The sequence below is a fragment of the Leucopleurus acutus genome (genome assembly GCF_964270905.1).
Source record: "Leucopleurus acutus genome assembly, chromosome: 11".
NCBI classification, from domain to species: Eukaryota; Metazoa; Chordata; class Mammalia; order Artiodactyla; family Delphinidae; genus Leucopleurus; species Leucopleurus acutus.
This window is the reverse complement of record NC_139152.1, coordinates 85,963,121-86,073,984: the sequence shown is the minus strand read 5'-3', so window position 1 is coordinate 86,073,984 and position 110,864 is coordinate 85,963,121. Positions and strand designations below refer to the sequence as shown.

General features: G+C 40.4%; 4 protein-coding genes across 7 annotated transcripts; 2 read left to right on the top strand and 2 right to left on the bottom strand.

Annotated features, from left to right (window-relative positions):
• Positions 1-16,041: 16,041 nt before the first annotated feature.
• On the top strand, positions 16,042-38,600 carry GLT8D2 (glycosyltransferase 8 domain containing 2; the record flags this gene model as incomplete). The annotated part of the gene is made up of 9 exons (XM_082849422.1): positions 16,042-16,091; positions 18,210-18,302; positions 25,574-25,745; positions 28,312-28,429; positions 29,731-29,815; positions 30,443-30,555; positions 32,837-33,003; positions 35,492-35,604; positions 38,428-38,600. The coding sequence occupies exons 1-9, from the start codon at positions 16,073-16,075 to the stop codon at positions 38,598-38,600; spliced, it is 1,053 nt and encodes a 350-aa protein (XP_082705548.1). The 5' UTR covers positions 16,042-16,072.
• A 99-nt stretch (positions 38,601-38,699) lies between these two features.
• TDG (thymine DNA glycosylase) lies at positions 38,700-64,972 on the bottom strand. Of its 4 annotated transcripts, none has more exons than XM_082849419.1 (10): positions 64,873-64,972; positions 50,336-50,472; positions 47,909-48,150; positions 47,017-47,086; positions 45,052-45,187; positions 44,768-44,850; positions 44,594-44,688; positions 42,266-42,437; positions 41,719-41,844; positions 38,700-41,290 (listed from the first exon to the last, which is right to left on the bottom strand). In XM_082849419.1, exons 2-10 carry the CDS (start codon positions 50,421-50,423, stop codon positions 41,157-41,159), a joined length of 1,146 nt encoding a protein of 381 aa, XP_082705545.1. In that variant the 5' UTR covers positions 50,424-50,472; positions 64,873-64,972; the 3' UTR covers positions 38,700-41,156. The 4 variants fall into 4 exon arrangements, with proteins under 4 accessions (XP_082705545.1, XP_082705543.1, XP_082705544.1 ...); XM_082849417.1 differs by lacking the exon at positions 64,873-64,972 and adding an exon at positions 58,237-58,394; XM_082849418.1 differs by lacking the exon at positions 64,873-64,972 and adding an exon at positions 58,237-58,394 and having other exon boundaries at positions 38,700-41,287.
• Positions 64,973-72,852: 7,880 nt separating this feature from the next.
• Positions 72,853-78,356, top strand: UQCC6 (ubiquinol-cytochrome c reductase complex assembly factor 6). The gene is made up of 3 exons (XM_082849971.1): positions 72,853-72,944; positions 73,288-73,405; positions 77,178-78,356. The coding sequence occupies exons 2-3, from the start codon at positions 73,298-73,300 to the stop codon at positions 77,283-77,285; spliced, it is 216 nt and encodes a 71-aa protein (XP_082706097.1). The 5' UTR covers positions 72,853-72,944; positions 73,288-73,297; the 3' UTR covers positions 77,286-78,356.
• Positions 78,357-82,589: 4,233 nt separating this feature from the next.
• HSP90B1 (heat shock protein 90 beta family member 1) lies at positions 82,590-99,789 on the bottom strand. Its single transcript, XM_082850195.1, has 18 exons — positions 99,634-99,789; positions 98,520-98,622; positions 97,674-97,815; positions 96,993-97,109; positions 95,330-95,661; positions 91,259-91,370; positions 90,913-91,032; positions 89,517-89,633; positions 87,677-87,814; positions 87,516-87,593; positions 87,316-87,381; positions 86,577-86,846; positions 86,056-86,301; positions 85,404-85,540; positions 84,034-84,112; positions 83,787-83,942; positions 83,404-83,526; positions 82,590-82,907 (listed from the first exon to the last, which is right to left on the bottom strand). The coding sequence occupies exons 1-18, from the start codon at positions 99,680-99,682 to the stop codon at positions 82,878-82,880; spliced, it is 2,415 nt and encodes an 804-aa protein (XP_082706321.1). The 5' UTR covers positions 99,683-99,789; the 3' UTR covers positions 82,590-82,877.
• Positions 99,790-110,864: the final 11,075 nt, after the last annotated feature.

The following is a 110,864-nucleotide window of genomic DNA, read 5'->3' as shown; positions in this document are numbered from 1 at the left end:
ATTTGTGGTCAGTCCATCTGTGGGGAATGAGAAACAGAGAAGGGTCAAGGATCACACCAAGTTTATTTTCGCTGGAGCAATTAGAAGAATGGAGTTGCCGTTGTGCAGCTGGGGGAGGTGATGGGAGATGTGTGTTTTGGGCAAACGCCAGGAGTTCGAATTTGGACATGAGGATGCCTTCAAGCGGAGCCACCCAGTGGACGCTTGGCTTTAGGAGTCTGGAGTCCATGTGAGAGATCTGGGCTGGAGACAGTAATTAGGGAGTTGTAGGCATATAAATGGTATTTCAAGCCAGGAGAGTGCACCATTTAGAGGTTCCAGAGATGGGGGAACAGCCAAAGAGGCTGAGGATGAGCGGTCCCCAAAGGTGGTGGGAAAGCAGGCGAGTGTGGGGTCCCGCAGGCTACGTACAGGACGTGTGTAGAGGAGGAGAGTGCGGGCAGGTGGCCTGCACCTCCCGTGCACCTGGGCCTCGCCCGCATAGTAATGAGTCCTGTGCTGCACTTGCTCGCAGGCAGGAACCATGGTAACCCAGAATATGCTCTCTCGCTCTGCCCCAGACACTCGTTTCCCTTGGCCCCAGATTTCTGCTTCTTATTCTATGTCTTCTTAAGATGTCTTGCAGCTGTTTCCTCCAGCTCTCATCCCTGACTTCCCCCCATCACTCTTCTACCCCTTTACAGCTCTGATCCCTCTGCCAAATCCATACCATCAGCTCCTCTCTAGAAGCGCAAACATCTCTTGCGCACCTACTTAATCTATTAGAATGCTTTTGACTGCAAGCACCGGAAATACCAGTTTATAGCAGCTTAAACAGAACGTGCCACCGTCAGAGACGAGGTCACGTTGTGAAGAGGGAGAGAAGTATGCCCATCAGGCATACGGAATCTTTATACAACTTCATATGCTTTTTAAAAAGTAAATGAAACAGGGAATTCCCTGGCAGTCCAGTGGTTAGGATTCCATGCTTCCACTGCAAGGGGCCGGGGTTCTATCCCTGGTCAGGGAACTAAGATCCTGCAAGCCGTGAGGCACGACCCCCCAAAAAAAACCAAAATAAAAAGTAAATGAAACAGGCTTTCTCTTGGAGGTACATGCTTCTCAGGGCCTCCTTTCTGCCTTGTATTCTAAAAGCACCTTAGAAGGTTTCCTACAAGAATCTGCTTCAGGAATTTCCCTCCTTGGCTCACTACTGCTCTGCCTTGCAATTAGATGTGCATATCAGTTTCCTGAATCCTCTTATTTTATCTTTTTTTAAAAATTTTAATTTATTTATTTTTGACTGCATTGGGTCTTTGATGCTGCGCCCGGGCTTTCTCTAGTTGCGGTGAGCGGGGCTACTCTTCACTGTGGTGCATGGGCTTTTCACTGCGGTGGCATCTCCTGTTGCAGAGCACGGGCTCCAGGTGCACGGTCATCAGTAGTTGTGGCTCGCGGGCTCTAGAGTGCAGGCTCAGTAGTTGTGGCACACGGGCTTAGCTGCTCCGCGGCGTGTGGGATCTTCCTGGACCAGGGCTTGAATATGTGTCCCCTGCATTGGCAGGTGGATTCTCAACCACTGCGCCACCAGGGAAGCCCCTCTTATTTTATCTTAAAGAGATTTTAGAGTTGCAACGTGCTGGACAGGGGAAAGATGAGCCCCCTTGCCAGATGAGTCAGCACTTACTCTTTGGCATGAGCTCAGTAGTTAGAGTAACGGAGCACTCAAGGGAGAGCAGACCAACCTCGCCTGGGAGCTGTGAAATTTCATGAATACACAGTGACATCTGTTACCTGGAGCCCACCTCACCTGCCTCTGGGGTAGCCAGAATAGCCTTTCATGAGTTTCAGAACCTTATGGTTAAAGAGCATCAGATTTGAAGTCAGAGAGCCCTAATTTCAAATCCCTGTTCTACTATTTACCAGCTGTGTGATTTTGAGCAAGTTAGTGACTCTCTCTGAGCCACAATTTCCTCATTTGAAAAATGGAAATAGTAATATATCCATCCCGTTCTGGCCACAGGGAATGTATTTGTAAGGATTCGTTTGCAAGAAATTGAACCTCATTTCAAAGAAGTTTAAGGAAAAGAGGGGAATTGATTGGCTTGGCTGACTGGGATATACAGGGAGGAGCTGGCCTCAGGGATTTGGAGCCCAGAGCCTTCTGGTCTCCCCCTCATTCTCTCCTGTGGTACCAGATGGTCTCTGGAAGGGAACAGACATGTGGCCAAAGACCATTCTAGGCTGACATTACCTCAAAAAGTTAGCCGAATGTATATCATCCAGAATAGTAAATGGATAAAAGGTACCTGAAACCAATCTCAGAAGAATCGTAAGTAGCATGCTTTTTGACTCAATTCTTTCCCAAGTGCAATAGGGGAAAAGGAGAAGGGCCGTTGCAAATGCACTCAGAGCTCCTGGGTGTACAGTCTATATCCTGGGAAAATGAAAGGGACATTGTAGCCAGTTGTTTACAGTGAGTTAAAGGCTTGAATGAAATCCCTGTTGAAGAGTTTCCCTAGATCACTGCCAACAAGTTCTCACAACACTTTGGTTCATAAAGAAACCCTGGTGTACTATGCTATCGTGCCTTCTCTGTCATGTTGCTGATTTCTAAAGGTTACTATTCCTGGTTGCTGACGGCTGCATCCAGTCAAACGTCAAGTTCAGAAGTTCTTTTGAAGGACCGTAATTAAGAAGGATCAATTTAATTTTAAAATAAATTTTGAGTTTTCAAGACAAATTATTTATGGTAAATTAGCTTGTTTGTTTGTTTGTTTTTTAAGATAAAGGAAGTCAGTTTCCAACTCCTGGAAAATGCCACAAAGAAATGAATGAATATGTGACAAAATTTAATTTTAGATTTCAAAACTAAGATGAATTTTTTTTTTCCTCCAGCAAAAATGGGTTTATTCACAATTAGCAGAGAATTTGAGGTCTGCAGCTATGGTGAGCCACGTGCAAGTTCCCTCATGGCAAGAGGAGAACACTTTTTTAGAGGGGAAAAAGGAAGCTGGGAGGGCTACAAAAACAGGGTCTGTGGCTTCTCTCTTTTTTTTTTGAATTTTATTTTATTTATGTTTTTATACTGCAGGTTCTTATTAGTCATCCATTTTATATATATTAGTGTATATATGTCAATCCCAATCTCCCCATTCATCCCACCCCCCCATGCCCACCCCCGGCCCCCTTTCCCCCCTTGGTGTCCATACGTTTGTTCTCTACATCTGTGTCTCTGTTTCTGCCCTGCAGACCGGTTCATCTGTACCATTTTTCTAGGTTCCACATATATGCGTTAATATATGATATTTCTTTTCTCTTTCCGACTTAACTTCACTCTGTATGACAGTCTCTACATCCATCCATGTCTCTACAAATGACCCAATTTCGTTCCTTTTTATGGCTGAGTAATATACCATTGTATATATATATATACCACATCTTCTTTATCCATTCATCTGTTGATGGGCATTTAGGTTGCTTCCATGACCTGGCTATTGTAAATAGTGCTGCAATGAACGTTGGGGTGCATGTGACTTTTTGAATTATGGTTTTCTCTGGGTATATGCCCAGTAGTGGGATTGCTGGGTCATATGGTAATTCTATTTTTAGTTTTTTAAGGAACCTCCATACTGTTCTCCATAGTGGCTGTATCAATTTACATTCCCACCAACAGTGCAAGAGGGTTCCCTTTTCTCCACACCCTCTCCAGGATTTGTTGTTTCTAGATTTGCTGATGATGCCTATTCTAACCAGTGTGAGGTGCTACCTCATTGTAGTTTTTTTTTTTTTTTTAACATCTTTATTGGGGTATAATTGCTTTACAATGGTGTGTTAGTTTCTGCTTTATAACAAAGTGAATCAGTCATACATAAACATATGTTCCCATATGTCTTCCCTGTTGCGTCTCCCTCCCTCCCACCCTCCCTATCCCACCCCTCCAGGCTGTCACAAAGCACCAAGCCAATATCCCTGTGCCATGTGGCTGCTTCCCACTAGCTATCTACCTTACTACGTTTGTTAGTGTGTATATGCCCATGCCTCTCTCTCGCCCTGTCACAGCTCACCCTTCCCCCTCCCCATAACCTCAAGTCCGTTCTCTAGGAGGTCTGCGTCTTTATTCCTGCTTTACCCCTAGGTTCTTCATGACATTTTTTTTCTTAAATTCCATATATATGTGTTAGCATACGGTATTTGTCTTTTTCTTTCTGACTTACTTCACTCTGTATGACAGACTCTAGGTCTATCCACCTCATTACAAATAGCTCAATTTCGTTTCTTTTTATGGCTGAGTAATATTCCATTGTATATATGTGCCACATCTTCTTTATCCATTCATCCGATGACGGGCACTTAGGTTGTTTCCATCTCCGGGCTATTGTAAATAGAGCTGCAATGAACATTTTGGTACATGACTCTTTTTGAATTTTGGTTTTCTCAGGGTATATGCCCAGTAGTGGGATTGCTGGGTCATATGGTAGTTCTATTTGTAGTTTTTTAAGGAACCTCCATACTGTTCTCCATAGTGGCTGAACCAATTCACATTCCCACCAGCAGTGCAAGAGTGTTCCCTTTTCTCCACACCCTCTCCAGCATTTATTGTTTCTAGATTTTTTGATGATGGCCATTCTGACTGGTGTGAGATGATATCTCATTGTAGTTTTGATTTGCATTTCTCTAATAATTATTTTGAGCAGCTTTTCATCTGCTTCTTGGCCATCTGTATGTCTTTTTTGGAGAAATGTCTATTTAGGTGTTCTGCCCATTTTTGGATTGGGTTGTTTTTTTAATATTGAGCTGCATGAGCTGTTTATATATTTTGGAGATTAATCATTTGTCTGTTGATTCGTTAGCAAATATTTTTTCCCATTCTGAGGGTTGTCTTTTTGTTTTGTTTGTAGTTTCCTCTGCTTTGCAAAAGCTTTTAAGTTTCATTAGGTCCCATTTGTTTATTTTTGTTTTTATTTCCATTACTCTACGAGGTGGATCAAAAAAGATCTTGCTGTGATTTATGTCACAGAGTGTTCTTCCTATGTTTTTCTCTAAGAGTTTTATAGTGTCCAGTCTTACATTTAGGTCTCTAATCCATTTTGAGTTTCTTTTTGTGTATGGTGTTAAGGAGTGTTCTAATTTCATTCATTTACATGTAGCTGTCCAGTTGTCCCAGCACCACTTATTGAAGAGGCTGTCTTTTCTCCATTGTATATCCTTGCCTCCTTTGTCATAGATTAGTTGACCATAGGTGCGTGGGTTTATCTCTGGGCTTTCTATCCGGTTTCATTGGTCTATATTTCTGTTTTTGTGCCATACCGTACTGTCTTGATTACTGTAGCTTTGTAGCATAGTCTGAAGTCCAGGAGCCTGATTCCTCTAGCTCCTTTTTTCTTTCTCAAGACTGCTTTGGCTATTCGGGGTCTTTTGTGTTTCCATACAAATTGTGAAACTTTTTGTTCTAGTTCTGTGAAAAATGTCATTGGTAGTTTGATAGGGATTGCATTGAATCTGTAGATTGCTTTGGGTAGTATAGTTATTTTCAGAATGTTGATTCTTCCAGTCCAAGAACATGGTGTATCTCTCCATCTGTTTATATCATCTTTAATTTCTTTCATCAGTGTCTTATAGTTTTCTGCATACAGGTCTTTTGTCTCCCTTGGTAGGTTTATTCCTAGGTATTTTATTCTTTTTGTTGCAATGGTAAATGGGAGTGTTTCCTTAATTTCTCTTTCAGATTTTTCATCATTAGTGTATAGAAATGCGAGAGATTTCTGTGCATTACTTTTGTATCCTGAAACTTTACCAAATTTATTGATTAGCTCTAGTAGTTTTCTGGTGGCATCTTTAGGATTCTCTATGTATACTATCATGTCATCTGCAAAGAGTGATGATTTTACTTCTTCTTTTCCTATTTGGATTTCTTTTATTTTTTTTCTTCTCTGAATGCCATGGCCAGGACTTCCACAACTATGTTGAATAATAGTGGTGAGAGTGGACATCCTTGTCTTGTTCCTGATCTTAGAGGAAATGCTTTCAGTTTTTCACCATTGAGAATGATATTTGCTGTGGGCTTGTCGTATATGGCCTTTATTATGTTGAGGTAGGTTCCCTCTGTGCCCACTTTCTGGAGAGTTTTTATCATAAATGGATGTTGAATTTTGTCAGAAGCTTTTTCTGCATCTGTTGAGATGAGCGTATGGTTTTTCTTCTTCCCTTTGTTAATATGGCAATGACTGATTTGCGCGTATTGAAGAATCCTTGCATTGCTGGGATAAATCCCACTTGATCATGGTGTATGGACCTTTTAATGCGTCGTTCGATTCTGTTTGCTAGTATTTTGTTAAGGATTTTTGCATCTATTTTCATCAGTGATATTGGTCTGTAATTTTCTTTTTTTGTAGTACCCTTGTCTGGTTTGGTATCAGGGTGATGGTGGCCTCATAGAATGAGTTTGGGCGTTTTCCTTCCTCTGCAATTTCTTGGAAGAGTTTGAGAAGGATGGGTGTTAGCTCTTCTCTAAATGTTTGATAGAATTCACCTGTGAAGCCCTCTGGTCCTGGACTTCTGTTTGTTGGAAGATTTTTAATCACACTTTCCATTTCATTACTTGTGATTGGTCTGTTCATATTTTCTATTTCTTCCTGGTTCATTCTTAGAAGGTTATACCTTTCTAAGAATTTGTCCATTTCTTCCAGGTTGTCCATTTTATTGGCATAGAGTTGCTCGTAGTAGTGTCTTAGGATGCTTTGTATTTCTGTAGTGTCTGTTGTAACTTCTCCTTTTTCATTTCTAATTTTACAGATTTGAGTCCTCTCCCTCTTTTTCTTGATGAGTCTGGCTAATGGTTTATCAATTTTGTTTATCTTCTCAAAGAACCAGCTTTTAATTTTATTGATCTTTGCTATTGTTTTCTTTGTTTCTATTTCATTTATTTCTGCTGTGATCTTTATGATTTCTTTCCTTCTACTAACTTTGGCTTTTGTTTGTTCTTCTTTCTCTAGTTCCTCTAGGTGTAAGGTCACATTGTTTATTTGAGATTTTTCTTTTTTTTGAGGTAGGCTTGTATAGCTATAAACGTCCCTCTTAGAACTGCTTTTGCTGCATTCTACAGGTTTTGGATCTTTATGTTTTTATGGTAATTTGTCTCTAGGTATTTTTTGATTTCCTCAGGGATCTCTTGGTTATTTAGTAACGTATTATTTAGCCTCCATGTGTTTGTGTTTTTTACGTTTTTTCCCCCTGTAATTGATTTCTAATCTCATAGTGTTGTGGTCAGAAAAGATGATTGATATGATTTCAATTTTCTTAAATTTACTGAGGCTTGATTTGTGACCCAAGATGTGATCTAGCCTGGAGAATGTTCCATGTGCACTTGAGAAGAAAGTGTAATCTGCTGTTTTTGGATGGAATGTCCTATAAATATCAATTAAATCTATCTGGTCTCTTGTGTCATTTAAAGCTTCTGTTTCCTTATTAATTTTCTGTCTGGATGATCTGTCCATTGGTGTAAGTGAGGTGTTAAAGTCCCCCACTATTATTGTGTTACTGTTGATTTTCTCATTTATAGCTTTTAGCAGTTGCCTTATGTATTGAGATGCTCCTATGTTGGTTGCATATATGATTGTTATATCTTCTTCTTGGATTGATCCCTTGATCATTATGTAGTGTCCTTCCTCGTCACTTGTAACATTCTTTATTTTAAAGTCTATCTTATCTGATATGAGTATTGCTACTCCAGCTTTCTTTTGATTTCCATCTGCATGGAATATCTTTTCCCATCCCCTCACTTTCAGTCTGGATGTGTCCCTAGGTCTGAAGTGGGTCTCTTGTAGACAGCATATATATGGGTATTGTTTTTGTATGCATTCAGACAGCGTGTGTCTTTTGGTTGGAGCATTTAATCCATTCACATTTAAGGTAATTATTGATATGTATGTGCCTATTACCATTTTCTTAATTGTTATGCGTTTGTTTTTGTAGGTCCTTTTCTTCTCTTGTGTTTCCCACTTAGAGAAGTTCCTTTAGCATTTGTTGTAGAGCTGGTTTGGTGGTGCTGAATTCTCTTGCCTGTAAAGCTTTTGATTTCTCCATCCAATCTGAATGAGATCCTTGCTGGGTAGAGTAATCTTGGTTGTAGGTTTTTCCCTTTCATCACTTTAAGTATATCATGCCACTCCCTTCTGGCTTGTAGAATTTCTGCCGAGAAATCAGCTGTTAACCTTATGGGAGTTCCCTTGTGTGTTATTTGTTGTTTTTCCCTTGTTGCTTTCAGTAATTTTTCTTTGTCTTTAGTTTTTGTCAATTTGATTACTATGTGTCTTGGTGTGTTTCTCCTTGGGTTTACCCTGCCTGGGACTCTCTGTGCTTCCTGGACTTGGGTGACTATTTCCTTTCCAATGTTAGGGAAGTTTTCTACTATAATCTCTTCAGGTATTTTCTCGGGTCCTTTCTCTCTCTCTTCTCCTTCTGGGACCCCTATAATGCGAATGTTGTTGCGTTTAATGTTGTCCCAGAGGTCTCTTCGGCTGTCTTCATTTCTTTTCATTCTTTTTTCTTTATTCTGTTCCGTGGCAGTGAATTCCACCATTCTGTCTTCCAGGTCACTTATCCGTTCTTCTGCCTCAGTTATTCTGCTATTGATTCCTTCTAGTATATTTTTCATTTCAGTTACTGTGTTGTTCATCTCTGTTTGTTTGTTCTTTAATTCTTCTAGGTCTTTGTTAAACATTTCTTGCATCTTCTCGAACTTTGTCTCCATTGTTTTTCCGAGGTCCTGGATCATCTTCACTATCATTATTCTGAATTCTTTTTCTGGAAGGTTGCCTATCTCCACTTCATTTAGTTGCTTTTCTGGTTTTTTTTTTTTTTTTTTTTTTTTTTGCGGTACACGGGCCTCTCCCACTGTGGCCTCTCCTGTTGTGGAGCACAGCCTCTGGATGCGCAGGCCCAGCGGCCATGGCTCATGGGCCCAGCCGCTCCGCGGCATGTGGGATCCTCCCGGACCGGGGCACGAACCTGCGTCTCCTGCATCGGCAGGCGGACTCCCAACCACTGCACCACCAGGGAAGCCCTTTTCTGGGGTTTTATCTTGTTCCTTCATCTGGTACATAGCCCTCTGCCTTTTCATCTTGTCTATCTTTCTGTGAATGTGGTTTTTGTTCCACAGGCTGCAGGATTGTTTATTCTTGCTTCTGCTGTCTCTCCTCTGGTGAATGAGGCTATCTAAGAGGCTTGTGCAAGCGTCCTGATGGGAGGGATTGGTGGTGGGTAGAGCTGAGTGTTGCTGTGGTGGGCAGAGCTCTGTAAAACTTTAATCTGCTTGTCTGCTGATGGGTAGGGCTGAGTTCCCTCCCTGTTGGTTGTTTGGCCTGAGGCGACCCAACACTGGAGCCTACCCGGGCTCTTTGGTGGGGCTAATGGTGGACTCTGGGAGGGCTCATGCCAAGGAGTACTTCCCAGAACTTCTGCTGCCAGTGTCCTTGTCCTTACGGTGAGGCACAGGCACCCCCACCTCTGCAGGAGACCCTCCAACACTAGCAGGTAGGTCTGGTTCAGTCTCCTATGGGCTCACTGCTCCTTCTCCTGGGTCCTGATGTACACACTACTTTGTGTGTGCCCTCCAAGAATGGAGTCTCTGTTTCCCCCAGTCCTGTAGTAGTCCTGCAGTCAAATCCCACTAGCCTTCAAAGTCTGATTCTCTAGGAATTCCTCCTCCTGTTGCCGGACCCCCAGGTTGGGAAGCCTAACGTGGGGCTCAGAACCTTCACTCCAGTGGGTGCACTTCTGTGGTGTAAGTGTTCTCCAGTTTGTGAGTCACCCACCCAGCAGTTATGGGATTTGATTTTATTGTGATTGCACCCCACCTGCCATCTCATTGTGGCTTCTCCCTTGTCTTTGGATGTGGGGTATCTTTTTTTTTTTTTTAATTTATTTTTGGCTGTGTTGTGTCTTCGTTTCTGTGCGAGGGCTTTCTCTAGTTGTGGCAAGCGGGGGCCACTCTTCATCACGGTATGCGGGCCTCTCACTATTGCAGCCTCTGTTGTTGCAGAGCACAGGCTCCAGACGCGCAGGCTCAGTAGTTGTGGCTCTCGGGCCTAGTTACTCCCCGGCATGTGGGATCTTCCCAGACCAGGGCTCGAACCCATGTCCCCTGCATTAGCAGGCAGATTCTCAACCACTGCACCACCAGGGAAGCCCCTGGTTGTGGGGTATCTTGTTTTGGTGAGTTCCAGTGTCTTCCTGTCGATGATTGTTTAGCAGTGAGTTGTGATGCAGGTGCTCTCACAAGAGGTAGTGAGTGCACGTCCTTCTACTCCGCCATCTTGAACCAATCTCCTAAGATGAATTTTATAATCTAAAATTCTTTTCTAATGGTTAAACTTCATTTTTTTCATCAAACTTTCCTTGCTATCCTCTGCTTCTCTGAATGCCCACTGCTTCTTCTAATGAATATATAAGGTATTATGATAAGCATATCGATAAATTGTGAACTGGGACATCCAGGAAGCAGAATTATAACAGGCATATTTTGAGAACAGAGAGTCTGTTGGCTCTCTTGGATTTTCAGAGCACAAATAAAATACTCCAGAATATTGTGAAAAGATAGGATTTGGATTTGGAGAAATGTTTGGTTGAAATTTTTCATGATGTATCAGCCCTTTTCTTGTCTCCTTAGGCCCTGTGCTATTTTGAGAACGTTGAATCTGTATTTGATGATATAACTTACTTTTTAGCCACTGATTGCTATCCAAATCTAGAAAGTGTAGGAAAGAATCAGAAACCTTCTTTGGGACACGCATCATCCTCTAGATTCAAAGTCCTTGGTAAATCTCAAGCCTCCCTTTGAACACTGTAAAATTAGAATGAAATATTAAAAAAAAAATCAGTTCAGTGGAAAGGATAGTCTTCTCAACAAGTGATCCCAGAACAACTGGATATTCACATGCTAAAAAATGAACTTTAACCTGTACCTCATGCCATATAAAAAATTAACTCAAATTGAAATGCAAAATATTAAACTACAAAATTCTCAGAAGAAAACATAAGAGAAACTCATCCTGACCTTGGGTTAGGCCAAAAATTCTTAGATATGACACTGAAAGCATGATCTGTAGAAGCAAAAAATTGATGAATTTGACATCATCAAAACTGAAAACTTTTGCTGTGCAAAGGGAAGTTTTAACTTTTCATTGTTAAAAGAATGAAGACAAGCCACCTACTGGGGGAAAGTATTTGCAAATCACACATCTAACAAAAGACCTGTATCCAGAGTATGTAAAGCTCTCCAAACTTAGAAATCAGAAAGCAATGATCCAATTAAAACATTGGGAAAAGATTTAAACAGACACTTCCCCATTGCATTAGTCAGCGTTCTCCAGAGAAACAGAACCGATCAGATGTATATGTATGCAGAAGACTTATTATAAGGAATTGGCTCATGTGATTATGGAAACCAACAAGACTCAAGATCTGCAGGCTCAGTCAGCAAGATGGACACTAAAGAGAGCCAGAGGTGTAGCTCCAGTCTGAGTCTGCAGGTCTGAGAACCAGGAAAACTGCTGGTGTAGATCCAGTCTGATGGCTGGCAGCCTCAAGACCCAGGAAGAGCATGAGTTTCAGTTCGAGTCTGAAGGTAGGAAAAAGTCAATGTCCCACTTCAAAGGCAGTCAAACCAGAGACGTTACCTTACTCAGGGGAAGGTCAGCTTTTTTGTTCTGTTTAGAACTTCAGCTAGTTGGGTGAGGCCCACCTACATTAGAGAGAGCAATCTGTGTTCCTTACACTACTGCTTTAACATTAATCTCACCCAAAAACATCCTCGCAGGAACACCCAGAATAGTATTTGACCAAATATCATGGCCCCTTCAAGTTCATACATAAAATTAACCATCACAACGATATACAGATGGCAAATAAACACATAAAAAGATCCTCAACATCAGTAGTTATTAGGGAAGTGCAAATTAAAACCACCACGAAATACACATATTAGAACAGCTAAAATAAAATACCAAGTGCTGACAAGAATGCTGAGCAACTGGACTTTTCTTTCATTGCTGGTAGGAGTGCAAAATGATACAGCCACTCCAGAAAACAGACGGGCAAATTTCTTATAAACACACATCTACCAAATGACCCAGCAACCCCACTTCTAGGTCTTTACCACAGAGAAGTAAAACTTAAAATCATGCAAAAACCTCCAAACAAGTGTTTACAGATGCTTTATTCATAATCAAAAAACACTGGAAAGAACTCAGATGTCCTTCAATGGGTTAATGGATAAATAAACTGTGATACATTCTTGCAGTGGAACGCTATTCAGTAATAAAAAGGAACAAATTATTGATTCATGCAACGGCAAGTATCAATCCCAGATGCGTCATGCTAAGCAAAAGAAGAGAGTCTTTAAAGATTGTATACCGTATGAATCCATTTACATGACATTCTAGAAATGACAAAACTGTAGCCACAGAGAATACATCAGTGGTTGCCGGGAGTTAGGTGTCAAGTTGAGTTTGCCTACAGAAGGGCAGCACAAGAGAATTTTTTGGAGGTGTTGGAATTGTTCTTTTTCTCATTTGTTGTGATTATCACAGGAATTTATGCATGTGTTAAAATTCATGGAACAATACAACCAGAAAAGTGAATTCTACTATATGTAAAAATTTAAACATTTAAAAATCAACAAGTCAAGGAACTTCCCTGGTGGAGCAGTGGTTAAGACTCTGCACTTCCACTGCAGGGAGCATAGGTTTGATCCCTGGTCAAGGAACTAGGATCCCACATGCTGCATGGCCACAACAAAAAAAAGAAAATCAAGTCATATTTTGAAGCTGACCTGTTAATATGCAGTTAATCAATTACATGTGTCACAGGAAGTCTATTAAAGAAAAGCAGGTTTACTGAATATTTGTTATACATCACCATTTGTGCCTCCCCGAGTGAAGCACTCTTTCTAATTATGGAAGTTCACAACAGGAAATTTGTGGAAATCCAGGACACTATAAAGAAATTACCTTGTCAACATGTCTCAAATGTCTTGGCAGAAAAATAGTTCTCATAAGGCCAATTCTTTATTCTCTAAAGAAGTAGTTGCCTCTTCTGTTAAAAGAAGTTGTTCCTGGGACTTCCCTGGTGTCCAGTAGTTAAGACTACAAAAAGCCACAGCACAAACCTGGCAAATCTTCCCAAAGCAGCAGTTTTTCTAGAAGGTAAAACATTAAACACATGACTTTTCTATGACATATTAACCCAGATGTCAGTTGAATCAACCTACCCAGGGATTCTGTAACCTTTAACCTGGGATGCACAGACCCTCAGAGTGTCCATGGATACATTTCATTTTCTCATGCACTTAGATGAGGAAAAGTGTGAGCATTTCCTTCGTTTGTGAATATAGGAAACAAGCCACAGAAGGAACTGTAGTACCTGTGACTTCCTCATCAGTGTAAATCAGGTACTTTCATGTTACATCACAGCTGCTACAAATATCTCACATCTTTTAAAGCTCATTACTACTTAAAGCTACAATAAGTATTATACCTGCTAATAGCCCTTGTTATTTAATAAAGAAGCATGTTTAATGCTATAGGTATCACAAATTTGTTTTTTTCCCCCAATATTCTGATAATTTTCTTTAAAAGTGTGTAATTGGTTTTCTTTATAATACAATATATCTTTTAAGCTTTTAAAAACATTATTCTGGGAAGAGGTCTGTGGGATTCACCAGACTTCCAAGATACTTATGTCAAAAAAAGTTTAAGATTCCTGCCATCTGCCATAGATTTGGAGATTCAAATGCAATTAACTCACAATTAACTCACCTTTCCTCCATCCAATATTCCCTCCAAACTTTGTACCAATTCTTGATGACTTCCATTCTCATGTCTGGTGCCCACAGAACTTTCTAGCTCAGTTGTTTCTCTCCCCTGTCCTCCATGTCCAAAATAAAGAACATTGCCCCGTTCCCTTGATTTCCCTTAAACACAGCAACATGTCTTTAGATCCAGAGGGGAAAGCAGTGTAGAGGTAGGGTGGGGATTAGAAGGTGCAGAGCATGGCAGAGACTGTGGACTGCATATTGGAAATTCCAGTTCTTTGAAAGTCCCTAGGGCCCATATGCACAGGGAAAGAAGTTCTCTTGGGCGACTGGCAGCTCCTGTCCTGTGATCTTTCTCCTCCTTACACGCTGTTCTTCTTGGGCTGCTGCCAAACCCGGGGATTCCAGCTCATCATTTACTCGACCCAGTTAGCTTTCTCCTGATCTCACCCCTATCCATCACATCTGTGTATAGAAGACCTGATTACATAACGAAGAGTTTTCTCCCTGAGAGGAGCTCTTCCGACAATGAAGGGACTATTTTTTTCCCCTATATTTATGTACAGTTTACATGAACTTGAAGGTAAAACAAGAAACTTGGAAGATATTTTGAACTCACTTGGGATGACTTTGGAGTGTCCGCTCTCCTTTATCATCAGAATTTCTGTGGGAATGTTTGAAAAACATTGCTTTAGGGCTTCAAGGAAGACAAAGGCTGATGGAGGGGGTTACATGCATTTAAAAGAAAATCCAGGGATTTCTCTGGTGGCGCAGTGGTTAAGAATCCGCCTGCCAATGCAGGGGACACAGGTTCGATCCCTGGTCCGGGAAGATCCCACATGCTGCTGAGCAGGTAAGCCCGTGCGCCACAACTACTGAAGCCTGCGTGCTCTAGAGCCCGTGAGCCACAACTACTGAGCCCACGAGCCACAACTACTGAAGCCTGCACACCTAGAGCCTGTGCTCCGCAACAAGAGAAGCCACCGCAATGAGAAGCCTGCACACCACACAAAGAGTAGTCCCCGCTCACTGCAATTAGAGAAAACCCATGTGCAGCAACGAAGATGCAACACAGCCAAAAAAATAAATAAAATAAAATCCATATTCCTTTACAGACCCCACAGTTTGTCTCCAGCCTCTTCTAGCCAGTCTCTCCCTTACTCCACTCTGTTCCAGCCTCATTGAACCTCTTGCGGTACTTAGAATCATCAGCCCCAGGGCCTTTGCACTTGCTGTTCCCTTTGCCTGGGATGCTCTTCTGCATTCTCTCCACTGGCTCCTGCCCTTTCTTCTGATCAAATGTCATCTCCTCAGTGAGGTGTTTCCTGATTTCTCACCAAGATGCCTCCCGGTCTCTATTCATCTTTATCCCAGCACTTCTGTTTTTTACTTCATATCACTTACCATAATTAATTATTTTACTTGTTACATTTTAATATCTCTTTTCTGTACTGAAAGCAGCTCCATGATGATAGGGAATGGGACTGATCTGTGCGTTGCTGCATCCCCAGTACATAGCACAGTGCTGGGCTTTTAGTAGGATCTCAATAAATATTTACTGAATGATTGAATGGAGCATAAAATGTGCCCCTCTCAGGATGGTTCTGTTTTCACAAGGGATTACTGAAGACGTAGAAGCTTCCTTATCAAAGGAATGAAGTTATGATAGCAGGAAAAAAAGGCACAGGATTGATATTTTACATCAAGGGAAACGTCTTATGTGACATTTCTTCCAGTTAGTGCATCTGATCTGCTAACCCAGAGGGCTGACAGGGCAGTTTCTGGAGAAGGTAAAAGATTACGCTTTGGGAGCCCTTTGTACGTTTTATACAGCCAGAGAGATCAATTTGAAGAGGTGAGCGCTGAATTCAAGAACTATTTAGTTAAAAATTCTAGATTCAGAACAGTTAAGAATGACTGCAGGGCTTCCCTGGTGGTGCAGTGGTTGGGAGTCCGCCTGCCGATGCAGGGGACGCGGGTTCGTGCCCCGGTCCGGGAAGATCCCACATGCCGCGGAGCGGCTGGGCCCGTGAGCCATGGCCGCTGGGCCTGCGCGTCCGGAGCCTGTGCTCCGCAACGGGAGAGGCCACGGCAGTGAGAGGCCCGCGTACCGCAAAAAAAAAAAAAAAAAAAAAAGAATGATTGCAAAATTTCCCACATAGCAAATGGTCAAAGATGTAGTCCTTAATAATTGTATTATGACTTTTGGGTTGATTGTCTTTTAAAAATAATTTTTATTCTTTAATCCACAGGTCACAGTTTTTATCCACATGAACACACATGGCTTTGTTACGAAAAAGTAAGATTACAAACTTTTAAAAATTATGATTAAAAATAGATATTTTGGAGGACTGTTTTGATGCTGAATCTTATTCTTTTTCTTTTTGTTTTTTAATCTTCTTTGGTTTTCATGGATAGTTTTCCCACAGACAGTTGTTGGCATCATCATATGAGGATGATTTCCGTAGAAAGTTGTTGAGTGTTTTGTTCAGAGGTGGATTTTTCATGAGAGGGGTCAGATGTTTCCGTAAAAGTTGCAAATATTATTTATTTTCTCATTTTAAATAAGTATTCATGTTTCTGCCTAATTTAGTGTTTGTAATTTCGTATTCTTATTCTTAAAGATTCACTTCAAATTATGTAATCTTCAGACCCCATCAAAACCTGGACTTGCCTCTGATTTTATATGCAGTTGTTTGTGAATCTAGGGGAAAAATAATTACTTAATTGTGTTAGTTACCCTCAGAATAGAGTTGCCCAATGTGGCAGATGAAAAGACAAGATATACAGTTAGATTTGAATTTCTAATAAACTATGAATAATTTTTTAGTATAAATATATCCCCAATATTGCATGGGACATGCTTATACTAAAAAAGGGTCAGATGGTAGTAGACATTAGGCTGCTTCGTCAAAGTGGCTGTGGGAAGCGAATGTTAATCAGTTGTATCGATAAACTATAGAACTTTGTACCTTATCTTCTGTTTCTGTATAGTTTTGTTTTAAACTGAGTATAGTATCTGGTTGTCTCTGGCTGAATCTGATAACCCAGAAAGGCAGAGAAGGGATGGATGTCAGCAAGGCAGAACCATTGAGCCTTAGGACATAGCTCTGGAAGGCATCCGTGGAGATTGTCCAACTCCTTCCTTTTACAAATGTGAAGACAAAGGCCTAGGGGCCAGAAAATAGATCAGTATGAGGCCAATAAGTATAAATATCTTGACACACAAAAATAGTAAATAATAATACGAAATGATTTTAAAGTCTTTATTGGGCCTACATTGCCTTTGGTAACTCTCAAAACACCCCTGCAAGGTAGTGGTTATTATTACAATCCCCATTTAGCAGATGAGCAGACTGAGGCTCAGAGAGGTTAAGTAACATGTCCAAGGCCACACAGCTAGTAGGTGGTAAAATGAGATTTGAGTCTGACTTCAAATCCCAGCCCTTTCCCCTTCTACCAGTGTTTACCAAACTGCAGGCATTTGTGTACTGCATATGGCAGTGTACCACTTTCTCAACTTTTCATCATCTGCGTTCCTTCTGTTCTGTGCATGACTTACTATTTTCTTTAAATTGACTCATTTAAAAAATTGTAAGTGTATTTTGTAATAGAAAGTGTATATCCTTACTATAAGTAGAGTAACAGTTATGTCTCAGAAGAAGGTGATTGTACAAATATATATGGTTAGAGTAATGTTATTCAATTCTGGGTAGCTTTGGTTACCTGCCTGCATGTGAAATTAGGACTGATTTCTCACTGTGATTTAATGTTACTTAATGCTATGAACACAAGCCTCCTGAATCATCCCATGTACAACCAGTGGTGTATGGCTCCATACTTAGGAAAACACTGTCCGACACCATTCTAGTTCTCAGTAGATCCTAAGGGCAAGCATCACTGTTTTGGAAAGGATGGCCCTGGAGGCTTAGACTGGGAAGAGGTATTGGGATCTTCTAACCTCTTACTCAGGGCAAGAGATTTATGTACATCATCCTTGACCAGTGGTAGAACTAACTGAGAAGCAGCTGTTATAATGACTAAGAACATGTATTCATAATAAGCACTGGCTCATCATAAGTGTCATATAAATGTTGGGTATTATTTGAAACAAAGTATTCCTGCACAGAAAGTGGCTCCAGAGGCAACATCATGCAGTCATCAAGGTTGTAGCTTCTGCCGTCAGACTGCCTGGGTTTAGCCCTGGCTGTCCTTAAACTACATCTGTGTGGCCTTGAGTATCGGCAGTATCACAGATTAACTCTTGACTCCACGTGCTACCTGCTTAGAGAAAGGTTCCAGGCCTCCAGTCCTGTGTATGTCAGGGACAGCGTCTGTTCCCACTGGCTATTCTAAACTTATTCCACAGTTGCAGTTTGATAGGTTATACTTGAACATGTTTCTGTTTTTATTTCAGTTAACCAGGTGTTGCTGTTCCTTTTGATTGTGACCATCTGTGGGATTCTGTATAAGAAAGTTCATAGGGGGACTGTGCTCAGGAATGAAACAGGTATGCAAAGTGACCTAAGCCAGTCACAAAAAGTCAGATACTCTGTGATTCCACCAACGTGAGGTACTTAGAGTAGCCAGATTCATAGAGACAGAAAGCATAGTGATGACTGCCGGGGGCTGGGTGGGGGGAGGGGAAAGGGGAGTTGTTGTTTAATGGGTATAGAGTTCCAGTTTTACAAAATGAAAAGCGTTAGGGGGATGGATGACAATGATGATTGTACAACAGGGTGAATGTATTTAATACCACTGAACTGTACACTTGAAAAGGTTAAGATGGTAAATTTTATGTTGCGTATTTTACCGCAAAGAAAAAACATATTAAAAAAAAAGAAGAACGGGGCTTCCCTGGTGGCGCAGTGGTTGAGAGTCCACCTGCAATGCGGGGGACACGGGTTCGTGCCCCGGTCTGGGAGGATCCCACATGCCGTGGAGCGGCTGGGCCCGTGAGCCATGGCCGCTGAGCCTGCGCGTCCGGAGCCTGTGCTCCGCAACAGGAGAGGCCACAACAGTGAAAGACCTGTGTACCGCAAAAAAAAAAAAAAAAAAAGAAGAACGGAGCAGGCAGGCAGCCATGTGGTCCATCAAGATGAGATACCTAAGAACACAGTTTGAGTCCTTCCAATAGCTGGGTTCAGAGAGAAACAAAAATTCAGTCAGCTTCCAAGTAACTGCTTTTAGAATATCAACCCAAGGCCAAATTTTCAGTTGTGTTGTAGAATGATCAGTGCTATTCAAACTTAGCACATATCAGAATCACACAGAGGGCTTGTTCAAACACAGTCCTGGCCCCAGGTTTTGAATCAGTAGTTCGGGGGTGGGGCTGAGAATTTGCATTTCTGATGAACTCCCAGTTGATGCTGAGGCTGTTGGTTTTCGGACCTCACTCTGAGTGGCCTGCTCTGCATCCACCCTTCTGGAGTCTCTCAATAATTTCGCTTATGAGCAAACTCGCTGCATTGACCATATGTCCTCCTCCAGCTGCACTGGGAGCCCAGTTTCCCTCTTCAGGGGTGACTTGCATGGGATGGAACCTCACTTCTCCAAACATACAAAGCCAACACACACAAAAATTAAGTAGCACCAGTAGTGTTTTATTTTTCGTTAGTTTACTGTTTTATATCAGCAAAATGAATATATTCATTAATGGAAAATACAAAATATTACCTGTAGCTGTATCAGCCAAAGACAAATACAATTACTATTTTGGTGCATTATATACATTCATATTCACACTTTTTTTTAAGCCAGAGGCTTAGGCACTGGACACTCTACAAGGAACAAAATAATGTCCCTGCTCTCGCAAAGCTGACTTTTTCAATATAAAAAAATTCATAGGGACTTCCCTGGAGGCGAGTGGTTAAGAATCCACCTGCCAATGCAGGGGACACGGGTTCGAGCCCTGGTCCAGGAAGATCCCACATGCCGCGGAGCAACTAAGCCTGTGCGCCACAGCTACGGAGCCTGCATGCCTAGAGCCCGTGCCCCACCACTGCAAAGAGAAGCCCGCCACCTCAAGGAAGAGTAGCCCCCGCTCGCCTCAACCAGAGAAAAGCCCGCATGCAGCAACAAAGACCCAACACAGCCAAAAATTAATTATTTTAAAATTCATAAAAAATTAAACATATGTATAATCAGGTCTAGATGAACATTAGGAGCCTCTGGAACGTGAATGATTTCCGTACATAGATATGTATGCAGATATTTGTAGGGCATTATTGATAGTAGCCCGAAACTGGAAGCAATCCACATGTGAATCAAGTACTGAATATATAAAATGTGTTATATCCATGCAATGGAGTACTTTTCAACAGTAAAAAGGAACAAACTACTAATACATGATACAATATGAATAAACCTCACACACATACTAAATGTAAGATGCTAGACCCAAAACACCACATGTTATATGATTCCATTTAAAGGAAACTTCTAGGAAAGGCAAATCTATGGAGACAGAAAAACAGGTCAGTGGTTGCCTGGGGCTGGGAGTGGGAGTGGCTTGACTGCAACCCAGCTGAAGGGAAATTTTCTGGTGATGAAAATTGTTCTAAAATGGGATTTTAGAACATTCTAAATGTTCTAAAATGGGATAAATTTACTAAATATCATTGAACTATGTACTTACAGTAGGTAAATTTAAAGAAATCTGTGTTAGTCTGCCTGGGCTGCCATAACAAAATACCACAGACTGGGTAGCTTAAACAACAGACATTAATTTTCTCACAGTTCTGGAGGCTGGAAGTCCAAGATCAAGGTGCCGGCAGGGCTGGTTTGTCCTGCAGAGGAACGCCTTCTCTCTGTGTCCTCACGTGGCCTGGTGTCTTTTCCTCTTCTTATAAGGACGCTAGCCATATGGAATTAAGGGTGGGCCTCATTTAACCTAACTGCCTCTTTAAAGGCCCTGTCTCCAAATACAGTCACATTCTGAGGTACTAGGGGTTAGAGCTTCAACATATGAATTTTAGGGGTACGCAATTCAGTCCATAGCAGTATGTAACTAATGACTCAATAAATTGCTTTGAGAAAGGTCGAGAGAGAGAGAGAGAGAGAGAGAGAGAGAGAGACAGAGACAGAGAGACAGAGACAGAGAGAGAAAGAGAGAGAGAAGGTCATACAAGGCCAAATGTGGTCTGAACTTTGAGCTTGTTACTCCTCACGTTTTACTTCCTGCCCATAAACCAACACATTCAGTTGGCAGATCACATTGCAAATTCCTTTCTCCATGGAAAGAAATGAGTTGCTTTTATAATAGCTGTTAAAAGAACTGTGAGGAAATGCACATCCTGACTAATTGGCTATATATTTATATACGATAAAGTGTTTTCACCACATGAATGGATCCAATAGCACATTTTTATCCCACACAGTGTTAAAATTTAAAAAAAGAGAGGGAATCAGTGTTATGAAATACCACTCAAAAGAACATAGTTGGCATGGGAAGATGGATGTCTGTGGTATGTAAGTGGAAAAAGCAGGTTACAGAAGACTATGAAAAGTATGATTTCATTTTCTTTTTCAGTTTAAAACTTTTTTAATTTGTTTCAAAGTTAAACCCAAGACACATTGACTTCATAGGAAATCCACTGAGAAATGTTTTTCTAGGCTGGACACCTCTTTCCCTTTAGTCTCCCCCAGCAGAGTATGCACATGTTAATTACCTTCATTTTATAATCACTGCTGTCCCACCACTATACCAAGATCACCTAAACTGTGTGTGTAGTATTCTGAATGTTCTTAGTTACACCCTAATTTCACTAACTGCAAAAGATTTTCTGGGATACCCTGTCACTTGAATTCTTTGGCTACTTTTGAAGATGAAGTCCAAAGAACTCTTAAATGATTCTCCTTTGCGGGGGGGAGGGTGGTATTTTGGTTTTAAAATAATACATCAAATTTCATGTAATATTTATATAATATGTAGTATATGTGCTTTTGTATGTACATTAAGAAGGGTTTGAGAGGCACATACCACACTGGTAACCTTTGGAATGTGGGCTGTGAGGTCTGCAGAAAACAGTCACCATTTAGATACTCTTCTGTTTGACTGGAATTTTCCAGAAGTGCATGTTAATATTTTATAGACTTTATTTTTTAGAGCAGTTTTAGTTTCACAGCAAAACTGAGCAGAAGGTACAGAGATTTCCCCCATACCCCTTTCCACCACACACACACACACACACACACACACACACACACACACACACGTGCGCACGCACACATGCACGCACACATGCACTCGCTCACACACACACGCTCATACACACACAGCCTCCCCCACTATTAACATCCCGTACCAGAGTGGTACATGTGTTACAATCTGTGGACCTATGTTAACACATCATTTTCACTAGTGTCCATAGTTAAATTTTTTTTTTTGGCCATGCTGTGCAGCATGCAGGATCTTAGTTCCCTGACCAGAGATCAAACCCGTGTCCCCTGCAGTGGAAGCAGGGAGTTCTAACCACTGGGCCACCAGGGAATTTCCACCAGTGTCCATAGTTTACATTAGGGTTCACCCCTGGTGTTGTACATTTTATGGGTTTTGAGAAATTTATAAGGACATTTATCTATCATTATAGAATACAGAATAGTTTCAGTGCCCTAAAAATCCTCTGTACCTCACCTATTCCATATTAATCTTCACAATTTTTAAAACATTAATTCAAAGAACTAGTGTCATAACGTGAAGTCCAGAGGCCCTGGGAAGTCATGTACTGAAGAAAAACATGGTAGCATTCTATGGAATCTCCTGATAATGACACTCCATGGAATCTCCTGACAGTTTCCTTGCAGTCAGCATGCTGGTGATTCACTCTTGGCCCATTTGGGGTGCAGCAAGTTTATATGTTTGGCTAAAATAGTTCTAATTTGAAATGGGATTCAGAGATTTGGCACTGGGAGTGCAGACATTTCACCTCTTCTAGAAACGGACATTGTTTGATAAGAGTTACTTGTGAGAAGGGTCTAAAGCAATATAATAAATTTCTGGTCCATATGCCATTATTATATGAGATTTTTATGGGCGCCAAATGGCTTCTCATAACAAACCTTTTAATGATCTGGCTCAGGCAGCATTTGGTGTAACAGATCCAAGTAGTACAATGGCTGATTCCCAAAGATCTGCTAGGATGGGGCATTGGTGAAGAATTACAGTTGAAAAATCTTCCCACCCTTCCTCCAACGCGCCTTCATCTATCATTCTGTCCAGGAAAGACTTCTAGGCAGAGAGCATTTTGGCTTAGGTTAGCTCCCAGATTCTCTGACTGGCAGAGGCTCTTAAGCAGTATGGTAGTGTGATGTGTCTGCAGCAGAGCTGTAAACTCAGTGTTTGACCTTCCCTTGGGGTGCTCTTCTTTCAAGGTGACGTGTTCCTCCAAACCTCATTCTGCCCATAGCCTGATAAAGGACTCTATCTGAGCCTGACAGCCAGGTACTGCCCCAGATTTTCCCTCTTCCCTCTTTCTTTGCCCCTAAGAGTCACCCATGAATTATTCCTCTAGGGCCCTGTTCTCTAAGGCCAATGCATCATATCTGTTTAGTTGATTTAGTTGATTTAGTTGATTTCAGCAAACTTTCATTAAGTGCTTGCTAGGTGCCAGGCTCAGTGGGGATAATACAATGAGCTTACAGTCTAGTATAGGAGGCATACACATGAATAGATTCTTCCCATGCAGTGTGGTGAGTTCTCAAATAGAGGTTTCTAATGAATTCACCCAGCCAGCCAGCCAGCCAACCATCCAAAATGTATTGAGAATCTACCATGTTCCAGCACTGGGCTAGCTGCAGAGGAGACAGAGGTGAACAAGATACTGTTCCAGCCTTCACAGAGCTCCCAGTGTTACAGGAGAGAAAGGAAAGACATGCTACCAAATAAATTGCAGTGCACCTGGTAAATCCACTCACAAGCAAGGACAGAGTGACCATGGGTGAGGGCTGAACTAATTTGTGTTAGTGAGCTGTTAAAGGCTTCCTGGGGGCTCCAATGTCTATACTGCATTTGGAATGAATATGTAATAGTTAGACATGCAGGAGGGGATGAAAATAATATTCCAGATATCAGAAACAGCCTGTGAAAAGGCATTAAGATAAGGGACAACATGGTGCCAGTATTCAGGGAACCGCTAGTATTTTTGCAACGCTGGAATAGAAGTAGACAAGGCTAGAGAAGTGAACAGGGACTGGATCCACGTGTGCCAGGAATGGAATGTGGCTCTATCCTATAGAAACCATGGGAGAACTTTAAGCAATGAAGAAACATAGTCAAATTTTCATTTAGGCAAATCACTTAGATGCCTGCAGGTACCATATGATTAGGCAACATACCACATGATTAGGGGACCTCCCCAAGATGACAGTTTAGTTCAAAAGGAACAGTCCCTTAAGAAATTTTTTCTTCTCTTTATAAAAGCAACCTGTAATTACTTTGGAGAATTTGGAAAGTACAAGAAACACAAATAAGGAAATTAAAATTACTCAATTCTATAAATAGACATAGATCCATTTGCAAATATGCATGTGTCAAATTGGGATCAAATACTGGAAAGGATTTTGTGTTCTCTCCCCACCACCCTTAACATTATATTATGAGCATTATCTCATGCCAGCAAATATACTGTGAAAAATTATTGTAGTGGTGGAAATTTCACTTGTGGAGGAAGGTGGTGGAAGGGATATAGGAGATAAAGAGGGAGGCCTTTCAATATCTCTTAAATTATACAAAGCAGAGTACCTGGTGGTTAGTTTCATACACGTTTGTTGGATTAAATATCAGCTAAAACTACCCTGGGTCTGAATAATAGAGATTTTGCAAAAAGACATCTGTAAAGAAAGAGAGAGCTTTAAGTAAAACTCAGATATCTGTTTGATAGTGAATACTCTACATACTGATAATTATTATTCTTCATACCTGAAAGTTGTGTTGTGGTACCGAAATATGATGTTATGACATTAGTATTTTATATCATAGCCAAGGATCAGAAGAATAATCAATTATTCATCTTATGCATTAGTCATACTTTTTCATTTATCTCCTTTTTTTGCCATCAACTTTTGACTCTGTCAACAAGAGCATGGATAACAGAAAGCAAGATCACAAGCAGTATATTTTATAGCAATGTAGGCAAGGTAAATATTCCAATTCAGACAAGAGTTGAAGAAGGTTGAATCAAATGAGGCTTTTCAGTTCTTCACATATTTTTCAACTGTGTGTATGTGTTAGGCTATCTGATTGGCTTCTTTAAGAGAGCTCCAAAATAATAGTGACTTAAGCAAAATAGAAGTTTATTTTCTCTCTCAAGTGAAAGTCTGATGTGTCAGTTCCATAATCATCCAGATCAGGATCCTTTCTATCTTATAGTTTTGGTGTCCTCAAGAGGCAGCTTCCATCTCATGGTACAAGACGGCTGCTTGAACTCCTATCATCATATCAACATTCCAGGCAATGGGAAGGGGGAAGAGAAAAGGGGAGGGTAAGCATATTCCTTTTAAAGGCAAACTCAGGCGTTGCACATATACTGGCACTAACATCCCATTGGTCAGCACTTGATCACACAGAGCTGCAAGGGAGTCTGGAAAAATATTCTTAGTGGTTGGCTATGTGCCAGCTAAAGTTCCAATGTTGTATTTCTAAGAGAAGGAGAGACTGGGATATTGCAGAATCATCAGCAATCTCTTCCCCACCATGCTATCTTCCCCCTGGAGTGTGGAAAGCAAGACTTCCACACTGTGAAATTCCTTCATGTTCCAAGACTCTGATTTTGATGTTTCCAGATGATGACTCTGAGACTCCTGAGGATATGGAAGATGAGATTCCGGTGGTGATTTGTGCAGCAGCAGGGAGGATGGGTGCGGCTATGGCTGCCATCAACAGCATCTACAGCAACACTGATGCCAACATTTTGTTCTATGTAGTTGGACTCCGGAACACTCTGTCCAGAATACGGTAATCTGTGTACTATAGACTTTGGAGTTTTCTACTTTCTTTTAATTGTCCTTGTCTTTCTTTACATGGATTCCCTTCTTTGGTTTGATAAATGTCCTTTAAATTAATAAGGGGATGACCTGAGGTTTACCTGATGGCCTGACAAACGTGTTCCTAGCTAAGGAAATTTTAGCGAAGTCTCATTAATCTGGTAGGGCCATGCATCATTCTGCAGAAGTGAATTATCTAATGAATGAAGGAAACCCAATCCTTAAGCAGTTTATATGAGTCTTTCTTTCTAAAAGTTTCTCTTTTCTCTGCTGTCTTAACCTGAGAGACTATTAATATAATAATTTAATATGGCTCAGAATCATCACTAATTATAATTTTTAAACTGCAGAGTGGTCTCTTTCCTATCACACACCATACTAAAACATAAATTGGAGTTGGATTTAAAAGAAATAAACAGGAACTAAAATTCTGAATGTCTTCCTAAAATGTGGGATAATTGTATCATTTGGGTATGGAGAGTGACTCCTTGAGCCCAAGGAAAAAAACTGACAGACTTGACTGCTAATATTTAAAAAGTTTTAACTGGTGAAAAACACTAAGTGAAACTGATCACACAACAGATTAGGCAAGATATTTTCAACATGTACTATAGACAATGGATTACTATCCAAAATGTACAAAGAATTCTTACCAAAAAAATTCAAAAAGATGAGCATATAGTAGAAAAATGAGCACAGAATACAGACAATTCACAGAAAAAAACACTATAAATGGTCAGCAAACAAGAAAAGGCATTCCATGTTACGGATAGGGAAACGCAAATGAAAACAATGGCGTGTCATTGCACTCATCAGGATGGTAGAAACTAAATAGGACGACACCGTCCTGTGCAGGAAAATGGACATGCTTATTCCTTGTTTACACAATGTACACTTCATAAATTGGTAAAGCAATTTTGGGAGGGCAATATGGCAATATCTAATAAAATGGTATATGCATATATAGTTTGACTCACCATTCCATTTCAACAGCTGGGAATCTGTGCTGCAGAAATTCTAGTACATATGACCAGAGTATATGTACAATAATGTTAATTTCGGCATTATGTGAAGTGGTAAAAAAATTGTGAAGTGCTTACATGTCCGTCAGTGAAAGAATATTTAAATGAACTATGGAATATGATTCAGCTGTTAACAAAGAAAGAAGGCATAGAATATCTCCAAGACATATTACGAAGTGGAAAATACAAGTTGCAGTACACCTCATATAGTATGACCCACTTGATGAATGTCTTAATCTGTTTGAGCTGCTGTAACCGAATGCACAGACTGGATGGCTTGGCTTAAAACAAGAGAAATTTACTTCTCAAGTTCTGGAGGCTGGGAAGCCCAAGTTCTAGGTGCCAGCAGATTCCATGTCTGGTAAGGGCTCATTTCGTGCTTCATAGCAGACTGTCTTCTTGCTGTGTTCTCACATGGCAGAAGGAGTAAGGGAGTTCACTGGGATGAACGTCTTTTATAAGGGGCACTAGTCCCACTCATGAGGGCTTCATCCTCATGACCTAATCGCCTCCTACAATCCACACCCTCAAATACCATCACACTGGGGATTAGGTTTCAACTTACAAATCTGTGGGGGACATTCAATCTATAGCAATGAAATCAAAACACCCAAACTGTAAATTTGTACATGTACATATATGTATTTCTGTAAAGAAAAAGACCCAGAAAGATCCCCAGGTGTTAACAGCGACTATTTCTAAGGAGGATGGAGGAAGTGGAGAGAGTAGAGATGAAGGGAAGTTCAGGGTATTTCAAGTTCTGTGAGACTGAGAACACGTAAGGGGAGAGGGTGGAGAGGAGGAGGAAGAGAAAGTGGGGAGCAGGGACAGAAGACTGAGAGGCAAAGGCACATTCAAATCACCCTTGGAGTCAAAACGGCAGAGTAAGCGCGACTCAGTCAAAGCAGCAGGCTCAGAAGGCCCGGCTTCCTGACAGTGCTGTTAACCCATGGCAAGCGAGCACCATCGGGCTTCCCTGGGGGCGCAGTGGTTGGGCGTCCGCCTGCCGATGCGGGGGACGCGGGCTCGTGCCCCGGTCCGGGAGGGTCCCGCGTGCCGCGGAGCGGCTGGGCCCGTGAGCCGTGGCCGCTGAGCCTGCGCGTCCGGAGCCTGTGCTCTGCAGCGGGAGAGGCCACAACGGTGAGAGGCCCGCATACCGCAAAAAATAAATAAAAATAAAAAGGAGAGCACCGTCAACCACAGATGCTGCTTTATAAGAAAGAAGGAACTTTTTGTTCTAGTTTCCTGTGGAGATTATGTGGATCTGGGGAGATATTTGGTTATCACTATTTTGCTTCATTTCCTTTGCAGAAAGTTATGTGAATGAAAAAAAAAGATTCAAAGCTAAACCAGATGGGGAAAAAATCAGAAGGATTTATAGACTAGACTCTACTAAGGTTGCACATATTTTATTTTTAACTTTCTATGGAGGCAAGAGATTGAGGCAATAGGCAAATTGAGGAAAGTTTGGAGGTGTGTGCTTGAGGTTCTTTTCTGTTTTTGTCATCCCTTTAGAAAATGGATCGAACATTCTAAACTGAGAGAAATAAACTTTAAAATCGTGGAATTCAACCCTATGGTCCTCAAAGGAAAGATCAGACCAGACTCCGCGAGGCCTGAACTGCTCCAGCCTGTGAGTAGGGATCGTACATGTCGGGGATGGTTCTCAGTGAGACCTTGTTCGGTGCGAACACCAGCCACTGGGATGCCCACAGAATGGTGTAGAAGCCTAACAGTTTTAGGTGTCCACCAAACGCTGCTTATTTATAATTCAAAAGCCACCTACTGCAGAAAGGATGTAAGATGGTTTACATAAACCATAATGAAGCTATGAAAGAAGAAACGAAGCGTAAGAAGATGCAGGATGCATTTATGTGTGTAAATATGCCTGTGGGGCAGGGGAGGGCCCGAGTTACGAGGCCTAGAAAAAGTATTCCCAGCTCAGAGGCAGTTGTGTGTACCGTGCCGGGACCTTACACTTAGCTCAGAGTATCCCAGTAGCTGAGGAAAAATGGTAGCAAGATGGATTATATACTTCAGAGTACTGACATACTTTCAGGAAACACCAACTTTCTTCCTGGCATTGGGAATCTTAAGGTGTTTTACTGCAAGAGCTCTTACAAAAGGGACCCTCTTCTGCATAAAGAGTGGTGTTTTTGATGGCAGGTGTACAGAAAATGCAGCCACCTTCTACATGTGATTATTATTTAGATCCATCCTTGAAAATTAACTAAATTCGAAGCCCTCTGATGATAAGATCTTTTCCCAATTCCAGATATTTATTATCAAGAGTGCTAGCTGAGTTGGGACTTTGCATTGTACAGTATTGTAGCTATTAAAACGTTAAGACCCCCATCCTCAGCCCATGCTTCTCTGGCTTTTTTCTGGTTCAAGGAGCTAAGGGGGTGAACCTGTGTGTGTGATGTGATGACGTGTGAGATGAGCTCCACATGCGCACGCACATGTGTGTGTATGTATGTGTGCACGTATGTGTGTGCTCACGCACACGTGTGTACGTATGTGTGCACTGTGTGTGCGTGCACGTAAGTATGCATGTGTGTTTAAGGCTGCTTTAGTTGACAGTAGTCAAATTACTGAGTGTAGAGGAAAGCAGACGGTTTGTGGCCAGAAAGATTGACAGCCTCTGTGACTCCCGCTGCATCAGTTCACAGAGATGAAAGCGGTGACAGTCTCAGCAGTGGGGGGGTTTGGATCTAGAAGAACTGCTGACCAGCGCTGGTTTCGGTCCCAGGGCCCGGGTAAACTGGGCATCAGGAAGCTCAGGTGAGACCTCTTTGCAGCCTCTGTTTTATTCTGCTCCAGACCTGGAGCTGAGCAGAGGCCATGGTCAAAGCTGACCCCCCCACAGCACACCTATTAGTCACTGGGCCTTCTGTCTTTTCCCCACAATCACTGCTTTTGTTGTTTTAACAGCTGAACTTTGTTCGATTTTATCTCCCTCTGCTTATCCATCAACACGAGAAAGTCATCTATTTGGATGATGATGTAATCGTACAAGGTATGCTCACGATGCCAAGAACACTCGGAAACAGAGCAGCTGATAAGTAGAATGACCGTCTCTCTTCATTTTTGAAACATCTAGCGGCTCAGTGATTTTGATCGCTTATTAAATTGGGGAGTATAGTGTTGTTAATCAGGGAATACTTTGAAAACGGATTGATACTTTCTGGGACAATCCAGTTGACTTTCTGAGAGCCACTCTCTGATTGTCAAAGTCTGTAATAAGTAGCTTGTAAAAGTCTGTAATAGGTGGCCTTTCCTTTTTCTGCACGCCTAAAATGTAGGGGGATGAAACCTCACTGATAACATTCTTAGAAGCGAGCTAAGTTTTAGTGTTAAATGTCACCTTCTCTCTCGCGTGCGTGCAAAATAAGACGAGCATTGGTGTGGTACGTACACAGCAACAGAAATAAAGAAATCTGACCAGTGTTGACCTGAGCTTATTATCAAGTGGCTTTTTAAATTGATATGACCTGTTCTTATCAAGACAATCGCCAAGCCACTTGAAACCAAGGATCACATACTTTTCCCCCACAGCAAAGTCAGGGATTGTTTAAGCTCGAGGCTCTATCTAGCCCTAGAATGAGTGCTATACTATTGTAACTCGTGGTGTTTGTGAATCCAGGGGACATCCAAGAGCTGTACGACACCACCTTGGCCCTGGGCCACGCGGCAGCTTTCTCAGATGACTGCGATTTGCCCTCCTCCCAGGACATACACAGACTTGTGGGGCTGCAGGTGGGCACATGTCTCGGGAATCCTCCCTTTGCCCCTTCTCCTCCCTGCACTTCAGAACGAGTGTCATCCTCACCTTGGAGAAGACTGGGGGACTGCTGGGAGGCAAATAGCTAGGGGCCCGGGCTTCCCATTCACATCCCAGCTCTGCTCCCACCGACTCCGGGGCAAGTTACTCACCCCTGCAAGTCCCGCTTTCCTTACCTGAAACATGGCAACAGTAGCATCTATTTGGTTGTGTTTTTGTGAGTTGTGATGAAATAACATGATGTCAAAGTGTCCAGTAAATGCTCCAGGAACGATGGTTGTTATCTAAGTCACTCGCAACCACATTCTATGGCAGAGATGGTGCTTTCTGTAAAAGAGACTCACTGAACCTTTGGTTCTGTTTTCAGAGTTTTGACCATTATTCCCCGCCCCCTCCTTTCAGTAGAGGAAAATACTGATTTTGTTCCAAGGTAAAGAGCTCCTTACCCTGGTAGAAATGAAGACAGTCGAACCCAGATGTAACACCGAAACCAAAAGAATGGCTTTACAATACAAGATGCTCTTACGAATCGAATGCTGTTCTTCAAAAAAAGTTCCAGGAAATAATTTTACATGTGTGACATTTAAGCTGTGACACACTTTAAGGCCTAGGCCCTGGGGCCAGAACTGCCTGTCAAAATCTTGGCTCCATCACTTAGCAGCTTTATGACCTTGGGCAAGTTACTTACTCAGTGGTTTTCTCCCTCATTTCTTAAATAGAGGTAATAACAGTATCAATACTTCTCTGGTGGGGTTCTTGGGAGAGTTAAATTAGTTAATACATGTAAAGCTATCGTATGCAACTAATGAGGTAATATGCATGAAGTTCTTAGAACAGTGCCTGCACATAGAAAAGTGCTTAAATAGTTCCATTACATCCATGTTGTCTTTGAGCATACCATGAGGTGGGTGAAATGGTGTGTCCTTCCTCATTTTACATTCACTCAAAACTAGCTATTGAGTGCTTGCTATGTGTCTCACACTGTTTTAGGTGCTGGTAACACAGCAGATAAAACTGAAATTCCGCCTTTGGGTAGCTTACATTCTAGTGGGAAGAGGCGGTCAGCAAGCAAGTAAAATATTGAACAGAGGATCAGGGTGGAGGTGGGGTTGGATTTTAAGTTGGGTGGTCAGGGAAGGCTCCACTGAGATGTTGTCGCTGAGCCTACACCTGAAAGAGCTGAGGCAACTATCTTAATAGATATTTAGGGGAAAAACATTTCAGAAGAGGTAACAGCAAACGCAAAGGTCCTGAGGCAGGGGTGTGTTTGGTGTATTAAAGGAACAAGGAGGTCAGTGTGGCAGAGGGGTCAAGGGGGAGAATAATGGAAGTTGGACAGGTAATGGGGGTGGGGTAGATGGTGGAGGGCATGGCAGGAATTTTAGGGAGTCTGGGTTTTACTCTGAATGAGTGGGGAAGCCACGGGAGGGGCTTTGAGCAGATGAGTAACACTGAGACAGAGTGGGATTGAAAAGGGTGGAAGCAGGACACAGGTTGGGAGGAGCTGGCAGAAATCCAGTGAGTGGTAGTTATGGTTTGGACCAGGAAGGTAGTAGAGACAGTAAGAAGTGCTTGGCTTCTGGGGACTTTCCTGGTGGTCCCGTGGTTAGGACTCCATGCTCTCACTGTTGAGGGCCCAGGATTGATCCCTTGTCGGGGAACTAAGATCCCACAAACCATGTGGCGCGGTCAAAAAGCAAAAAAGTGGTTGGCTTCTGAATATATTTTGGAAGATGGGACTGACAGGATTTGCGGAGATCTGGATGAAAAGTGAGTGAGGAGTCTAGGATGACCTAATGACCTTAGGTGTCTGTCTAACTGGAAGGATGGAGTGGACGCTGAAGTAGGGCAGGTTGTAGGAAAGCAGGTTTGGGATAGGATTGGGGTCAGTTTGGGGTGTAAGGAGAGCTGCCTTACTAAGCACCCACAAGGACAGATAGAGTTGGCAGATGTAGTAGACCTGGAAATCCAGAGGAGAGGTCCGGGCTGTCTGCGCGGAGAGATTTAGAGCCATGAGACAAGATGAGGCTGTCTGGGGAGTTGATGCTGCAGAAAGGAGCAGATGCTGGACATGAGACTAGGGGCACTCAGTTTTTAGAGGTTGGGGAAACAAGAGAAAACTGGGAAGGGACTCCAGGAAGTGGCCAGTGACACAGGAGGAAGCCCAGGTGCTGCATGATGGTCTCAAGAAAGTGGTTATTTTCCAGAAGCAAAAGATTCCTTGGTCAAAAGCACACATATCCTCTTCCTTTATAGAACACGTATATGGGCTATCTGGACTACCGGAAGAAGACGATAAAAGACCTTGGCATCAGCCCCAGCACTTGCTCTTTCAATCCTGGTGTGATTGTTGCCAACATGACGGAATGGAAGCACCAGCGTATCACCAAACAATTGGAGAAATGGATGCAAAAAAATGTAGAGTATGTGTGGCCGTCTACCATTTTTTCCATGCTTGGGAGTAAAATTATTCCATTAATTTTCTATGCATAGCTCAGGGGTTAGAAATATTTCAGACATCTGAGGTCAGATTTTCTTACAGAGGCACTGTTGAGAAAAAAGGGAGCAGTGGATGAAAAATCCGTCCTCAAACGATATGTCATAGGAGGTGAGATCCTGTGCAATCCCTTATTATACAAACATTTTCTCATAAATTGTTTAGTAATGTGATTTTTAAATCTTCTCCCAGAATTCTAGTGAACCTTTTTGAGTGCAAATCATTTATCTTAGTCGAGTTTCTCCTTCTTACATAGATTTATTTTTAAGAATTATTTTATAAAGTCAACTTTTTAAAAAATAACACTTAACACGGGCTTCCCTGGTGGCGCAGTGGTTGAGAGTCCGCCTGCCGATGCAGGGGACATGGGTTCGTGCCCTGGTCTGGGAAGATCCCGCATGCTGCAGAGCGGCTGGGCCCGTGAGCCATGGCCGCTGAGCCTGCGCGTCCGGAGCCTGTGCTCCGCTACGGGAGAGGCCACAACAGTGAGAGGCCCGCGTACTGCAAAAAATAAAAATAAAAAAATATCACTTAACAACATTTAATGACATGGCCTTAAAATTTATAATCCATGCATTGACAATTCCAAAAACTAATTTAGAAATTCACAATACCAATTGGAAATTTTAACATACTTCTCTCAGTAAATGATAAAGACTAAAAATTAGAAAGCTTATAGAAGAGTTGAACAAGACAGTTTACAAGCTTCATCTTTATACATATTGATAAGACATTTTAAATATCAAAGAACTCATATGAACTACCTTTTTATTGTAAATTAATTAAATGTAATATCATTAGCAAAAGAAATATGATGGGGAAAACATTATAGGCCATGTTTGAAATTCATAGACAGAAGATAGTATTCCAGAAGAGCAGGTTCAGGAAGATATTTCAACATTTTAAGGAAGGGAGAGAACAGGTATTATACCTGTATGGGTTAGGGGGTAAGCCTACAACCAGTCACAGGCCCTGTGAGTCTGGTTCCTGGAGACATCAGAGCAATTGATCCTTGTACTGATCCCACTGTACTGAGTTTAGGAACATACCTGGACTAAACTCATGTTGGCCTGTAGGGGTTGAGGGAGATGCCTGAACGTACTGTATTGAATTGCTCTCGGTAACAATATATTATATAACAATAAGTTTGATGATGTCAGGCATATATTCCAACTAGCCTATGCTCAGACTTCCTCTGGCCTGTTAAGATTGAGAATGCTGGGTTTCCTGAACAGTGATATTACCCTCATTCACTTAGACGTTATAATCCATAACTGCAGGATCTTAGGGTGTGGAAATTTGCCCTTCCATCTGTCCTGGAAAATGTGCTGTGTATCCTGACATCACTAACTTCCTTAAGGATCCTTTAGAAAAATGAATCCAGCTTGATTTCCTAAAGCAATGTCTGTGTTTGGTCTTTCGTCCGTTTAAGCCCCCAATGAAATTTATTAAGTCCTGTTTGTAAAGTCAACTTTTTAAAGATTGAATTTTTTGTATTAACTTTAGAATTTTTAAAAAATTTATTTTTGGCTGCGTTGGGTCTTAGTTGCTGCGCGCGGGCCTTTTCTCTAGTTGTGTTGAGTGGGGGCTGCTCTTCGTTGCAGTGCACGGGCTTCTCATTGCAGTGGCTTTTCTTGTTGCGGAGCACGGGCTCTAGGTGCGTGGGCTTCAGTAGTTGTGGCACGTGGGCTCAGTAGTTGTGGCTCGCGGGCTCTAGAGTGCAGGCTCAGTAGTTGTGGCGCACAGGCTTAGTTGCTCCGCGGCACGTGGAATCTTCTGGGAACAGGGCTCGAACCCATGTCCCCTGCATTGGCAGGCGGATTCTTAACCACTGTGCCACCAGGGAAGTCCTAGATCAACTTTAAAATATGCATGATACGTTGACTGACTTAAAGCTAAGAAAAGTAAAGTAAAATAAAGATTGAATTTTTAAATCATTTTTCATCATTGAAGTTTTAAGAGAGAAAATAAAAATAACACAACTACTATTATCATGGCATTGTATATCTTGTCCATCTTTTTTATCTGGATATTTTTAATATTATCATAACCTTGAATTTGTGAGTAAAGTCATTCTAAATAATGTAGGATCAGAATTTGGGATCTTCGAAGTTTGCCATAAAATGGCCTGAGAAGTAAAATGGCAAAATATTAACACTCTGTGAATCAAGGTAAAGTATATGGGAGTTCATGGTATTCGTCTTACAATTTTGTGTAGGTTTAACAATTTTCAGAATAAAAAGTTGGAGAAAAATGAAAGACCATAGTTATATAGTGAGGGACTGTCTTACACCTTTTAAAATGATTAGATTCTGGTGAGGGACTGTCTTACACCTTTTAAAATGATTAGATTCTGCTTCATCTGAGTCTGTGGGACTCCAGGACAAATGTTGCTTTTTTATTCTGTTTCTTAGGGAAAATCTCTACAGCAGCTCCCTGGGAGGAGGGGTGGCCACCTCCCCAATGCTGATTGTGTTTCACGGGAAATACTCCACCATCAACCCCCTGTGGCACATAAGGCACCTGGGTAAGTATTTCAGAAGAACACCAATGTGCATTTTATAGACCCAATGAGCACCAAGGCGAGGAGCGTGTGCTATTGCACCAGCTTCCTCAATTCAGATCCTCCAGGTGACCTTGGAGGTAACCTTGGACATGTTACTTAAGCCTCAGATTCTGCAAATGCAGGTGATAAAAATGACCTGAGAGATGTGTTTCTAGGAATTCAGGAAAAGCAATTAGACTCATGCTTAGCATATAGTATGTGCTTGCTAAACATGAACTATTGTTACGATGGAACTTTCACTGTCAGAACTTTTTCACATGCCTTTATTGCCCTCTTGCAGTAGCCCATAGTGGACAAAACCAAATGAATTACCATAATAGTTTATGATGAATTTAGATAGCCGGCAATTTCTCACGCACTACGTGAGTCCCTCAAGTCTTTTATTCACTCTTCACTACAGGAGTACAGGCTCTGGGGTATGGACTAGAATCCCAACTCTGCTATTTTCTATGACCTTGGGCAAGTTACTCAAGCTCTCTGTGCCATAGTTTCTTCACTTGTGAAAGGAAGCTAATAGAACCTTATGTTTTTACAAGGAACAAATTACCTAATATGTGTAAACTGCTTAGAACAGAGCCTGGCACAGAAGACATTCACATTCATTCAAACATATGGCCACAGCCCATTAGCCAAAACCACTGGGCCAGATCTGTTTAGAAATATAGAAAGGTTTTGAATTTTTAAAAGGTAATGTTGTGCACATACTTATATTAGGCAGTACCGTGAAAGGGTTATAGATTTTGCTGCCAAAGAAGTTATTAAAAATCTTTTTGTTTCCAGACATTTGGGGATTGATTATTTTAGAACTGGAGACAGTGGATTGTGGACTTATATTTACCAGGTGCCCATACGCTGCCAAGCCCTGGGCTAGGCTCCAGGGATAGACGTGAATGTTACTTCTCTCAGAACGATCCTGCAAGGTGATACGGCCCCTACTCTCCCTTGTAAAAGGAAAGACAGACAAAACTGTGGAAGTTGGGTTACTGTCTCCTCTGAATGATGCTGTGTAGGTTTGTTTCTGCCTCACCAGAATCTCCCGAGTTTTCTGAGCATCCGTATGCATAGAAGGGTGACACGGGGACATTAAGGACACTAATATTCTGTCTGATTCGCTTTGTAATAATGTTGGGTTCCCTGTTAGGTCAAACATCCACATTTCCATGTGATGAGTGTGTAGAAAATCTCATCAAAGTGGAATATCTATTAAAATGTTGCGTAGGAACAGCTATGCGGAGCTTAGATCAATAGGGTTAGAGCATTTTATGATCTTGGAACAGACTCAGAATTACATTTTATGAACCATCTAACTTATTGACAAGTAGGAAGGAGCAGAATCTTCCCAAGGGAGAGAAGTCATTTTTCCTTGTAGAACAGAGCCTACGTCTCTGCTGAACGTTTTGGAATCAGGGATGGTCTGCAAAGTAAAGCTACACAGAAATCATTTGAAAAATGATTCCGTCTTAGAGTTTGTTGAAAGCAGAAAGCAGTGTAACACGAATGGGTATTAAGTTTGGGTCTAAACAGGTAGGCTTAAGATTTTTAAAATTTATGAAATTTATTTAGCTAAAAGCAGAACTGCAAGCCCCTACAGAGTCCTTCAGTCGTGGGGCTGATAGACAATGTCCTACTTCCTGGAGACTTCCCACGTGAAGGCTTTGCTCCCCAGACGAGCATTTCCTTGTATAGATTCTTTGGAAGTTGATAATTATTCCAATTATGCTACTATAGCCCAAATACCTAGCTCCTCTTCTGCAACTCCCTGCACAGCTATGTTTATGAATACTGAAAGAAAGGTTTGGAGGGGGGTGTTTCCCTCTTACATCATACGTTAAACGAGAATAATAATATTCTAGCTATTCATCCTCTCTTGACTCAATGGACTTTCAGTTGTTTTTTTGAAAACACCACATTCTCTTTCCTAGAAAGAAAATGCAACATAGGGATATTTAAAAAATTTATATTCACAAGATCTTAATGTACTTCTGGAAGAGATATTCTAAAAATATCCTGAGCAATAACAATATCAAGGTAAATGCGTAGTCTCTAAGCGGTTACTTATGAGGAGAGTAATATTCAAATGGCGGCAGCTGCTTGTTAAAAAGTAGATCTCATTCTCAGTCACATTTTATAGGGTAAACACAAGACTGTTTAAAAGAAAATGCTGCCATATTAAGGACGGAAAATGCAGAGAAACAAGAACTATAAACTCTGGGTGGGAGGGAAATTAATACAAAGTCTTTCGGGGACAATTTGACAATCTCCTATCAAAATTTATAAAGCACAGACCCTTCAATCTAGCAGTTCCATATACAAGATTTTATCCTACAGATATTATCTGTACAAGATATGCATAGAAGACTGTTCACTGTAGCATTGTTTATGCTTGTGAAGGGATAGAAACAGCCGAAATGTCCTTAATAAGAAACTCACTCAACAGTCATATATCCATTCTGTGCAGCCATTAAAAATGATTCGGTGAATTCACATGTGCTGCTGTGCAAAGTTTTCCAAGACAGTAATTTTAAAAGGCAGGGTACAAAAAATACACACACACACACACACACACACACACTGGTATACAGGTAGAACATTACTGGAAGAATTTCACGAGAAACTCTTTAACAGTGATTATTTTGGAAAATTAGGGTGGGTGGTAAATTCTTCATTGCATACCCATTGATTTGTCTGATTTCTTTTTTTTTTTATGATGAACTTGTATTGAATTTTTAATATAAAATTTAAATTTCCTAACAAACCTATTACTTTCCTCTAAACACAATGAAGGCTGGAATCCAGATACCAGATATTCGGAGCATTTTCTGCAGGAAGCAAAACTACTCCACTGGAATGGAAGACATAAACCTTGGGACTTCCCTAGTGTTCACAACGACTTATGGGAGAGCTGGTTTGTTCCTGACCCTGCAGGGATATTTAAACTCCATCATCCCAACAGCTGATATAACACGACATTTTAAATATTTCCTGTATAAATAATGTGGAATTGTCCATTTGTAGCCTACTATACCACCGTTCTTTATGAACAGTACCTTTGATACAAATGATCCACAAAAACAAAAAACCCTGCTGTGTACAAACAGTACCTTGAATCATATAGGTATTGATTTACTTAAGTACAAGTGGCAGTTATAGAAGATAATGTGAGTGAAACATGCTATTGGGAAGAAATAAACCCAGATAGATTTCAGCAATCAATTTGCTTAACTCTGAGTGAAAATTATAGCCACAAATTTAAAACATTTCTAAATATATTTTTCACATGTAGTTTTTTTTTTTTTTTTAATTTTTCCGAACGCGCAGGCTCAGCGGCCATGGCTCATGGGCCCAGCCGCTCTGCGGCATGTGGGATCTTCCCGGACTGGGGCACGAACCCGTGTCCCCTGCATTGGCAGGTGGACTCTCAACCACTGCACCACCAGGGAAGCCCTCACATGTAGATATTTTTTAACAGGTTGTCAGTCTTGTCTTGGGTAGAACAATATATTACATTTAAAACATGAAATGTCTAAAAAAAATAAAATATTCATAGATTTTTAATGATTTTAATTATATATTATTCTACATGTTAAATATAGTAGAAGACAAACTGATCTCAGGTTAACGAGGGGAAAGAATACCAGTAAGTCTTGCTAAAGAAGACAATGCAACTTAAGGATAATCATCTTCAATATTTTTTATTGTAAAAACCATCAGATTTTCAAATGAATTTAAAAACTTTTTAAATATTATTTAATGAAAAAGTCTCATATTGTTGTATATAGGGTATATCAACATTTACTGTTCATCTGTCATATTTAATGAAAAACACCATTATTGTATGCTTGAAAAAAATCTTCAAACCCATTCTCTAGTGCGTGTCCATCATAATTTAAAAGGTATTTTCTCCACTAAAAAAAAAAAATCTATGTAAGGCTGTAATTGTTAAAAACCAAAGCAATACCTAGTTACATGCTTTACAGAGTCCCAGGAAAAAAATAATTAAATTGTTCCTATCCCTGATGCAAGGCACTTCAAAGCACCTGCACAAAACATCCATGTAAACAGCAGTACAGTACGTGATTTAAATAACACGAATGACTTTTACACAGCTTTACCTAGACTAAAGGAAAAATAAAATCCATCATAGCTATAGCTACAAAGGCATGGTAAGATTCACAACAATAATTTGTATCTCTTATTACAAAAAAAACAGGCCATATAACCTTTTAGAAAAAAAACAAAACCTCATAAATATTTTCATATCAAGAAACAGCATGCTCCCTGGGTAGGTATAAAATCAGAATATTCAGAAGTGATCAGGAGTAAATGCAACTGGCATTTCTGAATACCCAGCTTTGATATCCACCAGGCCCAGTAGTCTGGACTATTTGTAGCACCATGGAAAATGCATTAGAAAATCACAAAGGTACATTACTTCAAAGTAACCTGGCCATGAGGTTCACTTAGTCCACAGTAACAAAGAGCAATGATGAAGAGAAAGAATTTTTTAAAATTACTGGCTTATTCGATTTACCTAGCAAGAAAAATCCTGTATTATTTTAGTACATCTCATGTACATAAAGCACCAGTTTAAATAAGATTATCAAACACCTCCAGCATCTTGTTACTCAGTCTGAAAGTTCATTTCTCATCATTTCCATGTTACATGCTTAAAGCCAAGGAGGATAAAATTTGAATGGTGATAGATACTGAGAGAGAAATTCAGTTCCTTCCCTATCAAATGTATGTCTCTCAAGTAAAACACAGATGAAGTAGCAAAATTTAAAAGGTCTTCTGCACTCTCTGGAACTTAACCATCCCAGCAGAATAGTGTCTGCCTACTAGAGGACCAGCACATGGGGGTGAGAGGGCCAAAGCCAGGGCTCATGGCCCTGACATGTAAGGCCGGGTTAGCCTTGCTGCTGCAAGGCCATACTCCCCATTTCTACTACCAAGCAACTCTCAGAAATGCTCACCCCTGGTAAAGCAAGGAGGTCTGAGTGTGAATACAACTCAGGAAGCCCATCAAACACCACTAAAAACTAGCAAATGAGACTCCACTGAGGGTTAATCTCACAGATGAAAATCAGCACATTTGCCTCTTTACCAGTGGGAATCTTATCAGCACGCCCTTCTTACGCATGAAAGGGATAACGGTGCGTCTAAGTTTACGCACAGTTAATAATCAAGTGTAAATATGCAGACTCATTTTTAAATTACAGGTTAAAAATGACTCCCAAAAGGAAATCAATTTCTTCATAAATGAAAGATAGTTGATAAAAAGCTGGAATGATGACTAATTCCAATACAAAAACTCATACACAAAAATCTCTACTTTCTCCTTCCAAAGTACTTAGGTCCGTAAGTAGTTCTACTGTACCATGATTACATCACCAGAGTAAAATATGAATAAAATACTTCAGTTAACAAACCACTTTGAGGTGGTGTCAAGAGGGCCACTTCTTGACAACTGCATTAAAACTGCAGCATTTAAGCAGGGCAGAGAAACACCATTCTTAAGCATGGTTTCCTTCTTCCTGTTCTTGCATCCCACAGTGATTATTAAAGGAAGGAATCTGGTCTGTAAATGACTGGGTCATCCACTGCCCATTTGGAATGTCACTGAAAGTTGATCCTCCACTGTCAGCTGCTGGCAGGAGGGGGGGGAAGGGGGGAAGAATGTTAGTTTACTCTATCTGAAAGCTTTAAATGATCTAATTAGGAGATTTTAACAGTCCAGTGAAGGAGAGCTGTTATTAAAATAGTTAAGCAAGCTTCTTGAATACAATTATAAATTTCTATTCTATTTTAAGATATGGACTGATAAATCCTCATTTGTTATCCAAGGAGGGAAATGCACTTAGGATGACTTAGAGTCAGTGACTTAAAGAAAATGAGCTGTAAAAGCTTGTGAAGTTAAACACCAAATAACAATCGAATTTTCACTCTAAGTCACTAAATAGATTTTTGTATTTCCGTTCCCATTCTTCAGGAATTTACTCTCTCTAAAAAAACTTCTTTCCCCAATCCTGGCAAAACCAAGTCTTTGAAAGAAACAAACAGATGGAGGGGACATACTCAGCCCATCTGAAGAGAAGCTGCAAGGTTCACTACCGCACGGATTTTCACTATAAGCACCACCGTACGCTGCTTCATAACCCGGATCATACTTTTCTTCCTTCACAGCCATCTTCTTTGCATCCTCTGTGAGAAGGGTAAAAGGGATTTAAAACTGATTTTGTATAACAATTTTGAAGATAGCTTTATTCAAAAAACATTATCGTGAACAAATCTTTTTCTTGAATATCACATCTGAGACACAACTTTCGCTTTAAACTCTTTGTAACATAAACCAAATTAACTCATAAAAGCTGTCAAAACCTATTAGATTTAATTTGAGGTGAGCTGCACTGTTTCTTGGCTCCTAGACATCTGCAGGAGCGCCCAGATGAGACAGGAAGTCCTTGGGAAAAGGATTTTAATAGTGACTAACACCTGTTATCAGAGCACTCTGGGTGCTAATATAATTGTTTTCTTCGCTCCTGCTTAATTTAAAATTCACAGCATACTTTCTATAATGTAGATATACATGAAACAAACAACAGGAGTGACAGTGGTAACATACCTTGGGCTAGCTGCAGGTCAAATGTATATTGCACCTCTTGGACGTCTGTGTTTCGCTCAATGCCTTTCAACTGATCTCTTAAGTCTTTCAGCTTAATGTAGTAATGAACTTTGTCCTGGGCTCGAGGAAACTGAGCACATCTTGCACTGGATGATGGCATAACATAGCAGAGCTAGAATCATAACATTTTGTAGTTATAGAAATCTTACAATTCTATTGAATCCACTCATCTTGAGATTAGAAAATCTTTCTTTCGGTTAATAACTTGATACTTATATAAATATATGCAAAATCAATAAAACTAGCTGTGTTTGAGTTCAAATTTGTAATATTTGCTTAGTACAAAGTCAATAAATCAAAAACAATGAGGCTTCCCGCCTCCCCCAGTGTTCGTACAAAACGACATATAAGTATACAATGAAAAGTCTTTCCTCTAAGTTCTGTTTCTATCCACCTAGTTCTCTTTTCCAAGGGCAATCAATTGCTAGTTCCAGAGGTTTTCCATGAATATATAATCAAATAAATGTATCTGATATATGTACTCTCCCTCACCCCTTTTAAAAACACACAAATGGTAACATGCTCTATTCCCTATCCTGCACCCTGCTTTTTTTACTCAACAATGTATCTCAGAGATAATTCTGTATCAAATTCAGTATCAGGTATCTATATCAGAGTAAAACAAGCTTCCTTTTTTATAGCTGTGTAGTAGTTTCATAATTTAACCAGAGCCCACCTGTGGGCATTTAGGTTGTTTCCAATCTTTTAATATTATAAGCTGTAGTAAAAAACCTTGTATATATTTAATTTTGAATATGTGTGAGTCTATCTGTTGGATAAATTCCTAGAAGTGGAATGGCTAGGAAGAAAGATACTTGCATTTATCATTTTTGGATGATGATGACAAATTGTCCTTCACAGAGCATAAAATATATCAGGATATTTATATCTTACATAAAAGAGTGAGGCTGCTGAATTTTGGACTTTCCAGTTGCAATTTTTTACAATTTTTAAATTGGCCTCTATACCATATATTACAGAAAAAAAACAAACCGTTATTGACTTATTTTTTTTTGTTTATGCAGCATTTAGAAAATCCTGATTCAGAAAGATATGTAGGTGCAAACGCTACCAGGTTTTGTAACAGCACATTTTCCAAGCTCAAGATAGTCTTCAATTAAAGTGATCCAGAAACTTGAAAAAGTAGATTTTTTCAAAGCTGGATCACTAATATCATCAATAACTCTGAATACTTCATGATAAAGAATAAATTTTATAAGATAAATGCACTCACAGGTCATTGTAAGAGCTAAAACTACCTATCTTGATATGATTCAGGTTCACTTGTTATTGCACTACTATGATCACACATCCAAGAGACACACCTGAGCCTCATCTGGCATTTAAGGGACAATAATGCAGTACTTTATAGGAAGTAGTGAACTCATCTGGACAATTTTACCCAAGTAGACAAGGGTAGGCTGCAATTTAAAGAATGACCAGTGCTACAACCTACTTTATCAATCACGTATTTATTAGTTTAAAATAGAAGAAATTTAAAAAGAATTAAATATATATTGGTGGCAGAAACTTTATTCTGAGGTCTCCACAAAAACTTGTCAGCACGTTGGCTTCTCGTCATTTAAAATGCTGTCTATAACACAGAGGTCTGTGCATGTGTATTTTTATTTTAAAAGTTGTAAACAAAACTTAAAACTATATTTAAGAAGCAAACTTTGAATCAGATGCCTGCATAAACTCCACAGAAATTATAGTTTGAAAACCAATGTGTTATCTCATGATGCCTTTATGTATAAAGACAATAGCACCAAATGCCAGTCAGGTTGGCTGGATGCCTGTCTGCAACGGGGCTGTTCTGTTTCTATGTCTCTAACATGAGATTGGGCCAGGATATATAAACGGGGGGTGATTAGCAGTTTCACTAATCGGGATCATGTCTATATTTACATGTTTGTTTCACAACTGAATAAGGGCTAACCCACTTGAATTTGACAAGAATATGCCATTAAATATATTTTGAATGAGCTTGTGAGCCAGCTCCTCTTGATATTTTAGCCCAATAACATAACTAACATAATGTCATAAAGACATTTATCTGACAAATGTTTCTTTTTCGAATAAAACTATAACAGTATCTGAATTAATTTGCAACCATTACTTCAAGTTGATATGTAGATATTATTCCACAAAATACAGTGTTTTTTTTTCACGGCATAAATTAAAAATGGACAGAACAAATAAAAAGGGGAAACTAGCTAGAGAAAATTCATATTTAGTTGATTTACAAATGTAGTTTTAAGGACTTACCGTTTCTGTGTCTGGTATCTTATGCGGTTGAAGTCCAAATTCTAAGTTCTTAACTTTTACTCCAAAAACTTCCTTACTAAAAATTTCATAAATACCTAAAATGAAATACAAGCATATTTACATTGCCCATAATGTTAGCAAAGAAAAAAGATAAAATTTAAAAGTAAATCTTACATTTTCCATTAAACACTGCTATTCGTGGCTGATATTTCTGTAATTTCTGCACTAGAATACGTCCTCCTTCACGAACTTCTTTACTAAAATCGAATTAAAAAGTAGTCAAAATATAAATATGGCAATATTTATAATACGCTAAATTCAGATAGCTTTCTATAAAAGATCAACTCATATAACTGTTAAGCTCAGCTTAAACTAGATACGTAGGATGCTCCTAGAGTACACGAGGCACCCAGCATGACCAAGGTTCCAACCTACAAAACCGAATGTTATGCAATCACCTGGAAAGATCCTTGCTGCCTGGTGTTGTCCTTTCCACCATATTGGTAAATCCAATACCATATTTTCCTGGTAAAGTGTGATCGTCCATGTGATTCAGTTGGACCTCACTCAGCCCTGACATAAACAGACACTTCCCTGTGAAGAAGAGAGTTCAGTTTATTTCTGTAGAAGGTCAAAGGTTTTTCTGCCCCATCTATTGATGCGGGTCTACTCTTGAAATAAAAAAAAAAAAAAAAAGATTTTGGATATTTAAAAAATTATAACATAGGTCAAATACCATACCAAGCAATTACTATGGGCTGGGTGCTGTGCTGAGTCCTTCACATGGATTACCTCATTTAATTGTCGTAACTATGAAATATTACTATTATTTTTCTCCTTTTTACAGGGGGTCAAAGTAAATGCTTGTTGGGTACACAGCTAGTCAGTGTAGTAAACTTCGACACTGTTTAGCTTTTTAGTAACTGGAAGTACCACCACCTGCCACTGGAAAACCCTAAACAGATAAACATACACCAGTGGACTCAGGGCATTTAAACATCTTGACAGTGGAGAAAATGAAAAGTTCAAACTTCTCTAGAAATTTTGTTTTCAAATAATGGAGACAAGATGTTATTAGTTCCAAAAATACATTACTATCATTTGTCCTAAAGGTTTTTAATGCTGTTTACTTAATCAGCTAGTGTTTCCTGATTGTCTACTGCACGCCTTGTCTATTAGGCAGTGTTATAATAGATAAGACGATTTTTATATAGGACAATACAACAGGAGTTATACTTGGTTTTAAAGCTCACTCTACAAGTATGAGGGTCTTCAATACTAATTTCTGCTAGATACAAAGCATCTGTGGAGAATGTCTCCAATCAGAGTCTCTCTTAACTATTACAGCTTGATTGCCAATGCATTTCATTTCTCCTAAGAAATAAGATGAGCAGAAATCTGGAAAGGTAAGTATTCTGTCTGTACTGGCACAACGATGTACTATTGTTACTATCCTGTAGATAAAAGAATAGTAACAAAAAAGAAAAATCATTTTAAAAAAAGGTGTTAAAACTCACTGAAAACAACTCAAACAAAAGAGAAAGTACTCCTTTTTCATGCCCCTCCACTCTTTTTTTTGCTGTACGCAGGTCTCTCACTGTTGTGGCCTCTTCCGTTGCTTTGGACGCGCAGGCTCAGCGGCCATGGCTCACGGGCCCAGCCGCTCCGCGGCATGTGGGATCTTCCCAGACCGGGGCACGAAGCCGTGTCCCGTGCATCGGCAGGCGGACTCTCAACCACTGTGCCACCAGGGAAGCATGCCCCGCCACTCTTATACACCAAAATGTTAACAGCGCCAGATCATTTCAAACCTTTTATTTTTGTGTAAAAACACATAGAAAAGATGTATTATATTTACTCAACCATATAGTTTCTTTTTATAAAACACAATCTAGTTTAAAAAAACAAGACCCAGGGCTTCCCTGGTGGTGCAGTGGTTGAGAGTCTGCCGATGCAGGGGACACAGGTTCGTGCCCCGGTCTGGGAGGATCCCACATGCCGCGGAGCGGCTGGGCCCGTGAGCCATGGCTGCTGAGCCTGCGCGTCCGGAGCCTGTGCTCCACAATGGGAGAGGCCACAACAGTGAGAGGCCCGCGTACCGCAAAAAAAAAACCAAAAAAAAAAAAAAAAAAAAGACCCAAACTGTTTACAAGAATATCTAGTTTAAAAGTAAAATATTAAAAAAGGTAGCCACAGGGACTTCCCTGGTGGTCCAGTGGCTAAGACTCCATGCTCCCAATGCAGGGGGCCTTCCCCTGGTCAGGGAACTAGATCCCACATGCTGCAACTAAGAGTTCACATGCCACAACGAAGATCCCACATGCGACAACGAAGACCCCGTGTGCTACAACTAAGACCTGATGCAGCCAAATAAATAAATATTTTTAAAAATAAATAAATAAATAAAAAAGGTAACCACTTACAAAAATGGTTTCCAGGTCCAGGGTAATGATGCCCTTTGTAAGCAGCCATTAGTCCTGGGTTGATGCCAATCTACAAAACAAAATGTTTGTACATTTTAGTCTTGAAAAGTAGGCTTAAGTCTTAGGGCTTCCATGGAGGAGGGGTGGATAAAACTGAATTGATTAAAATAAAAATCTAATCCAGCGTCAGAAGCTATTGCTTTATCAAGTACCAACTCCTGACCTGAACAAAGTATTCCATTTTGAGGAAAGAGATTTCCTTTATATTAAAAGTTTTGGTGTTGTTTTAAAAAACCAGTTTGACTCCCTCATATCCCCAGCAGCCTCACCCCCAACTGCGCTGGAAAGAGAGAGGAGCTGGAGCAATCAATCAACCTGAGCCCAGGTCCAGCCACAAGTCTGCTTCTAACTCCCAACAAGCAGCTGACTCCACATCATCCACCCAGTTGTTTCCATGCTGATGTTGCTTACAGTTACCGACAAAAATCAAAGTCCAAAATCAGTGTTATCATGTACGGAGAACCCACAGGCGTCATGCAACCTAAGTGAGTCACGTGGATTATTTTATGTAATTGTAATCCCTATGCCAAAGGATCCACCTTCATCCTATCATCACCCCTGCTTCACCAATGAGGAAACTGGGGTTTAGGAAGGTTCAGGCTTGTCCGTGGTCATATCCATGTGGCAGGATGTGAAAGCAAACAGCCCTGCCCCGGAGCCCACCCTCTTAAACTCACCCATATAATACAACCTTAAGAAGGTGACTCCATTTACTACCAAGAGGATCTTAGAAATGGTTCTTTTCAGCAAAATGCTATTTGCAAGGATATGGTTAAGTAAAGTTAATCCACTAATGCTATTTATAAAACCAAAGGAGAACAAATATCCTTACAATCACAATGTCCAGATTGAAGGTCAAAATGTCCGGTAGAGTCTTCGTCAAAAGTTCAGCTTCTGAAACACCATTGAACCGGTCTACTTTTCTTTTCACTTTAAATGTGTCTGTAATTTTTTCTTGCTTTTCTTTTGATTTTGTGGACTTGCCAGATTTTTTGGCTTCAGCGGGTTTTTTGGGTTCCACCGGTGTTTTTGGTTCTGTTTTTCTGGGTTTTCTTTTCCTTCCTTTTGGAGTCTCTGAAACACAATGATTTCCAAGACGTAGATGCAAAAAACCTTAACTTACAAGCTTTAGCAGCTTTCCCAGAAAAGTCACCCCATCAACATCCTTTCTACTTTTCTCTTTTATTTCCCAACATCACTCTCCTCTGCAATGCCTCCGCCTCCCTTCTGGGTCTATGTGGCCTCAATCCCACCCTCCTTCCTCTGCTAGCCGTTCTTGGGAGGAAATGTCCTTTATAATCATAGATCGATTTTCCACACACTATTATCGGGCATCTTGGCCTCCCCAGGGATGTGAAGTATCTATGTACCATTTTATAAGAATTCTAAATATAAATACATAAATAGTTAAGTCAACGAATGAGAGAATAAATAGATAGAAAAACAGGGAGGAAGGGAAACATTTTAATTCAGTTTCCCCGTAATTTCCAGCAGAACTCAAATGGCTTGTGGGCTTGTTTTAGGGACTGAGCGTATATCCTGTTCCCCACACAGTCGAAGAGGTGAATTGAGACATGCTGGGGATGGACTCTCTGGGCTGGCAGTACTTGTCAAAAGGGAAGACTAGGGCTCTGATCTCAGGACCTCAAGCAGAGTTTCTCAATCTTGGCCCTACTGACATTTTAGGCTGAATGATTTTGGGCTGTGAGGGCTTGTCCTGTACATTCAAGTATGTGTAACAGCAACTGGGGCCTCTACCCACTAGGTGCCAGTAGCACCCTGCCAGTCATTGCAATCAAAGGTATCTCCAGACAATGGCAGATGTTCCTTGGGGGAAAATTACCTGTGGACAAGCACCAGGGACATAAAATTACCCAAAGGGGGTCTTGATTTTGTCATCCGTAGCGCTTTACCGTAGCACTTCATGTCTCGGGCCCCTATCCCATTCCGCTACCATTTGGCGTTTCCTCAACTGAGCCTCCCATCCGTCCTCTCTTCTCCTCCTCACACTGCTTCAGCCACTCCCTATGCCAAGGGGTCCACCTCCATCGGCTGGTGGCTGGAGAAGTCCTAGTGCCCCTGCCCGGAAAGATAGAAGAGTCGAGGGCAGGGTGGATCTCCAATGCAGTGGAGTTAGATGTGCTCCTGCAACCATAAACTGAAACTCTGAGCACGTTCCTTACACCGTACTGCTACGCTGAGGAAAATCGTTACCCTCTCCACCATCTACCCCCAAACCTGTTCTCCTCTCTTCTAACTCCCTGTCTTGGTGAATGGTACCTCTTTCTCCCTCACTTCCAGCAAGAAATCCATGAACCACGGCCTCACCTCCAAGTTCTGCCCTGCTCTCTACCATATTATCATATATATTATTATTATTAGATACATAGTATGATATATCTCTATTATAGTCTATCCTCTATGATATTAAAATATCAATTTAAGTCCCCCTCTAATTCCATTCTCTCAACAGCTTCCTATCGCCTTCAGAATAGAACACACATTCTTTAGGTTAAACAAGAAGCCTCGACTGACCCCTAATCCAGCCTCACCTCTCACCATTTCTTTGCTATACTCCAGACTCCAATAACACAGAATCACGGTTTTTCAACTGTGTCATGCTTCTTCATGTCTGTGGTTTGGTGCACACTGCTCCCTTGGCCTGGAATTTTCCCCAACCCATTTGTCATGTGCTTCACGTGCTACTCCCTCACTGCTGAATTTCAGAGCTCTGGGAAGCTGCCTCTGAGCCTCAGCCCAAGTTAGGTGCCAGCCCCGCAGCATCCTGTGCCCCTCTGCACCACTTAGTGTACAGAGGAGTTCCATGTTGACTAGATTAGGAGATATTTGAGGGCAGGATCCATGTTCTTTTATTCCCCAAAACCTATCACAGTGCCTGGCACTTATTAAGTACTTAAAAAGTGGATTAAATTTTTTAACACAAAAACAGAGTTAAAACCCATCATAAGGGCTTCCCTGGTGGCACAGTGGTTGAGAGTCTGCCTGCCGATGCAGGGGACACGGGTTCGTGCCCCGGTCCGGGAAGATCCCACATGCCGCGGAGCGGCTGGGCCCGTGAGCCATGGCCGCTGAGTCTGCGCGTCCGGAGCCTGTGCTCCGCAACGGGAGAGGCCACAACAGTGAGAGGCCCGCGTACCGCAAAAAAAAAAAAAAAAAAAAAAAATCATCATTAAACCCTTTCTTAAATATGTTGGCTAATGCAGTAGCTAATTTTCCAAAGTATCCTGGTGAAAACTACCTTGTGTGGGTTCCTGAGCAGGAGCTGGGGCTGGAACTTCCGGCATTTCTTGTTCATTCATAACTGCCATAGGAACTTCAGCCATCATTTGTTGGAATGGAAATGTATAAAAAGCTTGCGCGTGCTGAAGGGGACAGCTGAAAGAACAATCAAGGATAAGATAAGAAGACAAAATTACCCAAACTAAGGTTAAATGATCAGCTCTAAAAAACCGTCAGGATCCAAATATTTGTAACCAGATTATAGTATTTATTTAGAGTTGACAACAGGAGCAAAGAGGGGAAGAAGATCTCTTCCCATGTGTACACATTTACCCATCCTTTACTGGGTGCCTACTAACCATCTATAATTAACTCTCACACTGTTTTAATGACAAAATGTGTCATCAGTAAAGCTTACCAGTCCTGTCAGGTAAGCCTGTACTTCCCTGAAATGAGATCATGGGAATTTTCTAGTAGACAGTTGAAAGGCCCACCAGCCCATACAGGGTTGAAATATCCACAAAAATAATTTGTATTCCTATCTTCAGTATTTAATCCTCTTGTCCAAAGATCCCCTGCAATTTAAACTTCTTTTTTCAGTTTTATTGAGATATAGTTGACATGTAACATTGTATAAGTTTAAGGTGTACAACAGTGTTGATGTGACACACACATACTGCAAAATGATTACCACCATAGCCTTAGCTAACACTTCCACCAGGGCACATAATTACCATTTCTTTCTTGTGGTGAGAACATTTCAGATCTGCTCTCTCAGCAACTTTCAAGTATATCCTTCAGCATTATTCGTTATAATCACCATGCTGTACATTAGAACCCCAGAACCTATTAATCTTATAACTTGAGGTTTGTGCCCTTTGACCAACATCTCCCCATTCCTTAAGAACTTAAGGTTCTCTTTTGATTTACTTGCCTGTTTACTTATGTATTCATTGGATCTGTTTTTTTTAACGGTTGCTGGGTTTTTTTGGCCACTAAATGAGGACTAGAAATGGACATTTCCATAAATATCTGTGAATTTATGGAAAAGACTACTCTAAACCTCTCTTCTGAACACGATTTAAACTCTGTTCAAAGTGTTCTGTTCAATGTAAGGAACACAGGCCTTCACAGAAAACAAATGCTAAAAATATTTCTGGTGACTATAAACCACTACCCCAAGCTGTTGTTATCAGCACAAAGCTAGGTAAGTAAACCACATTTTATGGAACCTGAGTTACAGCTGATGCCAAGAAAATGCCACTAAATATGCAGAAGGAAGAAAAACACTAGGAAATAAAATGGATAAGTATCATTTACCATTTGGAGAGAAAAGCCATGTTTTCTGTGGCAAGCTTAATAGTTTCTTTTTCTGTGATGTGTGGACAAAGAAAACAGGGTGCTCATAAAGCTGAGGTTAAAAAGGCAAACTAGACACGGTAAATGCATGAACTTTACAACATGTAAATCATACCTTAATAACTTGGTTCTTAAAAAAAGAAGGCAAACTAAGACATTCCCCAGGATAAACTTAAACGGCCCAGGCAGACACAGGGTTACAAACTACCTGTGGGTGGCTAGGCTAGAACACTGGATGCTCAAAGAAAAACGGGGGCCCAATCTCAATGGACAAAACAATGGCGAAGCATTCTAGCTTCAAGCTATCTTTAAGGGTAAGATGGTAAAGAAAAGATCAAGAATTAGTGAGAAAGATATTAAACTATGTATCTTAAGAGTTTTATTTCTTTAAATACATTGTTTTCAAATTATATGAAAAAATAAAGACAATACAATGATTTAGTAAACTATAGTACATTAACATGAGTCTACTATGCAGCTACTAAAAATTAAATTTATTGATATGTAAAAGCACAGAAAATGTTTAATATATAATAAAGTGGAAAAGAATACAAAATAACATTGTGAGCTAAGGCTGCTCATGGAGAAAGTATGTAGACAAGGACTAGAAGTTAAGCTGTAAAATTGAAAAGAAGCAAAGGGCTTAAACCTTGCCTGGCACAAAGTCAAATGTTCTCTTTTTTCACACTTTTCTTTAATAATATTCATAGCACTTTTGGATAAATTGTCCAAATACTGGCTGTGTTTATGACTGAGATATGCTAACGAGGAGCTGGTTATATAGCTAGGTTAGTCGAGAGATCTCATGTGGCTACCCTTGGAAATTCCAGTAAAACGTACTGTAACTTCGGACTGTGGCCAGTGATGGTTTCCTGAGATCTAATAGCCCCTTTCAGCTAGAATATATAAAAGAAAACTCATGTGGTCACAATAAGTGAGTGTCGCATTGTCAGGAAGGCAGCGTCCCACTCTCCCCCATGTTTATTGTTACGGCTCTCAGAGTTTCACATATTTGTCCCATTTTGAGCACTTCACAAAAATCCACTCTTAAAAATATGAAGACAAGGGAAACACCACTCCCATTACGAAAGGATTCTGAACTTCAAAAAATGAATTTCCAAAATGTGGCTCCTTTAGCATATTTAGGGGTCATTAAATTCTGACTTTCAGAAACTGAAAACCAAAATTTCAGAATTCAGCTGGCTGAAGAAAAAGTGAAAAATACGGAAGAGAAAATGTGGTCTTATTTTAAGAGATATGCATCAATTTTTTAAAAATAATCCAGAAACTTGGCTATAATATGGATGTGCCCCTTAATCCTTCTAAAATTATCCCTGGCACTTTACAGTAAGCTTAAGTAGAAAAGAAATAGAGAAAGCTATGAAAAACAGAATGTATAAATTCTGAGGTAATGTACTATTTTTGAGCATTCAATTTAGCTTGATTATCTTAACAGCTTCCTAAGAGCCGGAACAAAAGGGAAGAGGGTGGACTACAACGTTCTTACTACTTGGAGAAGACAGCATTACACCTGTACCAAACCCTTTATGAACCTGAATGCTAGGAAACTAAAGTTCTGGATAATTTAATTTTCTATTATCTAATAATGGTTAAATTTGGAAGAAGCATGAACCTATTTCAACCTTAATGTGAAAATATTTCCTAAATACATTTGTTATATTTATATAGGATAACTGCCACTTCATAATTCAGAATTCTGCAATATTTATGAACAACAATTTTCTCTGTATTAGAGACAGCAACAGAGGAGCACTTAGCATCCTCTCAGGACCTCTGTTCCCTCCGCATGAAAATGAGGGGTGAGATTCCGTGATTTCCACATATATGGAGAAAGTGTAGGAAATAAGACCAAACCTGTCCAGACTCAGAACGAACCCCAAAGCATTTTAATTTTCTATAATTCCCTGATATCAAACTTACGAGCATGATAAATGATTTTATTTCCCCTTGTTGACTTTTCTCTCCTATCATCTGTGTTTGTCCACACACACACATGTTCTGGACACCTCTCCCCTTTCCTGCAGTTAACCCTTTCCTCTCTCCTAGCCTCCATTTACACCCCCTTCACCTGAACAACAGTGCTCAAAGGACTGTTTTTTTACCACTGTCTGAAAGTGATGAAGTGTGTATTTTCCAAAGGTCTTTCTCAAAACACACACGGGCATGCATGTGCGCACGAGCATACACACACACACACAGAGTTGACTAAGGAGTCCAGTTAATTCAGATTTTGCTGCATTTCAAAAAACTAACTCGGGGCGGTGGGATGAATTGGGAGAGTGGGATTGACATATATACACAACTATGCATAAAATAGATAACCAATGAGAACCTCCTGTATAGCACAGGGAACTCTACTCAGTGCTCTGTGGTGACCTAAATGGGAAGCAAATCTAAAAAAGAAAGGATGTATGTATACGTATAACTGATTCACTTTGCTGTACAGCAGAAACTAACATAACACTGTAAAGCAACTATACTCCAATAAAAATTAAAACAAACAAAAAACCCAGAAAACTAACTCTTTAAGGTTTCTCTAAGATGAATGACTCCAACTTCTTTAACCTTCAGTTATTTTCTACTATTTTAAAGACGTAAGTTGCTTTTTTTCTAAATATATTTGTCTTAGTTTGTTCAGGTTGCTATACAAAACACCATAGACTGAGTGGCTTATAAATGACAAATATTTATTTCTCACAGTTTTGGAGGTTGGAAAGTCCAAGTTCAAAGTGCTGGCAGATTTAGTGACTGGTGAGGGCCTGCTTTATGGTTCATTTTCGGTTGACTTCTTGCTGTGTCCTCACACGGGGGAAGGGGTGAGGGATCTCTCTGGGATCTCTTTTACAAGGGCACTAATTCCAATTAGGAGGGCTCTGCCCTCATGACCTAATCACCTCCCAAAGGCCCCACCTCCAAATAACCTAACCATATGTTAGGTTGCAACATATGAATTCTGGAAGGACACAAACATTCACTCTATAGCAACATTTTATTACCTTCATTTAGACAAGCATACACAACACTGAATACTTACAAAATAACGATCAATGCTAAATAATCCAAATGCTCAACTAAACGGGACTAGTTACATAAATTATGATGGAATACATTACAACTATTTAAAGCCTACATTCAATATTGCTAAGTGGAAGTGCGTGTATTCACCATGCATTACTGGGTATTTACTGTGCAGGGTCTACTAGAAACTGTAAACACAAGAAACTAGAATGAGTCAGAACCCCAACTCATTTAACTATTGTGCATATAGGATAATTTCAGGTTTCCTCACTATCTGGTCATTTTTCTAGTGCTTAGGATAAAACAAAATAAAAATACTCCATAGCCTCATCATCCTGAAACTGAGCAGGGCTATCAACTTCCTCATTCTGGAGACATATTACAAAATCATTACATTAGCTTTACTGGCACCCACATTATACTGTTGATTCATACTGAATTTACCATCAATGAAAACTGCCCTTTATCACCGCTCCCTCATCTCATACCTGTAACACTGTTCTTTCTACACTTAAGCACGGGATTGTGCCTCTTTTTGTAATAGATGATTCACATTCCAGCCAGTTGGGATTGACCTGGATTCTGACTCAATCTATCAATTCCACAAACCCCTCACAGAGTTGGGTCACTCAAATATTTTACCAGCACGCCTTCAGCACCTTGAAGCTGTTAAACACTGAGAAGTTGGGGTAGGACTACATGGCACATCAGTATAGACCTCTCTTCAGCCTGGCCTTGACTCTCAGTAGTAAGGCAGTTTTGATTTCACCTAAGAGGACTGCCACCAGTCTATCCTTATCTTGCCCACAAAACGTACAGATGTTAGGGAGGCTGACTTTGAAGCTACACTGCGTGGGTTCAAATTTCAGCTCTGCCATTTACTAGTTCTGTAGGCAGTTTCCTTAACCTCTTTATGTCCCAGCTTCCACATCTGTAAAATGGGGACAGAAGCACCTAATTCATTGATTATGAGAATAAAATTAGTTAACACATGTAAAACACTTAAAACAGTGCCTGCTATGTAATACATTTGTTGTAACAAAGACAACAGGGGATGATTAAATATTCTAGGTACCCCTGTCATCCACCTTCTGATGCTGTCTAGCCTAGTGTCATTATCAAAAAGGGAATGAACCTAGCCTGGTAGGTCTTGCTTTATTCTGAACTTATACTGTAGCTTAGTGGTCACTAGTTCCTTTTAAGTATGTTCAATAACCACTGAGAAGTAAAAATTTTATTTAGGATCAAAGTCAATAAATTCCACGACAGACTCCACCTGTGGAAAATAAAAGGGATCCATGTGTTTATTTTCAGACTTTAGGCCCCTCTGCTGTTGTCTACAAGTTATTAAAGAATGCTGTAATCTGGCCTCTCACTTGAAATACAACTCATCTGGGTCAGGAAACATGATTTCTGTTAGAGCTGCTAAAAGTTCTCTTAAATGACCTCATTGATCTTGAGCTTTAAACCTAACAATCACTCTGCCATTTTCCATCTACAATCATTTTTCTTAACATGAAATGAAAAATCAAAATCAGAACTAAGTGCTTATATTTTCTGTCATCTACTAACAACATGCCAGTGAACAAGGGAGAAAACCCAAATCTTTCTTGTCCTTCTTATTGTCCACACTAACTCAAAAAAGTTCTTGGTCTCTTTAACATTTCTAGAAAGCCCAATCTCATCTGAGGGTTAATCTTAACTGTCTGTATTCTCGGTGGTCTGTGTCACACGTTTCCAGTCATTTTTGACTTGGCATCCTACTTCCCATCTTTGGTAAACGTCCTTTTCATGCTTGAGCTCCTTAGAAACATACTGGTCCTCTTCTTCCTTTTTCCCTCTCTGGTTAGACTGTAAGCACTTGTTTAGACTCTTGAACTATTCTCTCTTTTTTTAAAAGGGGTCTACATCTATGGAATTCTTTTCTTTGAATTTTTTGAAATTAATCTTCCAAAGTAAATAGCCAATTCACTATACCCAAAGTTCCATGCCATTCCTTGATTAGCACAAAGTCAAGGATGACAGAGAACCACTTTCTCAGGATTACCTGGGGCCTGAGTCATTTCAGAATGCCCAAGGATAAACTCCTCAGAGTACTAACACAGAATTCTCCATATTTCCCAAGGTGAAAGCTTTGCAAATCAAAATAAAAAATGATCTATAACCCAATGGATTAAGTTAAGACCAAATATAAGTCAGACAGTTTTGAGCTAAACATTGTACCAGAGAGACCTATTACTTCGCTGCAAGACACTGAGTGCGGTCTGACAATGTGAACGACCAGCCCTCCCCAAATCTGCATTCCGGAACAGGCATGATGGCCGACCGGACTCTGCCATTTTATTTAAGGTATTGAGCGTCCAGATTTTGGTGTTCGCGAGGGGCCTGGAACAAATCTCCCACGGATACGGAGAGATGACTGTAATTTACTTCATGGAAGGTGTTACCCAGGTTTCAATTCAGATCCGAAGATCACAGAGAGTGATTTCCACAAGTTTTGGTGAATTCTTTTATTTGTAAAGTTCTTCACGGAAAGAAATGGAGTTATTTCAGGATTTGATTCATAATGTCAAGATGAAGTCTGCACTTTATCTACATATATCTCCTTCTCTAAACTCTAAGACAATCTATGTTGGTTACTTAAGCACACCCCTTCCACATAACGCCGACTCACAGCATGTCACAACTGGATTCCACAGACGCCCTATTTTACAGATATGAACAGGCCCAGAGAAGTTTAGTGTCTTGCCCAAGTTCAGGGCCCCATGGCCAGAAAGTCACGATAATTCTTCATTAGGTCTAACAGTACTGTATTCCAATGTAAACCTTTTTTTTTTTTTCCTTTTTAAAGACTCTGTTACCATATTTAGTTCATTTGGCTTTCCGTCTGGGGTTCCAATTTCGAGATCTCTGCTTTTGCAAAACTCTCCACGCCTCTTACACTCCCCAAAGGACATATTACAAGTAAATTCTTAAGGGAGTCCCGAAGACCACTAGAACACAATTTCACACGACTTCTTGGGAGTGTTATTCCTACTCCCAGAATTCAAGAGCTCTAGTGCGGCAATGTTATCTACCCTGTGCCCCTGACGTACACCTTTGAGGAAGGAAGACACAGCAAATCTACAACTCTTAGATGAAGACTCCTGGAGTGATACGTGTGATACTACATCCTTACAGCTCCGCACGGTAATGGAGGGTGAAGGGAAATATAGCCAAGAAAAGTAACCGGAAACAAATACTAACCGGAGACTGCTTGTTGCTTATTATCGCATTTTAATGCTGGCTGGGTGCCGGGAAGGACTGGGGAGAGGAGCCCAGATGCAAGCGGAACCCAGGCTGAGGGACCTAAGCAACGGTCGGCCCGAGCAGGCCGCCAATGCGCACGCGCGGCCCCGGCCTTTGTACTGGGGCCGTGGCCTTAAAGACCCCCCCCTGCGTGCGTGCGTGCGCGCGCGCGCCCGCGGCCCTCCACCCGGCGAAAGGCGCGGGGGGAGGGGCGGTGCCCCGCCCCGGCCTTACCTGCCTTCGTTCTCCGCTTCCATTCCCTGCTGCCGATCGCGCGCGCAGCTACTCCTGCCTGGCAAGCGAGCGACCGGACACTGTAGTACCGCGGCCCAGGCACGTACTGCGGTACGGTAATAACCAGACACTTAGATTCGATTGCTGGCAGAACTGGGACAGCGGCTGGCGCTCAAGCTCCTCCCCCAAGTTTCTAGTCCCCCCTCCCCCCAGGCCAGACCCACCCTCCATCCGGCGCTTCCGTTTGCCCGGAGCCAAATCACACGCCCTGTGCTTGTCACGTGATGCAGGCCAGTCCAATCACGTTCTCCCCCCTCTCGTTGGTTCTACTGCTCGCCACTTGGTCTTCCGGGAAAGGTGGAGGATAAAAAGGCAGGGAGGGGGCCCGGTCTGGGGATGTAAGGTTTTGTCCGCTCGGCTTTTCGGTGGTGGGCCGGTGGTGGTGCGTGCGAGTTGGGGAAGTCCTCTCTGTGGGCGCTATGTAGGTGGGGCGGTTATGCTTATCACAATTATCCAGGCCTTTCCACCTGGATAATTTTATTCCGATTAAAAACTGCGATTTGCATTAATTACCAAGTAACACTGTGATGTAGGAGAAAGCAGAGACTTTGGTATCAGAAAACCTGGGAGTCCTGGCCACTGTACCATATTGGGCCTCACTTTCCTAATCTGTAAAATGAGGGTGATTGTAAAACAGCTTTGTAAAATGTGGAACTTTACGTAAACCGTTCTCTGCTTTACTTTTAATATGTAAAAATATAAAAGTTTAAACTCTGTGAGAGTAGATGGCACTCAAGCATCACCTCCTCGTTACAACCTTCCGGACTAACCTCTCTTTTATTCTCGCTGGCTGTTAAAGCTGGGTTTTGTTTCTTTAGTTCTCAAGTTAATCGCTGGTTTTTGTACAAGGACTTCATTAAATAACTCTTAATGGTAATAGGCTATTCTGTTTCTTCCGTTAGCCTGATGGGACACATGGCTGCTGTATTAGTTAGCTTTCCATATTTTATGCTGTGAGTCCAAAATCTCAGTGGTTTACAGCAACAAAGGTTTATTTCTCACTGATTAATACACAAGCTGGGAAATGGCTGAGGCTCTGTGCCACTTGTGTCTTCTTCATTCTAGGATCCAGGAAAGGGCTTTCATGAGTAAATACAGAAATATTGATTTGTATTATATGAATTGCTTAAGTGAAACTTACAACATTTTTAAACTTTTCAGAATGTCTACGAATACTCTGCCTACTAGTAAGTAGGTGTCACTCAGAACCTGACTCATGGTCGGTATTCAGTGATTATTTGTTGAGTGAATGAATTAACAACAGCCCAACCTCTCTTTCTCTCTGGTTTTGCTAACCACTCAGGACCACAATCCAGAAAAGTTTTAAAGCAACATCTTTGAGGTACTCCTGTATGTTTTTTTTTTGTTTTTTTTTTTGCCATGTCACGGCTTGCAGGATCTTAGTTTCCCAACCAGAGATGGAACCCATGCCCCTTGCAGTGGAAGTGCAGGGGTCCTAACCACTGGACAGCCAGGGAATTCCCTGTCCTGTATGTATTTTTAAATGCATGAATTAGGCAAGCATATTGTGAAAATTAAGTAGCAGTGAAGGTTACTAGTGGGAAGCTCAAGAAGTGGGAAGCTAGAGTCGTGGGTAGGAAATCGCTTCTGATGCTGGCAGGCAGGGCCAGCTTTATGCGTGTGTGATCTGTGTAGTCGAATAGGGCCCTACTCTTATAAGGGCCCCATAGTTAGTTAATTTAATGCTCTGCTACTGCCATCTTGAAATTCTTAAATAATTATTTAATGAGGGGTCTGCATTTTTACTTTGAACTGGGGTCTGCAAATTATGTAGTTGGTCCTGTTGACAGATGTTAAAGAGGAAGATTAAATAATGTGCCAGTGTCTCTGTTGAATATGGGGGCCTTGGAGGCCAACAGCTCATAGCAACAAGGAGAATGGATGACAACAGTTACATTCATAACAATAACAATGGTGATAATAATGATGGTAATACAGCAGCTTACATTTACTGACTATGTACCATGCACTGTTGTAAGTGCTTTGCATATATTAATTCTTTTAATTCTCAGGAGAACCCTATGAACCGATGCCACAGCTCAAGTTTGAAGGCTATCAGGCTGGAGAACCAGGAAAAGCCAATGCTCCAGTTCAAATCAGAAGGCCATCTGCTTGAAAATTCCTTCTTATTCAGGGAGATCTTTTGTTCTGTTCAAGCCATCAACTGATTGGATGAGGCCCACCCACATTACGGAGGGCAATCTGCTTTACTCAAAGTCCACTGATTTAAATGTTAATCTCATCCAAAAACATCCTCACAGCAACATCCAGAATAATGTTTGACCATATATCTGGGCAACATGCCTAAGTTGCCACATAAAATTAACCATCAGAGGTAGTAACTATTATTATCTATATTTTGCAGACAAAGAAACTGACAGCGAGGTTAAATAACTTGTGCAAGTTCACACAACTACTAAGTGGCAGAGTCAAGAATATTGCCAGGGCAACTTGGCTCCAGAGTCCACCCTCTCAGAGCTATATGTGAGCCTTAGCAGAGCATGAGGAGGAAGGAGGGCTTCAGACAGAAGGCTATTCAAAGCCCAAAGAGCTGGTCATCATATGTTTATAGCATTAAATGCCTGTGTTAGCAAAGAAGAAATGTCTCAAATCAATAACCTCAGCTTCTGGACTTCCCTGGTGGCTCAGTGGTTAAGAATCCACCTGCCAATGCAGGGGACATGGGTTCGAGCCCTGGTCCGGGAAGATCCCACATGCTGTGGAGCAACTAAGCCCGTGTGCCACAACTACTGAGCCTGCACTCTAGAGACCGCAAGCCACAACTACTGAAGCCTGCGTGCCTAGAGCCCGTGCTCCGCAACAAGAGAAGCCAACACAATGAGAAGCCCATGCACTGCAATGAAGAGTAGCCCTCACTCGCTGCAACTAGAGAAAGTCTGCACTCAAAAACGAAGACCCAACATGGCCAAAAATAAATAAATAATTAAAAAAGTGACCTTAGTTTCCATCTTAAGAAACTAGAGAATGAAGAGCAAATTCAATTCAAAGTAAACAAAAGAGGGACTTCCCTGGTGGTCCAGTGGTAAAGAATCCGCCTTACAATGCAGGGGACGTGGGTTTGATCCCTGGTCAGGGAACTAGGATCCCACATGCCACGGGGCAACTAGGCCCACACGCCACAACTACTGAGCTTGCATGCCTCAACTAGAGAGCCTGCGTGCCACAAACTACAGAGCCCACGCACCCTGGAGCCTGTGCGCCACAACTAGAGAAGAGAAAACCCACATGCCACAACTAGAGAGAAGCCCACATGCCACAATGAAAGGTCCTTCATGCCTCAACACAGATCCTGCGTGCCACAACTAAGACCCGATGTAGCCAAAAAAATAAATAATAAAATAAATAATATATAAATCTTTTTAAAAAGTAACAAAAGAAAGAAAATATAGAGTGTAAAATCAGCGAAATCGAGAACAGAAAAACAATAGAGAATCAATGACAGCAAAAGTTGTACTTTGAGAAGATCAATAAAACTGATAAACTGCTAACCAGATTTAACAGGAAAGAAAAGGAGAGAAGACACAAATTAACAACGTAATAATGAAATAAGTGACATAACTATACATTCTACGTGTATGAAGAAATAATAAGGGACTATGTTGAACAACTCTATTTCTTTAAATTCAGCAACTTTGATGAAATGCACAAATTCCTTAAAGACACAAACTACTGAAGACCAGTCGGGATAAATAGATAACCTGAACAGCCCCATATCAAAGAAATTGAATTTGTAGTTAAAAACCTCCCCACAAAGAAAACTACAGGCCCAAATCGTTTTACTGGTGAATTCCAGCAGACATTTAAGGAAGAAATAATACCAGTTCTGCCAGACTCTTCCAGAATTTGAAAAGGAGGGAATATTTTCTAACTTATTTCATGAGACCAACATTACCCTGTCACCAAAAGCGGACAAAGATGCTACAGGAAAAGAGACTGCAAACCAGTATCTATCATGAACATAGATGTAAAAGTTCTGAACAAAATTGAGCAAATCAAATCCAACAATATATAACAAGGATAATACATCACAACTAAGTGGAATTTATGCAAGTACAGTCATCCCTTGGTATCCATGGAGAATTGGTTCCAGGACCCCCCTGTGGATACCAAAAATCCATGGGTGCTCAAGTCCCTTATATAAAATGTCATAGTATTTGCATATAACCTATTTACATTCTCCTATATACTTTATCTTTTTTTTTTTTTTTTGCGGTACACGGGCCTCTCTCACCGCTGTGGCCTCTCCTGCCGCGGAGCACAGTCTCCGCACGCGCAGGCTCAGCGGCCATGGCTCACGGGCCCAGACGCTCCGCGGCATGTGGGATCTTCCCGGACCGGGGCACGAACCCGTGTCCCCTGCATTGGCAGGCGGACCCTCAACCACTGCGCCACCAGGGAAGCCCTCCTATATACTTTAAATCATCTCTAGATTACTTATAATTATCTAATAGAATGTAAATGCTATGTAAATAGTTGTAAATACAATGTAAATACTATATAAATAGCTGCCAGAGTGCAGCAAATTCAAGTTTTGCTTTTTGGAACTCTCCGGATTTTGTTAATATTTTCAATCTGAGGTTGCTTGAATTCCTGGTTGTGGAACCCACGGATATGGAGGAGCGACTCTAATATAAGGATGACTTAATGTTTGAAAAAAATCATTCTATATGATTTATCACATTAACAAATTTTTCAAAAGCCCTTATGACAACCTTAATAGATACAGATAAGGATTTGACAAAATTCAACATCCATTTCTGATTAAAAAAAAAAAAAAAGGGCTTCCCTGGTGGCACAGTGGTTGAGAATCTGCCTGCTAATGCAGGGGACACGGGTTTGAGCCCTGGTCTGGGAGGATCCCACATGCCGCGGAGCAACTAGGCCCGTGAGCCACAACTACTGAGCCTGCGCGTCTGGAGCCTGTGCTCCACAACAAGAGAGGCCGCCATAGTGAGAGGCCTGCGCACCGCGATGAAGAGTGGCCCCCGCTTGCCACAACTAAAGAAAGCCCTCACACAGAAATGAAGACGCAACACAGCAAAAATAAATAATTAATAAACTCCTACCCCCAACATCTTCTTTAAAAAAAAAAAAAAAAAAAACTTTAAGCAATCTAGAACAGAAGGGAACTTCCTCAACTTGATAAATGACATCTATAAAAAACTTACTGTATTTATTAAGAGTTCATTTTATGGTTTAATGTAAACAATCCTATGAAACCTACAAAAAAGGTACTAGAATAAGTGAGTTTAACAAAGCTGTAGGAGAAAAGATCAATATAGGACAATCAATTGTATTCTATATATTACCAACAAGCCATCAGAAAAAGCACCATTTACAATAGCATCAAAAAATATGAAATACTTAGGGATAAATCTGATAAAGGATGTTTCCCGAAAATTACAAAAATATTGCTGAGAGAAATTAAGTAAGACCTAAATAAGTGGAGAGATACATGTGTTCATAGGTCAGAAGACTAAATATTGTCAAGATGATCACAGATTGAATATTACGGCAATCAAAATCCTAGTAGGCTTTTTTGTAGAAATTGACAAGATGATTCTAAAAGTCATATGGAAAGGCAAAGATCTAGAATAGCCAAAACAACTCTTTAAAAAGAAAGAACAGTATGATATCACTTATATGTGGAATCTAAAAAAATAAACTAGTGAATATAACAGAAAAAAAAAAGAGAGAAAGAAAGAACAAAGAACAAAATTGGAGGACTAACACTACCTGATTTTTAATATAAGTCAACAGTAATCAAGACAGTGTGGTATCATGATAGACAACAATATATCAAAGGAAAATAATAGAGTCCAGAAATAGACACATACATACATAGACAACTGGTCAGCAGATTTTCCACAAAGGTATGCTTTCAGTGGAGAAAGCACAGTCTTTTCAACAAATGGTGCTAGAACAATTGGATAGGCATATGCAAACAAAATAAGACTGGGGTGCACACCTCAGACCATACAAAACGTTTAGCTCAAAATGGGTCACAGACTTACCTGGAGAAAACCATAATTCAAAAATAAACGTGAATTCCAGATTGGAACGAAGATGGCAGAGTAGAAGGACGTGCTCTCACTCCCTCTTGTGAGAACACCAAAATCACAACTAGGTGCTGGACAATCATCAACAGGAAAACACTGGAACTCACCAAAATGATACCCCACATCCAAAGACAAAGGAGAAGCCACAATGAGATGGTAGGAGGGGCACAATCACAGTAAAATCAAATCCCATAACTGCTGGGTGGGTGACTCACAGACTGGAGAACACTTATACCACAGAAGTCCACCCACTGGAGTGAAGGTTCTGACCCCCACGTCAGGCTTTCCAACCTGGGAAATGGGAGGAGGAATTCCTAGAGAATCAGACTTTGAAGCCTAGTGGGAATTGATTGCAGGACTTTGACAGAACTGTGGGAAACAGAGACTCCACACTTGGAGGGCACACACAAAGTAGTGTGTGCATCGGGACCCAGGGCAAAGAGCAATGACCCCAGGGGAGACAGAACCAGACCACCTGCTGCTGTTGGAGGGTCTCCTGCAGAGGCAGGGGCTGGCTTTGGCTCACCGTGGGGACAAGGACACTGGCAGCAGAAGTTCTGGGAAGGACTCCTTGGCGTGAGCCCTCCCAGAGTCTGCCATTAGCCCCAACAAAGAGCCCAGGTAGGTTACAGTGTTAGGTCATCTCAGGCCAAACAACCAAAAGGGAGGGAACCCAGCCCCACCCATCAGCAGTCTAGCGGATTAAAGTTTTACTGAGCTCCTCCCACCAGAGCAACAGTCAGCTCTACCTACCACCAGTCCCTACCATCAGGAAACTTGCATAATCCTCTTATATAGCCTCATCCACCAGAGGGCAGACAGCAGAAGCAAGAACTACAATCCTGCAGCCTGTGGAACAAAAACCACATTCACAGAAAGATAGACAAGATGAAAAGGCAGAGGGATATGTACCAGATGAAGGAACAAGATAAAACCACAGAAAAATAACTAAATGAAGTGGAGATAGGCAACCTTCCAGAAAAAGAATTCAGAATAATGATAGTGAAGATGATCCAGGACCTCGGAAAAACAATGGAGGCAAAGATCGAGAAGATGCAAGAAATGTTTAACAAAGACCTAGAAGAATTAAAGAACAAATACACAGAGATGAACAATACAATAAGTGAAATGAAAACTACACTAGAAGGAATCAATAGCAGAATAACTGAGGCAGAAGAACGGATAAGTGACCTGGAAGACAAAATGGTGAAATTCACTGCCACAGAACAGAATAAAGAAAAAAGAATAAAAAGAAATGAAGACAGCCTAAGAGACCTGTGGGACAACATTAAACACAACAACATTTGCATTATAAGGGTCCCAGAAGGAGAACAGAGAGAGAAAGGACCAGAGAAAATATTTGAACAGATTATAGTAGAAAACTTCCCTAACATGGGAAAGGAAATAGCCACCCAAGTCCAGGAAACACAGAGAGTCCCATACAGGATAAACCCAAGGAGAAACATGCCGAGACACACAGTAATCAAATTGGCAAAATATAAAGACAAAGAAAAATTATTGAAAGCAATAAGGGAAAAATGACAAATAACACACAAGGGAACTCCCATAAGGTTAACAGCTGATTTCTCAGCAGAAACTCTACAAGCCAGAAGGGAGTGGCATGATACACTTAAAGTGATGAAAGGGAAGAACCTACAACCAATATTACTCTACCCGGCAAGGATCTCATTCAGATTCGATGGAGAAATCAAAAACTTTACAGACAAGCAAAAGCTAAGAGAATTCAGCACCACCAAACCAGCTCTACAACACATGCTAAAGGAACTTCTCTAAGTGGGAAACACAAGAGAAGAAAAGGACCTACAAAAACAAACCCAAAACAATTAAGAAAATCGTCATAGGAACATACATATTGATAATTATCTTAAACGTGAATGGATTAAATGCTCCAACCAAAAGACACAGGCTTGCTGAATGGATACAAAACCAAAACCCATATATATGCTGTCTACAAGAGACCCACTTCAGACCTAGGGACACATCCAGACTGACAGTAAGGGGATGGAAAAAGATATTCCATGCAAATGGAAATCAAAAGAAAGCTGGAGTAGCAATACTTATATCAGATAAAATAGACTTTAAAATAAAGAATGTTACAAGAGACAAGGAAGGACACTGCATAATGATCAAGGGATCAATCCAAGAAGAAGATATAACAATTATAAATACATATGCACCCGACATAGGAGCACCCCAATACATAAGGCAACTGCTAAGAGCTACAAAAGAGGAAATCAACAGTAACATAGTAATAGTGGGGGACTTTAACACCTCACTTACACCAATGGACAAAATGAAAATAAATAAGGAAACAGAAGCTTTAAGTGACACAACACACCAGATTGATTTAATTGATATTTATAGGACATTCCATCCAAAAACAGCAGATTACACTTTCTTCTCAAGTGCTCATGGAACATTCTCCAGGACAGATCACATCTTGGGTCACAAATCAAGCCTCAGTAAATTTAAGAAAATTGAAATCATATCAAGTATCTTTTCTGACCACAATGCTATGAGATTAGAAATGAATTGCAGGGAAAAAAACTTAAAAAATAAACAACACATGGAGGCTAAACAATACGTTACTAATAACCAAGAGATCACTGAAGAAATCAAAAAATACCTAGAGACATATGACAATGAAAACACAATGATCCAAAACATATGGGATGCAGCAAGAGCAGTTCTAAGAGGGAAGTTTATAGCTATACAAGCCTACCTCAAGAAAGAAGAAATATCTCAAATAAATCTAACCTTACACCTAAAGGAACTAGAGAAAGAAGAACAAACAAAACCCAAAGTTAGCAGAAGGAAGGAAATCATAAAGATCACAGCAGAAATAAATGAAATAGAAACAAAGAAAACAATAGCAAAGATCAATACAATCAAAAGCTGGTTCTTTGAGAAGAAAAACAAAATTGATAAACCATTAGCCAAACTCATCAAGAAAAAGAGGGAGAGGATTCAAATCAATAAAATTAGAAACGAAAAAGGAGAAGTTACAACGGACACCACAGAAATACAAAGCATCCTAAGAGACTATTACAAGCAACTCTATGCCAATAAAATGGACAACCTGGAAGAAATGGACAAACTCCTAGAAAGGTATAACCTTCCAAGACTGAACCAGGAAGAAATAGAAAATATGAACAGACCAATCACAAGTAATGAAATTGAAACTGTGATTAAAAATCTCCCAACAATCAAAAGTCCCAGACCAGATGGCTTCACAGGTGAATTCTATCAAACATTTAGATAAGAGCTAATACCCATCCTTCCGAAACTCTTCGAAAAAACTGTGGATGAAGGAACACTCCCAAACTCGTTCTATGAGGCCACCATCACCCTGATACCAAAACCAGACAAAGATACTACAAAAAAAGAAAATTACAGACCAATATCACTGATGAATATAGATGCAAAAATCCTTAACAAAATACTAGTAAACAGAATCCAACAACACATTAAAAGGATCATACACCATGATCAAGTGGGATTTATTCCAGGGATACAAGGATTCTTCAATATATGCAAATCAGTCAATGTGATACACCATATTAACAAATTGAAGAATAAAAACCATTTGATCATCTCAATAGATGCAGAAAAAGCTTTTGACAAAATTCAAGACCCATTTATGATAGAAACTCTCCAGAAAATGGGCATAGAGGGAACCTACCTCAATATAATAAAGGCCATACACCACAAACCCACAGCGAACATCATTCTCAATGGTGAAAAACTGAAAGCATTTCCTCTAAGATCAGGAACAAGACAAGGATGTCCACTCTCGCCACTATTATTCAACATAGTTTTGGAAGTCCTAGCCATGGCAATCAGAGAAAAGAAGAAATAAAAGGAATACAAATTGGAAAAGAAGAAGTAAAACTGTCACTGTTTGCAGATGACATGATACTATACATAGAGAATCCTAAAGATGACACCAGAAAAATGCTAGAGCTAATCAATGAATTTGGTAAAGTTGAAGGATACAAAATTAATGCACAAAAATCTCTTGCATTCCTATAGAGTAATGATGAAAAATATGAAAGAGAAATTTAGGAAACACTCCCATTTACCACTGCAACAAAAAGAACAAAATACCTAGGAATAAACCTACCAAGGGAGACAAAAGACCTGTATGCAGAAAACTATAAGACACTGATGAAAGAAATTAAAGATGATACCAACAGATGGAGAGATATCCACGTTCTTGGACTGGGAGAATCAATATTGTGAAAATGACTATAGTACCCAAAGCAATCTATAGATTCAATGAAATCCCTATCAAATTACCAATAGCATTTTTTACAGAACTAGAACAAAAATTCTTAAAATTGTATAGAGACACAAAAGACCCCGAATAGCCAAAGCAGTCTTGAGGGAAAAAAGTGGAGCTGGAGGAATGAGACTCCCTGACTTCAGACTATACTATAAAACTACAGTAGTCAAGAAAATATGGTACTGGCAGAAAAACAGAAACATATATCAATGGGACAGAATAGAAACCCCAGAGGTAAACCCACGCACCTATGGTCAACTAATCTATGGCAAAGGAGGCAAGGATATACAATGGAGAAAAGACAGTGTATTCAATAAGTGATGCTGGGAAAACTGGACAGCTACATGTACAAGAATGAAATTAGAACACTCCTTAACGCCATACACAAAAAGAAACTCAAAATGGATTGGAGACCTAAATGTAAGACTGGACACTATAAAACTCTTAGAGGAAAACATAGGAAGAACACTCTCTGACATAAATCACAGCAAGATCTTTTTTGATCCACCTCCTAGAGTAATGGAAATAAAAACAAAAATAAACAAATGGGACCTAATGAAACTTAAAAGCTTTTGCAAAGCAAAGAAAACTACAAACAAGACGAAAAGACAACCCTCAGAGTGGGAAAAATATTTGCAAATGAATCAATGGATAAATGATTAATCTCCAAACTATATAAACAGCTCAATATTAAAAAAACAAACAACCCAATCCAAAAATGGGCAGAAGACCTAAATAGACATTTCTCCAAAAAAGACACACAGATGGCCAAGAAGCATGTGAAAAGCTGCTCAACATCACTAATTATTAGAGAAATGCAAATCAAAAGTACAGTGAGGTATCACCTCACACCAGTAAGAATGGGCATCATCAGAAAATCTAGAAACAACAAATGCTGGAGAGGGTGTGGAGAAAAGGGAACCCTCCTGCACTGTTGGTGGGAATGTAAATTGATATAGCCACTATGGAGAACAGTATGGAGGTTCCTTAAAAAACTAAAAATAGAACTACCATATGACCCAGCAATCCCACTACTGGGCATATACCCACAGAAAACCATAATTCAAAAGGACACATGCACCACAATGTTCATTGCAGCACTATTTAAAATAGCCAGGTCATGGAAACAACCTACATGCCCATCAAGAGAAGAATGCATAAAGAAGATGTGGTACATATATACAATGGAATATTAGTCAGCCATAAAAAGGAACGAAATTAGGTCATTTGTTGAGAGTGGATGGATCTAGAGACTGTCATACAGAGTGAAGTAAGTCAGAAAGGGAAAAACAAGTATCGTATATTAATGCATATATGTGGAACCTAGAAAAATGGTACAGATGAACTAGTTTGCAGGGCAGAAATTGAGACACAGATGTAGAGAACAAACGTATGGACACCACGGGGGGAAAGTGGTGGGGAGGTGGGGGTGGTGGTGTGATGAATTGGGCAGTTGGGATTAACATGTATACACTGATGTGTATAAAATTGATGGCTAATAAGAACCTGCTGTATAAAAAAATAAAATTCAAAAATTCAAAAAAAATACATACATGCACTCCAGTGTTCATTGCAGCACTATTTACAATAGCCAGGACATGGAAGCAACGTAAATGTCCATCAACAGAAGAATGGATAAAGAAATGTGGTACATATATACAATGGAATATTACTCAGCCATAAAATGGAATGAAACTGTGTAATTTGCAGAGACATGGATGGACCTAGAGACTGTCATACAGAGTGAAGTAAGTCAGCAAGAGAAAAACAAATATTGTATAACATCACTTATATGTGGAATCTAGAAAATGATACAGATGAACTTATTTGCAAAGCAGAAATAGAAATACAGACGTAGAGAATGGACGTGTGGATACCAGGGGAGGAAGAGGGTCTGGGATGAATTGGGAGATTGGGATTGACATATATACACTACTATGTATAAAACAGATAACTAATGAGAACCTCCTGTATAGCACAGGGAACTCACTCAGTGCTCTGTGGTGACCTAAATGGGAAGGAAATCCAAAAAAGAGGGGATATATGTATACATATAGTTGATTCACTTTGCTGTACACCAGAAACTAAAACATTTTAAAGCAAATATACTACAATAAAAATTAATTTAAAAAAGGGACCACAGACTTAACTGTAAAACCTAAATCTCTAAAACTTCTGGGAGAAAATACAAGAGAAAATCTGTGACCCTGGGTTAGATTTCTTAGATATAACACCAAAGCATGACCCATTAAAGAGAAAAATGAAAATGGGACTTCATTAAAATTAAAAACTTCTGCTCTTCAAAAGATTAAGAAAACGAAAAGATAAGATATAGACTGGGAGAAAATATTTGTAGATCAAATCTATCTGATAATGGACTTGTATCCATAATATATAAAGAAGATTCAATACTCATAATAAAAAAACCCAATTAAAAAATGTGCAGAGGGCTTGAACTGATACTTCCCTCAAAGAAAATACAAACACATGATTCTCAACATGATTAGTCATGAGATACCATTACCCACCTATTAGAATGGCTAAAATTAAAAAGACTCATTAAAGTGTTGGAGAGGATGTGGAGAAACTAGTACTCCCACGTACTGTTGGTGGGAACCTACAATTGTACAAGTACTTTGGAAAACAGTTTGGCAATTTCTTTAAAAGTTAGATATATACCTACCATAACTGCAGCCATTATACTCCTAGGAATGTACACAATAGAAATGGAAGCATATATTCATAGACCTGTATACGCGTCTTTCTGGCTCTCTTCACTGTTCATAGCAGTTTTATTCGTATTAGCCCAAAACTGGAAACAACCAAAATGTCAACCAAAGGCGAATGGATAAGGCAGTTGTGGTATAACTATACTCAGCAATAGAAAGGAGCGAACTACTGATACATGCAACAATGTGGATGAATCTCAGAATAATTGTGCTGCATGAAATAAGCCAGACCAAAAATAGTACATACTGTATGATTCCATTTCTTTAACATTCTGGAAATGCAAACTAACCTATAGTGACAGAAAACAAGATCAGGTTGCCTAGGACATGAGGATGTGTGGGAGAAATTAGAAAGAGGAGCAAAGAAACTTTTAGAGGTGGTGGATGTTTTCATAATCTTGATTGTAGTAATGGTTTCACAGGTGTACAAATATGTCAAACCTCATCAAATTGTATGCTTTAAATACGTGCAGTTTACTGAACGTCAAACGTACTGCCATAAAGTGGTTTTAAAAATGTGAATGTATCATGATACATGTTATGTACAAAAGATTGATTTTTCAGAATTGTCTTGCATTGACCTTTTGCTTAACAAAAAGTAATCCATAATCAAAGCACAATCTTTTTTTTTAAATTGAAGTACAGTTGATTTACAATGTTGTGTTAGTTTCAGGTGTACAGCAAAGTGATTCAGATATATACATACATATAAATATATAGAAGAATATATATTTTTAGAATCTTTTCCATTATAGGTTATTACAAGATATTGAATATAGTTCCCTGTGCTATACAATAGGTCCTTGTTGTTTATTTTTTATATAGTAGTGTGTATCTTTTAATCCCAAACTCCCAATTTATCCCTCCTCCCGCCTCTTTCCCCTTTGGTAACCATAAATTTGTCTTTGTCTGCAAAGCACAATCTTAAAAACGCATGGATTAAATAATGTCGATTTCATTCTTCCATTTTCCAGTGGCACCATAACACAAGGTCATAGCTGTCTGGGCGTGGCTCTTTTTCAGGTGTCAAAGAACGTGCAGGGCACAACGACAGAGAATGCTTTTAACTTCACTCACTCCAGAGTGACCTCACCTAAGCACGCGTGGCTCAGTGTGCGAATCTCCACCCGCTCCTAAAAGGTGGTAAACGTTAGCAACCTCCTTTGTGGGTGCGAAAGCACAAATGATTCAAGAATCCAGCCAGAGCCGAGGTCAAGACTCGACATCTGCCAGGAAATTCAACTATAGAGAGAATGATGAGGGCGCCGAGAGCCTGGGGCCGGGAAAGGTCTGCGTATCGGTTTAAAAAGAAAAAAAAGACAAGACACTTGCTCTGGCCGAAAATCCCACTTCCGTCCGGGTCACGTGCCCACGCCGGAAGTGAAACGGGTTTCCGGTCCGGCGCGGGCCTCATCCCCTGCACTTTTGGTCCGGTCCGCCGCCGCCCGCTCTGTCTCCGGAGCGCTCTTCAACCGTCCCCTGACCCGCTTCCGAGTGCCAGTGCAGCTCGAGGTACAGTCTCCCCCGGGGCGCACCCCTAGGCTGTGCAGTGCGGTCTGTAGTGCTTCTTCTCCCAGGGGTTGCTGGGCCCCGCGGGAAATCTTCGGGTGCAACCTTCCGCTCGCTCTGCTAGAGCTGCCTTTGAACTCAGAAATCCCGGCCCCCCAACTAAGAACCCGCGGCCTTCTGGTCTTCCGCCTCCAGGGGGCGTTCATGCGCTCAGCGCCCTCGTTTCATGGTTGAGGACCCAAGTGTTCTGACTCCGTCCCTGCGCTGCAGCGGGGCTCGTTTACCCCCACGGCTTAGTGGGGACCTGGGAACGTTCTAATATCGCACGCTTTCCCTCTCCCTTAAGCCTGCCGACCATGCCCGCGGGCGTGTCCTGGACGTCCTACCTGAAAATGTTCGCCGCCAGCCTCCTGGCCATGTGCGCCGGCGCGGAGGTGGTGCACCGGTACTACCGGCCGGACCTGGTGAGTGCAGGAGGGTCCCCGCGCGTCGCTCCTGGACCACTTCATTTTCACAGCAGCAAAAGTGATCTTGAAATTAGGAGCACGTCTACCCGGGACCTAAAACCTTGTGGTGGCATCTCATTGCCGTTAGAGCAATACATGGCCTGCTCTTACACAGTCTTGAAGTTTTACACGGTCTGGCACCTGTCTGCCACTGGCCTTATCTTCTAGTGTTTCTTCTTTGTTCCCTCTCTTGCAGCCACAGCGACTTCCTTGCTGTTTCTCAAACTCGTCAAACCTGTCCCAAGCTCAAGGTCATGCTGTTTCTTTTCTTGGAATGCTTTTCTCCCAGATATTGGCTTGGTTTACTTCTTCAAAACGTCAAGTCTCTGCTCAAATATCTCCTCTAGCAATGAGGGTTCTTTGTACAGCCCCCAAAGGATTCCTCCTCTGCCATTGTCTCAGTCCTTCGTTTTTGATAGAGCACTTGTCAATGATTTGCAATTATTTTATTCCTTTGTCTTTTTACTTGTTCTTTGTTTCCTCCACTAGAATGTAATCTCCAGGAAGGGACTGTGCCTATCTGGTTCGCTCTTGTGTCTCAGTCACCTAGAAAAGGCCGTAGAATGTATTGATAGTAGATGCTTAATAAATATTTGTTGAATGAGGAAGGAGTGAATATAGGCATTCAAAGGAGGGAGGAATTTTAATTAATTTTAATAAGCATTCCCGGAAGTAGAACCGAGAATTAGAGGTACTTTTGAGGAGTTATGGTCTTGAGGAGGTGGAGGCAAGGAAGTACAGTGCAAATAATTCCAAGAGTGTGCTCCGTGTTATGCTGTGGGCGTGAATAGAGTGGAGCACAGCGCAGGGAGCAGTCATTTCTGCCTGGACTCTGGACAGGTAACAAAGAGAACCAACCGTTCGTTGGTTTCTAATTTCCGTGAATTAGCACTACAGTTTTGGAGGTGTTTTTTTTGGTTTTCGGAAGAGGAAACAGGTTCAGCAGGGTGAAGGTGATTTCCCGAAGTCGCATAGCTTAATGATGATTTGAAGCCCAAGCTTTCTGTTCAGTGTTTCTCTTTTTTGAACCTGTTAATGAAATAATACAACACCCTTGGAGTGTTCCAATTGAATTCAAGCATGTAGAGTAAAAAGTGAAAATCCCCCCCGCTGATAACCTCCTTTATCCAATCTGCTCTCCAAGGTAACTACCATTGTTGGTTGGCATATCCTTCCAGACTTTTTACTGTTGTTGAATACACACACACATACATAGAGTTTATGGGGTGTTTTTCCCCATGTAAATAGAAATTCATATACACATTTCTCTGCGGCTTGCTTGTTTTGGTTAATGTCTGTATGAATAGATTTACTTATAGCCTTTTTTCTTTCTGGCCACTGAATAGTATTTCATACTATTGATATTCCGTATATTAGTTACTCAATTCCCTATTGATGTTTAACTTGTTATCTAGCTTTTGTACAAACAATGCTGCAGTAGCTCTTTCTTACCACTTTAGACTGCTTCTTTTGAATTCTACGGAGGCATCAAGGATACTTAGTGGGGACAGAAAGGGGTTAGAACCTTACACAGAAATGCAGTTTGGTCTCTAGCTTGTGCAGGAATAGACATCAGACAGGCTTTACAAAGGGAGGGATGCCTGTGATTTGACCCTGGGAAATTTGCCCTTTCATTCACCCATCTCATAAGTCAGAACATGCAAGTGTTGTTACCAGCAGCTACCTGGATCTTGGGATGTGGCAGCATGAAACCAGAATCTCTAGAAGGGGCATACTGAAGTGTCTCAGGCCACCTCATCCTGATTGGGTGGTGACATTGGCAGTGGGGCACCTCTGTAGGGACTTGTAGGCCGGGGCTGGCTGTGTGTAGGAGGCTGTTGGCTTTACTAACATTTAAGGAATTTATGTTCTTTACCTATGTCTGTTGGTATTGTTCCAGCAATTATAGTCACTATTGTAACCACCACCAGCCTTTGCAGGAGTCTTTCAGTCTCTGCAGCTAGAGGTCTGGGTGGATTCTAGAGCAGAGGAGACCGGAAGGGCTGCCTAGGACTTGTGCTCAGTGCTGTCTTAAGGGAGAAGCTTTAAGGGCACCTTTTCCTCGTCGTCCAGCCCAGCTCATCAAAACAGAAGAGGAGGCAAAGACTCAGGGCAGATGCTCCGTCCTGGAATAGAGAGTGCTTTCTGCTCGAGCTTCCCTTTTGCATTTCCTTTTACTCTTACATTACTTGTACTTATCCTGTTTTTCTTAATTTATAATCTGTTTACTATTGGAGGCATAGAAGGTCAAAAGACACAGTCTCTGGACTCATTTTACAGCATTCATTCTTGGTTGTGTCCAGACACACCCATACGCACACCAACTGCTATTTAGAACCTCTGCTGACATTGCTAACTTTTGATGCCAAAATCACTTTACTCTTAAAAATTGGTTATATATTTAGTATATAAATAAGAAGTGCTACATTTTTTTAAATCAAAGTTGAACTGTCATTTTAGCCAAAAAGTGGAAACAATCCAAATAAATATCCATCAGCTGGTGAGTGGATAAATTGATGGTACTTATATCCTTTTATTTTTATTTTTTTTAATTTTTTGGCCGCACCGCGTGGCATGCGGGATCTTAGTTCCCTGACCAGGGGTCAAACTTGTGCCCCCTGCAGTGGAAGTGTGGAGCCTTAACCCCTGGACCTCCAGGGAATTCCCCGGTAAATCCTTGTAGTGGAATATTATTTGCTCCTAAAAGGGCATGAAGTATTGATATATGTGACAACACCGATGAACCTTGGAAACATGCTAAGTGAAAGAAACTAGTCACAAAAGACCACATGTTGTCTGATACCATTTATATGAAATGTCCAGAAGAGGCAAGTCTGTAGAGATGGGGCAGTGGCTTGCTGGTGGTGGTGGTGGTGGTGTGTGGAAATGGGAGCCACTGCTAATGGGTTTGGGTTGCATTTTGGGGTGATGAAAATGTTCTAAAATTTATTATAGTGACAGATGTGCAATTTTGTGAATATACCAAAAGTCGTTGACTATTTAAATAGGTGAATAGTATGGTGTGTGAATTATATCTCACTAAAGCTGTTACAAGTTAGAACAAAACCACCTTTTTAAAATATATATTTATTTATTTATTTGGCTGTGCTGGGTCTTAGTTGTGGCACGCGGGATCAGTTGCAGCATGTGAACTCTTAGTTGTGGCATGCGGGAGCTAGTTCCCTGACCAGGGATCGAACCGGGCCCCCTACATTGGGAGCGTGAAGTCTTAACCACTGGACTGGCAGGGAAGTCCCCAAAATCACCTTTCTTGAAGGCAGTTTTGTATTTTTTTGCCTACTGCTTTATGCTTTGCGCATAATAGGCACTTACTGTTTTTGAATAAATGAATTAATTCCTAGTATCTGTTTTCTGTGCCAGGCACATGGTAGAGAGGTCAGTAAGTAGTGCAGGAATGAATTTCCCAGTGTGGAAAGCCTTGTTCAAATTCGTGATCTGTCAATCGATAACTGATGCAAACTTTCCCTCTGTGAGTCCTTTAGTACTTAAGACGTAGCCCAGATGATAGAGTCCTGTAAATAGAGGGCTAGAAAGTGACATAGATCGACTGCAGGTTCTCATAATAAAGATTTATCATTGAGTAGCTGGAGGCTTTTTGTTCTTTTTTACTTTTTACTTTCTTTGAGGTTTTTCAGGTTACATTTAATTACAGTCTTAGAAAGCATTGGTATCTATATATTTTGTTTGTTTTTATTTTTGTTTTTTATAGACAATACCTGAAATTCCACCACAGCCTGGAGAACTCAAAACAGAGCTTTTGGGACTGAAAGAGAGACAACATGAACCTCAAAATTCGTCTCTGCCAAGAACTCTGTGAATAATGTTATGAGAATTAAATATGTAGTTTTAGAATTTACTGAGTCAAACTACTTGTGTTTAAGCACTAATACAATGCTAACTGCAAGAGGAAGTGCTCAGCAGATGTTAACCGATGCATTGAGATTTAGTTATGGTTTGACTAATGTTTCTTGAAAACTGCCAAAACTTATATCATCAGCTCCTCTAATGCGGTTTGATAGATACCTAGTCTTAAATATCATGTGAGAGAACACAGTTGCAGTGTCTCCTACCCTTATAATTCTGGCTTATTTCTCTGAATAAGCTTGACTATAACGGCAAATGGGAATTATAAATTAACTATAATAAAAGTCACATTGACCATGAATGCTTAGGGTGAGAAGTTAATATTTCTCTAAATATCGGAAAGTACTATTTGTACTAAACTGAATTCAGTTGAAATATTCAAAGTTTGAAATTCTTTCAGAGTTGTATATATAACACAATTATAAACAATTGTGACTTGGATGGTCACAAGTTCTCTACCCCCAAATTTGAGACACCATTTGGCATTTAATTTCTCTTATAAACTATATTCTAAAATAACTGATAAACATAAATGAGTATTGTTATGGGTTGAATTGTATCCCCCCAAAAGATGTTGAAGTCCTAACTCCCAGTACCTGTGAGTGTGTATTTGGAAATAGGGTCTTTGCAGTTGTAATGAAGTAAAGATGAGGTCATTGGGGTGGGCCCTAATCCAATGTGAATGGTGTCTTTTTATAAGAAGAGGAAAACGCCATGTAAAGACAGACACACAGGGAGAATGCCAGGTGATAACAGAAGCAAAGATTGGAGTGATGCAGCCACAAGCCAGGGGACACCACCAGAAGCTAGGAAGAGACAGGGCAGGATTCTACCCAGAGTCTGTGAACATGGCTCTGCTGACACCTGGATTTCGGACTTTTGGCCCCTAGAACTGTGAGAGAATAAATTTCTGTTGTTTTAAGCCATCCACTTAATGTTTCTTTGTTATGGCAGCCCTGGGAAACTAATACCAACGTGTTAGCCCTTTTCTGAGTCTATGAAAGCAGGTCGAAAGTAATTTATAGAGCAGTCAGCTCTGTGTTCAGGGCTGTTTTTCCAAAAGAAGTTTTTAAAAATTCTGAATTTCTAATGATAATGTCTAAGCTTATTACTTCTTAGCCAGTTACCAGATTGCTACATGATAGAGATCTTTGGGGTCAATGTTGAAATCTTAAATTCCTAAGTGCAAACAAAATGCTTTTGTTTCTCTCCATAGTCAGTGCCCTTTTAGTTTAACAGTATAAAGCAACTAAATGAAATGGTTTGTTTCCAGACTCATATACCAGATTTTTCTTTTCTACTCTGTGTCATTTGGTACTTTATCATATGTTCCCAGCACAAAGAGAATCTTCAATTCTGTCAGTGACAGATGAGCAGTACCCTACCCTAGGAAAACAAGGGCCGGGATTCTGAGGTGGAAGATGGGCTTTTTTTTTAAAATGTAAATTTATTTATTTATTCATTCATTTACCTATTCATTTATGGCTGCGTTGGGTCTTCTTTGCTGCGCGCGGGCTTTCTCTAGTTGCGGCGAGCGGGGGCTACTCTTTGTTGCGGTGCATGGGCTTCTCATTGCAGTGGCTTCTCTTGTTGCAGAGCACGGGCTCTAGGCACGCAGGCTTCAGTAGTTGTGGCTCACGGGCTCCAGAGTGCAGGCTCAGTAGTTGTGGTGCACGGGCTTAGTTGCTCTGCAGCATGTGGGATCTTCCTGTACCAGGGATTGAACCCATGTCCCCTGCATTGGCAGGTGGACTCCCAACCACTGTGCCACCAGGGAAGTCCCCAGAAGGTGGACTTTTTAGTTGAGACTGATTGCTGTTTCCTGATACATTATTTACTGTGCTCTTGTGCACAAGTCTTCCCTTCTCTGTATCAAATTTCATAGCATCGTTAACTGAATACATTTTTCTTGAAAAAAAAAATGGTACACTTTACAAATGGTGAAGCTTGCCACAGCTGCCATTGCAAGGGCTTTATATCAAACTGGAAGAAGTCTATTTTTTTTTTAGTTAAAGGGATTTAAAAATGTTTTCCTAAATATTAATTTGGTAATTCTAGTCAAGGTGCCTAACTTCCGCAAGTAGTTGGAATTCCCAAAGGCTTCAGGGAAGGATACTTGATTTAGTATAAATCAACAAGAAAAAGTCAGGATTTGAACCCAAATTTCCTACAAGACAATGGCTTCATGAAGGTGAAAAATTAATTTTATAGCTATTAAAATTCAAATGTACCAAAAGCAAAAAATGCCATCATTTCAGTAAGTGCTGATTCTAAGTAACTTTAACCAAGGTATATATTATATATATTTTTTCCTTTTTTTAAGCTGACCCCATTGTGAAAAATGGACATTATGGTGGGTGTAGAAATGTTGCCTCCGGATTCCCAGGAAAAGGCTTGTCACCCCAGCGCTGAATGCTTGTCAGCGGGCTCCCTTCAGCTGCCAGCTCCTGCAGGGACGGCCTCAGCCAGCACCACCTGGCTCAAAGCTGCACAGCACAGAGGGGCCGGCAGCTGTGAGGGACCCCGGTTCAGCTCACTTCCCCGCACGGTTGGCTGAGGCTGGTTTTGGACTTGCGTTGCTGCTCGACTTCTCCTTCTGCGCAGTCTCCTTTGCTTTCCTTCCACAGGTGCTCATCTAAGGGCATGCCTTCATAAATATTCTGCACACTAAACTCCATCTCAGTGCTTCCTGGAGAACCAAACCTGTGACAAAAACCAAGTATTAAAAGTAGAACTAGAGGGCTTCCCTAGTGGCGCAGTGGTTGAGTCCGCCTGCCGATATAGGGGACACGGGTTCGTGCCCCGGTCCGGGAAGATCCCACATGCCGCGGAGCGGCTGGGCCCGTGAGCCATGGCCGCTGAGCCTGCGCATCCGGAGCCTGTGCTCCTCAACGGGAGAGGCCACAACAGTGAGAGGCCCGCGTACCGCAAAAAAAAAAAAAAAAAGAACTAGATTAGTTCTTAATAAAGCTGTGAGGGAACAGTTCACGACAGCTCAGCTGTAACCCGTCAGATAATTTAGACCAGTTAAACAGCTGTAGTGCAAGGTGTATATGGCATAGCTGCATAGCTGCCTGTTTCTACCAAAACCTCAGGGAGAATGCTGCTTTTTACACTTCCTGATGGAAACAATGGAAATTTAGAATTTGTAATTGGAAGATTCTGAGAAGTTTCAGATGCCACAAATTTAATGCGACCTGATGGCTTTAATTTTTATGTCCTACTACTAAAAGTAGTCATTTATAGTGGCCAAAAAATGGGAAACAAATACAACTAATAGCTAATATAACATTGTATCAGGAAAGGAAGCTATACCTTAATATATAAGCTATATATTCTATTAAGCTATACCTATATATTATACCTATATATTAAGCTATACCTTAATATATATACCTTAATATAACATTGTATATATACCTTATATATATATATATATACCTTATATATACCTTATATATATATATATACCTTATATATATATACCTTATATATATATACCTTATATATATATACCTTATATATATATATACCTTATATATATACCTTATATATATATACTATATATATATACCTTATATATATATACCTTATATATATATACCTTATATATACCTTATATATATATACCTTATATATACCTTATATATACCTTATATACCTTATATATACCTTATATACCTTATATATATATATATACCTTATATATACCTTATATATATATATATATATATATATATAGTATATATACCTTAATATAACATTGTATCAGGAAAGGAAGCTATACCTTAACTGATAGCCTGTTTCTCTATGACTGAGTTCCCATTTTCTTAAAAGGGAAAAGAAGCAGGGCAGATTTTTAAAAAGATGATTGTAGGGTATGTAGGGTATCTAGTAATTTCAAAGTGATGAAACTAAAAAAAACTAAAAAAAGAGCTTGATGCGGAGGGGTAGGAAGCATATAATGATTAGAATTACGAGAAGCCTAGAAAGTGTCCTAGATTATCAGGAAAATTGTGAAGTGTTCAACAACTTTATTGTACATAAAATTAGGTTCCACAGAATTTTCTCACACACCATGATCTCTGAATATGCAAATGAGTAACATTTTCTCTCCCTAGCCAGTTAAAAAAAAATACTATTTCAGATGGCTATATTTAGAGAAACCATTTCTCCCGTAACACATTTTAAAACAAATTAAACATATCGATGAGGATCTTCACTGTAGTTATACTTGTGGTAGGACTATAGATGATTTTAAAAAGACAGCCTTTTAATTTTGGAATAAATTTAGATTTACAGGAAAACTGCCAAGATAGCACAGTTCCTGTATCCCACTGCCTGTTTCCATGAATGCCCTCATCTTACATGACCATGCTAGACATCACACATGCCAGAGCTAAGGCACAAATGAATATGTCCGACTCTGGATTTCACCAGCTTTCACCCGTTACTACATTGCATTTAGTTGCCATGTAGTTTCCTCCAGTCTGTGACTATTTGTTTTTTGGGTTTTTTTTAACATCTTTATTGGAGTATAATCGCTTTACAATGGTGTGTTAGTTTCTGCTTTATAACAAAGTGCATCTGCTATACATATATCCCCATATCTCCTCCCTCTTGTGTCTCCCTCCCACCCTCCCTTTCTTTGGTTTTGACCTTAAAAATTTTTGAAGAGTACTGTTCACATATGCTAGGTTAGGTTAAGGTTAGGAAGTTTTGGAAAGAATGCCAGAGGTGAGGTACCTTTCCTCATCACATCAGCGGGTACATGACATCCCTGGTGATAAGAACCTTGATCACTTGGTTATTAAGGTAGCACTTGCCAAGTTTCTCTATAGAAAGTTACTGTTTTCTCCTTTCCATACTCCGGAAGACAGTCATTAAATCCAGCCCACATTGAAAAAGAAAAGGATTAAGCTCCACTTCCTAGAAAGGGGAGCTTCTACATGTATTATTTGGAATTCTTCTGTAAGGAAGAGTATGTCTTCTTTCTATGGGTGGTTTTTAAAGATAATTTTAAAAAACCACTTTTCTTTAGTAACTATGAATTATTTTTGAAAGGAAGAAAACCCAAGACACATGATCTAAAAAATATTTTTCCTTTATTTTCTATCTATACGAGACGATGGATGTTCACTACTTATTGTGATCGCTTCCTGATGTACGCAAGTCACTGTGCTGTACACCTTAAACTCATACAGTGCTGTATGTCAATTACATCACAATAAAACTGGAAGGAAAAACAATCGAATTATGAAAAGGCAGGCAAGACACTGAATGTTTGGGATCTTTTTTATTTTTATACACATGACAAGATTTTACACCAATAGTCAGTTAAATAGTACAAATTTACATTCATGAGGAATGTTAAAAAAAAATTCAACTAAAAAACCCACTTCTTCCTGTGACCCAAAATCCCAACATTTGACAGTGCGGGGGAGAAGGGGGCTGGGGGGAGCATCCACAACAAGTCTCTCCCAAAAGAAATGACTGAAATTTCACATTCCTTCTTCATACGGGATCCAAACGGCGACAGTGTAATTTACAGTTCATCTTTTTCAGCTGTAGATTTCTGTGAAAAACAGAAAAATCAGAAGACATTAAAAACCAGCACAACAAACCTTAGCTCACAGAAGGTTCATGTATGGAAAAAACAATTGAAATGGACCCAGCCTATCCATTAACTTGAGCTGTAGGCTAGAACCTCACCTTGCTAATCTGCAAAATAACTTAGAGCCCAACAACAAGATCAACAGTCCTTGAACACAAACAGTCAAAAATTTAAAATAGCCTAATGTTGCTAGAGTTAAGGCAGAAGCAAGTGGCAAAGAACACAGAAGCACCGTGGGCTAAGGAACAATCTGCTTAATAACATCTCAAGAATGGATGGCTAACCTAAGGGAATAAAGGAAGTGGGAAGATCAAAGTACACACTTTAAATAAAGAAAAAAGGGATTTGCTCCAGCTTTTCAATTTGATAATTAGATGACTATTTATTTCTTGACTTCTGTAACAGTCTTAACTTTGCAAGAACTGAAAATGCAAGTCCCATTCTTGGTTTGTTCTACCTTTGCTGTTTCTTGTTCCTCCTCATCCGCTCCTGCATCCATTTCTTCGTCGTCGTCTTGCTCTGTGTCTTCTGCGGTATCCTCTGTTGTTTCTTCAGGTTCTTCTTCTGGTTCTTCTTCCACCTAAGGGGAACATTTATGAGCCCATTAATGCATTGAACACCTTGGATCTATTTTCACTTTGCTCATTTAAATGTATAAGATCATAATTAACCTCACTCCAGTTTATCCAGAACTGCAGAGTCAACCCTCTAATTAGAGTTAACAATCACGCTAACAAAGGGAGACAGACAAAAAAAGGATGTAAAAGGCGGGGAGCTTCTCATTAATTTCTAGCATTGTGCGTGACACTGGGGATTCACATTCAATAAATTACTTCAAACCTTTGCATCAGGGTCAATGTTTAAGCTGAGGCGAAGCATTCTTTCTATTCTATCTCCATATGCTTTAGTGTCTGGTAAAAGATATCCTGACCGCAGTGTTGCTGTTTCAAACAAAACCACAGCAAGATCTGAAACTGTTTTGTCATCTTCATCTTCCTGAAATGGAAGAAGTCACACCTGATTAATATTAAAGGGTCCAAAGTAGTCAAATTAAGAGACAAAGGAGTATGGCTATGATACTGCTCACCTTAACTCGTCGAAGCATGTCTCTGATCAGTGGGTGTCTGGGGTTAATTTCAAATGTTTTCTTCTGGCTGGCATAATAACTGTTACAAAGTAAACAAACATATCGAATTTTAGGGTCCATGCATTTCCCATACTCTATTACTAACTCACATAATTACAGAGAACAACTTTTTGAAAAATCGACATGCTTATATATTGTTACATCATGCTTTATATGTGTGTGGTTAGATGAAAGAGTACAATAATGAACTCTTATTTACTGATGAATCCCAAGTGCCTTTGTTGAGTGGATGAACTGATTTAATGTCCTGTTCACCCCCTCTTAATGTATTCACTACCTTAATTGCATCTGTGTCTCCCCAGAGTTCTGGAACAGAACAGCCTCTGGGTGCTGCTCAAGTAACACCTTCTCCACGATGCCTCAACCTATATGGTTCTAAGAAAAACTGCTTCTTTTCTCTGAAGTCAGCTGCAATGCCTCTGAGTATACCTTCATCGTCATTAGCATCCTACCATCCCCTGTGACTGTTCTCCCTCCTATAGCTGCATGCCGAGGACAGGGTGAAGCCCCTCTCCCTACATCCTGGTATAACCTATCATACACACAAGTCTTAGAGGATTATGATTTGTCATCCTGACTAGTCTGAATGTCACAATTTATTTTATAAATATTACACATTGGTGAGTCACGCTAATTACGAATTATAGATATATTTTTAAATGGAGTTTGGGGATTGTGACAATGGAAACTACACTTAGGAGAAGAATCCTTAAGGTAGGCCTGGGGAAAAAATGTATGATTATTAGGTAGCTAATAAGAAGATATTCCAAGTAGAAGAGAATAAAAACAAGGAAGAAGTCATTTTCAAAGCTATTGTTGTAACATTAAAATAAAAACTTGAAATACATATTTCTTGAAAATAAAGGGTACCAAAGATCCAGTGTACCTCCAGTACTTGGCCCTTGAGTTCAAATACTCGTTAACTTGTGCACCCTCTACCCTTTATTTTGTGGAGCATACTTGTTGCGGGTGAAAGGGGTGATTAAAAGGATTTAACGCCTTTAAGAAAAATAAGTGTCATTAACTTCATCTGTAACTATTATCTAAAAATGTAAAAGAAGTCCAGATACCAGGCCAAGCATATAATCTAATGCCAAAAGACATTATGTGTAACAGATTAAGAAAATTTCCATCTGTAGATAAAATACTATAAAATAAATCACAACCTCAAGACCTTTTCTTTAGCAATCTAATCCCTTTGTAAACTTATCTAATATACAACAGACACTTAAAACACCTCAGTTCTTTGTATAGAAGCTGCCATTATCTTCTAAAGGACGGCTGTACAAGACCTCCCTGAGGATGCTTACTTTGTAGAGATGTCCTTGCCGGTCTGGTATGCTTGGGCTTTCATGATTCTCTCCATGTTGCCAGACCATCCGTACTGGCTGGCCACAAGGGCACATGGGGACTCTGTCAGGCGCTGAGAGACCACAGCCTTTTCAATCTTAGGATAAGGAAACCAAAAGTTAGAGATATATAAATATCAACAGTTAAGGTCGTGAAGTAATTGCATTTCAACTCCTTAAGGGCTCACCGCTTAAGATCATGAACGGAGGCAGATCAGAAAAGTACCTCTCACTCAGATTTTTAGGAAACTCATTTAATAATCTGAATTTTTCAGTCATAAATACTTCAACATCAACTTTTAAAAACATTTAAAACTTAAGTTTAATCGGTAAAAATTTAAGCTATTACAAAAACAGTATTAAATTATGGAAAACTTTCAATTACAAAGGGAAGAAATATACCCACCCACAGGATAACACTTATCCTTTCAATTCTTTGTAGTTCATAAATTTTAAGCTCAGCCTCCCAATAACTTAACTACAATATTAAATGTTGTTCTGTACAACTTTTAATGGTTACAAAAGTACCAGCTGCAAAGTTTAATTTGCTGACACAACACATTTTTTAAAATGAAGATGCTAGAATTTTCACAATTTCTAATTTCTAGAATACCTTGTCCTTGAGGGCTTTATCTTTCATCCAATTGAGCAGAGGCTCAAATTCTTTCTCAATTGCTTCACGACTCTCCTTACTTTTCTCACTTTCATCAAACTTCACTCCTTCCTTGGCAACATTCTGGAACCTCTTCCCATCGAACTCAGGAAGAGCCTGAATGCAGTATTCGTCCACAGGTTCTGTGAGATAAATCACTTCGTATCCCTTTTTCAGAAGTCGCTCAACAAATGGAGAAGATTCAGCCTACAAAATTAAGAAAGTAACGAAAATTTCCAAGTCTGGCCTTGGTATATTTGTTCATCCTAGTAGCTACATTTATGTAATACCAGCAACCCCATTTTACAGGTGGAGAATTAAGAGGTGCAGAGAATATAAATGACTTTCTTCCGATCAGTGACTGACAGGCCTCATAACCACTTCAGTTTATAATTTACTTAAGTTTTCCTTTTTTTTTTTTCCCTCAAGAGTTGGCTATAAATGCCCAGCTACATACCAGGACCAGTTCAAGTTCACCTCACCTCTTTTCTGCTGGACCCAGCCATGAAGTAGATTTTGTCTTGCTTCTCCTTCATTCTTTCCACATACTGGTCTAGACTAGTAATGTCACTTGGATGATAAGAAGACTGGAATCTAAGCAGTTTAGCAAGACGTGTTCGATTTGAGTGGTCTTCTATCACACCAAGCTTGATGTTGGTACCAAATTCTTTCCAAAAAGTATCATTGTATTTCTCATCAGCAATCTTCTTGATCATGTCCAGGGTTTTACGGACAAGTTTCTTTCTAATCACCTACACAAAATTAAAGAGTAACTTTACAAAAGCTCATCGCAAACTTTTGAGAACATACAATACGTAAGGTAGCAGGGGAGTAGTGGTGAAAGATACAGATGCTGGTATTTATCAAGGGGCAGGGAATGGTGAGTACTCCTGTGTCAGATGGAGCAGAAACTAAGTTGTCCCTGGAAACAGTCACAAGATTGTTTTAATGTTTATATTCTAACTTTAAGACCAGGTAGTGGGCATATATGGGTATTCACTGCTCTTTCAACTTTTCTGTATGTTTGAAAATTTTTTATTATAAAATGTTGGGGGGAAAACAATCAGATTCTCAGGATTTGATCATTCCAGAGTAAAATTAAGTTCTTTATCTGAAAAGCCAAGGACTAGTCTCAAAACCTGGGAACTCCACTAATGGAGTCTTGTTCTCTGAGGCCCAACCAAAGAGCAAGGCGGCCGGTCTCTTCCCAGAGACACTCACCTTAAGCAGTTTATGTTGCTGAAGAGTCTCACGGGAAACATTCAAGGGGAGATCATCTGAGTCCACCTTCAGGTGGCAAAACAAAGTCCAGTTAGCAATAAAGACACTCGAAAAAAATAAAACCAACCAACCCAAAGAAAACGCCACTTCCAGACCCCCACTCTAATCCCCTCTTCCCCCATTAATCTCCAGATACTTACAACACCCTTGACAAAATTCAGGTATTTGGGCATCATATCATGGAAGTCGTCTGTGATGAATACTCGGCGCACATACAGCTAAGCAGAAACCAAAAAAAAGGTGACTTTCTGGAAATCATACTTTGAAATTTTAAACTCAGTTTATACCATTAAAAACCCACCTTAATGTAATCGCTCTTCTTAGATCCATATTCATCAAACAGACCACGTGGTGCAGATGTGGGTACAAATAAAATTGACTTGAAGGTAACTTCCCCTTCAGCAGTAAAGTGGATATATGCCATGGGGTCATCGCTTTCCTAGAAAGTTGGTATCTTAGTCATTCAAAAGGCACAGGAAAAAGCGGTTTGCGATTCAAAAGGCACAGGAAAAAGCGATTTATTACGTCGTACACATTCAGTTTAACATTTAACTAACAAAAAAGTACCCTTACCAAAAAAGTGAAGGTGGGGGGCAAGGAGGGAAGAAGAAACAATTAAGATTGCACTTCTAGCTGCCTGTACATGGTTGTTCTGATGATGACTGTCAATAATATTACTCTATCGCCTAAACCTGGGGAAGGATGGATGAGTCTAGGTTCCACACATGTGAGAGAACAGGACAGGAAAACCACCGCCCTGCCTAAATGACAAAATAATATACAACATTTCATGAGTGTACTGTTCAACCAAAAAAGTACTCAGGAACAGGATTCTTCCATGAAATTTGGAACAGCAGTGGATAAAAAGAGGTATGTAAATAGCTATAAAGCGGAAGGACAGAAATTTCCTGCATTATACATTACCGTACCCACATATGGCTACTGGACACTTGAAATGTAGCTAGTCCACACTGAGATGTACTGGTTAGTGTAAAACACACACCTCACAAAATAACCAACCAAACAAGAAAACCAAAAAGGAAACAACTCAATTTTTTATAATGATCACCTGGTGAAATAACACTGTTGGGTATGTTGGGTTAAATAAAATATATTATTAAAAGTTAACTTCACCTGTTTCAACTATAAAAAAATGTAGCCTCTAAAAGACTTAAAATCACACACTGCTCACATATTTCTAATATAGCTGCTTGAGACGAAAGTACCTTTACATATGCACTAGGACTTTCGAGTTCACGGGAATGAAAGTAGAGGCAGAACCGAGGGAAAGTTTTTGGAAGTAAAGCTGAAAGGATGGTTGGATGTTAAGGTAAGGAAAACAAAGGTTAAGTAACGAATCAGCAGATGGAATAGAGCAAAGAACAAATACAATCACAGAATATTAAGTTTTCTCTAGCTGTGCTAAGTCCATTAAACTGTTCTCTTTTGTGCAAGATGTTTGAGGAAACGTTAACTTGAAACAATTTTAGTCAATGCTAGTTTTGGATTCTAAGAGTTACAAGAAATGATCAGTAAAACAAAACATTGGCAAGGAAATAGATTTAGTAATTATTCCTAGGCATATGACCTCAAAAGAAATGTTTGATGTTGTAAACAAGCTCTTCAATATTATGTTAAAAGTCATTCAATAACATGGTTTTAGGTCTTACAGGTTCTGTAGTAGAAATCAAGCATGTATCTAGTAGGCAGTTCTAAATCTTTTTGTAGCACAGACCACTTGGCAATTTGGTGAAGCCTACAGATTCCTTCTCAGAGTAAAAATTTTTTTTTTTTTTTTTTTTGGCAGTACGCGGGCCTCTCACTGTTGTGGCCTCTCCCATTGCGGAGCACAGGCTCCGGACACTCAGGCTCAGCGGCCATGGCTCACGGGCCCAGCCGCTCCGCGGCATGTGGGATCTTCCCGGACCGGGGCACAAACCCGTGTCCCCTGCATTGGGAGGCGGACTCTCAACCGCTGCGCCACCAGGGAAGCCCCAGAGTAAAATTTTTTTAATGCATAATATAAAATACACAGGATTAAAAAGGAAACCAGTTGTGTTCAAATAGTAATAAAACTATTTTTCAGCATATTTTTGATTTAGTAATGTTTCATTATCACATTATTCTAAAATAACATTTACCTTTGAAAATGATTTGTAGAAAGCTTTGTATTCATCCTCCTCCACTTCTTTTGACGGTCTCTGCCATATCGGTTTGATATCATTCATAAGTTCCCAATCCCAGACAGTTTTTTCAACCTGAAGTTACAGTATGTGATTAGTCTCTCCTAGCAGATATACCAGTAGTATCAATAGTTATACTATAGTAACCACAGCTTTAGAACATTTCAAAAAAGTATTAATATACGGAAGCACCAAAGGGTACCTATACTGTAGTATGGTTCTTGCCAACTGGATCAAAAAAAATTTTTAAAAGTACTTCTGTCAACACTTAAGACTGTTATTTAATACAACAAAGACAAATGGTTATTCATTATAATTGGTAACAATCCAATTAAGGTTTTTTCAGTTATTTTTAACTAGCTAAAATGTTATTTCGTAAAAATACCTGTTTTGAGTTTAGAAGGATATACATCTTACGTATTTCTATTTCATGACTTATAGAAATCCAACATCTTACAATAAATATTTCTCAAAATCCACCACCATTACTTCTACCTACTCTACTACCTAAGAAGACCAGAGAACTAATTTTATAGTTGATATCTACATGACAAAAGAAGATGCAAAAAAGCTTCTTAAGCTTTTAAAATTCAAAACATATCATAAGCCATCAGTCCTGGGCAATATATGGAAGTCAGAGAACTCTTCATAAAAATGATCTGCATTTGCTACTTAAAACTTGAGAGAGAGAGAGAGAGAGAGAGAGAGAGAGAGAGAGAGAGAGAGTGTCTAGAGTGTGCGCGCGCACACACAGAGTTTGGTTTTAAAAGCTGGGCCTAGGGACTCACTCATTGAAAAAAGAAGACCATTAAGAACTGAAGCTTACCCTCAAATCGGTCTGTGCATATTTGGGTTTCTGTGTTTTTTTTTTTTTCTGCATCTGTTTTTTCTAACATAAGCTAAACAATATTTTTTACCTTAGTTCTCCCCTCTCCCTGGTTTTATCAAGATATAATTGATACACATCACTGCATGAGTTTTAGGCATATAGCATAAAGGTTGAATTACACATATTGTGAAATGATCACCACAATAAGTTAACATCCATCATCTCATATAGATGAGAAGAATAAACAATTTTAAAAAATGGACCAAAGAAAGAAAAGTTTCTCCTTATAATGAGAACTCTCAGGATTTACTCTCTTACCTTTCCTATACACCACAGAGCAGCGTTAGCTCTACTTGTCATGCTGTACGTGACATCCCTAGTACTTATTTACCTTATAACTGGAAGTTTGTACCTTCTTCCAACACCCCCCCACCCCCGGCAACAACAAATCTGATCTCTTTTTCTATGGGTTTGGTACTTTATAACCTAAACGATATTTTAAGTAGGAAGATGAACCAGACTTACTTTTTTAGTTTTTGGTTTCTTTTCTTCTTCTTCTTCTTCTACTGCAGCTTCATCATCAGATTCTTCTTTTTCTTCTTTTGCTGCTTCTTCTTCTTCCATGGGTTCCTCAACAGTTTCAGTCTGTTGAAGTAGAAAGTAGAATTACGGTTGAACTCATTTGTTTAATAATTCTGATTTCATCTATAGGATATGAAACAAAATTACAGCTGAAAAAGTCGATCTTCAGTAAGAAAACACCGAGAGTATCCTGTATTGAAAGAACCATATTTAACGTTCATTCTTTCAGTGTTAAATATTCGAATATGTGCCAAGGTAATACACATAAATTGTATTCCTACAGATTTACCTTGCTGCTCCATACATAAATAGGAAAGTTTATGAACTGTGAATATTTTTTCACGAGACTTTTAATTGTATCCAGTTCAAGGTAATCAGATGCTTCTTCTTTTAAAACAAGGCTGCAAAGAAAGTAAGACGTTTAGAGAAAGACATGATGGTTTAAAAGATCTGACTATAAATTTGTCTAAATACTCATATGACTATAATAGCCAGCAATTCTGTGTATAACCAACAATGTCCCCGTTACCCATGTTAAGAACTCTCATCACCGATAAAGGTTTGTGAGCTAAATATACCTAATATGGGTATGGTAAAGGAAGAACTTTCTTGCACTCCCTCAGGTGGAAAATATTCTTAGTTCCAAGTAAAAAAATGAAAATGTTCTCAACCTTCTCAATGTGCTGGATGTTTTCATTTGAAGAACAGAAATCTTAAGTTAGCTGAAGGTGGGAAATCACTGCAATATTCTGGAGAAAAGTAGAATCTTATGCACTCTGATAGCAACTCTAGAAATCAAGTGATTATTGTAGTTAACCCCTAACAAAAACATGTTCCTTAAAAAAAGCTAGAAAATTAATCTGAACTATTGTTTACATTTGCACTAGACAAGAAAACAGTAACCACCTGTCACATGTGACTATTTACATAAAAGTTAAAATCAGTTCTTTAGTTATATTGCCACATTCCAATAGTCACATGTAGCTAGTGGCTACCATATTGGACAGAGCAGTGATAGAACATTTCTACCACAGAAAGTTCTACTGGATAGCACTGGCTTAGATAATTACAATATCAAAAATTATAGCACTGCTTCCTCTTCTTCCTTACTACCCCTTCTGCAAACACCTCCTCCATCCACCAAGCATAATAATCACAACGTACTCTCAAACACAGCAGGTAGTTGTGATGTTTGTGCTCCCAATAAATATGGGCAATGTTGTATCCATGGTTCTCTCCCTGCCTCAAAAAGCTTATAGTTTAGTAGCACCTGCCAACAAGTAGACAGCACATGATGACACAGCCTGGTGAGGGGACGAAATCTCTGGTCTTGGAGCATACATGTTAGTGATCCGGGGTTAGTGGAGAGTTGCATCACTTTTGGATGCAAATTGAAGCTGATGGTTAGACATCTTAGTTAGAGGTATTTAAGAGGCAATTAGACATATGAGCCCAGGGCCCCGCAGAGAGATCTAGACCAGGGGTTGGCAAACACTGGCTGGCACCCATAAGAAATTTTATTGGGATACAACCTCATCCTATATTGTCTATGGCTGCTTTCAAACTAGAATAGGAAAGTTGTGACATGTGACAGATCCTATAGTCCACGAGCTTAAAATATTTACTAGCTGATCCTTTAAGAAAAAGTTTGCTGACTCCTGATCTGGACTAAGAATATAGATTAGAGAACCCTGAGGAGGAGCTGGAACCTGGATCCAAGACAGTGGTTCAGACTGCATGTGGGACACGGGATAACGGAAAGGGCTGAAACTGAACTTTTGAAGAAAGAGAATATCAACATTGAGGCAACGGAAAGTTTAAAAAGATGAAGCTAGGTACTGAATGGATTGTTTTAAGGTATGAGCAGTAGAATGCAAATTCTGTAGAAAACACAAGAGAAAAACTACAAAAAAAAAAAAACCCATTGCTGGGAGCCATACCAACTAAAATAACTCTGAATCCACTGGATTTAGCAACAAGGATTACTGGTGACTTATTTCAATGGAAAGATGGTGGATAAAGTCAAAACACAGTGGGCTGAGCTGTGAACAGAAGGTGAAGTAGCAACAAAGGCAAGTATGCTTTTTTGAGAAGCTCAACAGTAGATGGGGGAGAAAAAGAGAGTGCATGTCTGACAGCAGCATGGGGCATCGCACCACCTGCCTTTGTTCCTTTTCCCAGAGACTTCAATACGTTTACACTTTGATGGGAAAGAGGAAGGTGTTCAGGAAAGGCTGACTTTAAAAGACATGGCAGGCATCAATTTATGCTTAGTCTCTGAGGAGGTGGCGTGAGAGACAACAGATGAGAAGCAGAGATTAGCTTTGGGGAGAAATGTAGAATACTCCCTCATGGTAGTAGGAGGGACAGAGGCAATTTTTACAGCATTTACAGGATGCTAATTTCATGATCTCATTTAATCCTCACTAAATCTCTCATAAGGGTACAGTGGTGGCTAATTTAGGGGCACAGACAGGAGTAGGGAGGAAATTGAATTGTCAGATGGTTTCTACTTTATTAGTCAAATATAAGATGAAGTCATATGTATGCAGGGCAGGATCCTAACCTTGTCACTTCCTTGCCTTTGCTCTCCTTTCCCCTTTGGCCATTCTAGACTTTCAGTTCCTCAAATGGGCCTCTTGCCTCTGGAACTTCCAACATGCTGTGCTTGCTGCCTAGAATATCTGAACCTAATTTATTACCATTTCAGAAAGACCTTCTGATAAGGGAGGTATCCCTTAACTTCCTTTCTGGCATTTGCTACTCTGAAATTATCTCATGTTTTTTCTTTCTTAGTCGAATGAGCCATGTGAAAGTAGGGACAGCAACTGTCTTATTCTCCACTGTAGCCCTAAACCCTAGCAGGTAACAGGCACTCAAATGGATATCTGTTAAGTGAATGGTCGGGAAGGAGGGCTTAAAGAAAAAAGGTAATTTTGCCAAGGAAAGGAGAACCTGTTGTAAAATTTCATTTACTGATCAACCATCCATGCTACCGTAGGAAACCATCCTGATGACCCTTATTCATTCATACCAATACCTGCTAGTCATGTGTTAGGCTCTGGGAATGGAGTATTAACAAAATGTTTGCTCACATGGAGCGTCCTTCTAGATGTCTCACCTGTCTCTTGGCAACCTAAGACATTAGCACCTCTTGGGACATCATTTTCTCTTTCTAGTTAAAAGATGCGATTTACCTGTATTCTCCTACCACCTAACAGAGAGGGCCCTGGGGTATAACTATTAGGGATGTCTCCTAAAGAGATCAGGAGATGTGAAAGGCAGGAGAAGGTAAATTTAGAACAGTAAATTAGTAAAAATACTAAAATGCAGTTGTCTAGTTTCATGAAAGGAAAATCTCTGACAATGAAAATAGGGAATGTCTTCTGGGATGAAGAAAATTGGTTGAAATCATAGATGTATGCTTGTTTCCTACCTGAATATTTAAAAATCCTTAATGTTGAGAAAATTTTAAACTGAATTAAGAAAAAAAATCAAGACTGTGGGCACATTTTCACTTGGCAGAACTGGGCAAGTCAACTGACCTCTAAATTGGAATTTCTTTATCTCTAAGATGGAGAAAAAAACAAAAGGCAGAAAGCTGCCCTGTCGTCTGTCTGTCTGTCTCACCCTTCACAGTGCTGCAAGCACCAGGAGACACTGGGCATAAGATATGTTTCGTCGACACCAACAATAGGTACTGGCTTAAAATGAATTCCATATCAAATTCAATAACTAGTAACTATCCTCGAATGAGACGTTTTCTTCCAAAGAACTTTCTTAACTCTCTTCAAGTCCTTTATCTGTTCCTGTGCTCTCCAACCCGCCCCCAACCCTGGCTACTATCTTGGCATGTTTTCAACCGTTACCCAGGCTACCCCAAGAGTCTCTTCTCATCCAGTCCTGCCATCCTCCACACCACCTTCAGAAAACTTTAACAAAGTTCATCAGAAACTCCATCAGTAACTGCCACCACCTGAAAGGAATTCCTTGAATCTTGTAAACACGCTGTGCCACTGCCGTTATCCATGATGCTCCACAGACTGACACCACTTTTCTAAGTCCTGCTTACCTGGAAAACCTGGACAAGCCACTTGTTTCTGAGGCCTCCGATCTGCCTTCTCCCTGAAGAGCTAACCCTTCCTCCTTCAAGCCCTCCATAGACAGCAGCCACCGTAACTCTGGGTCCGGCCCTTAGCAAGACCTCAGAATACTTCAAGTGGTGAAAACTGTTCAAGTTGCTCATTTTTATAGGCAAAGAAATTAAGGCCCAGAATAAGCCGTTTGCTCAGAGCCAGAACCGGAGAATCAACATCCTCGTTACGACTATTAATTCTCATTAGGAATTAGTAATACTTACGTAATTGTCGTTCCCCGTCCTAGAGTGTTTCCTCTGGGGTCAGCAATTACAGAAAATTCATTGGAGTCGGACTCCCAGATGTGCTGGGTGTCGTTGTTGTGTTTCGACGTGACAATAACTTTATCTGCTACAAGGAAGGCAGAATAGAAACCGACACCAAACTGGCCAATCAGTTCTGAAGTTGACTGGCCATCTTCTTGTGCCTCAGTCATTTTGTTTAAAAACTCGCTCGTCCCAGATTTGGCTATGGTACCAAGGTTTTTAACCAACTCTTCCCGGGTCATTCCTACACCAGTATCTGTGACATGGAGCAGGTTCTTCTCCTTGTCACACTAAAACCAAGACAAGAACAAAACAGTTATACTTGCTCAATACTGAGCTATATATTGAGAAACTACCAGCTTTGGACCACATCAATTTCAATACAGAAAACAAAACTGAGAGATTTTCCTCCATATAGTATTTTATGGGCTTTTCAAAAAGCGTACATCTTAAGCACAAGCATCTTTACAGAGAGTAATTTTAAGTTCAGTGTATTTGGTAAAGTATCCATATAAAGAGGGCAAGGACTGGTCTAAATGTCAAAGGGCAGAGACAGACCTAAATAAGGCAAGCTATTTATGAAAAAAAATTCAAGAAAAATAAAATTCTATGTTTCACCTATTTCTTTGATAGAAATTAAAAGGATTCAAAACTTGAATGACTTCTGTCTTTGGAATCTGTGGTGACCAATGTTCTTCACTAAACATTCCCAGCTCTCTGCCTTCCAGAAATACAGTAGGAATATACTTCCTCCACTTATGGTTGGATAAGGCCATGTGACTAGCTCTGGCCGAGGAGCTGCAAGTGGGAGTCAGGAGTGTGGCTTTCAGGCTGGAGCCTTTAATTGATGCGAGCCCCTCCAAGCTTTCTCTGCACCGTGGCAACCAGCTACACTTCAGATGGTGGCTGCTCAATCAGCCTGTGTCATAGAGATGAAGCAAAGCAAAGGCCACAGGCAGCCATGACTGATGATTTAAGCCAGGGGTTGGCAAACTTTTTCTGGAAAAGGGCCAGAGAGTATTTTAGGCTTTGTGGACCATACGGTCTCTGTCAAAAGCAGTCACAGATAATACACAAACGGGCATGGCTGTGTTCCAAAAACATTATTTATAAAAGCAGGACTTCCCTGGTGGCGCAGTGGTTAAGAATCCACCTGTCAATGCAGGGGACACCGGTTCGAGCCCTGGTCCGGGAAGATCCCACGTGCTGCGGAGCAACTAAGCCCGTGCGCCACAACTACTGAGCCCTCGCTCCACAACTACTGAAGCCCACACACCTAGAGCCCATGCTCCGCAACAAGAGAAGCCACCGCAAGGAGAAGCCTGCGCACCGCAACGAAGAGTAGCCCCCTGCTCACTGCAACTAGAGAAAGCCCTCACGCAGCAACAAAGACCCAACGCAGCCAAAGAAAAAAATAAAATATAATGTTAAAAAATATATATAAAAATAAAAACAGGCAGCAGGTCAGATTTGACCCACAGGCCATATTTGGCTGAGCCCTGATTGAAGTCCCCGACACTTGGGAATTGTTATTGCTCCTAACCTAGCCTATCTTGACTGATAGGCATTCTCTATCTCTAAGAATTCTTTGTAGTTAAAAAGAAAATTGTTCTAAGCTTACCTTAATTTTAACCGTTAATTCCTCATTTCCAGCAAGAGCATTTTCATCAGTCAATGATATTAGCCTTATCTTATCTAAAGCATCAGAGGCGTTCGAAATCAGTTCTCTCAGGAAAATCTAAATGGAAGCCAGATTTAATACACACTTAGATTAGCCTCAAGATACACGAGACATTAAATTTAATGGCAAACTCATTTTATTTCTACTCTTTACTCTGAAAAAGCACTCTTCAAGGACTAGACTTCTATGGTACAGAGGTGGCGTTACTCTCCTGGTAAAAGGAGGCACAGCTCTCTACACAAAGGACTGTAGCTACTACAAGGAACACCTGAACTGCTGAGCATAACTGATACTCTATTTTCCCTCCTAATGATCTTTCTGTATGCAATACTCGAGGCTTAGTTTGTTATGACTGAACGTAAGACTCACAACTATTTAGCAGGCCACGAAAACAGTTGGAGGGGAAAGGGAAAAAAAAAAAGGGAAAATGTTTAGCAACCCTCCCCCTCCCCCCAAACACACACAAATAGGTATCTAGTAGTGATTCTTGTACATACTGGGTTTTTAAACTTTGCCAACTACTTGCTTGGAATTGCTATGTCAGCACATTCACTATGAAAGTTAACAAGTTAGCTACCATACGGAAACAAAACAACATTATCATAACCACATGTTGCTTACCTCTTTATTTTTATACAATGAATTGATGATAAGTTTCATCATTCTGTTAACTTCGGCTTGGAAGGCAAACTTTTCTGATTTCTCTCTAAGTTCTCTTATCTGGGATGCATTTAATCCATCCAACTGAATAGCTTCTTCCTCTCTAAGGAAATAAATTTGATCAACTAATACTGCATTACTTAATTCCCTCCAAAAATATAGGATCTGTGATGAGAGCAGAGTGATCTCTTAAGGTTGTCTTAATGGTTAAAAAGCTAAAATGCAAACCTTTACATTACTAGTCTACCATCTCATTATTATTTTATCACAGTAGTACATTACCTTTAACAGCAAGTTGGAAATACTCTGTGTTAAACATTGTCAGAAAAATAAACCCAACTTCCCTCTCCTAAAAAGCAAAGTCACACTCATTTATGTTCCCTCACAGGGAACCCTCTGCCTGGGAAACTTTGGCTTCTAAGGGTCTACAAAAGTTTAAGTCCTAAGAAGCCGAATCAAAACATTGCTCAACTGACAGAATTCCTTTTTAAAATTACTAAGTGTACACACCGGGTATAAAACCAAAGGAGAAGCCTTTTCTAAGGTCTTAGGAAGGCTATACTGCTAGCATTCTGAAACAGTTATCAAAATAGTTTTCAAGGGAATTCATCTCATTTTGACCAGTCATTCTTAGTGGCAAAGTTAGGAGACATTACTATGTATGCACACACTTGCTACCCCTAACATTTTCTCTATTTAAATTCAGAGTATTAAACTTCATCTGGATCTTTTGAGAAGAGATACAAAAAAGCTACTGTATTCCAAGTTCCCAGCGGGTTATCTGTATAGTTTCAGAAGAACACAAACCTCTGTACTACTTCATCATCTGTCCTTGAGCCTTCTCTACTTTTACCCAGATCTTCTTCCACTGTCCCATCCACATCCACTTCATCGTCAGCCTGGACAGACCCTGATGGCAGATTTAACACCAGAAAACTCTTAAACATCGTTGCTTCATGTACTTCTCAGAAGAAACAAGATCAAACAGGGCCAGTGTAGTGGCTGCAAAATTCACTTGGCAAATACGGGAGGGGGCGATGGAAGAATGGATCCACTGGTTTAAATATCCAGTGTAAACCCACGTAAGCGTATTTCTTATGTAAGTTCAGATACTGAGGTCTCCCAGGAGATTTTGAAAGACGGAGGCAGCCATCACTTCTAAAGGGCGGCCCTGGGATCCTTTATAAATACTGTTTAGCAGATTCGATTCCAGGCCCCTTCTACATTCACACGTGTTGCCCGCAGGCCGAGACTAGGCCTCCAAACTGACCATGCCAAAACTTAGGCCTTCAATACCACAAGTCAGAACACGAAAAGGATTTGTGCAACCCCTAGCGAGGGGAACTGAAGGGCTCAGGAGCCTGAGAAAGCGAAGAGACGTTTAGAGATTTTAAGATGTTAAGGAGCTCGAGCAAAAGTGAGTCAAACACGCTGACACTGCCGGTTCGCTGCCCGCGGGCCTCACGCTCCACAGCCCAGAGGCTAAGAAAGGAAACTCGCGTTGGCGAGGCGTGGAAGCCTGGGGGCGGGGGGGGGTCCTCAAACTCTGATGGCCAAAGGTTGCGGCATCTGACAAAAGTCCTCCGGAAAGGGCACACACAATGCTCCCGGGGGACGGCGGGGAGGAGGGCACGAGCCCGAGGGAGGCCCCACCGCGAGGAGGCTGAGCCCTCTAGGAGCGGATGCTAGGAGATGTATAAGGGATTAAAACGACTCCGTTCTCCTTTTATCTTTCCAGAGGAAGGAGAGAGTAAACGAAATCCCCTGAGCCTCTTTCGAGGAAAAGCAATGGACACCCCACAGACCAAGCACAGGCCCTGTAATCACCCTCCCGAGCTCAACGCCCCCAGAACCTTCGAGAAGAGGCCGCGCTTGAGGAGGGGGGGCGTCCAGGGGGGCCCGCTCCTCCAGGATCACTCACCGAAGGTCAGCAGGACGCAGCAGAGGCCCAGCACCCACAGGGCCCTCATGGCGCACGGCCGGTGAGTCTCAAGTCCCCTTTGATCGCAGGAGCCGCCTCCGCCCCCCACCCCTACGCCAGGCTTCGATCCTCACACCTCAAGCCTTGCGATCCGCCCACTACCCCCAAGCAGGTCGGGCCGCTTTTCACCCCCACTTCTCGAGGGCGGGGGACGGGAAACACGAATCCACCAATCGTGCCGTACCACGCACCACCTGTACCCAATGGGGACTCGTGGGGGGGACCGCAGTGCACCAATCGGAGCTGTCCAGGTGCGGTGTCCAATGCCCGAAGCGTGGCTCCTTCCGATTGGTCAGTCCTGGCTCCTTTTCTCCAATCAACTGGTTCCGCGGGCCCCTCTCACGCGGGACCGCCCCTTTGCCTGTGTTGCTCTGGTCTCTAAGGGAAACCCTCCAATGAACGTCAGCACAGAACACATCCTCCTTGCGGAGAGGTCACGCGGAACCACTTCCGGATCCTGAGCGCGCTTACTCCGTGACCAGGGGAAGCGGTAGCCATGGCAACGCGTTCTTCACCTTTCCCTTGTCCATGCGTGGGGTCACGTTGGGAATGATTCCAGAGCGACTTTTCGCAGTCAGCTTTCTATCTGGCAGTGCTTCTCGGAATCGAGACACACGTGAGAAGTTGAAAATCCCCCGGCGCACTTTTCGATGGGGTTGGGGAGGAACTACAGTTCCCGGCATGCAACGTACTAGGGGGGAAACACTGTAGTGCATGCTGGGAATCGTAGTCTTTGATCAGCTGCGTAGTTTGGCCCTTTCTTCTGCCTTTTTCCCAGCGTGTCTTTGCGGGAACTCTGCGCTGCGTGTTTTAGAATTTATATCTCGTTGCCAGTGCCGTAGAAATTTCTGCCTATTCCAGACTCTCTAGTGTACACAGCCTTCAGAACCTAGAAAGCCGCCAGGCCTTGGCCGAGGCCGCCCAGCGTTCTGGGGGTCGGCCTGAGTCCGGCCCAGCCTCCGGTTCATGGACGCGCCTTTCCGAATCTGGCTTCTCGTGCGTCACGTGGGCAGCCGGAGCTTCTGGTACGTCTGCACCTTTCACAGCCGGAATGCTAGGCCTTCTGTTTCGGTTTGCAGAAGAGGGTAGCGGGGCTTTTTTTTTTTCCCCCTTCCCTTACGGGAAATCGCGAGCAACTTTGATGCCCTGACTCCCTCAGGAGAGTTCAAAGGCGGTGAACCGGTGGTCCCAGAGTCCCTGCTGTGAGTCAGGTGAAGAGCATGGTATTAAAGTCCAGTCTAGCAGAAAAAAGAAAAAAAAAAACACTCTCAGTTTGACGGGTGCAGGAGGATACACCTGCAGATCTTTGAAAGCAAAACCTGTGGGACTGCAAATGAGCGAGAGAGTACAGCTTTGTAACTTCATAGAAATACAGAAAGACATAAAACACCAGGTGGCTTTCGTGTGAGGGAAGTCCCTCACCCAAAGCTTGGGCCTTTGGAAATATTTTCTATGGCTTTTTAGCCTTTACAGAGCCCCCAGCCCGACCCGCACCCGGTTTCCACAGAAACACTGCCTTCCTTACCGCTTCCTACAGGTTAATTGAACTTCGAATTTGTTTTCAGGTAATCATCCGAATTCCTGAAGACAAGCTTTTCAGTGACAGGCTATCGTATATATTTATAACTTCCCCTATTGAGGTTCGCCAGTCTTAATTCTGTGGTCAGCACTTACACGTTGTGGTGGTCCCTTATTTACATCTAACCAAATTATCTGAATTTGTTATTAGTAAGAAAAGGGTAGCTTACAAAGCTTTTGTTATGCCTCTGTGCTTATTTTTTTTGTTTAAAGAGTTACTAGGGTGTGGATTACATTCAGAAATCTCAAATAATTGCATTTTTGTGTGTTTTAACTCCTGTTTATTTTTTCTTTTTAGAAAAAGATGAGTTCCTTCACTATTCTGCATTTCACAACATTTCTTCCCCTTTTTCTCTAGCTCTGAACAAGTACGCAACCAGTTCTGAAACTGCAAATTCCATCTTAACTGGTCAGTGGTGGGTAATTTGTGCTGCACCTGAAGGGAACTGAGAATGAGGCAGGCCCTCCAGAATAGATGCATTGCTTGTGGGTAGATGTTACTACAGATAACAGTGGGAATGTATGAGGCAGGCAGAACGCAAGACAATAGACTGGCAGAAGAATATGGCTGGTTGTTGTCAGGCTCAACTCTGCCCCTTTAAGACATGATCCCTGGCTATGCACCCTGTGAAGGTAATGGGCAGCTTACCCCATTCCCAGCCTTGCTGTTTCTTCCCAGCCTTGCTGTTTCTCCTCTGTAGTCTCCACTTCTTCTGCCTTTGACCTATGATTTATCCTCATGTCCCATCTTGGCTAGCTCCTCCAGAACTTACACTCCAGATTGTTTTTAAACTGCTGACCTGTGGATCTGATTCCCTCGCTTTCTAATTTTAGTTTTTTCCTTTTGACATTATATGTCCATGACTAGTATAGGGAATAGCTGCCTTTGTTGTTTTTGTTGTTAAGCTTTTTCTTGAGCACAGCTAACCCCACTAGACAGCACCCTCCTTTGCAGTTGAACTTGGGAGAAAACACCAGAGAGGCAAAGGGGTGCCGTTAGGAGCAATGGATAGCTCAACTGGTAGACAGGTGTAGTCCAGCAGCGAGGAGTCAGGGAGGATGCAGACTGGGAGATCGAGGCAGGAAAGCAGTTGGCATCGGAGAGCATTGAGGAATGAGGCTGAGCACCAAGGTCAATTTTTTGGTTGGTCAGTTGGTTCATTCATTCTTTCATTTATTAATTCAGCAAGTGTTGAGGACCTGGTATGTGCCAGGTATTATGCAAGGTGCTGGCAATAGAGGGGTGAGCAATATTGATATGGTGTCTGTGCAGAGTTTGAACAAATATTAACAGTGGAGTTGCAGCATAAGTGCATGTATCTTATTTAAACCAAAGCAAAGATATAAAAGAATGACTGCAAAAGAATGTGAGGGAGCTTTTTGGGGTGATGGAAATGCTCTTGATCTTGATTTTGGTGGTGGTTAAAACTCATCAAACTGTATACTTCGAAAAGAGTGAACTTTGTCATGTAAATTATACCTCAGTCCAAGAAACCCTAATAGCAGCCATTGATTTAAACAACAAAACACTGAAACCATTTCAGTAGGAAGCAGGAAACAGACAGAGATGCCCGCTATTGTCAGTATTGTCCCACACTGTTTAGGAGGGTCTAAGAAAATTAACTGAAATTAATTTTAAAAAGTTGAGGTTTTTTTTATTTTGAAATCCCTTCTCACTGGTGAAATGATTGCCTCTGCAGAAACTCAAGAGACTCTAGCTAGGGGAAAAAATTACTGACTATAAGAAATATGTAAACATCAATAGAATTGCTGTAATCTTGTAAAAAACACAGAAATGGAAAATTTAAAAATTTCATTCATATTAGAGACCCAAACCATAAAATACTTAGGAATAAACTTGACAAGAAAGACATAGCTCCAACATGAAGGAAACCATAAAATCTTATTGAAGAATATAAAACAAATGGAGAAGCTGGGTCTGGTACCATACCCTATAGGGTATTATTTACTGCTATGTAACAAATTACCCCAAAACTGTGTAGTTTAGAACAATGAACATGTATTATCTCACAAAGTATCTGTAGTGGGGAATCTAGGAGTACTTAGCTGCGTGGTCCTGGTTCAGGGTCTCTCATGAAGCTGTAGTCAGGATGTCAGCGTGGGCTGCTGTCATCTACGGCTTGGCTGGGTCTAGAGGATCTGCTCCTATGATGACTCACTCATAGGTAATGGCAGGAGGTCTCAGTTCCTCACCACACAGACTTCTCCATTGGGCTACTTGGATGTGCTCACAGTATGGTGGCTGGCTTTCCCCAGAGTGAGTGATCCAAGTCAGAAAACAAGGCAGGAGCCATGAGAACTCATGACCGACTTTGGAAATCACATACTATCATTTCTGCAGTAACCCTACTCAGTGAGAAGAGGGGATTACACAAGGAGGTTAATACCAGGAGTCAGAGATCATTGGGACCATCTTAGAAGCTGCCTGCTACCATACCGTAGCTGCAAGGGAAGCTGAGCAAGGTTCTAGCTGGCATCTTCAGCTTCATTTGTGAGGAGTGGGCTCATGAAATGGGGGACAAGAACCAGAAGTGGGGATTTCCTCCAAAATAGGGAGGGGATTCAGATGTTGCACAGTCAAAAAGAATGGTAAATGTTCACTACGTGTTTGAATAGACAAACGGAACAGTGCAGCAAAAGAGAGAATCCAGACATAGATTGTTTCAATTTAATACATGATAAAAGTGATATTTCAATTTAGAGGAGAAAGGATAGTTTGTTTCACAAATGATGCTGGCCTTGACTGGTTATCCATCTAAAGAAAAATAAAGTTGACACCTATCTTACATCATATAAAAAAAGAAATCCAGTTTAGGAGAAAATAAGAAAGTCTGTGAGTGCACACTAAGAATGGAGGAGACCTACTCAATCAAGATTGAGCATCCAGGAAATACAACAGAAAGCCTACAGTGTTTACCAGGCTCCTCTCTGGTGGGCCCGGAACTCCAACTTTTGTCCTACTAGCACTATCACCATGAGGCTGCTGAGTGTTGCCTAGCGCATCAGCCTTGTGCTGCTTTCTAAGAATATTAGCTCTGCATGGTGTAAGAATCAGCAAGCATTTTAAGGGGAAAAGCAACAGAGAATGTAGGGATCACTTCTTAACCCTTCCTTTCTGGAATCTTGTCTTCTGAAATCCTGGTTGCCTGAGTAGCTGTCTGATGCCTTTAAATAAATCCTCAAGTATCTTATCCAGCTTCTCTGTTCTGGCAGGAAGGTTGCTCTGCTTTGAATTGTCCTTCATGGTAGAATGTGGAAGTAGATGTAGGAGATGTAGATGTTCTTGGTCCTATTTTAATATTGGGGTTCAAATATTGGGTTTCAAAAATCCCAATATTTCGGGCTTCCCTGGTGGCGCAGTGGTTGGGAGTCCACCTGCCGATGCAGGGGACGCGGGTTCGTGCCGTGGTCCGGGAAGATCCCACATGCCATGGAGCGGCTGGGCCCGTGAGCCATGGCCGCTGAGCCTGCACGTCCGGAGCCTGTGCTCCGCAACAGGAGAGGCCACAACATTGAGAGGCCCGCGTACGCAAAAAAAAAAAACCCAATATTTCAGCTAAGACATTAAACAGCCATAATTATTTCCTCATGTTAACCTTTCGGTAGTTTTCATCAAGTAATTAATATGGTGTTTAATGTTTCCGAAATGTGGAACTTGTATTATTTTTGACTAGAGAAAAGTAAATGTGTTTCTAAATATTTAATGTAATTGTAACTACAGTTTACATTAGTTTACATTATGTCTTCTTTTTGACTAGTTTTAACCACAAATGTGGATTATTTGTGATCTCCCTAGGCCCCGCCCCAACTCACATCACGTTACCCTGCCTGAGCATTGACTGTGCATTGACTGTGGGTTTATATAATGGTTACCTGCATTTGCTAATAAAATCTGTGGGTGCTGTGACTCTTAACATGCAATCAGAGAGTTTAAATTAAATTCATCTGTGGTCTTGTAGTTTACATTTTATTTTCTGTTACCTAAAAATGAACACCTCCCTAGTCTCTGCCTTAGAAAAACAGATCAATTAAAAAATATATGTCCGGGACTTCCCTGGTGGTGCAGTGGTGAAGACTCTGTGCTCCCAATGCAGGGGGCCTGGGTTCGATCCCTGGTCAGGGAACTAGATCCCACATGCATGCCACAAGAGTTCGAATGCCTCAACTAAGGAGCCCATGAACCATGACTAAGCAGCCCGCCTACTGCAACTAAGAGCCGGTGCAACCAAATAAATAAATATTAAAAAAAATATATATATATATATGTATATGTCCAATTGTCCTCTGTCAACTTTGGATACCAGCAGAGCACAAGAGGAATTGAATTTCAAATAAGAGATTTGTTAAATTTTAAATTGTGGTAATTTGATATTTTACATGATCTAATTAGCCATGTTGATGATGTTACATTAGGGACTTAATAGGAGTTTCAGAGCTGGAAGAAGTCTTAGAAATCATGTAGTTCCACAACTCACCCTCTTGGTTTTGAATTATAAAACTAAGATATTTTCATGGTTTAAAAAAACTCCAATTGGTACAGAAAAGTGTAAGATCAAAGGTAGAAGTTCCAGGTTCTCCCCACCCCATTGTTCCCATTCTCTAGAGGTCACTACTGATAGAAGTTCCTTATGCATCCTTCCAGAAATTGTGTGTGTGTGGGTGGGTGTGTATGTGTGCACGCATGTGTGTTTGTGAATGTACATACGTGTGTAATAAAATTAAAAATGAAATTCTTAATTTTAAAAAAGATAAATGGAACAATACACATTAGCTTATTCCATTTAATAGATCTTGGATGTCTTATCTTTTAAAATCTACTTTCCTATTTGATAGGCACTTGTTTTGTTTCCAGTTTGTTGCTATTACAGCCAGTGCTGCAGAGAATGCTTTAATCTGCACAGGTTTTTTATTTGTGAAAGCTTATCTGGAGGATAAACTTTTAGTTTTGGAATAGTTAGGTCAAAGAGTATGTGCCTTCAAATTCTGTGGATATTTACCAGTTCCTCTGGGAGGTGGAAAAAAGCTGTACCAATTTATGTTCCCATCTCAAGGCTCCTCCCTCTCTTTTTAAAAAAAGCTAAGGAAATTCGAGGTCCAGAGAAAAGAAATGAGGTCTCAGAGTTAACTATTGGTAGAACAAAGTGGAACTCATATTTAAAAAATTTCTTACATTGCTCTAGCTACTACGTACCTCTTGGCTACTTGAAAAAGTTTGAAAGGCTTTTTAAAGAAATTTTATTTTTTTGTGTGTATTATGAAAAAATTTGCAAATTAAAAATTTTTAAAAAAAGATTGAGGAAGAAAATTAAAATAACCCATATGCCTTAACTAGATACATCACTACTAGCATCTTGGTGTCTTCATTAATGTTTAATATATACATTTTTAAATTAAAATTGGAATCACACAATAACAGTTTTGTAACTGTCTTTAACTTGCCAATATATGGTAAACATTTTTCCATGTAAATATTTTTACAAGGTATTTTTAATGGGTGTACACTAGTTCATGTCATGACTGTGCCATAATTATCGATTTATTATTGTTAGCCCTTTAGTTTACCAATCTTTAAACCATTATAAAAACTGCTGCACTGAAAATTCTTAGATGTAAATCCTTATAGACAAATAGAACAAATTCTTAAAATTGATGTGCTTGGTAAATGTATGTGACTTGTGTTTCAAAGGGTTGTGGTACTGACAAATTACACTCTAGGAGGTTGTACCAATTTACATTCCCACTGATTTACATTTTTTTTTTTTTTTTTTTTTTTGCGGTACACGGGCCTCTCACTGCTGTGGCCTCTCCCGTTGCAGAGCACAGGCTCCGGACGCACAGGCTCAGCGGCCATGGCTCACGGGCCCAGCCGCTCCGCGGCATGTGGGGTCTTCCCGGACCGGGGCACGAACCCGTGTGCATCAGCAGGCAGACTCTCAACCATTGCGCCACTAGGGAAGCCCTGATTTACATTTTAAGCATAAAAAGCTTTACAAAAAAAAAAAAGAGGAAAAGCAAAGTAAAAGTACAGCCTGGCGTTGTCAGAGTAAAATTACTAAAGTTAGATGCTGTGGTCATTGGGGGCGGGCTTGGGGGTGGGGTATTTGAATATAGAAATCCCGAAGCCTTAAAATATTGAGAGAAATCTCTGAAAAAAAGTCAGAGGAACTTTTGACCAGTTAGTAGATATTCTTATGACTTCTAGTTCTAAAGTGCAGTGATAAATATAGTGATACGATTGAGTCTACTTTATGGCAAAATTTGAAGTCAAACATTTGCAATAGAGGTAATGTTAACACTGACAATAGCAGTAGGAATAGCAAACATTGAGGACTTCGTATGTACCTTGCAGATTCTTGTAAACTAAGCCGTGATAACTTGCTTATGAAATCTGTTGAGAAGTCTGTCTCTTTCCCCTCCCTCCCTCCCTCCCTCCCTTCCTCCCTCCCTCCCTCTTCCTCCCTCCCTCCCTTCCTTCCTTCCTTCCTTCCTCTTTCAAGAGCAGGAGACTTAGTGAAGAGACAGTGAAGCAGGTCCCAGAATGGAAGGAAAAGCTAGACACCAGGCCTCAGGACTGACAGGACCCAGGGTAGCAATGGGCAACCAAGTGGCATGGACACTCTCTTTAGGGCACTGCAACAGGATGCCTCAGCCCTTACTAGGGAATGTTCTTTCTTAAAGTGTCCACCTTAGCAGTGTTAAAAGAAAACAAATTTTTATTTTAAAAAATGTTTATTAGGTGCTTATTATGCAAAGTATCATTTAATCCTGCCAAATGGGTGGTCATTGTTTCCAGATTTACAGCTGCAGGAACTAGTGTCAGAGTGAGATCTTGGGGCAGGTTTTATATGACTCCAAAGCCCATGCTCAACCTCTGTATCCCCGACAATGTGGGAGATGCCACTTTGATACACTTGCTGCTATCAGGTGGGCCAGGGACAAATATTAAGTAACTTTGATTCTCTGGCACAGATGTTGGACCCTTTCAGTTCTTTTCCGGTGTTTCTGATTATACCAAGAGAAAGTCAGTTTGGTCCAAGTTTGTCTTAAATGCCTCTCTAATAAGTACATGTTAATCTACTTTCTCCATAAAAAGAGAAGTGTATCTAAATAGAATTTATTTAGTACTTTGCTTTTTAATGTATTTATTTTTATGAATACTATCTATTTGTGACATGTGATAAGGGTTTTGCACTTACAGTAATAACGAAAAGTTTCTAGTTAAATTTTTTGACTTAACATTGTTTTAAAGAAAAATAAAGAGTCATGTCCTACTTTTCTTTATCTTCAAATAACTCCTTCTTCTATTTAGGTCTCCTCTGTTCCCCTCCCCTCTCCCCCCACCATTAATCCCCTATTTCTGCAAAAACTGGGAGGGTTCTTTATTAGCAGTTGTGGAGCAAGTTGTGGAATTATGGTTTTTTCATTTTTAATTTTAATTATAAAGTAATGTAGCTATAGTTACTATGATCAGAGAAATGGATTTGCCTTAATCTTACCATTCTAACACAGCTACTATATCATTTTTCTTTCCTGTTTTTACCTCACGTGCATTTCTCTAATAATGATACTTAACATTCACTGACTATTCGTTATAGGCACTGTTGTTAGCATTTCGCAATCCAATAACTTGTTTAATCTTTTAAAGCATTTTATGATATAGATTCTGTAATCCCTGTTCTGCAGATGAGGAAACTGAAGCATGGTGAATTTACGACACTTACTGTAAGGACTTGAATCCTGGGAACTGGTCTTCTGAACTTGGACCTTTGACTTCTGCACTGTGCTGTTTCCCATATTTAGCTGTGTTTTATTAGCACTGTTATTATTATGGCCTATACTTATTTTTTCTCCTTTTCACTTAACCCTTACTTATAAACCTTTTTCTCTTGGTATATAGTCCTCAGATTTTTAAAGAATCAACTATATTTTGGTCTAATTTATATAAAATAAATTGCACCCATTTTAAGTGATCAGTTGGTAAGTTCTGATGAATGCCTACATCTAACTACCATTATAATTATGATAGAAAACATTCCTGTTGCCCTAAAGAGTTCCCTTGTGACCCTTCCCAGTTATTTCCTCCCCATGCTCCGCAAGGCAACTAAAGATCTGCTTTCTGTCACCATTTTTGTTTGCCTTCCTCTTCAATCCATGAGTTATTTAGAAATAATATTTAATTTCCAAAATTTGTGTGAATTTTTCAGGTATCTTTCTGTTATCAGTTTCAAATTTAATTCCATTGGGGTTAGAGAACATAATTTATATAATTTCAGTTCTTTCAGATGTGTTGAGTTTTGGTTTATGGCCTAGAATTCAGGTTGGCAAACTTATTGTTTAAAGGGCCAGATAGAAAATATTTTAGTTTTTGTGGGCCCTTTGACCTCTGTCATAACTACTCAACTCTGCTGTTGTAATATGAAATACTTAATATGAATGGAAGTGGCTGTGTTCTGATCAAATGTTCTTTATAAAAACAGGCAACAGGTGGGCCTTAGCCTTTTGGCTGTAGTTTGCTGACCTTTGGCCTAGAGCCTGGTCTATTTTGGTGCTTGTTCTATGTGCATGTGAGAAGAACCTGTATTCTCCTGTTGTTGGGTGGAATGTTCAAAAAAATGAAGTTGCCTGATAGTGTTTTTCAGATCTTCTATATCCTTGCTGATATCTGTCTATTTAAACTACCAATTACTTGAGAGGAGTGTTGAAATCTCTAATTGTATCAAGGGTGTATCTATTTCTCCTTTCATTTTACCAGTTTTGCTTTGTGTATTTTTTTTTAATAAGTGATTGTTAAGTTTTTTAAAAAAAAATCTATTTATTTATTTGGTTGCACCAGGTCTTAGTTACAACAGATGGGCTCCTTAGTTGCAGCTCGTGGGTTCATTAGTTGCAGCTCAGTGGCTCTTTAGTTGCGGCATGCAGCCTCTTATCTGTGGCATGTGAACACTTAGTTGCGGCATGCATGTGGGATCTAGCTCCCTGACCAGGGATCGAACCTGAGTCCCTTGCATTGGGAGCATGGAGTCTTAACCACTGCGCCACCAGGGAAGTCCCTGCTTTGTGTATTTTGAAGCTCTGTTGTTAGGTGCCTACACACTTAGGATTATTATGTCTTCTTGGTAGACTGACTACTTTATCATTATGTAATGTCACTTTCTATTCCTAGTAACACTTGTTCTGAAGTCTACTTTTTCTGATAATAATATAGCTCCTCTAGTTTACTTCTCTCTGGGATCACACACTTCTGTACTGCCTGATGTATAATGTCTGAAAACAGCTAATTCATATATTTTGTCCAGTTTTCTAGTTTTTTGAAGAGGATAGGTAAGTCTAGTCCCTGTTATTTTATCATGGCTGGAAGCAGAAGTCTGTAACTGTCTTTTAAACATACGTACCACTTGCCATCAGTGGCTATACTTTTATCCTCTTAGTTATACTTTTATCCTCTTAGTTATGTCCTTTGTGGAGACCATTTAGTTTTCTTTCTTTCTTTTACTATTTTTTCTATCATAAACAATGAACATCTAATGACTATAGTTGCTCACTATTTTGGTTATTTCCTTGGAGTGATTCCC

What these genes read in the sequence shown, in the direction of transcription:
- UQCC6 (XM_082849971.1), top strand. Translation starts at nt 73,298, where the DNA reads ATGCCCGCGGGCGTGTCCTGGACGTCCTACCTGAAAATGTTCGCCGCC. An exon ending in GGTACTACCGGCCGGACCTG is followed by an intron (nt 73,406 to 77,177) that starts GTGAGTGCAGGA and finishes TGTTTTTTATAG; the next exon opens with ACAATACCTGAAATTCCACC.
- HSP90B1 (XM_082850195.1), bottom strand. Translation starts at nt 99,682, where the DNA reads ATGAGGGCCCTGTGGGTGCTGGGCCTCTGCTGCGTCCTGCTGACCTTC. An exon ending in CATTGTATAAAAATAAAGAG is followed by an intron (nt 97,110 to 97,673) that starts GTAAGCAACATG and finishes GCTTCCATTTAG; the next exon opens with ATTTTCCTGAGAGAACTGAT. An exon ending in GGACGGGGAACGACAATTAC is followed by an intron (nt 91,371 to 95,329) that starts GTAAGTATTACT and finishes CTTTCTTTGCAG; the next exon opens with CCTTGTTTTAAAAGAAGAAG.
- TDG (XM_082849417.1), bottom strand. Translation starts at nt 58,259, where the DNA reads ATGGAAGCGGAGAACGAAGGCAG. An exon ending in GGCAGCAAGGATCTTTCCAG is followed by an intron (nt 44,851 to 45,051) that starts GTGATTGCATAA and finishes ATTCGATTTTAG; the next exon opens with TAAAGAAGTTCGTGAAGGAG. An exon ending in AGCAGTGTTTAATGGAAAAT is followed by an intron (nt 44,689 to 44,767) that starts GTAAGATTTACT and finishes ATTTCATTTTAG; the next exon opens with GTATTTATGAAATTTTTAGT.